The 129,923-nt window shown below is 35.0% G+C and overlaps 1 protein-coding gene across 1 annotated transcript; it reads right to left on the minus strand.

The window, feature by feature from the left end:
• Window positions 1–19,941: 19,941 nt before the first annotated feature.
• LOC142344213 (uncharacterized) lies at window positions 19,942–120,770 on the minus strand. The gene is made up of 12 exons (XM_075395763.1): window positions 120,486–120,770; window positions 120,112–120,154; window positions 113,371–113,665; window positions 107,584–107,741; window positions 102,376–102,411; window positions 95,281–95,333; window positions 80,410–80,576; window positions 79,358–79,519; window positions 74,902–75,016; window positions 26,354–26,455; window positions 24,294–24,468; window positions 19,942–20,606 (listed from the first exon to the last, which is right to left on the minus strand). Exons 1-12 carry the CDS (start codon window positions 120,682–120,684, stop codon window positions 20,438–20,440), a joined length of 1,674 nt encoding a protein of 557 aa, XP_075251878.1. The 5' UTR covers window positions 120,685–120,770; the 3' UTR covers window positions 19,942–20,437.
• Window positions 120,771–129,923: the final 9,153 nt, after the last annotated feature.

The following is a 129,923-nucleotide window of genomic DNA, read 5'->3' on the forward strand; positions in this document are numbered from 1 at the left end:
TCTGCACTTCGTTCAAAGTAAGGTCTTACATGATGAAGAAAAGATTATGAAAAGTTTAAGTATATAATTTTTTTTGAATGAAACTAGACATAAGGATTGTAGCCATTTGAAAACACAAAGAAAATAGATTATGAATCACCAATTTATGTAGAAGTTACCATATTAGAACTAAGTTAACTACACATGTTTGATGTTTTTTCCATAATATTCTAAAACCATCACTAAAAGATGTAAAACTTCTGAAAATAGTTTCTGATAGATTTGTACTAATTTTCTCTGAAGGTAAATTTAGTCATGAGCACATGGACCTAACCAATCTAGACACACCAGACAAAACCAATGAAAAATACTCGGTATATTCAGTCATGAATTTGGAAGTAATCCTGTAGAGGAGTTTGCAACTCTATCGTCCTAGACATTTAGCTTTAAATTTTGTGTTTAAAGGAAAGCCAAAGAGAAAAAAAAAAATTGTAACAATGCTAAACATGAAGACTATTATAATGCACTAACGTATGACAAAAAGAAAACTGTAGAGGAGTGTAGAATGCAAAAGTAGGAGATAATATGACAACAACAAAAACAAGTAAGACTAGTCTATACACTTTCGATGATAAAAGATTTTATGTTCCTCTTATATCTATTCATAAGAGATTTAATAAATGAAATGATTGCTATTCTAACAGAACTATTAATAAAACTAGGGCTAGACGAAGACAACCCAGGTGATCTAGTATTAAATAATATTAAAGAGCTGACTATTGATGATGATAAAGTAATTGAAGCTGCCATTACACTATATAAGGATTTATTATAGTTTTCATAAAAAAGTCTATACTATAAACACTTATAGAAGTAACTAAACTAGACAAAGAAAACAGGTGAACTAGATTAGGTTCTAAAATAGAACAACAAGAATATTTTGGTAACATAGAAAAGTTATTTGATCCAAAAACTAAAGCGTTAATTTCGAATAGTGAAATAATACAAGCTTTTCGAAACCAGAATTTAGCAGCACTAGCTGAAAAAAATGTTACTTTAAAGAGTGTGGGGTACCAACGACTGAGCAGTTTTCTTTATGGACGAGCTGCTCTCTTATCACCTATACCTGTTACATCTGTAACATTAAAAGATAATAGGGGCAAAACATTTGTTATAGATAATGATATGATTGACATTTTAATACTAATTGGTAAACAAACAAAAAAACAACTCGAAATAAAATCAGTTGATTCAAATTTGAACAACTTAAAATAAATGGTGTAGATGTATCTCTAGTAACTGAGGGTATAAAATAAAAAGGTGAAGTGAATGATTTTTTAGGGCTTTGCTATATTTATTACTAATAAAGAAGTAATCGAAATAGACATAAAGGTAATGGAAACAAAATAAAACTATTTCTATAGGATATCGGTTATAAAAAAGAGGAGATACTTAAAGTAATAGATAAAAAAATTATCAAAAGAATATTAGTTATAATTGCATCACAATGAAGGGTTTCTACTAGCGAAGATGAAATATGGCGACGCGATACTAATGACTATGAGAAAGGGGTAGTAGTAGTAGTAGTAGTAGTAGAAGAAAAAGAGACTGTTTACGAGAATGACGAACAAGTGAAAGCTAGTGGTCTTAGCTAAGACCACCTCGACAGTTCAATAGAAAGACTAGAACTACTATACTAGAAACAAAAGCTGGTCATGATATGATGAGATGTTTAAGATGTCAAAAAAACTAGTATCAAAGATTTTTTCAATCAAGATCAAATAGTTAATTTTGTTTTTAATTATGGTCATTGAATGAAGCTAAGACTACAACCACCAGTCAAACTGCTTGGTGAAGGGCGAGCTTTGTCACACCAACCAAGGGCGGAGTCCCTTCGCAGACAAACACGCCGACTACTATGTTGGTGAATGAAGTTCCTGCAAAGCAGAGAGTCAAACCTACAACCAAAACTAAAGCTAAACAACAATTATTAGCTAAAAAGTATTCAGTCGTCAAATAACAAATTTAAGAGAAAGAATAATACCAATATCTAAAGATGAAACATGGTCGGCAGATTTAATTGATAAGTCATCTTTGATTAAAAATCACAATTATTATAATTTTATTTTAACTGTTATAGATATATTTACAATACTTGCACGGGATATACCATTAAAGAATAAATCTGGTATATCTGAAACTAATGGTTTTAAAATGGTGTTCGGAAGAAGTATAAAACCAGAAAATTTATGGTTTGATAGAGATAGCGAGTTTTATTACAGAAAATTCAAATCTTTACTTAAAGAATATAAAACTGAGATATATTCAACATGTAGTGATTTAAAGTCTGTATTTTTAGAAAGATTCAATAGAGCATTATTACAAATATTTAATAAGCCTATGTTCATCGATGGTAAATGCGTAAATCTTTTGGATGATGCTATCAAAATATATAACAATACAATTCGTTAAACAATTAACACGACACCCGTTGACGCTTCTAAAATTTCCAATAAAGTTAAAAATATCAGGGAACCTGCTTCGCATATAGTTACTTCTAATAAACCCAGCTACACCCATCCAAAATTTAAAGTTGGTGATTACGTTAGCAATGCTGACAAACGTTACTATATTTCTAAGGATTACACATCTAATTGGAATAGAGAATTATTCAAAATTACCGAAGTTTTAAAAACTCAACCAACAACATAAAAAATAAAAGGTTCTAATGGTGAAATAATAGAAGGTAAATACAATGAACAGGAATTATTAAAATCTGACTTTCATTTTGAGTCTAATAATAAGGTGTTAGAATCACTTGGAATCAACATAGTCAATGCGTAGCAGATCAGGGAACTCGCCTCGCAGATCGACGAAGTCGCTAATTTTTGGATAGACCTCCGGTCGGCTCAGGAGTAGATCAGGGAACCTGCTTCGCAGTAGACGTTTTGGCATATGCAGCTTTGCTGACAATATATCTCAATATAAATAATGACTAGAAACAGATTCAATCAGACTAAGCAACAAACAATGATCAGCCCCGCTGACCGTAGGAACAACTTATCACTAAGTAAATCCCATCAATTATTCTTAGAAGATAATAAAAATATTGATATGAAAAGTGTTTATATAATCAAAAACTCACATCCACCTCTTGATATGAAAAACGTTGTTAATAAAAAATAATATGATAATAACTTCATATCGTCTAATATCGTCAAAAATATTGAGTAAAAACATAACTGAGTTAAGAAAAATTAAATTTGAAAAACTCACAACTGGTCAACTGAATGCAAACATTATTCGGCTACCATCATATACAACCAATGGAGGAGCTGTATGGATTGTTGACCAGAGAGTTGAACTAGTTTCTCTCAACTCGGTTAAAGTATCCACATTAGCCAATAAGTTAACTGAAATCGAAGGTAGTTTTGTTCGATTTGGCAATAAAAATTCTGCTGATACTATTTCTAAAGATAATGAATCGAAACAATGGTTTTATATTAATAAGTAAGTTTAATCCGACAATTACAAATATTCCTTAGGTGATGCGTGTGTTGATAGATGGAGAGGTTTATAAGATAGTCTCATATTAATAGTAAAGGCTGTTATAAAATATATAATTGCTATATTACTTGAAAGAAAATTTGTTGAACACAAAGAACAAGCAAGAAAAGAGATGCATTATGATTTTAATCAAAAAGATACTATGAAGGAAATTGATAGTTATTTTTACTACTGAAAATGAAAACAACAACAACACCCAGTGAGAAAATTACTATATCCAAACGTGTTGACAGTTAGTGAACAGCTGATCCACGATGTGGCTGAAAAGCAGATCCGTGAAGCTGATGCTGTCAATGAACAGTAGATAAATGAAAAAATTAAAGCAAACAAAAATTTTAATAATTTTAATTTTATAAAAGGTATTAAAAATTTATTATGATACTCAACCTAATAACTAAAATAAAAAGCTAAGTGAACATAAAACATATATTAACATGGCTGAGATAACAGAAACAATATAATCATCTACAACAACAACAGCATCAACAACATCAGTTGCATTAACAGGTATAGGACTGCCTTATTCTATTCCAACAGCTTTTGCTACAGCAACTGTTTGTGGTTCATTACAAAAAACAAATTAATGCAAAAATAGGAAGCAAAATTATAAAGTTTTCCCAATTGTATAATTTAAGTAATCAATTTAGTGACAAACTCAATAAGCTATATACTAAATCAATAAATGATAACAAATAATAGATAACGATGAATATACTGAATTAATTAAGGCGTTTGAAGAATATAAGAACAAGAAAAAAAATTGAGTTATTTTTGAACTAAAGCTAATGGTGTTTAGTAATAATAATATATTTAGAAATAACAATATTACTATCTATTTTTATAGCTAGGTTAATGTTAATACTATATCTAGAATTAGATGAGGGTTAGTTATAGCTATAGTTATAGTTATATTTATAGTTATAGATGAGCTATCTTTTCTTAGTACCTCAGCATAACCCTCTTCTTTTTTGTACTACTCTTATATCTTCACCACTTGTTGTAAACTTAATTAAATCTTGTGTAGCCGTTAAAGCTGCTCTAGTATTTTTAGTTGCAGCTGCACTTCCTATTTTACTTCTCTATCTAATTCTCTTACTGGATTACTAGCAACATTTTTTCCAAAGTTAACTGTGGCTTTACCAACACTCTTAAAGAAATCTTTTGATATTTTTGCTTCTATTGTTGCATCACTAACTGTCATTGACTTATTTCGATGTTACTCGTAGCTTTTTTATCAAAACTAGATTTATTATTAAGTTTTTCAAATGTTGGAACTATCATTCTAGATATATAAATTTGACTATGTCTTAAATTAAACTTTCACCCTATAAAATTGGGTAATTTATTTTCAATATTATTGCATTGTTTTTTCGTGCATTTATTATTTATGATAGTGTGCCTAATAAAGATGATGCATTCGTAAAACGATTTAGAGGTTATGAAGGAGAAGTTTATGATGGAACTGGCACTGGTAAAGCACTTGTTAAACAATATTTAGAGCTAGATCGAGAAAAAGAAAGACCTATCATTGAGGCGTGTGAAGATAAATCAGATTGGGAAGGATATACAACAGTTGGTATTAAAAAAAATACCAAAAATAATATAGAAGATTTCAGAGATGGTATATTAATACTTGACGATATGGGTAGTAAGCTAAATAAACAAAAAAACCTTTTTTACAAATTGAAGACATCATAATGTTCAAAAGATTGACATTTGTCATGAGCCAGCTCAAATAAATAATACATGCAGACCTGGTGCAGATACTGTATGTATTACAACATATAGTAATGCTGCATTCTTTGATAACTTTACATATACTTCAATTTTAAAATACTTTCAATGATGTTTTTGAAAAAATTTTATCGGCAGAAACCCAAGAGATTCTATATTCCACAACTAAAAGTGATGAAAATGTGGCAATCCTCTATTAATGTCTCATTTTTTATTACAGAACAGAAAAAAAATATAGTATGTGATTCTTCTATTGGAAACAAAAATTTTGAGGCATTAAGTTTTAAAGCAGATTTATCAAATAAGGAGAGAAATTGTGTAATCAGTTATCTGAAACAAAGAATGAAAGATCCAAATGATAGGGCAACTTTAATTCAAATTAAACATTAATTATTCTATTATATTTATTATCTAAAGCATAGAGGATTTGAAAATCAAAATGGTGATTTAGCAAAAGAACAAATTAGAGCTAAATGGTTATATTGCACATCTGCTAGTTTTAGTATTCTGGGTAGTAGATTAGTAATACATTATTATATCTGCTAAGCGGCTTCGCCGAGCTCACCTAGTAATGGAATAAGAGCTGCGGGTTTAGCGGCTGCTGCCGATACTCATGCATTAAATAGAACTAGTTTGTTAGTTAATAATCTGCGAAGCAGGTTCCCTGATAGAAATTATGGATCTTCGTCTAAGTAACACCATGGGACTTCGTCCATGTTACACCAGGGCTACAGGGGAGACTTAGAACATAAAATTGAAAATAGAGATAACTTTGAACACAGTTATGACCCGGACTTGGTTATTGACCAAGATTGAGAGGAGACTCCATATATGGTTAACCCAACTTTGACGATATACTTATTAAAAGATAAGTATATTAATAAAGGTGCTGAGGGTTTTAATAAAGCTGGTGTTGTAGCTATGGTTGAAGAGTTTTCTAATAGTAGAAAATGTACTACAGCAATTATCAACAGAAAACTATGCTAAAGAGGGAGAACCACCTATAGATAGAAGATAAGAGAAAAGTTATTGAAATACTAGTGCTAATGATTATCTCTCAGAGTTATATAACTCTAAAGACCGTGTTATGGATTTAATTGAAATTTTCGCTCGTAGTTGATAATGGCTTATAATTGTTTTGAGTGTAATAAAGAGTTTGAGGGATATTATTCCATCAAGTGTCATTATGATTGACTTCTTGATGATAAAAGAGGTGTGTGTAAATGTGGATATGATTTATTGAGCGTTGTTTGTTTTAGGAATGGTTTTAGTAAGAGTATGGTTGAGACTATGATCGAAACAGATCACAGATGGAACTAATGACTTGGTTAAGGATATAATTCAAGATAAAACCCAGTTTGATGAAGGTGAAGTTATAAATAATGATGAAGATAAAGATTATATTTTTATTTATGGTAAAGAGGTCAGACGGGAGCCAGAAAAAAGCTTGTAATAAAAGTAAGGATAATTAACATATAAAAGATATTGATATAAATAAGTAAACATGTAAGGATTGTATTGCTATTAAAGTTAAATTTGAACATTGTTTTTCTATTGATAGTTTTAATTAGTTGAGGGGTCATATAAAAACAGTACATCCAAAGGTGGATTTACCTAGAGGTGGTTACTTTAATAAAGAGCCCGGTTGCTCTTGTAAATATTATTTCCCATCTTCTAAACTTGAAGGTAGTGGTATTGATACTGATCATTTAATAGAAGTTTCGAAACAAAAACCCTCCATTCAATAAGCATAAAAAGCATGATTTTAAGAGCGCTACGCTTATTTATGCAGATGTGCTTATCCTAATTATTTGTGATAATGTCCTACATATTACCTATTTTATGTTTAAAACAGACAAAATTAAGCAAAATAAGTTGCTTTAGCCAAAACTGCAGAATTACGCTGGTTTTTTTGTCAAGTTTTTTCGCAAATTGGTGTTACGTGCTTTTAACATGCGTGATACCTCTGTCTTCGGATGTACCTATGTGAGTCACGATTGTGTTTAGAATATTTGAATTGGATTCGAGGCGCGAATCCAATATCTTATCAAAGTGTGGGATTACCACTTTTAGTTTTACTCTGCAATAGAGCTACAAATGTAGCTGTAATTTGTCAGCGTTGAAATCCTCCTCAAATCCAACTAGGATTTTTGTGACTGAAAAACTAAGAGAGTTCGAACAACTGACTTCCATGAGAATAGTTTAAAGGAATGAAATGTAGTAAAAGGTGGGCGATGTGAACGAAATGAAAAGTTGACTTATTAGTCGGCGGTAAAGTTATTATAAGTGAACTATGACATTTGATCAGGCAAGGGCAAATTTAAAAAAATAAATACTAATCAGCAGAATATGAACTTAATATGGTACAACCGTACCACATATCCTCCGCTCTAACGAAATTTTAAACTGCAACAGTGTAAAATTTAAGATATTAATAACATATGTACTGGTTATTATAAGTAGTAAATTTTTATGAGCATCGGCAAGCAAACAAAGAATCATAATGGAATTGAGAAAAGTATGCAAGAGAAATTACTTCAATGGAAATTCATTTCAGTAACGTTCAACTGTAAACGTGAAACGCGGATTAATGCACAATCGTGGTGCGAATGCAATACTTTTAATGATGAAGATTTACTGCAATGAAAGCTAAACTGGAATTAATTGTTGCAAACTAAACACGTTCACAACTAAATTTTGGCATTTAACAGAAAACATATGCAATAGTGGCACAAATCCAAATCTAGAATAAATAACGTTCATTGAATGAATTAGTTTTACACTAAATTTTAATGAAAGCAAAGTTATCTAGTTTGAATTGACAGTTTAACATAGTTTTAAATTTGATTTTCGGCGTCCAAGACGCTCATGTTTATTTCTCTTGTTTACTCGTCATAGTCATATGCTTCTAGACCATGTTCCAACTGGAGGGGTGGAGGGGGGCTAACAACCGGCAACTCGAAAGATGTGTCAAGTACAGGTGGTTGGAGGGCCTCTTCTTGGATTACTGTCTCTATAACCGGGTTTATAGCCTTATGACGTTTGGGCGCAGGGGCAGAGTCTTCACTAATAGAACAAACAGAATTTTCGTATCCAAAATAATCTGGCGGCTTTCTATTTCTTTTTGATCTTGACGTGGAAGGCGATGCGGTTGATGAGGTGACCGATGACGCAGCAACAGAGGAGGCATTGGACGTATTCAACGTCGGTTGTCAAGGATTGTCGTGATCGAGTTCTTCCCGATTGGGGCTTCTTGGGTTTCAGTGAAGACGTTGCTTTGGAAATATTGCTAATGGCACTTGAAACGCCTGAGGCAGCGTATGATTGGGTGGGTCTGTGGCGAATTTCAATTTCTCCCCGATATTTCTTTTTAAGGTCCTTCGTATGCTGCGCAATCTTATCCTCTGTTGTCTTCTCATAAGGGAGGGGACGTCGTTGGGCGCGCTGCCAAAGATCCGTATTTTGCTCAGCATGGGTGCCAAATTTGGTGATATCGCTGTTTCTCATTCGGACTTCAGGGATTCCGGGTTCCCTTATGACCGTTGTCGTGTCGGAAGTTCTGACGACCGTGCTACCCGGGGCCAATTTTCCCAAAGGCCACGAAGATCCCTCTTTGACCTTTTGGACACTTAGAGAGCAAGCTTGATGTCCAATGACTTTTCTGTTCGGAGTATCGGGTTATTTAGTTTGGGGTGTAATATAAATCGGGACACCGAGTGTTTTTGTCCCCATTGTATCTTCGTCCTGCATCCACCTGGACCTTTTGCATCGCCTCTTCTATCAGTATGTCGTTCCGATCACCGGTCACCCATTCGTTATCTTCAAGGAAGACTTCCACGGGTACAGTGTCGGCTTCTAAATAGTGGTGAAGAATATTTTCATATGATAAATTTGATGACTTTGGTAGGGTACTAATGTTACTTAGTGATCTGTTTGGCTTTCTTCCAAAATGTGCTTGGAAAGGTGTTACATTTATTTCTTTTGTTTGCATATACGTAATTGATTTACTATTGACTTTGTTGCTTCTTTAATTGTAAATGTAATATTTCTATTGTCTAATTTCATGCAGCTTAGTCGTCTCTAAGTTGTTTGTATCAAACACTCCACTAATCCAATAGCTCTGTGGTCATTAGCAGGAGCTGTGATAATGTTGATGTTGTGGTTTTTACAGAAAGTCTATACTTTTTATCCAATTAAACAACGTGCTTGATTTAACCTAATGTTTCTAGGAACACCGTGTATTTGAATATAGTCATCTCAGAATTTAATTACATTAGGTCCATTAGCTTAATCAAAGCCTTCTACAGTAGGATATTTGGAAAAACGATCATTACATGCAAGAAAAGTATATCTTGATGTTTTTCATTAGTAATGGGGCCGCCGAAATCAATTTGTATTTCTTCATGAGGTTTTGAACAACTTAATAACGTTAATAACGGCTTCAATTTTGACGCCGGAACGACTGGTCTAAGGTTCTCAGCAATCTCAGTACAAGCCTTGCACTGAGCAGCCTTGTTTAAGATTTCGCGGTGCTTATACGGCCAGAACGCATACTGCCCAAGAGTTATCATTCCCCAGCTGCCAGTGTGGGTGAGATCTAAGCCTTCAAATACGGGCGTCCTAGATTGAGCGTGGTATTGCTACGCGTTCGTCCACGCAGACGCAGCCTGATCGTACGTGAACATCTCTCCAATAGAAGAAGAGATAGGGATTCACCTCCTTACACCTTTGTGCATCATTTCGGAATATACAACCCCGTACCTCCTTGAGGACTGCCTCCTTGCTTGTTAGTACAGCGAGAAACCCTTTCGTAAATAGCTGCGTCAGAAAGCTTTCAAACACCTCTTCCTTAGATAATTCAAGATTTGGGGAATTTGGGCCTTCGGTGGAGGAGTGAGTCGAGTTAACTGCCGAATTTGTTGTTGACTGAAATGTGACTCTGCTGTGAGTAGGAGGGGTTTGTGGAACTGATCTTGGACTGCTCATCTTTATTTGGGAAGTTGAAGGTAAATGTGAATCGTTTGAGATTAATTTAGAATTATTTTTGATTGAAGTTGAGTATGTATGTGGACTAGAATTTAAGTGGAATTGTGCTGCGTTTGCAGAGTTTTCAAGAAGCAACTGAGTTGTGTTACAATTAATGGCAGAAAGCAAATTGGAAGAGTTTGTTGAGCGGGGATGTGAGGCACGTGTGGAATGTGTGTGATTGACGCTGCTAAAGTGCTGTGATTGACAGTTTTGCTGTGTGGTATTCATATAAATTGCCGCAATAGCGTCATGAATGCGGGTAATTGTTGCTACCGCAAATTCCTTATCGAATTTGTTAGTGACTTTTGCTTCTTGATTTGGTTGGCGGGAAATGTAATCTTCTAGCCCCATTTTTGCACCTGGTATATGTTCAATATTAAAATCAAAAGGTAAAAACGATCTACCCAACAAGTTAATCGACTCTTACATGATTTATTAGATCGGTGTTCTTTCATGATTGAAAGTAGTGCTCGATGATCTGTGATGATTGTGAATGATTTGTCAAATAAGTAATATTTAAAATAATCTACAGACCACACAACTCCTAACAATTCTAATTCATTAATACTGTAGCGTTCTTCATTAGAGTTCAGGAAACGAGACCTAAATGCCACTGTATGCCAACCTGCGGGTGAAAGTTGTTCTAATGCTGCCTCTATTCCAGCTCGAGAAGCGTCGCATTTGATCCGTGTTTCCAAGTGGGGATTATATTGTTTGTTTTCCCTTGCTTTTGCGACTTTTTTTTATTGCTTGGAAATGAGTTTCAAGTTCATCATTCCAAACAAATTTCGTATTCTTTTTAAGCAATGGTCGAACAGGATAGCATAATTGAGACAAGTTAGGTATAAACCAACCTAGGTGGTGAACTGAACCTATGAATGATCTTAATTGTTATAAATTTTTAGGTGCTGTTTAATTTAAAATTGCTGCTGTTTTAGTTTCGAGTTGTGCAATTCCTGACTGAGTAAATTTGTGACCTAACCATTCGATTTCGGTTTTTGCAAAATGACATTTCGATAAATTTGTTTGTAAATGATCATCGTCCAATTTTTTTTAAACATTTGAAGACTGATTTTAAGTGAACTTCTTTTGAGCCTCGACTGACTGTTATAATGTCATCTAATAAGCAGTGAGTATTTTTAAGTCCGACTAATGTGTACTCCATCACTTTTTGGATTGCTGCTGGCATGTCCATTGATCCGTAGAAACCGGTAATGAAACGATAAGTACCAGTTCCTTCACCGCTAACAATATTGAAGTTGCAATGCCTAGCCGTTTCCGGATCTAAATTAAGTTGACTGTATGCGTACTTTAATTCAAGTGTAGAAAAACATTCTGTTTCCTGTGATGCATTTGTATTTAAATTTTGTTGTATTGTGTCGATTAAGTTATCTATATGCGGCATTTGATATTTGTTTTTTTTTGATAGATTTAATCAATATTTTTGAATATAAGGCTAATTCAACTGTTTTGTCTCTTTTTTACTGTAATGACTATAGTTGAGATGAAATTTTTATCCCAACAACAACAAGTAGTTTTTGAAGTTCGTCAATAACTAGTGGTTGTAAATTAATTGGAATTCTGCGTCCTTTTTGATGTGTAGGTATGAAACGTACTGTTTATGAAACGTAGATTTAACTGAATGCTATCTGATTCATGATTAAACATTGGTATTGATCGACATTTGCAATTTGTTTTGTTTGAGTTAGAGAAAAGCCTAGCTTTGGGAAGAGATCTCGTCCAACGATGGGTCTGTGGCCTTCTTCTACTACTGTCACTATAATGTCCGTAGCTAACCAGTCATTACATTTGGTTGAAGTCTTGATCATAGTTTTTAGATCGTGAATTTCTGGTGATTGTACCCAGAAACTTCCTTTGCACTCTGACACCACAGTATTTGCAAGATTTTTGTTGATTATAGTCCACACGCTTCCCGAATCCAGCAAAGCTTTTGTATTAGTATTCCCGATACAAATGTCTAAATTCACCGGCTCCACTTCGAGAGTGTCGTTAGTAATAGAGATTGTTGCAACGCAGTTATCATCGTAGTCCGACTAGTAATCAGCGTCATAGATACTGTGTTTTTGAAACAATCTATCTATATGATTAATCTGTTCTCCAACTGTTGCTGATGTACCCACCGTAACCACCTCGGAGATAGAGTCATCTACATTGTTTACTCTGGGTTTCGGCTTATATGGATGTTAAGGTTTTCGGCAAACTTTCGCGAAGTGGTTAGCAATTCCGCAATTTTTGCAATTCTTTCCACGGGCACGACAATTTTGACGATGTGTAGCAGACCACCCATAGCCACAGTTGGGACAGATGGTAGGTTTTACGAATTGATTCGTTGAAGGACGTGATCTATTCCACGATCCTTGTATATTGTTTACTGATGTAGTTATAATTTCATTTGTAGTCGATTGAACAGTGGTTCCAGATATCTTTAGTTGATTCTGGATGCCCATCTCAATGTTCATGGCAACGCTTTTTTAGCTGTTCTTGTTTCTTTGATTAATGCCCTCTGGATCTCCCGGTCTTGCATTTTGGCTATAAAAACGTCACGATTGATTGACTCCTTATGACTCCCTAAATCGCAGTTCAAAGACAGTTCCCGAAGATAACCGTAGAATTTTTCTACAGGTTCTCCTTCCAGTTGTTTCTTTGTGAGGAAAATGTATCGATCAAAGGTGATATTTCTCTGTTTGGTAACTACTTGGTCTAGGCTCTCCCAAAGGTCCTTTGTTGTCACGCGATGAATTTGGATATTCGGTTCTTGGGAACCGAAAATCCGTCGTCCTTCCATCCCCAGGCTGAGATAAGTCAGAGAGACAGCTTTGTTGTCACAAAACTTCCAAAGTTTGTCGCCGCACCATATGCCTGCAAGTTCTATCTTTTGACAAAGATTTAACCAGGCATTCTTGAGTTGCTCATTGCGAGTTTTTCTATCTCATTCGCTTTGGGTTGTACTATTCTCAACATTATCCTCATAAATAGGTTCTGGAGGGAAAGTGACTTTGTCAGTCGGATCTTCGCGTAGGGTGTCGATTGAAATACCCTCTTTTGCCAGGATAGCCAATTTCAGCATTATCTGCCAGCGGTCCCATCTCAGAGGTGGTTCTAGTGTTGGTTTTTCCCAAAAGGGTTCGCTTCCGAGGATTGCACGTTCTTTGACTGCTGACTGCGCCATGTGATACCTCTGTTTCCGGAGGTACGTATATGAGCCACGAATGTGTTTAGATTATTTGAATTGGATTCGAGGCGCGAATCCAATATCTTACCAAATTGTGGGATTAACACTTTTAGTTTTACTTTGCAATAGAGCTAAGAATATAGCTGTAATTTGTCAGCGTGGAAATCCTCCTCAAATCCTACTAGGATTTTTGTGGCTGCAAAACTAAGAGATTGAGAACAACTGAATTCTATGAGAATAGTTTAACGGAATAAAATGTAGTAAAAGATGGGTAAAGTTAATATAAGTGAACTATGACATTTGATCAGGCAAGGGCAAACTTAAAATAAATTAGTACTAATCAACAGAATATGAACTTAATATGGTACAACCGTACCACAACACGCTCTCAAAAGTTACACTGGATATCTGGGATACGTCCAATGGTGACAGTGAGGACAGAACCCAAACTATCCGTCTGATAACGGTTAATTAACAGCTTAATGCGGTATTAGTGAATTGCACTAAGTGACACAAGAAATGACAAATTTACAAATTATAAGAATGTGTGCGCGGGTCTGTGTGTGTGTGTGTGTGTGTGTGTGTGTTTGTGTGTGTGTGTGTGCGTGTGATAAATAAAAAAATTAATATTATGTGTTTATTTACATAGATATAGATTTAGACGTACTAGGGATAGATTTAAAAAGTATATATATAGATATAATATTTGAGGTGAAAATTATTTATATTTTTTTTTAAAAAAGGGGAAAATATCTTTGTTTTGTGATGAAATAAATGTGTGTGTCGTAATGGTAAAATTGGGGTACCGAATAGACGCGCGATTGGGCCCGTTTCCCCATACTCGGAGAATTTGTGAAAGAATGGGACAAGTCGGGTGGCTGGTCCGTACCCCCTATATCCACTACTCCTGATAATGCTTATGAACATATCGCGCCACGAGAAAAAAACTGCTGATCATGATAAGTTCTTCAACTTCAGGCTAGTGGTCAGAGTTAGAAACTTTATATCATTGTAAACAGACATATATATTAAGGTGCCTAATTAGGCCGAACTCATTACGTATGGGTCACCAATATCTATATGTAAAACATTCCAAATATTGTAAAACAAAATCTTTTGATGGGAAATTTTGTTCAACGTATTTGAGTCATTATGAGTAAATTCAAATGAGCTCAGTAACTTTTTTTTTGCTTTGATCCTATCCTCTTCAGCGGATATTCGATCATATAAGCGAATGCCTAAGACTAATTTTTTCATGCCCCTAGTAGTAAAATTTGCTTTGCAGTTTATTGCAGAGGCAGAAAACTGGGCAACTCTAAGACAAACAATGAAATCGCTACTTTTGCTTTTGCATAAATATCAATACAAAATTTTCTCTACAAGAGTTTGGATTGCAAAAACGCGCGAAAACAGATTTAGTAGAACAAAAAAGGAAATTTCATGTGAAGTACTGTTTCCGCGACAGCTTCGGTTGAATTTACATGCTGTATATCTCATTTCTTTGAGACAAAATTAAATCATTGAAGTGGACAAAATGACATAAACAGTCAAGCAAAATTCTCGGTCGAGCAAAGCAATAAATTCCATGCTTTTTCTAATGCAACTGAAAATCTAGCGCTGAAAATTTTTTCAAACTGAAGTAAAACCCCAAGGAAGCAGCTCACGAGTGACAGTTTTTGGTGCCAAAGAATGTGTCATATAACCGTCCAACCACATTCGGAAAAAATTGCTGCGTAAGCAATTAAAAAACATTGTGGACAAAGTGCATAACAATTAACAGCCTTGTGGTTCCTGAAAAACTTTTCCTTTTTATTCAGTCCACTTGGCTCTTATTTCAATTTCATTTCTATTGTCTAAAATTCTTTTCAGCGTTTTGTATATTTTTGAAAAAATTAAGCAGCTTCCTTGTCAATTTCTTGAAGAATCAAGGTCTGTTTTTTAAACTAAAATTTCCAATTTTAGATTGTGTTACTTTGCTCATTAACACTATAGCTTATGGAAGAAAGTTTGACTTTTGAGAAGTTTGGCTGGGTGAAAAAACAACACTTTACCAGGTCTATGTGCAGACTCATGAAAACAGTTTGAAAGTCCAGTTGTGGGGGTCAATATTGACAAGAATTACATGGTACGGCAACAAGTCAAAGGTCTTTTCTTGGGTCCAGCTAAAATCTTTTCATAACAACTTAGAGTAGAGCAATGTCTTTCCAAGGGTCCACCATTAGCTTTTTCAAAACCAACAAAGTTTCGAGATCAGGTCTTTGCATGGGCTCAACCTTTAGCCATGACGAAAATGTGGCATTATTCATTTTGTTTTCCATTCCAAGATTATGAGCTCTCAGTTTTAAAAATGCTGCTCGTTTTTGAGGGATTTGAGGTTCTTCAGAATGGTTAAAGAAGAGGGAGCATACATGTTGTCTACATTATCAGCACTTGTGATCAAAAGAGTTGCACGTAGAATTTTCGTGGTAAAAAATGGCATTTTCGTGGTAATGAAATGACTAGTTGTGGAGCGATGAAGAGATCTTAGGTCAATTTCGTTGGTTATTGAAAGACCAATGGCGGACCAGTCAAAATACATTTGTCGACCTTAACTGGTTTGAAAAAATAAAAGTGGACACTTGACAAGATCCTTGCTTGACTCTAATTGGTTGTGATGAACTCGACCTGGATCGATGACAGGACCTTAGCTAGAATATATTCGCTTTTTTTGCAAACATTGGGTCAAGCTAAAGTCCATCACTCATTTTGGGTCAAGTTAATTTATTTTGTCAGACATTAGGTGCAGCTAAACTCTTTTGTGAAAGCTGAAATCCAGCCTGTCCTAAAAACAGACAAAATTTTTTCATTAATATGAGTTGAGTATGGTCTTTTCAAAATACATTTTGGGTACTCGCGGATATCAAAACAGGTTTAAAGAACTTTTCCTTCAGACGGAAGTCAACAGGAGAAATTTTTTTAAAATGACTTTCATATAATTTTTTTGAGCAACTTCATCCTTCTATTACTTCTTTTAGCTTAGTCATTGCATTTCTTGAAAACATTTTCATTCCCAAGTAGTTGAACAAAATTTTTTCTTGTAGCTTGACTACCGGGGAGTGCACTGACATCAAATCAAAATTCATTTATTTTATGTGAAGTCTTAGCACATATTTTTGGCTAGCTTGAGCAAAGACCAACAGGAATACAGATATAAAGCCCTGATAATTTTTTTTAATCTGCTTTTGTGACCAGCTGATAGCACAATTTGACTTGTGGTTACTATATCTTGGACACTGCTGCATAAGGTAGATTGTTATTGTTCAGGCAATGTTTCTTTCTGTTCTAGAGTTTTTAGCTGAGGTGGTAGATTACTGCATTCTTTAAGTGTTTTTTTACAATTGAGCGTTCAAGTTATTGACTATTTGTTTTGGAGTTGACAGAGAGATTTCTCCAGCTAGGGATTGTTATCTCTTCTGCTTGTCTAGACAATGGCAGGAAATCACTTTTCAGTTTTCGAAAACCGGCCAGTTTTTTCTATTAGAGAATGTTTTCTATAGACAGTTTGAACTAATTAGTTTTAAAGTCTCTCGTTGGCTCCATCTTCTACCATAATTGGCACTAATGCGCCAATTTAATTGCTTCTCTTAGGTTAAAATCCTTTCTTGTCTATTGAGTGAACTAACGGTGCTCAAGAAGAAAACGTATAGAACTGTTTTCATTAGTGCTATCGGGACACAATTTCAAAGTGCATATGGTTTTTTACTCCACGTGCCATTTTTTAAGGAGATTTTTTTTCTGCTTTGAAATCTAAGTTCAAAATCATGCGTTCAGCGCAATTTCGTATATTAAAAAGCCCTGAAATTGCGCCGATGCTTCTTCGGACCATTTTGTATCAAATCAGCTTCTAGTCTGACCACACAAAATTGAAGTCCTAATTACGTATTTTCGTATAGGTAATTAGCAAGACTTTAGTTTGTTCCTGCGGCTGTACATACTGTATAAGTTTGAACATAGAATTTATTTCCCATTGTGCACTTGAAGATGATCTGATAAATTACTTTGGTCATATATTACTTCAAATGTCCTACCGAGTAATGAGAGATCCTGAAAGCTGAGAAGTTCTGAATATATGGGGAAACGCATTAGAATTAGTTTTCAAATCTTCAGCAATAAATTTGCAAGCTTTTAGAATTTTCACTGGAAACAATATTCTTTATTAATTCTCATTAAACCATTACAGTTCAAATTATAGCAGCATTAATTTAGTAAAAATTTAACTGAGAACTATAAAGCTAAGCACAATTTAAATATGGCTGGCACGCTCGATGAGGTCAGCCACCCAAAACAGGTTGAACAGAGGGACTTGAGTCGGGTACAGGGATCCAGACCGACCAGATGGTCCAGGTCTGGTTAGTATTGGGTCGCAGACCTCAGCCTGAGCAGACTGCAAAAGTCCAAAAATTAACTCAGTGATTCAATACGATACATCTTGATAAGAAATATACTAAAGCATGGTATAGTGAATCTTGACATCTCATTTGCTATGAAAACATAAAGATTTGCACGAGCATCGAAAATCTTTGCAAGAGGCATGTTTATCAAAAAACAGGACCGGGGCAACCAACAAGGATTAACATTTGTTGTAATTCTTTCATACGCCCACTGGTATTTCTTTCTGGTTTCGCAATACAAATTAGCAGATTTTGAGAGATTGGTGATTGAAAATTTGTGTTCTCATCGAAGTGTATCAGGTTGCGATTCACTGCAATCCAAATAGAATTGCCAAACTCTGGAAGAAAAAAACTAGCTAATCCTAGAACTATATAAATAAGAAAGGGAAAAAAATTAAATTGTTTGACCCTAAAAGAATTAATGATCTCGGTAATTCACTTTTTTTTCCAAAAAAACCCAAGAGAAAATTTCTAAGAAAATTGAATAACTATTTACAAAGATCTCCCCCCCCCAAAAAAAAAAGAAAACAGAAAACTGACCACCACAAACCCATATATGCAACCAGGAACAACATCCATATATGAGGTCTGGAAATTTGCAACTATATAATTGACCCCGAAAATTTCACCGTGCTCAAACACAATTATAATGCGAGCTCCTAAATTGGATGCTAAAATGGCATGCAAATGAAAACATAATCGACTAGCGTCGGGCGAATTGTTCTCAAGCGACAGGCGAGTGGTTGCTTCGTCAGTAGATATCAAGTGTTTAGTGAGGCCAGCTTTAGCTTAATTGTATGGACGTGAGGTGAGCGCAGCGGGGGATGTGGGGGATAAAACTGTAAGAACCGTCTTCACACCATGAGTATACGTCTCCAAAACAGTTTCTGTGAACTGCAAACTTAGAGACTAGTGAGCTGTAGGGCCCCATGAGATTTTAATGGCCTCTGAGTGCTACCTTTTTAACTTTTTTGAGGACGAAAAGTCAAATGGGTCAGACGAAAAATCGACCAAGCGAAAAATTGCATAAAAAGACGACAAGGCTAATATAGTTGCTACAAGCTTTGTTTGGGCAATTAAACGGCATTAAAGTTGTCAAAAAATCAAGGTTTAATTCGTTTATGGTATCAACTAGGGTATTATTCAATAATACACCAAACATAACACAAAAACCAAGAAACATTGAATGAAAAGCTCTCCATAGACTAATGAGAACCACCATTGCTTCAAATCCCCTGTCAGTAAGGGAGACAAATGTATCAAAATTTTTCAGCTAACTTTTACTATTTATGAGCAGTTAACAATAGTGAGCAATTGTCCAGAATTTTGCTTCTGGACAATCTTCCAACGGAATCCTAGTGTGACTACAGTTAAAGAGTGTTTAAGAGTTAATCTTGTCAAGTTTTATTTGATAAGCCGAATTTAACATATCACACACCTCAAAATTTTGTAAAAATTTTTTCTATTAATAAAAGGTCGAGCCAAAAAACCACAAAAATAAACTTGCGAACTTACGTTTTATGAACTCATCTTTAACTTAAAAATGGGCTTCAGATACTGTAAGACTGATTGAGAAAGAAATCTTTGACAGCGGAAACACTCCATCTGTTAAAGATAATTTAACTTCCACTGACCACAGTGAAGATTTTTAGCGATTGTTTTAAACTGGGGGGGGGGGGGAGCTGATTCGGGGTTGCAGATTATTGAGCGATTATTTCACTCTAACAAAAAAGTATGGTGAAAAAGCATTCATACGCACAATCAAAGATACGTTAAATATTATTGATGAGAAAAAAAGATTGAGAGATCTCAAATGTATGTTAGAACTTTGGTTTTTAAGGATCAGATTCTTTTGATTTCGGCTTAAACGGTCACCCAAAACCTTTCACAAAAGCAGTCAAACCTGGAAAAGTTACTCGTTTATTCAAGTATAGGTGGTAAATAATACAAGATGACAATTAGAGGCATTATGGTGAAAAAATACTGTTCATTTTTTGGCTGATAACGACTCAATATTACAGATGAAGATTTCAGCACATATTGTATCCCCAGCTTTTCATCCCCAATCTTGCATCTAATCTCAAATCAAAATCCTGCACATAATAGCAATTGCCAGCATGGATAGGAAAAGTTAGTAAATCATTTCAAACAAGAGCTATTATTAAGATTATTTGGAATATTACTAACACCAATAAGCAAGTTCGGCAAAAACGCGAAAAATTTGAATAATCTTGTTTTCTGCATGAGATATTGATAGTTCAAGTTCAAATTCTTTAAGTAGTGACATTAGAAGCGTCGACCGGTACCGAAATAATGTTTCAAATAAAGTGGCTACGATTTACAAACCGCACGATTGAAAGAATTTTTTGTTAGTAAAAATAGTTCAATTAGTATTAAGATGCAAAAGTGGAAACCAGTTTCAAAAAGGAGTCGTAGATTTACTCAAAAACTTGGTACTTGTTGACGCTTGAAAAGGAGGAACGTTTGGTCTGATCCATTCTCCAAATCAAATAGTACTCGCGCTGAACGTGCGCTGCAAAAAGATTGACATAGTTGATATCGCGTAAATTGTTGACGGTTGAAAAAACTTGTATCTAGCTTCTGATGTCAGGCTGGTCCCTTTGCTGCCTTCGTTTGTTTTTGCATTTGATGAATCACTGCCGGTACCATCATTGCTTAAACAATGCCACTGATAATTTCTCTAATTGCTCCGTGAAATGTTGCTGTGCAATAAAAGCCAAAATTATTCAGCAAACACCATAACCCGTGTTGAGGTGCGAGCGGGTGTTAGTGAAAAATTTTCCAAGAAATGCTCTGAATGTACTGAAATTATGTAAGAAATGTGCTGAGTGTGTTGTGTGCATAATGTCAACACCTGAAAATTTCAGCACAATTATTATATATTTTCAGCACTTCAGAAGAAGAGTGACTGCTAGTGCTTTCAGCACATTCCTTACAAAATTTCAACAATTCAAAATCTTAGCAAATTTCTGTCACAATTTCAACAGTTTGGAAAAAGGGAAACTCTGCGCTTTTGACCCATTCACTCCATAGTTTAAAATATCTTTCACCGAAATTTAGCTCATCTTACATAATTATCGGATTAACGTGTTTAAAAGGCTGAAATTATGTAAGAAGTTTGTTGAAAGTTCAGCACATTCAGTGAATAGTTATGTAAGATGTATCCGCTCAAAAAGTTTTTCTCAACGCCTCTCACAGCATCTCTAACATATTTTCCGTAAAAAAACTTTGACCAGGGAACCAAGCCATATCATTATTATGGCGATGTAATATTTATCTTATTTCCATGAAAAGGCGAATCTCACAGCAATAGTTGCAAAGAATATATTGGGCGTGCTTTGTAGTGGTTGGAACGATGTGCAGGTTTGGGGCTTGGCAGTGAAGGGGATTGAAATGATAGGGTCGAACTCATAGAACTGCCATTCACATTTTTTAATGTCTCATTAATGTCTTAAACTTTTTTTAATGTCTTAAATTTTTTTAAAAAGTTTAAGTGAATTGCATACTTAGAGTGTAGTAATCGGTAAGGCTCCGTGAGAACTGCTCAGTTACTTAGAGACCTCTGGGCTTTACTTGTTTATCCCGTTTTTGGGGACGAAAAGTCATAACCGTCAGCCGAAATCGGTCAAACGGAAAATCACATATGAAAAAACAACAGGTCTAATTTAATTGCTACAAACTTCGTTTTAAAGCTATTAAAGAGGACAAAAAACAGCAGAAAAAGCGCCTGAAGGAGCTTAATGATATATGGAACAAATTTTCCAGGTCTGATATCAGCTCAAAATAGAGAATACTCCCAAACTTTTTGGTTTTATTGGAACCATATCGGATAACGCTTAAAAAATCCAAAATTTTATGAAAAACTAAAACTTTTACGCTAAAAAGTGACCAGGTTAAAGTTCAGGATATAATTTGCCAAAAACATCTGAAGCCTGCAGACAAGAGAACACATTGGAAATCATAAGTCAGATAGAAAGAAATCTTTGAATTTTTGATGAAGATTTCGAAAAAATAGAAATGGGGGTTGGTTGAAGTGTGTTGGGACTGGTGTGTGTGGGGGAGGGGAGAGGTGTTGTGGGCAAGGGTGTCAAACTCTAAGAACCGCTCTTCACACCATAAGTAAAGGACTCCAAGGCAGTTTCTATAAATTGCATACTTGGAGATTAGTGATGCAAAAGGCTCTAAGAGCATTTAAAGCCCGCTGTAAAAGAAATAAAATAAATAAAATGCTTTATTAGAAAACCAACCCACCGGAAATAATCAAAATTAAATATCAGTCTTTTCAAAAAAAATTGTTGAAAAATCCTGATATTAACTTCACTGATTTGCAGAAGAGCTTAAGGTCAAATGAAATCAATCACAAACAAACGAAATTTGAAAAACATCAAATGAAACACGTAAATTCTTTACCAACTAATAGATGCAGAGGAGACTATAATTGATCAATCTCCATAGATAAATGTGAAAAGATCATCCAAATGATTGAATTGGTGGTAGGTTAAGGACACATTGTACAAAAAGACAGCGGAAAGCGTCTTCAAAACTGAAATTAAAAATTCTAAAACTTATAGCCTCAAAAGTTAAAAATAATAAAAACTATTGGGTTTTTTATTTTGAATTTGTGGTTCGGTAATATTACATTACCATTCTCCTATTGAAATAAAAGATTTAAAACATAATTCATAGATTCAAAACGTTGAAATGACTTAGAAAGAAGTCAAAATAATATAATAAAGCAGTTGATAAACGGGTTTTCTTTGGATTTCTAAATCTTGCAAAAAAATAATCAGAAACAACAATTGGAGTATCAAGACAAAATCTAGAAGTTTACAAAAATCAATTCTAGTAAACAAACCAATATAAAAAACTGGAAAAATTGGAGTATTAAGTACAAAATAATAAAATAGCCGGAATTATGGCTAAAACCAGCCAGCGGATGTAAAAAGAAAACAAAGCAAATAGCTCAGAAACAGCGATCACTGATTCCCATAACCAATATTTGGATTAAAACAACAGAAAAAGTTGAAAAAAATATAACTGATGCGAGAACACTTTTTCAATGAGCAAACTATTTTGATTTCATCTTGTTTTTAGACACACTCCTGTTACTTATCGAGAGGATATATGATCTAGTATTAATGCCAATAAACGTTAGAAATGATAACTAAAACTTGTAAGACCAAGTCTCAAGAAGCGAATATCTAAATTTGGGCTTTTTGGGTTTATCCCCTTTCTATTTTTGATTCCGTGTTTTGATACTGATTCTGTTTATTTCAGATTACTGTGCTGGGCAATTTCTGTTTAAATGCATTTTTAGCTGAATGAAAGAACAATGGAACTAGCCTAGAATGTGAAATAGATTTCACGCAAAATAACATAAAAGCGGAAGACTGAGGTAAAGTGAATTAAATTTTTTTTCTACGAAGTACAAAATTAGAGCTCGACAAGTCCGGGCTCAAATCAAAGAATTTTAATTGACAAAATAAAATCACTAGATCTAGAAGGGACACATCGTTTGCCACATCGTAATATAAATTGAAAGACTGAAATATAGCAGGTTCATGAAGAAAAACCGAGCAAAGCAGCAGTTGACTGCAAAATAAAATAATATTCTCTATAAAATTCGGATAAAATTCTCTAAGAAAGATAAAATGCAACCTCCCAAATAATTTTCGGAGGAAACCCTCTACTAGTTCAGTAGCCCGACTAACTTTTTGAAGAGTAATATTTTAAAAAAATATAGTTCAAAAAGCTAAGAAAAAAAACCTGAAAAAAATAGAACTTATTTCAGTGAAAAGTGCTAAATCCTTGAAATATGCTAAAAAATAGAACTAAATTTAGTGCTAAGAACTAAATTCAGTGCTAGAACTAAATTCAGTGCTACAAAATAGAACTAAATTCAGTGCTAAAAAATAGAGCTAAATCCTTGAAAAGTGCTTAAAAATAGAACTAAATTCAGTTTAAAGTGCTAAATCCTTGAAATGTGCTAAATTTTTGGATTTTCAGAAATGCTTGCAAAAATGCGTGAGAGATGCACTGAATGTGCTGAATTTTGAGGTGCTGAGTTTATGTAAAAAAAAATTTGAAAAATGTGTTGATTTTTTGTAAAAAAAATGGGCTTAAATTTTGTGAGATATGTGCTAAAAAATTTGCTTAGTTTTAAAAATGAGTAAGTTGACATGAGCTTAGAAAGTCATTCAGCAATTAAAATTAAACTGTCAACATATTCGGCTAATTTCTTATATGATTTCAGTACACGCTCCAACTTTATACGGTCACAGCTTGACCCGAGTACTCACCTAAATATAATGTCTAAAATTAAGCCTTTCTGTAGCCTGTACCTGACTGGTGATTTTGTTTGGACAACTCCTCCTCTCCAATTGGCCTGATCTTCCAGTTGCTTATTGAGGAACGTTAGTATTTCATCCAACCACACCATCACGTACCCTCCAGGGTCCTCCCCACAAAACGGAGGGGAGGGACCAAATGACGTCACACCACATAAGAACTTCTGTCCTGAAACAAAACTTGATTAGTTTTTGTTATCACAACTGTAGGTTATACAATTCAGAATTTTTAAACAAGGTCGTAATTGCCGGAAACCATAACTTCAACTTTTGCATGGGTCACAGAATGAATAGGTAAGGTGCAGCAGCCCTGTTCAGGAGAACCGGGTCGAGGAATTTTGGCAAAACTATGGTATATAAGCGGCAACTAGCGCTGACAAGATAGAAAACTCGCCCCAAAATTGTTACATATTTTTGTGGTGAATGCTTTGAATTTAAATTGAATTTAAAGGGATAAATACAACGCATAAATTCGATGCAAAATTATGTAGGAAAACTGCATTGAATTTTCTAACTTGTCAACTACAGTTACAACTTATTTTACAGATTTTTTTTCCAAGAGTAGATATTGCATAATTCTGCGTTTCTTAGCGTATATTTTAGCCAGTTTTGCGTTTCAAAGCGTAGATCATACATAAATTGACGTTTTCCAACGCAGGTCCTATATTTATTTAGCGTTTCTACGCGTTGTTCTCGCATTGTTTTAACGCGTAGACCTCTCTCTGTGAGGCTCTAATCCCTGACTTTGGTCTTGAATGACTGTGGTCTCTTCTCTAACTGTACCACGATACTTTCTTAAGCACTCACACTTTATAAATTGGACCCTAACTTCACGTATCTAAGCATAAAATTTACTTAATCTTGCGTTGAATTTAGTGTAGAACATAAGTATTTTTGGCCTTTTTCAAGCTTAGATCTTATATAATTTTACGTTCCTAAGCGTAGGTCTTAAATAATTTTCCAATCGAATTGTAGATTTTACATATTTTTGACGTTTATGAGTATAGATATTACATAATTTTGAGCCTCTAACTGTAGCTCTTACACTACTTTGGCGTTTCTTAGCGTAGATCTTATATTAAATACTTTTTTTATTAGCAAACGAAGAGAGGGAAAATACTGACTCTTTCTATGCAAGATACGAGACAAGTTATCGCTGATTGTCATTCTAGGGATCTCCCATTCCAATTTTGGTTGAATTTAAATAATTCGTCTACCCAAATATCCTATTTTTTTTCTTCGGCAAGCTGCACCAAAATTTTTTTCTGACTGACAATTGGGATCTTCCATACCAAGTTAAGTTGGGTCGGAATAAGTACTTGACCGATAAAATAAATCGTTTTTTGCAAATTTTTTGTAAATCGTTTTTTGCAAATTTTCCGCATGAAAACCTAGATTTCTGTCCTTTCCTGTTTTCCTAAGTTTTATTTATCCTTTTGGGAGGATGATTTAGTTAAGCAAAACCTAGTTAATTTTTAAATCACACTCGGCTGACAGATTCAATAATTAAAAGGGCCTAAAATTTTGTAAAAGAAACTCAGTTTAATGAAATTCAACAATTGGATGTAAAACCCAAAATATTACTAAAACCATCTATTAAGTACTGAACAATTGTAGGACCACATTTAAGGTAAACGATATTTTATTTAGGATCAAGACAAAAATATAATTGTCGTTTTTGCGTAAGTTGAGCACTAAATTACACTCCGAAAAATATAGGATCCACGATAAAACTTAAACGTAGAATTTAACAAGCGGTAAATTCAGATAAAAACTTAAATTTAAGAGTTGAATTTATCTAAGATCTGCGCTTAGAAACGCCAAAGTTATGCAAGATCAGCGCTAAATTCATCTCAAAATTACGTCAGATCTACGCTTAGAAGGTCACAATTATGTAAGATTAAAGCAAAATTCAACAAAAAACTATGTAAGATCTACGCATAGGAACTCAAAATCGAAAAAATTGGAAACGCATCGCATAGAAATGCTTCAATCTAATCAGATAGACAGTTCGCGCGCAGAATACAGCTTAGATATCGAATCTTGCTGAATACCAGTTTTTGGGGTCTTGCACTCAAGAGCCGCTCCGGAGTCACCACCACATGCGTCTTTCTTGACAGGTGCCGAATTTGAGTCGGGGTACACTTGCTTGCCACCTGAAAAAACGACGTTCAGAAACTCTATTACAATATTTGACCAGACTCTGAAACTGAGATCCTTAATCAAAGAATAATAACGTTGAAATTTTAACTCTACCAAAAATTGTTTTCGGTCGCTTTTTTTGCTGCTGCAAACATCAATAATTGTTGAACAAATGCTTGCATTTATTGATTCGGGGAGCGAAATTTTATTAACAACTATAAAATTTGGGGAACAAAAATTTTGGCAGTGTTTATGTGGAAACAGCTGCTATGAAAATTTAACGTTGCTCAGATTGTGCAGACGTATTTGAACCGATTGAGTTATTAATGTTGAGAAACTCAAATTTACATTCCAGGAAATCTGCCAATTGAAAAAAATGAGCCAAATGTTTTTAGTTTTGATTAAAAAGTTGTTGACATATTTCAGGGTCGCATCTCATCAACGCACTATAAACAACGGAGCGCTATAATATCACGGGTTACCCGATATCAGCATTCTTTGATTTCGTACTAGGTCATTTATTTTTCTTAGTAATCTAGGTCAGATTTGATTTGGATCATGTTAGTGGTCATACAAAGATCATATTTGATCTCATGGAAGTCATAAAAGAGACATAGTTGACAATATACAGGAGAATAGCCGCCGTTGACGTGCTTGAAGAATATTGGGATTGAAACGGAAAAAGAATAAACAAGAGAAAAAAACTGATAGAATTTGTTTCTTGGAGTCAAAAAAGGTTCTTTATTGTTTTGCACTTTCAGTTAGATTTAAAAAATATAGTTTTACTAAATTATACTAATTTATTACGTTCGACTTCAGTAAATTGTAATGTGTTTACAGTAATTGTGGTACGTCACGAGTCGTAACTTGAAATTCTTGACTATTGTAAATCGAAAACGGTGAATGATAGGTAAAGAAAAATTGAAAAGTATAGCAGGACCAGTCATGAAAAAAAATTAGAGAACCAAAAAAACTGAAGGCAACAATGTCAGATTTTTAAAAGAACAGTTTCCGATAATAAACCAATCATATACCGAGACGTTCACAAAAAAAACAACAAACCTCTATAAATATTTCACAGAAAAATAGGATTAACAAAGATCTATCGAACCGCAACGTTAAGCTCGAAAAACAATTATCACAATGGAAGTTTAGACAGAAAACGCTAGCATTGCAGAAAAAGGCTCAGAGGCAAGGTAGAAAGGAAAACAAACAATATTTGACTAAAACCTGTTTTTGAGATGTCATTAAAAATAAGTGGTATCATAATCATTGACACGAGTAACAAAGTTTTGAAATATTAAGCAAATATTGAAACCATTCATATGTCAGTTTGATAGAAAAAACCATTTGCTGCCCCATAACAAAAGTAATAATAAGTTCAGGCAACAATCAAAATGGAAACAAACTTGGTCAAATTTTCCGATCACAAACTTGGTCAAAATAAAGAACTGAATAGTATTAGAATGGAAACCTCTATTGAATTAAATCATGGGTAATTTCATTTATTTGACATTAAATAACGATTGAGCGACAGAACAAAAAAGCAATTGCAAAATGTGCAAAATAGAAAAATTAACTAATACGTGTTTTAAAGAACAAGTTTTGTCACAGGCGTAAATTTTTTTATCTTTGAACAAAAAAGAGTAAATAGATTAATTGTAATTCAAACGAAAGAGAACCTAGAGATTTGGCATTAATGAGACTAAGTGACGCAACAACAAAAACAACTCCAAGAATTGGCAATGAAAAAATCAGTATTATCCATTCATGTCAAAATCGTTAACATGTTCAATTGAGAACAAAAAATTTGATCAAAGGAGGGCCACTGATATCTATCATTATTGAGACTAAGCAACAGAACGAAAGATAAACGGCAAAGAGCGGCAAAACAAAAGAAATCAAAATTTTTTAGAAAAAGATTCGTCGGAAAGTGTTTACAACTGTTAGATGTAAATGAAGAAATCCTTTAAACTGATCTAAATATGACGCATAAAAGACCTATTGAGGATGTTAATAATAAGAATATGTGACCAAACAGTTACAAGCACGATGAATGGTGGAAAATGAAAAAAAAACAGTTTATAATTATTTAAAAACAGGTGGAGTCAAATACATTAAAGCTAATAAATTTAATTCAATTTAGCAAATTAGTTGATTGATGCCCAAATAAAGGGCACCTGAGATTCATCAATAAGATTAAGTGAGTAAATAAAAAACAACAACGAAAAGTCAAAATACAAAAATCATTGATTCTTCATGGAGTCAAATAGCTTCTAGGTCTTCAAAAAATCCTTTATCGGGTTTCGAGGGGGTTTTAACAAATGAAACAATGCACTATTAGAAAACATATACAATTCTTTGAAATCATTCAAGTTGATTATGCAAAGAAAAAAATACTCGGAATTTTCCCCAAAAATAGCCGCCATTGATTCCCATAACACCCATTGGGAATGCAGGAACAGAAAAACAATGATACAAATTGATTGTGGTGCAAAATATTTTTAGAAGTGCAAACCATTTTGAATAGACTTTGTAGTTATGTATACTACTGTTTTTACGACTCGAAGAGAAGTTTTGAGATTCTACAGGTTTTTAAGAATCGAAGAGGAGTATTGAGATTATACAGGTTTATTTTTAGCAGAAAGCAAGTTTGTTCATAACGTGAATTTTGACTTCTTTCTGTTCGAACATTTACCTCCGTTTTTGATTGTTGACTTCTGTTTTCGAACATTGGGCTTTAACAGTAGCTTCGTTTGTAATGTATAGTAATTAAGAACTGCTGGAATTGTTCAAGGTGAAGAGGTCATTTTGAGATTTTTTGTTCATATATAAGTGACCGCTAATTATCTAAACTACATCGCACAACCCCCCACCACCTATCTACCCAGCACACCCCCCCAACACCTACCTACCCCCCTCCCCCGCCCCAACTCCCCCCCCAACCTACCTCCTCTCTTCACCTAACTACCCCCACCTACCCCCCCCCACTATCCCAGCAGTCCTCACCTCCCCAACCTATCTACGCACCCACCCCACCTAGCTCCCCCGCACCTAAAAATTGTAGGCATTTTTAAAACACTTTAATGTGGTTTTTTGGGCTACGCGTGTTTTTTTCTCTTGTCTATTTTGATGTTCTGATTTCGGTAAGGTTATGTTAGAGATTATAATTCACGACGATTCGAGTCGTTTCCGGTATTCTACCGGCTATGTTTTTTTATGAGATGACGCCGGGCTAGTATTAATGCAAAGAGGCATCAGAAATGTTAATAAAGACTAATGAGAACAAAATTCAAGTAGCGGGCGTATATAATTGGGCTTGATTGGTGAGCCCCGTTTTCGTTTTTTTTTCGTTTTTTGATTCGGATTCTTTTCGCTTTGTTTTGCTTTGCTGAGCAACTACTGTCTAAAAGCACTTTGAGCAGGATGAGCAGAACGAAACTATATATGATTAGTCAAAAAAATTTTATGCAAGTTGTTCAAAAAGCTGTGAACTAAGGTAAAGCAATGCAAGTTTTTTATTGACGAAGTACAAAAAGACAACAGAAAAACTCTAAACAAAATGTTCCATTGACCAAACATTAAAACCAAGACCTAGAAATGACTATCAATGGATTGGGAAAGCCATTTGGAACAAAATCAGTTAAACAATCGAAACAGCAGTAAAAATCAATGTCAACGTGCTACATGAGTTGTTCAAACACTGTTTTCTCACTCCATTGTAATAATTAGAACATAACAGACTAAACGTGATCATGCAAAAAGCAAAAAAGTCATTGGCGTGAAAGTCACTCGAAAAGTCAAAATTGTCAAGCGAAAATTTTGCATAAAAAAGACACACACGTTTACAATAATTGCTATGAACTTCGTTTAAGAGCAATTAAAAATTAAAAAACTTTTAAAATCAGAGGCAAAAATTTTCACGCCTCTAAACCACTTGCTTTTTCGCGCCATTTCCCGATTCGGCGTTACCAAAATAATAATTTTTTCAGTTTGACTTCAAAGATAATGAAAATGTGTGAACAGATTAAAAAAAACAGCTTGAAATACAATTCAATTTCTTTGAACTGTGAAATATAGAAGCGCTAGCCGGCAGAACAAATTAATTTTGATTAAACAACAGAAACAGAAGTCAACCTGCCGCAAGTGCAAATAATTTGTAATCGAAAACCAAAAATTGTTTAAACTTTTACGGGTTGATGGGGTTGTTATTTACACAAAATTTTGAGAACCGACGAATTGTATTATGTTCATTTTCGGTAGAAGTTGAAAAAATGCTTTAGAACTCATACAAGGTATTATATGATATCTTAGAACTCCAGTTTTATTTGTGATTTCTGGTTAACCATGCAACAATCATTTAGGATTTTTTGGTTTCATATCAGGATTGTAGTATGAAATTAAGAATAGACAGTTTGAAATCATATATGATTCTTGATTGAAATCAAAGAAACTTCAACCTGGGATTTGGAGAAGGAAACTGCCCGGGTCGAGGTTTGGTCAAAAAATAATGTAAGATTAGCGGTGATTAGCGGTGAAAAAAAAAACTTTTTTCACCGCAAAGCGCCCGCATCTTTTAGCGTTCAATGCGTTCATTGCGGTGAATTTTTGTAAGATTAGCGGTTAATTTAGCGGTGAATTTTTGTAAGATTAGCAATTTTAGCGGTGAAAAATTTTTTTTCACTGCTTCGTGGTAGCGCTGAAAAATTTCTTTTCACCGCATTATGCTAGTAGCGGTGAAAATTTTTTTTCACCGCTTAAGCGGTGAAAAAAATTTTCATCGCTACGAGCAGAATGCGGCGAAAAAAAAAATTTTCAGCGCTACGGTCAGAATGCGGTGAAAAAAAATTTTTAAGCGCTACCACGACTCGGGGTTTTCAAAGCAACATCATTTTTTTTACATTACCTGAACCAGCACCCAAGCTGGTTTTTTGACAATGACAATCCAGACAGCTGCAGAGATGTGCCTAATACGCCAACTACGTCCCAATGAGGTGCACAAAATCCCAGCGGGGGGAAACCGACTAACCGGCGTCTCAACGGGGCAGGGGGGGGGGGGTGCACCTCTTCATTAAATAAATTTTTCATTTCCTAGGCAAGCTATAGCAAACATTCTTTTTTTGTTTTAGACTCTAAATACACTGGTGATACTCCATACCAAGTTTGGTTTGATTTGGACAACTCCTTGATCCGATGAAAAAGACCTATTTTTTAAATTCGTTATTTGCGAAATTCGCAAATTTCCGATTGAAAAACGAACTTTTTTCTAGGAAAGTTAGACGGACCATTCTTTATGCATTACAACCGAAATAGTACTGGTAGTCTGGGATATAAATTTGGTGTACTTTGAACAACTCCTTGAACCGATAAAAAAGACCTATTTTAAAAATTATTAAAATTAATTATTCGAATTAATCGGAAATTTTCGTACGAAAAACTAACTTTTTTCCTAGACAAGCTATAGCAAAAATTCTTTTTGTTTTATACTCTAGGTACATAGGGGATACTGCATACCCAGTTTAGTTCGATTTGAACAACTCCTTGATCCGATGAAAAAGACCTATTTTATAAATTCGTTATTTGCGAAATTCGCAAATTTCCGATTGAAAAACGAACTTTTTTCTAGGAAAGTAAAGCGGACCGTTCTTTATGCATTACAACTTAAATAGTACTGGCAGTCTGGGATATCAATTTGGTTCACTTTGAACAACTCCTTGAACCGATAAAAAAGACCTATTTTTAAAATTCCTTATTTGCGAAATTCGCAAATTTCCGATTAAAATACTAACTTTTTTTCTAGTAAAGTTAGGCGGGCCATTCTTTTTGCATTACAACTTAAATAGTACTGGTAGTCTGGGATATCAATTTGGTTCACTTTGAACAACTCCTTGAACCGATAAAAAAGACCTATTTTTAAAATTCGTTATTTGCGAAATTCGCAAATTTCCGATTAAAATACTAACTTTTTTTCTAGTAAAGTTAGGCGGACCATTCTTTTTGCATTACAACCTAAATAGTACTGGTAGTCTGGGATATCAATTTGGTTCACTTTGAACAACTCCTTGATCCGATGAAAAAGACCTATTTTTTAAATTCGTTATTTGCGAAATTCAAAAATTTCCGATTGAAAAACGAACTTTTTTCTAGGAAAGTTAGGCGGACCATTCTTTATGCATTACAACCTCAATAGTACTGGTAGTCTAGGATATCAATTTGGTTTACTTTGAACAACTCCTTGACCCGATGAAATTTCTAAATTTTTGAAAATAGAATAAGCGAAAAAGTCGATATTTCCGATTGAAAAACGAACTTTTTTTCTAGGAAAGTTAGGCGGACCATTCTTTTTGCATTACAACTTAAATATTACTGGTAGTCTGGCATATCAATTTGGTTCACTTTGGACAACTCCTTGATCCGATGAAAAAGACCTATTTTTTAAATTCGTTGTTTGCGAAATTCGCAAATTTCCGATTGAAAAACGAACTTTTTTTCTAAGAAAGTTAGGCGGACCATTCTTTATGCATTACAACCGAAATAGTACTGGTAGTCTGCGATATAAATTTGGTGTACTTTGAACAACTCCTTGAACCGATAAAAAAGACCTATTTTAAAAATTATTAAAATTAATTATTCGAATTAATCGGAAATTTTCGTACGAAAAACTAACTTTTTTCCTAGACAAGCTATAGCAAAAATTCTTTTTGTTTTATACTCTAGGTACATAGGGGATACTGCATACCCAGTTTAGTTCGATTTGAACAACTCCTTGATCCGATGAAAAAGACCTATTTTATAAATTCGTTATTTGCGAAATTCGCAAATTTCCGATTGAAAAACGAACTTTTTTCTAGGAAAGTAAAGCGGACCATTCTTTATGCATTACAACTTAAATAGTACTGGCAGTCTGGGATATCATTTTGGTTCACTTTGAACAACTCCTTGAACCGATAAAAAAGACCTATTTTTAAAATTCCTTATTTGCGAAATTCGCAAATTTCCGATTAAAATACTAACTTTTTTTCTAGTAAAGTTAGGCGGGCCATTCTTTTTGCATTACAACTTAAATAGTACTGGTAGTCTGGGATGTCAATTTGGTTCACTTTGAACAACTCCTTGATCCGATGAAAAAGACCTATTTTTTAAATTCGTTATTTGCGAAATTCAAAAATTTCCGATTGAAAAACGAACTTTTTTTCTAGGAAAGTTAGGCGGACCATTCTTTATGCATTACAACCTAAATAGTACTGGTAGTCTAGGATATCAATTTGGTTTACTTTGAACAACTCCTTGACCCGATGAAATTTCTATATTTTTGAAAATAGAATAAGCGAAAAAGTCGATATTTCCGATTGAAAAACGAACTTTTTTTCTTGGAAAGTTAGGCGGACCATTCTTTTTGCATTACAACTTAAATATTACTGGTAGTCTGGCATATCAATTTGGTTCACTTTGGACAACTCCTTGATCCGATGAAAAAGACCTATTTTTTAAATTCGTTGTTTGCGAAATTCGCAAATTTCCGATTGAAAAACGAACTTTTTTTCGAAGAAAGTTAGGCGGACCATTCTTTATGCATTACAATCGAAATAGTACTGGTAGTCTGGGATATAAATTTGGTGTACTTTGAACAACTCCTTGAACCGATAAAAAAGACCTATTTTAAAAACTATTAAAATTAATTATTCGAATTAATCGGAAATTTTCGTACGAAAAACTAACTTTTTTCCTAGACAAGCTATAGCAAAAATTCTTTTTGTTTTATACTCTAGGTACATAGGGGATACTGCATACCCAGTTTAGTTCGATTTGAACAACTCCTTGATCCGATGAAAAAGACCTATTTTATAAATTCGTTATTTGCGAAATTCGCAAATTTCCGATTGAAAAACGAACTTTTTTTCTAGGAAAGTAAAGCGGACCATTCTTTATGCATTACAACTTAAATAGTACTGGCAGTCTGGGATATCATTTTGGTTCACTTTGAACAACTCCTTGAACCGATAAAAAAGATCTATTTTAAAAACTATTAAAATTAATTATTCGAATTAATCGGAAATTTTCGTACGAAAAACTAACTTTTTTCCTAGACAAGCTATAGCAAAAATTCTTTTTCTTTTATACTCTAGGTACATAGGGGATACTGCATACCCAGTTTAGTTCGATTTGAACAACTCCTTGATCCGATGAAAAAGACCTATTTTATAAATTCGTTATTTGCGAAATTCGCAAATTTCCGATTGAAAAACGAACTTTTTTTCTAGGAAAGTAAAGCGGACCATTCTTTATGCATTACAACTTAAATAGTACTGGCAGTCTGGGATATCATTTTGGTTCACTTTGAACAACTCCTTGAACCGATAAAAAAGACCTATTTTTAAAATTCCTTATTTGCGAAATTCGCAAACTTCCGATTAAAATACTAACTTTTTTTCTAGTAAAGTTAGGCGGGCCATTCTTTTTGCATTACAACTTAAATAGTACTGGTAGTCTGGGATATCAATTTGGTTCACTTTGAACAACTCCTTGAACCGATAAAAAAGACCTATTTTTAAAATTCGTTATTTGCGAAATTCGCAAATTTCCAAATAAAATACTAATTTTTTTTCTAGTAAAGTTAGGCGGACCATTCTTTTTGCATTACAACCTAAATAGTACTGGTAGTCTGGGATATCAATTTGGTTCACTTTGGACAACTCCTTGATCCGATGAAAAAGACCTATTTTTTAAATTCGTTGTTTGCGAAATTCGCAAATTTCCGATTGAAAAACGAACTTTTTTTCGAAGAAAGTTAGGCGGACCATTCTTTATGCATTACAATCGAAATAGTACTGGTAGTCTGGGATATAAATTTGGTGTACTTTGAACAACTCCTTGAACCGATAAAAAAGACCTATTTTAAAAACTATTAAAATTAATTATTCGAATTAATCGGAAATTTTCGTACGAAAAACTAACTTTTTTCCTAGACAAGCTATAGCAAAAATTCTTTTTGTTTTATACTCTAGGTACATAGGGGATACTGCATACCCAGTTTAGTTCGATTTGAACAACTCCTTGATCCGATGAAAAAGACCTATTTTATAAATTCGTTATTTGCGAAATTCGCAAATTTCCGATTGAAAAACGAACTTTTTTTCTTGGAAAGTTAGGCAGACCATTCTTTTTGCATTACAACTTAAATATTACTGGTAGTCTGGCATATCAATTTGGTTCACTTTGGACAACTCCTTGATCCGATGAAAAAGACCTATTTTTTAAATTCGTTGTTTGCGAAATTCGCAAATTTCCGATTGAAAAACGAACTTTTTTTCGAAGAAAGTTAGGCGGACCATTCTTTATGCATTACAATCGAAATAGTACTGGTAGTCTGGGATATAAATTTGGTGTACTTTGAACAACTCCTTGAACCGATAAAAAAGACCTATTTTAAAAACTATTAAAATTAATTATTCGAATTAATCGGAAATTTTCGTACGAAAAACTAACTTTTTTCCTAGACAAGCTATAGCAAAAATTCTTTTTGTTTTATACTCTAGGTACATAGGGGATACTGCATACCCAGTTTAGTTCGATTTGAACAACTCCTTGATCCGATGAAAAAGACCTATTTTATAAATTCGTTATTTGCGAAATTCGCAAATTTCCGATTGAAAAACGAACTTTTTTTCTAGGAAAGTAAAGCGGACCATTCTTTATGCATTACAACCTAAATAGTACTGGCAGTCTGGGATATCATTTTGGTTCACTTTGAACAACTCCTTGAACCGATAAAAAAGACCTATTTTAAAAACTATTAAAATTAATTATTCGAATTAATCGGAAATTTTCGTACGAAAAACTAACTTTTTTCCTAGACAAGCTATAGCAAAAATTCTTTTTGTTTTATACTCTAGGTACATAGGGGATACTGCATACCCAGTTTAGTTCGATTTGAACAACTCCTTGATCCGATGAAAAAGACCTATTTTATAAATTCGTTATTTGCGAAATTCGCAAATTTCCGATTGAAAAACGAACTTTTTTTCAAGGAAAGTAAAGCGGACCATTCTTTATGCATTACAACTTAAATAGTACTGGCAGTCTGGGATATCAATTTGGTTCACTTTGAACAACTCCTTGAACCGATAAAAAAGACCTATTTTTAAAATTCGTTATTTGCGAAATTCGCAAATTTCCAAATAAAATACTAATTTTTTTTCTAGTAAAGTTAGGCGGACCATTCTTTTTGCATTACAACCTAAATAGTACTGGTAGTCTGGGATATCAATTTGGTTCACTTTGAACAACTCCTTGAACCGATAAAAAAGACCTATTTTTAAAATTCGTTATTTGCGAAATTCGCAAATTTCCGATTCAAAAACGAACTTTTTTCTAGTAAAGTTAGGCAGACCATTCTTTTTGCATTACAACTTAAATAGTATTGGTAGTATTGGATATCAATTTGGTTCACTTTGAACAACTCCTTGAACCGATAAAAAAGACCTATTTTTAAAATTTGTTATTTGCGAAATTCACAAATTTCCGATTCAAAAACTAACTTTTTTTCTAGTAAAGTTAGGCAGACCATTCTTTTTGCATTACTACCTAAATAGTACTGGTAGTCTGGGATATCAATTTGGTTCACTTTGAACAACTCCTTGAACCGATAAAAAAGACCTATTTTTAAAATTCGTTATTTGCGAAATTCGCAAATTTCCGAATAAAATACTAATTTTTTTTCTAGTAAAGTTAGGCGGACCATTCTTTTTGCATTACAACCTAAATAGTACTGGTAGTCTGGGATATCAATTTGGTTCACTTTGAACAACTCCTTGAACCGATAAAAAAGACCTATTTTTAAAATTCGTTATTTGCGAAATTCGCAAATTTCCGATTCAAAAACGAACTTTTTTCTAGTAAAGTTAGGCAGACCATTCTTTTTGCATTACAACTTAAATAGTACTGGTAGTATGGGATATCAATTTGGTTCACTTTGAACAACTCCTTGAACCGATAAAAAAGACCTATTTTTAAAATTTGTTATTTGCGAAATTCACAAATTTCCGATTCAAAAACTAACTTTTTTTCTAGTAAAGTTAGGCAGACCATTCTTTTTGCATTACTACCTAAATAGTACTGGTAGTCTGGGATATCAATTTGGTTCACTTTGAACAACTCCTTGAACCGATAAAAAAGACCTATTTTTAAAATTCGTTATTTGCGAAATTCGCAAATTTCCGATTCAAAAAAGAACTTTTTTCTAGTAAAGTTAGGCAGACCATTCTTTTTGCATTACAACCTAAATAGTACTGGTAGTATGGGATATCAATTTGGTTCACTTTGAACAACTCCTTGAACCGATAAAAAAGACCTATTTTTAGAATTCGTTATTTGCGAAATTCGCAATTTTCCGATTAAAATACTAACTTTTTTTCTAGTAAAGTTAGGCGGACCATTCTTTTTGCATTACAACCTAAATAGTACTGGTAGTCTGTGATATTAATTTGGTTCACTTTGAACAACCCCTAGATCCGATAAAATTTCTATATTTTTGAAAATAGAATAAGCGAATAAGTCGATAATTCCGATTCAAAAGCGAACTTTTTTTCTAGGAAAGTTAGGAGGACCAATCTTTTTGCAATACAACCCTAATAGTACTGGTAGTCTGGGATATCAATTTGGTTCACTTTAAACAACTCCTTGATCCGATAAAATTTCTATATTTTTCAAAATAGAATAAGCGAATAATAAGCTAAAAAGTCGATATTTCCGATTTAAATACGAACTTTTTTCCTAGGCAAGCTAGAGCAAAAATTCTTTTTGTTTTATGCTCCTATTACAGAGGGGATTCTCCATACCGAGTTTGGTTTGATTTGGACAACTCCTTGACCCGATAAAATATCTATATTTTTGAAAATAGAAAAAGCGAATATGTCGATATTTCCGATCGAAATACGAACATTTTTCCTAGACAAGCTATACCAGAAATTCTTTTTCTCCTAGATTCTGTATACCCTTGGGGTACTCCATATCAAGTTTGGTTCAATTTGGACAACTTCTTGACCCGATGAAGAAGACCTATTTTTAAAAATTATTTTAAATTAATTATTCGAATTAATCGGAGATTTACGTACAAAAAACTAACTTTTTACCTAGGCAAGCTATAGCAAAAATTCTTTTTGTTTTATGCTCTAATTACACAGGGGATTCTCCATACCGAGTTTGGTTCAATTTGGACAACTCCTTGACCCGATGAAAAATACCTATTTTTAAAATTTGTTATTCGCGAAATTCGCAAATAACAAATCGTTAATCGGAAAAAACATCCCAGGCAAAAAAATTCAAATACAAATAAACCAGAGGATCAATGAATTCAATTTATCATCAACACTTCAACTTGTAATAATGAAAAGAAGAACAAATTTGCAAAAATTACTATAATAAGCACATTGAGTAACAAATTTCTGGAACAATTTTAATCAAATTACAAGTAAAATCAGATACGTCTATAGTAAAACAAGTTACAGAATCATTTTCGTTTGTATTCAAAGTCAGTTTGCCGTTTTAAACAATTTTTGCCTTCTTTGTTTGAAGTGTCCAATGCTTGTACTCACGGACATTACCTTTTCCTTCTTTTTTGAACTTCTACATAATAACAACAACTTCTTGCTTGCACAATCGACCTTTGACCCGAATTTTCTTTCCTGGAAACAGTGGCTCGCGTTCAAATCCATTAATTTCCGTCTTTATGCAGTTCATATAGCACAATTTTCTGGGCTTTTTTCGAATAATTTTGGATGCTGCCATAAATAGGTTAATTCTCAAATTGAAGAACATCCATCCATTAAAATGGCTTTGATTTTTTCTGGAACAAAGGAATTTCACTCCAACTACGCCTGGAAATCTTTTCACTATATGGCGTTTAGCAGCAATCATGTCCGATGCCAAAAGATTTCCAAAGCGTAACGCAAATCTATGTCGAATGGTGGACTTTTTTGGAATTTTAGATGATTTCGATAACTTAGTACTGTTTCCTTTGAATGACTTTTGCCTCTTCATCCACTCTTCTTTTTCTTTTTCTTGCACATGAATTCTGGCGAGCAATTTGCTCCTCAATTCCGAATTGACATCCATCAAAAACAAATATCTGAAGATAAAAAGACTATTTCTTTAAATATTCTCTCACATCAAACTAAGACACAAAAACCTTTAAGCCAGGCAAGCTATATCAAAAACTTCCTTTGTCCTACACTCTACATACACTGGGGATACTCCACACCGAGTTTGGTTTGATTTGAACAACTCCTTGATCCGATAAAATTTTATTTTTCAAAATAGAATATGCGAATAATAAGCTAAAAAGTCGATATTTTCGATTTAAATACGACCTTTTTTCCTAGGCAAGCTATACCAGAAATTCTTTTTCTCCTGAATTCTATATACCCTTGGGATACTCCATACCAAGTTTGGTTCAATATGGACAACTCCTTGACCCGATGAAGAAGACCTATTTTTAAAAATTATTTTAAATTAATTATTCGAATTAATCGGAAATTTACGTACAATAAACTAACTTTTTACCTAGGCAAGCCATAGCAAAAATTCTTTTTGTTTTATGCTCTAATTACACAGGGGATTCTCCATACTGAGGTTGGTTCAATTTCGACAACTCTTTGATCCGATAAAATTTCTATATTTTTCAAAATAGAATAAGCGAATAATACGTTGAAATAATAGCAAATTTCCGATTGAAATACTAACTTTTTTCTAGGAAAGTTAGGCGTACCATTTTTTTTGCATTACAACCTAAATAGTACTGGTAATCTGGGATATCAATTTGGTTCACTTTGAACAACTCCCTGACCCGATGAAAAAGAGCTATTTTTAAAATTCGTTATTTGCGAAATTTGCAAATTTCCGATTGAAATACTAACTTTTTTTCTAGGGAAGTTAGGCGTACCATTCTTTTTGCATTACAACCTAAATAGTACTGGTAGTCTGGGATATCAATTTGGTTCACTTTGATCAACTCCTTGACCCGATGAAATTTCTATATTTTTGAAAATAGAATAAGCGAATAAGTCGATATTTCCGATTGAAAAACGAACTTTTTTCTAGGAAAGTTAGGCGTACCATTCTTTTTGCATTACAACCTGAATAGTACTGGTAGTCTGGGATATCAATTTGGTTCACTTTAAACAACTCCTTGATCCGATAAAATTTCTATATTTTTCAAAATAGAATAAGCGAATAATAAGCTAAAAAGTCGATATTTCCGATTTAAATACGAACTTTTTTCGTAGGCAAGCTATACCAAAAATTCCTTCTTTTTAAACCTCTAGGTACACAGGGGATACTCCATACCCAGTTTGGTTCGATTTGAACAACTCCTTAACCCGATGAAAAAGACCTATTTTTAGAATTATTTATTTGAAATAATCGCAAATTTCCGTACGAAAAACTAACTTTTTTCCTAGGCAAGCTATACCAGAAATTCGTAATCAAAAGTATATATGTTCATATGTATATATATGTATATCTATATTTATATATATATATATATATATATATATATATATAAATAAATATAGATATACTTATATATACATATGAACATATATACATTTTGATTATGAATTTTTGGTATAGCTTGCCTAGGAAAAAAGTTAGTTTTTCGTACGGAAATTTGCGATTATTTCAAATAAATAATTTTAAAAATAGTTAGTATCACGTTCTATCAGATTCCAGTATGTTCTAACTTATTAAGTATGAATTGCTCTTTGATGACATGAAAGAAATTCCTAACTATTCTTCACAATTTAGCCCAAAATATGAGCTGGTTTGGAAAATTATGTGCAAGCTGCTGAACTTCCTTGTAAATGTACATTTGCATAGGGGAAAGCACTCATTTGGTCTGCTATAACATTTACTTGACGGATTTTTTGTGACAGTTTTAGGTACTTAAATAAATATATAGCCAAAAACAGTACCATGGAGGACTCCTAAAATCTGGTACGGCCCTATAAGTGACGGTGCGAGGCTGTGCAATTTCGAACTGTTTCTAGGTAAAGTTTTATGACCGTACTTGCAAAACAATATGAATATTGGAAAATATACCTTAGAAATCTTGCTTGGCTCGCCACCGTACTAAGTTTCGTAACTTTTCAGAGGCGGGAAAAGTTGTAATCAGTGCCAAAAAGTAATGAAAAAAATGACTTGTTTGAGCTAAGCTTTAAATTTCAAAATGATTTTAGGAAGTATATATATATATATATATATATATATATATATATATATATATATATATATATATGACCATATATATATATATATATATATATATATATATATATATATATATATATCATTTTATGATAGTCATTGAGCTTCATTAAAGAAAAAAAATTGACTGCATCTGCTCTCCAATTTTGAATCAATCTGATTTAAATTCACAAGAAATACCTCTCAAGTTAGTGACAGCTGGCGCAGTGGAACAAGCAGTTGAAGGCATGCAGGAGGTCAGAGGTTCGAAACCATGTAACAGTTTATATACACAGATATATATATATATATATATATATATATATATATATATATATATATATACATATATTATATATATATATATATAAATATATATTATATATATAATTTATAAATGTATATATATATATATATAAAATGTATATGTAAATATATATATATATATATATATATATATATATATATATATATATAGTATCCGTACACTCGAGATACTCCATAACATGTTTAATTTGATTTGCAGAAATCTATGACCGAATAAAAAAACTCAAAATTATTGAATTAATCGGAAACTAGCGTACAGAAAAACAACTTTTCCAAAGACCAACTATAGCAAAAAACCTTTCTGTTCAAGACTTTACGTACACAGTTGATACCCCATTGCTAAGCTGAGAAATTTGATTGGATCTAACTGTTCATCAATCATGCTCAAAATGATTCAAAATTCTAATAAAATACATCTGATCGTAAACAAATTTAATAAGTTTTGCAGTTATATCATTCACAGAGCAATGGATCAGCTGCTCAGTTTCTTCTACAGCGTATCCTAGAGGTTCAAGCACGCTTTCATAATCCATAAAGTCGGTTCCCTCGAGGTTGATGTTCAGAGTCTCGACAATTTTGAATAATTTCACAAGACAATTAATTGACCCATTATCATAGAAAGTTGGAATTTGTCCAACTTTCCTGTTTTTGTTTCCAATTTCAACAAAACTGTTATTGCAGCCTCGTGCGTAACTTTCTGAGTCCAATCGATATTTTCCCCAATAACGGCAAAAGGCTCGCGCTGAGGGAAACTGTTGCAACAATTCTTCTATATATGTTGTACTAATCAAGCCAAGAGTCTGATTCACAGAATCTTTGCGACCAATTTTATTTTCGATCACAGGCTTCAGGGAATCATCTGTCAAACGTGAACTAACAATTTCTTTGTTGCGTATGTATCTCTGGACCAACAACTTACAAGTATTCACAGAACCAGTAACTGGTCGAATGAGATAATGATTCGCTGATTCAAATAAAGAAGCTGAAGTAGTCCATAGGGGTCCAAACGTCTCACATTGCCAAGCAAGTTGTCTCAATAGATGGAAGTTAATGGATTCAAAAGATCTCCCAGGAAACTTGAAACTCATATTCCGACAAAAAGCCTCAAGGAGCAGTCCGCAAAACTTTGCATTTTTATTACTATCATATAACGCACGCAGTGCAAAAACTAAGTAACTCAGATCGCGGAATGTTGACTCATCACTCAGAACAGGTCGAAACACAATGAAAGACAAGTAGAGAAGATATGTCTTTAGTTCATTCGCTTTAAAGTTCTTAATTTCTCGTAATGAGCGCACACTGCGTTTGAATTCGGAGGGCAACCTTAAGGCGCTTGTAGCATTCTCCACCTCAACGGGAGATCCACTTATCTCAAACAAAAACTCAAGCAAGTCTTTCGCGACACCTTTCAAAAGTTGGTGCATAGTATCAGTGGGCGCGGTAAGCGGAAGATAAGGTATAATACTAAAAATTTTGGGATGTCCCTGAACTCCTTTGCAATAAACTTCAGGATCATTCTCTTTGTTCTGCTTCCTGAAATCAACGTCACCACTCTCATAAAAAACTGCTCGCCTGTAATGCTGTTCAGGCTTTCTCAAAATAATTATTTCGCTACTCGCGTAGCAATGGGCTCGAAAACGATGTTTACCTCGCTTATCGCATAAACTGCATCCGTAAAAACCGTTATGACGCTTCATTTTTAAGACGCTACTTTTACACACAAGGTCGGCAATTACAACAACAGTTGTGAACTCGACTGAGAAAGCAGTATTTCCGAACTCCAATTCGCACTTATTGAGGAGTTCCTCTTTATAAAATCCAAAAATATCATCCCAAGGACAATCGCTATTTCCATACCACAGACTACACAAGACAATATTTTCAAACTTTGAGCGCAGAACAGGGGGAAGATCGGCAATGGCCAACCAAACCGGATAGGCAGATTCAAACGCGGACTTTTGTACAACAGCGCCATCTGTATTTAGAATCAATTTTATCTTAATTGTGTTATCTTTCACCAAGGACTGCAAAGTCATATCAGACGTTGAATCCCTTTTTGAGTTATATTCGAAGATCTGCTCTAAATTTCGGTAAACAAAAGCCCGTAGTTGTTTCAGAAAACTTAAGCAAATCAACTGTCCATTTTCATAAATCTGGTGACTTCGAATATAACTTTTAGCTACATCTGGTATCAGCTTCTTCACAGCAAACGGAGGCGGGAATTCCGAACTAGGATGTACGACTCTTTCTCTTTTAATCAAATCATAGAGAAGCGCATCCGAGCAACCATGTTTCGTTACAATGCTTAAGAGAGAAATCATTGAGTTATGAATGGATACATTTGAATTTTCACACAAATTGTTAAAAGAAAACTTAAACTTTCTCAATTCGTCCGAATCGTTTTCAGCGCTTGAACTTTGATTAGTCTTCTCAATTTGCGCATCCAAATAAACGGAATCTTCGGCACTACTGTCAGAGTTAAGTGTCTGTGCAAAGCTCTGAATTGTCGCTCTCATTTGAAGAATTTGAAGTCGAGTCAACATCATCATGATCGCGTTGACCAGCGTTATCGTTGATGCCATTATCTTTATTGATACTATTATCATCGTTATCAATATCATCAGCACTCTTGTCATCATTACAATCATGGTCCCTACCATTATCATCATCGACATCAAATTGCTCAAATAAATGCGCTACTTGTGTTTGTTCGATGAAACTATCAATAATATCGGCGCCCTTGAGTAACTTACAAGATTTACTTTGGGGTTTGTGTTTTCTGGCATACTTCCTTTTTCCCACTCTTTTATTCATTGCAGAGCTGGTAGTTTGCTCTAGAAGGGTTAGGTGAGTTCTTTCAGTTTCTTCAATCAATTGGCCTGCTGTTGCATAGTGTTGCGCAAAAACGTTTGAACTTTTTCCAGAGCCTACATAAGCGTCCTCTTCTAAAATGGGGCTAGGAGCTCTCCCTGACGTGCTTTCTTCGTTCGCAGTTGACTTAACCAACAAATCCGACGACCGTCTTTCACCTCTTTCATCAGGCAAAAACGATGTTGAAGGTTCATCGGTACAGTTTGCGTCTCTACACACTTCACATTTGCATTCATCAATGCTGCCAAAAAAAGAGTCACCATAATCAACTGTTATCTCTTCATCGGGGTGTATAGAACGAATAACTTGAAGTCGGATGGTCCGATATCGCAGATAATCACAACTATATCCTTGGAAATATCGCGTATTCGGCATGCAAGAATGGTTGACAAATCTGGCAACACCAAGAAGAACAACCTCTCGGCTCGTAGAGCTGCTCTTCATTATCGACAAGGGCGTCAATTTTTCCCTCAAATCCGTCGGAATGTCTTCGATAATACCAACAATTTCATGAATTGGTTCTAACCTAGGCTTAAGAACTCTTCCAGTTTTGTTGAACAACCCAAAGCTTCCAAATTTATCTGGTTCAATTTTAAACCCTTTCGAGTCTGCTGTTCTGTAAACCATTGAAAAGCCTTCCAGAGTTTTGCTAAGGTTTTGATTCGAGCTGACTTTTGCAACTATTGATGATGATGTGTCCTCAGGAAGCATCATCATTGGTTTGAGCGTAAACACTTGTAATAAATTTGAGCTCACAAAAGCGTCTAATTTTATAAGATCTTCGCATTTTGTCATGATTCAACTGAAAATCAAAGTAAATTTGCCATAGTGTCCTTAAAACTTACGCTGAGAGAACTAGGTCAACTATATCGTAGAAGAACAAAATGATTCCAAGTTTCAAGCTCAATTTGATATAAAAGGGCTACAAAATGGGCAAATGATAACACTATCAAGTAAAAGACTAACTGCCTTGAACTAAACATACAACTAGCACGGAACCCAGAGCTATTTAGAATTCTAATCTTTAATTTAGAGTTATGCTAATCAGGTAAAAAGTGAACTTCTGTAATCAGCTTAGTCAACTAATTTTATCACAAAGTTAAAAATCAAATCCCAAAAATCGTAAACTTCTGTCAGATTTCTGTATGAGCTACATTTAATGTTATGAAAATTCACTGATCATCGACTGCATCTGTTGCTGTTTCATCAATTAGTCCCATGTTCTCTGAGTTTCTTTCAGTCTGAGCCACCAAATGCGATTCGTCATCTGCAACGGTGTGGTCACGTACAAACTGGTTGTAGGCTTTCCTTGCAGTCTTGTATGCCAACAATGGTGTCGAAGGATACTTCTGTTGCAGTACGTCTAAGAAGCAAAAAATCAAAATTAATATCGAGGTTTTCGAAAAGAAGAAAGATATTAAAAGATAATTGAAAGCTATTCTCAATTTAGAACTTACTCTTGAACTTTTCGGCAAGTTCTGCTGACACAGCTGATCGAGTTTTCTCTGAGTTCTTTTGAGGCGATACAATTCTATTGCTTTCCTCACTGGACGAGAACAATTTAGAACCAAGCAGTCGACTGAAAACGGCAACGTCAGAACCAGCATGCAAAGTCATTAAATCAAAACCGTTGTGTTCAACAGGAGTTTTGGGCGAGTTCCATTCTGGGTTATCGTCGGCGCTTTGAAAGTCATGTCTTGCATAGGAGAGCTCCTCTTTCAACGTTTGTCTCTGAAATATGCTCACTTCATTTTGCTCTATCGAGAAAGATACAAAAAGCATTTTGAAAGAAGCATCTTACCTCTCTGTTCAATGATTGAATTAAATTAGCTCTTTTCATCAGTTCCCTCTCGCACTCTTTCTCAAAAGCTTCCTTCAGTGCCTTCATTCGTTTTTCATGTTGTTCGGCAAACTCTTTAAAGGAAGCGCACCCAGCACTTGAATCAGAATCATCGTGTTGAAAAGCAGGTGTTAGATTTGGACAAGGTGGCAATTCTTCGGCTTTTTCTTGATTGTTCTAGAAAAAAAAGGAAACAATCTGTGAAACATTGTCTTAAATTTGATATTTTTAAGTTCAACAAAAAAAAACCTCAGGCGTCAATTCCTCTGGCAGAGGAACAGTCGCGGCTTTTGATGACTTCGTTATTGTCTTAACAGTCGGAGTGGCTCCCAATTTCAGGGCACTTGTCTTAGAGTTGCCTGGCATTTTCTTTGACAGAAAATTGATATCGTCGCAAAACTTTTGTTTTCGATCCGCCTTTATGTACGTAACATGCAGTCGATCGGGATTTCTGCCACTCCTCAAATGTTCTTCGTACTTTTTGTCAATCTCGTTGACGTATTTCTTGGGTCCCCTGAACAATAAACGGCAACGAACACTTTGAGAGTCTATTGAGAGGTCAATCGTCTTGTTTTCTTCAACGCTAGAACGCTGTATAAAGTTAAAATTATCGGGCCACAAATCACTAGTGGCAGTGATAGCGTAAAGCTCTGTTTTGCTGACAAAAATCCATCTCTGTTCATTTTTAAGCAGTGATTGCTTAATCGATTCGTTGATCTCAATTTCGGAGTCCGACTCGTTTTGTCGCTTTGTTGGATTCAGCCTCGTCTTCTTAACCGGACCTCCTTGCGCGAAATCAAGTTGTGATACAGTTTCTGCTTCGTTTGAGCTACAGGTATCTGATTGGAACAAGGGCTCAGCGCCTTGGCTCAAGGAAGAATTACCGAAGGTCAATTTCTGTTGTTTAACAGGCTGATTGAAATTGATCGAAGATACAGTCAAATTAGATCTGGCCTTTCCTGATTTTCCCATTTGATCTAAAAAAAGTTCAAAGCCTTAACATCAATCGAAAACTGAGCGCGCATTAATTGCTGGGTAATTACAATCAATCACGATAATGAAAAATTTTCAAAACATGCCAATCATTGTTGTGAATTAAACTGATTAATCAAACATTAAACAAACTGATTAACCACGAAAATCAGATACAATAATCACTGCATTAATGAATCTTTCGAAACAATAAATTCAAGAAACTAAAAAGAGTGTTAACAGTCACACTAAAAAGTAATACTAAAACTTCAAAAAACATTCTCATTCGTTCCTCTCATCTTCGTAGTCAATTTTTGCGTCGCTTGGATTGTCTCTTCTTTTCAAAAAATTTTTCCGATTGCGACCTGCTTGATTAGCAGATTTGCGAGCTCTTTCGTAAGCATCTAGATAGTTTTTCTGACCAAACAGTCTTCTGATCTGAGCTAAAAACAACAAATTAATTTCCGTTTACGTAGTTTATGTCTCACTGAATATCACATTTCACAAACCTTTGAATTGAGAAACTTCACGAGGAGTTGCCGGCGCACGCTGGTCTTCCTTGCTTTTTGAAGGAGAAATCATTTTTTCGGTTAGTCCATCGACATTCCAAAGTTTTCATCTGAGCTTTCGGCCAGCATCTTCGGGGTTTTTCACAAATCCGAGATCATAGAGGTCAACGCCATCGAAAAAGCGAACAGCCTGAACAGGCGATTCATGCTCGTCTGCCTCAATAGATGATTCATTTGTTTCTTCAGAAGTCTCAAACTTAACACTCTCACGCGACTAAAAAACAGACATGAAAGGATGTTCAAACAAAAATAAACAACAACAAAGCCAACCAAAGTTTTAAAGCTGCGCAGCTGCTGCTCCAGTTTATTGTTGTATTCTCTGAACGTGTTAACGTGTGCTTGAATCAAGCTGGCAAATTTATCTTCATCTGCTTTCAGCATTGCACAGACCTCTTTATGATGATTGCAACACTGAAAAAAACAGATATAAGGAAGTTTTATTGCAATAGATAGAGCATTTTCACTAACCGTTGCCTCCACATTTGATTTGCTTTTCGTTTCTCGGACCAAACTCGAAAACGCCATCTGCTCACTTTTACGCTTTTCCGCTTTTTGATTTACTATGGTTTCTTTGTTTAAAATTGAAGATGATTCTACCGCATCTACCACTGGTTTCTTCGTGTTCTGTTGTTCACGGTTAACCGGTTTCACTCTCTTAGCGGTCCGTTTTTTTGAAGCAACGGGTAAATTATCCTGCAGATCAACCGAAGCACTCGCAACTGCAGGTTTTCTGTTTGAATGCTCGATCTGATTCTTCGCCGCCAGCTGGTTTTGGTAAAGAGTTGAAATCGCACTCTCGGCACCTTTGTGCCTCAAATAGTACTTATTTCTACCATCTTCGAGATTCAGATTCGTTTCTGTCAAAAGCTCCATGTTTATCTTTTGTTGCAGCGTATACTTGACAGGACAACGTTCATCAACTAAATACAAGAATTGCAGATCTCCTTCATCGTTTCGGAACAAATAGGTAAACAAGTTGTTTAGTGGCATTTCCTCTGAAAATAGCAAACGAAATAAAACCAGTCAACAGCATGGTAGATCTTCGAGATTCCAAATTCTCAAAAAGAGAAAGAGGGGACACTCCATACTCAATACCGAATTTGATCCAACTTGAAGAAGAATTTGATTCTTAAGAAAAAGACCTATTTTCAGAATTCATAATCGTAATTTATTCGAAATAATCGCAAATTTCCGTATGAAACACTAACTTTTTCCTAGGCAAGCTATAGCCAAAATTCATTTTTTTAGACTCTAGGTACATAGGGAATACTCCATACCGAGTTTACTTTGATTTGAACAACTCCTTGACCCGATAAAATTTCTATATTTTTGAAAATAGAAATAAGCGAATAATAAGCGAATAAGTCGATATTTCCGATTGAAATACGAACTTTTTTCCTAGGCAAGATATCGCCAAAATTCTTTTTGTTTCAGACTCTAGGTACTTAGTAGATACCCCATACCGAGGATGGTTCGATTTGAACAACTCCTTGATCCGATGAAAAAGATCTATTTTAAAAATCTGTTATTTTCGAAAATCGCAATTTTCCGTATGAAATACTAACTTTTTTCCTAGGCAAGCTATAGCAAAAATTCTGTTTTATGCTCTAATTACACAGGGGATTCTCCATACCATGTGTGGTTCAATTTGGACAACTCCTTGACCCGATGAAAAAGACCTATTTTTAAAATTCGTTATTTGCGAAATTCGCAATTTTCCGATTAAATTAATAACTTTTTTTCTAGTAAAGTTAGGCGGACCATTCTTTTTGCATTACAACTTAAATAGTACTGGTAGTCTGGGATATCAATTTGGTTCACTTTGAACAACTCCTTGACCTGATAAAATTTCTATATTTTTTAAAATACAATAAGCGAAAAAGTCGATATTTCCGATTGCAAAACGAACTTTTTTCTAGGAAAGTTAGGCGGACCATTTTTTTTGCATTACAACCTAAATAGTACTGGTACTCTGGGATATCAATTTGGTTCACTTTGAACAGCTCCTCGACCCGATGAAATTTCATATTTTTGAAAATAGAATAAGCGAGTAAGTCGATATTTCCGATTGAAAAACGAACTTTTTTCTAGGGAAGTTAGGCAGACCATTCTTTTTGCATTACAACCTAAATATTACTGGTAGTCTGGGATATCAATTTGGTTCACTTTGAACAACTCCTTGAACCGATAAAAAAGACCTATTTTTAAAATTCGTTATTTGCGAAATTCGCAAATTTCCGATTCAAAAACGGACTTTTTTTCTAGTAAAGTTAGGCAGACCATTCTTTTTACATTGCAACCTAAATAGTACTGGTAGTCTGGGATATCAATTTGGTTCACTTTGAACAACTCCTTGATCCGATAAAAAAGACCTATTTTTAAAATTCGTTATTTGCGAAATTCGCAAATTTCCGATTCAAAAACGAACTTTTTTTCTAGTAAAGTTAGGCGGACCATTCTTTTTGCATTACAATTTAAATAGTACTGGTAGTCTGGGATATCAATTTGGTTCACTTTGAACAACTCCTTGACCTGATAAAATTTCTATATTTTTTAAAATACAATAAGCGAAAAAGTCGATATTTCCGATTGCAAAACGAACTTTTTTCTAGGAAAGTTAGGCGGACCATTCTTTTTGCATTACAACCTAAATAGTACTGGTACTCTGGGATATCAATTTGGTTCACTTTGAACAACTCCTCGACCCGATGAAATTTCATATTTTTGAAAATAGAATAAGCGAGTAAGTCGATATTTCCGATTGAAAAACAAACTTTTTTCTAGGGAAGTTAGGCGGACCATTCTTTTTGCTTTACAACCTAAATATTACTGGTAGTCTGGGATATCAATTCGGTTCACTTTGAACAACTCCTTGAACCGATAAAAAAGACCTATTTTTAAAATTCGTTATTTGCGAAATTCGCAAATTTCCGATTCAAAAACGAACTTTTTTTCTAGTAAAGTTAGGCAGACCATTCTTTTTACATTGCAACCTAAATAGTACTGGTAGTCTGGGATATCAATTTGGTTCACTTTGAACAACTCCTGGACCCGATGAAATTTCATATTTTTGAAAATAGAATAAGCGAGTAAGTCGATATTTCCGATTGAAAAACAAACTTTTTTCTAGGGAAGTTAGGCGGACCATTCTTTTTGCATTACAACCTAAATATTACTGGTAGTCTGGGATATCAATTTGGTTCACTTTGAACAACTCCTCGACCCGATGAAATTTCATATTTTTGAAAATAGAATAAGCGAGTAAGTCGATATTTCCGATTGAAAAACAAACTTTTTTCTAGGGAAGTTAGGCGGACCATTCTTTTTGCATTACAACCTAAATATTACTGGTAGTCTGGGATATCAATTCGGTTCACTTTGAACAACTCCTTGAACCTATAAAAAAGACCTATTTTTAAAATTCGTTATTTGCGAAATTCGCAAATTTCCGATTCAAAAACGAACTTTTTTTCTAGTAAAGTTAGGCAGACCATTCTTTTTACATTGCAACCTAAATAGTACTGGTAGTCTGGGATATCAATTTGGTTCACTTTGAACAACTCCTCGACCCGATGAAATTTCATATTTTTGAAAATAGAATAAGCGAGTAAGTCGATATTTCCGATTGAAAAACAAACTTTTTTCTAGGGAAGTTAGGCGGACCATTCTTTTTGCATTACAACCTAAATATTACTGGTAGTCTGGGATATCAATTTGGTTCACTTTGAACAACTCCTCGACCCGATGAAATTTCATATTTTTGAAAATAGAATAAGCGAGTAAGTCGATATTTCCGATTGAAAAACAAACTTTTTTCTAGGGAACTTAGGCGGACCATTCTTTTTGCATTACAACCTAAATATTACTGGTAGTCTGGGATATCAATTCGGTTCACTTTGAACAACTCCTTGAACCGATAAAAAAGACCTATTTTTAAAATTCGTTATTTGCGAAATTCGCAAATTTCCGATTCAAAAACGAACTTTTTCTCTAGTAAACTTAGGCAGACCATTCTTTTTACATTGCAACCTAAATAGTACTGGTAGTCTGGGATATCAATTTGGTTCACTTTGAACAACTCCTTGATCCGATAAAAAAGACCTATTTTTAAAAACTAAATAAAATTAATTATTCGAATTAATCGGAAATTTACGTACGAAAAACTAACTTCTTTCCTAGACAAGCTATAGCAAAAACTCTTTTTGTTTTACAATCTAGATACCCCTGGGATACTCCATACCAAGTTTAGTTCAATTTGGACAATTCCTTGAACCAATGAAAAAGACCTATTTTTAAAATTACTTATTTGAAATAATAGCAAATTTCCGTATGTCAAACTTACTTTTTTCCTAGACAAGCTATACCAGAAATTCTTTTTTTCCTAGCTTCTATATACCCTTGGGATACTCCATACCAATTCTAGTTTAATTTGGACAACTCCTTGAACCGATGAAAAAGACCTTTTTTTAAAAATTATTATAAATTAATTATTCGAATTAATCGGAACTTTACGTACGATAAACTAACTTTTTCTCTAGGCAAGCTATACCAAAAATTCTTTTCGGTTTACAATCTAGATACACATGGGATACTCCATACCGAGTTTGGTTTGACTTGGACAACTCCTTGACCCGATGAAAAAGACCTATTTTTAAAATTATTTATTTGAAATAATCGCAAATTTCCGTACGAAAAACTAACTTTTTTCCTAGGCAAGCTATACCGAAAATTCTTTTTGTTTTACACTCTAGATACACATGGGATACTCCATACCGAGTTTGGTTTGATTTGGACAACTCCTTGACCCGATGAAAAAGACCTATTTTTAAAATTATTTATTTGAAATAATCGCAAATTTCCGTACGAAAAACTAACTTTTTTCCTAGGCAAGCTATACCAAAAATTCTTTTTGTTTTACACTCTAGATACACATGGGATACTCCATACCGAGTTTGGTTTGATTTGGACAACTCCTTGACCCGATGAAAAAGACCTATTTTTAAAATTATTTATTTGAAATAATCGCAAATTTCCGTACGAAAAACTAACTTTTTTCTTAGGCAAGCTATACCAAAAATTGTTTTTGTTTTACAATCTAGATACACATGGGATACTCCATACCGAGTTTGGTTTGATTTGAACAACTCCTTGACCCGATAAAATTTCTATATTTTTGAAAGTAAGTAGTGACGGCCATGTACATAATTTCAGTCATCCATAATTTGACTTCTACTACTACTACTACTACCACTACTACTTATACTACTACTACTACTACTACTACTACTACTATAACTACTACTACTACTACTATTACTACTACTACTACCAGGGGTTTGGAGATCATTTGTTTATCGGCTGTCTAGTGACTTAAGTCCCGGCAAAGCTTGAAAAACAAATGATCTCTAAGCGTTCCGACGGCGGAAAACAATACATGCATGTTCCCCCCCAAAAAAACTGGACGCAGCTAGAAGAGACAGTAATATATATGATATCATAACATCATAAACATCAAGAATACACATATTTCATATATAAATTAACATCTAAAACATCATGTCCGAAAGCCAATACTCTCAGGTTTGGCTAAAAAACAACCATCCAAAAGCTGATCTTCTATCAACAAATTCTATCCATTCTGCCACATGCATGTTGGGTCGCTTTGTTGGGTCGCATCGCTGTCCCTGTGTCTGGGCCTGGAACATTCGGCTCTTGGCCTCGAGCTGGCACGGGGTTCTATATGATGAATCTCTTCAATAATAAGCCTTCAACAACGAAAAGGCAACAGTCTTATCTGAAATTGCATTTAAAAATATGAAAGCTCTTTAACAAAACACCAGGAACCAGCCATTAGTATAATAGTATAGATATTATAGTACGCCCTTATTGGGTACTGCCATATAGCCTATCAAATTCGCCTTGACAAGAGCTTTCGAATGGTATAACATTTGTATGGGTGGTACCGATGGGCTCTGGACGACCCGTTGTCAGGCTTGTGACGACTCGTTCTGTCAATGTCGGGACAAATCTGCCAGTCTCGCTACGACCTGTTCTCAGACTCACTACGAGCCGACCCGTTCGGGGGGGGGGGCTCTGTTCCTCCGGGATGGAAATCGTACAGCGCTCATTCGATCATCCGAACTTATTTCCCGTTTGCTCTCACAGAGAGCTTCTGAAACTTTCTATTTGAGTTCACGTTCATCTTTATACATGCTTGCCTTGTGGAGGTACGGACTCCTTCAGTCACACCGTCTTTGCTGTCACTTGACCTGACAGCGCACGCATAAGCATGTCACGTGACCGTATGTAGGTTGTAAACGAAACTTTCACTTCCTCGTCTTAGTTAGCCGTTATAAAGATGATGTAAAATTATAAAATTGTAAAAGTAATATATTCGAGAAGCTCTCTAACCCAGGAATATAGTCCAACTATGATATTAATAAAAGGTCTGCGTTTGGGGTTGGTTGGGATGACTGGGCCTGGGCCTGGTATCTGTCAGAAAAAGGCTTATATCTCGAAAACTACAGAACCAAATTTAAAAAATGAATATGTTTTGGAATCAGCATGAACTGGGGCGTCAACCTAGGGTTAAAAAATGTTAAAAAATTCCAGGAATCAAAACTCGATTTTTGAGATTTTGGCTGAAATTGGCTTATTTAAAATTTTTAAAATCGAAAAATTTAGCAATGAAACTAAATCAAAATATTTTGACACTTATATATTCGTAAAGAGTATTAAATGAGCAAGAAAATGACATAACATACGTAAAAAATGGATCACTATGCAAAAAGTTATTAAACCAAACAACTTTGAAAATTCGAAAATTTTGCGAAAATCGACCCTGACTTCGGCCTCTACATTGCTCTCGCATTTTGTTGTTTGGCAATACTTTAAAAAGATAATTATGTGGTTGTTGGAAACGTAAACTCTAGTTTATTTTGATACCAAAAACATGTATATTTGCACCTAAAATTTGAGATAATTTAAGCCAAGTTCGACAAAAATGACCAATTTTTGCCCACAAATCGACAGTTTTCTTAGAATTTTGGATAGAAACAAAAAATTTCAAAAACGGTTCTAAATGTTTTCAAAAAGTACAATATCACGGCAACCAAATAAGCTATAATACACTTTCTAACTCGTCTTCTTCAAAAAGTTATTAACAGACATTTTTCATGAAGTTCAGCATTTTCTTCACCTAATTCGAGGGTTCATTAAAATTTTGTGAACAAATCAAAATATTGGCAATTACTTCCACACAAACTCATAAAGTACGTTATCACGACAACAAAATGGGCTAACATAGACTTTCTAACTCGTCCTCTTCAAAAAGTTATTAACAGACGTTTTTCATGAAGATCAACATTTTCTTCACCTGATTCGAGGGTTCATTAAAATTTTGTGAACAAATCAAAATATTGGCAATTACTTCTACACAAACTCATAAAATACGTTATCACGGCAACAAAATGGGCTGACATAATATTTCCAACTCGTCTCTTTCAAAAAGTTATTAACAGAGGTTTTCATGAAGTTCGACATTTTCTTCACCTAATTCGACGTTCATTAAAATTTTGTGAATAAATCAAAATATTGGCAATTACTTCTACACAAACTCATAAAGTACGTTATCACGGCAACAAAATGGGCTAATATAGACTTTCTAACTAGTCTTCTTCAAAAAGTTATTAACAGACGTTTTTCATGATGGTCAACATTTTCTTCACCTGATTCGAGGGTTCATTAAAATTTTGTGAACAAATCAAAATATTGGCAATTACTTCAACACAAACTCATAAAGTACGTTATCACGGCAACAAAAGGGTAAACATAAACTTTCCAACTCGTCTTTTTCAAAAAGTTATTAACAGAAGTTTTTCATGAGGTTCGACATTTTCTTCACCTAATTCGACGGTTCATTAAAATTTTGTGAAGAAATCAAAATATTGGCATTTACTTCTACTCAAACTTACATAGCATGTTATCAAAGGCAACAAAATGGGCTAAGATAGACTTTGTAACTTGTCTTTTTTCAAAAAGTTATTAACAGACGTTTTTCATCAAGTTCGACTTTTTCTTCACCTAGTTCGACAGCTCTTTGAAAGTTTTATGTACAGACCAGCATATTGGCAGCTAGTTCTACACAAATTGAAAATTCAAGTTCTTATGGCAGTAAAATGGGTGAAATTGGCTAAGATAGACTTTCTAAATCGTCTTTTTCCAAATTTTATTCACAAACGTTTTTTATGACGTTCGAAAATTAGAAGCAACTTGGAATTTTATCTAGTGAAGCTAGACCACCAATGTTTGGTGTTTTACGCTCTCCACATATAAACATAATATGGCAATGAGTTCGATATGAGCCCAACAAATCCTTGAACCGATGAAAATAGACAAATTTTAGGATAATTTCCCGCTAATTTGCAGCAAAAAAAGACCAAATTCTGAATTCTTCGAGAGAAGCTGGACAAAAGATTGTTTGTGTGTTATGAATCCCACAACTGAAGCAGTTCTGACACTGATTTTGGTTTCATTCCAACAACTCTTTGACCCGACGAAATCAGATGCTCTTTTAAGCAAAACAATTATTAGATTTTTCTATTTTTCGAAACTACAAGGAGACGGAAGACGAACTCTCATCTCGAGGTGCTGGAATTAAAATTTTGTATTTCATACTCTTAATATATAGGGAATACTCTTAACATATAGGGAATAATAAACAATGATAGGAATCTTTACCCTAAACATCAAAAAAGAAGACGAGTACCCATTAACTTACAAGACAGAGTCAACACTGAAACTCAAAGATTGCCTATAGAAGGACACATAGATTGAGATCAATATTCTATAAAACTTCTAAGTTAAAAAGTACGAAAACAGTTATCCTCAGAGATGGCTAAAATTAAAAACGTCTTTGTTTAATATGCTTATATTTTATCCGTAAGCTGATTGTCTATCAATTAGGTGATCCTCTATGGACAGCGTGTTCGACATAACTTATAGTATTATATCTTTTATAATATTAGGAGGTTGCTGATCATTCAGCACTACTCTTGCATGTTTCTAATGCAACTTTTCCAATGATGAAAAATTGTAAGATTAGCGGTGAATTTTGCGGTGAATTTTTGTAAGAATTGCCATTTTTAGCGGTGAAAAGTCTTTTTTCACCTCATAAGCGGTGAAAAAAAATTTTTCACCGCTTAAAAGTTTTTTTTCACCGCATTGATCGCATTGAGCGCTTATCTTACACTTTTTACTCAAATTCACCGCAAATCTTACATCTTTTAGCGATTTTTAGCGGTGACACCTCGACCCGGGTGATAGTGGTCATACACAGCTTTGAAAACAATCACGAAATGCTATTAACAGCTATTGGTACAATTGACGGTACCTTCCGCCGCTAAAAAATTGATGTCAATAATGTCAAACGAGGTACACCTCACCAATGCATGCATGAACTTGATTACTTTAGACATGATATGGGAAATTTAAACAAGATCGCGTTAATCGGAAGTTTAATAAAAATAATTACTCCCGGGTCGAGGTGTCACCCCTAAAAATCGCTAAAAGATGTAAGATTTGCAGTGAATTTGATTAAAAGTGTAAGATTTGCGTTCAATGCGATGAATGCGGTGGAAAAAAACTTTTAAGCGGTGAAATTTTTTTTCAGCGCTTAAGCGGTGAAAGAAAATTTTTCACCGCTACAAGCAGGATGCGGTGAAAAAAAAAATTTTTTCACCGCTAAAATCGCAAATCTTACAAATATTCACCGCGCTAATTTCAACGCTTCTCTTATATTCACAGGAAATATCAGTAGTAAGATAATAGGGTACTAAGATAGGGGGGGGGTTATCCTTCGAATTAATACGTGTGATAAAAGGGGGTTATCCTTGGCAGCACTACATGTAAAACAACGGCCGTGCGTGCGTGATACATGTAAACTAGCTTTCTTCCGCTTTTATTCCTTTCCCTTTGCGCCTTTCTCTGGTTTGTAAGATTTGTAAGAGAAGATTGAATTGAAACCAAACTAAACACTCCAAACCAATTAAATATTTACAATGTGTATTACTACACGCAGTTTCACCAAAATTGCATGCAATTAAATTGGCATTAGCGCCGTCTTTTTTGCGTGCTGGTTCTTCTTCGCTGCTGCCTGCTTCTTTAGCTTCAAAGTTTATGAGGGGGTTGTCAGGAGAGGAGCTTTCACTGGTACTGGCGTCAATATCTGCAATATCGTCAGTATCAATATCAGATTCAGTTATCTGCTCAGTTACTACTAATCCTGGGTAGGGAGTCTCCCAAGAGTTGGTGGTGGAGTCTGGCACTGAGAGAGCGGCTGTTGAGGAAGTTTGGGACACTACAAAGTCATTATCCCATTCTGGACTAGAGCTGAGAAGTAAGTTTGACTAACTGTCATTATCCCACTGAATATCATCACTACCCCAATCAATTTCATCCACACCCCAATCAACGGTCTCATAATGTCCAACAGGTAGAGTTTTTGTTCCGCAGAGTAGAAAAAACCTTTTGTTGTCGAACGCCGAAAGGCATATTTTGTTGGTAGTAACAGTTTCCAATAAATGATGATCGGACATTATTCGTGTGTTTTCAGTGCGAAACACGTTCCCTGTCGTCAGCGTGCTCAAGAAATCATCATGCCGGAGATGTTGTTGAGCGGCCTTTGTTACTCCTTTAGCCGAAAGTTTTCGACAACCTAAAGAGAAAAAAGCCTTTAATCAAGTCTTTATATGTTTACTAGCCCCTATGTATATAATAATTAAAAAATACCATTCAGGAGCCTACTAACAACCTTTGTAATTTAAAGATAGAACTAACATGCAATAGAAAAGACAAAGAACACTTACTTTTTGAGAGTATTGAGTATAGTTTCGGCTTTAAACACAAACTCCGTAATAAAATCTCCTGCAAATTCGTCCTTAAACTTGAGGACTACCCTTTTTTTCCGTACTGTATAAATAGTGATTATTCGGATATTTGGAGAAATCGAATTCACTAACAACTGAAGCGGGTTTTCTTGCTAATTCCTCATAAAAGTCTGTACTCCGGATTTTATATAGTAAACTGTCCGTGTCACTATATAACAAACGACAATCAAAATGAGCGCGCATTGTGAAGTAATGGAAACTGTACATTTGATACTAGGCCAGATCAAGTATAGTTGCTGCAATTATTGTTGGGGTATTCCAATAAATCTTTCTAGCGCGGAAGGACAATGCGGCCAGGTTATCTCCGAATATCGTGAACCGATCAAACTCAAACTTTGGAATGGTACTCAGAACTTGATCAGCATCTCGTGCAATGGTAAGCTTACTTCGTCTGCGTTTCGATTCGCAATTCTTACCATATACTGCATTGTTCATGAGCTTATAAAAGTTATCTTCGAAATTATTGCTGGCGGCTTGACGTTTATTACTGTTGAGTGTTATATAGGGTGCTAACCAATTCGCTTGTTTGAACTGTAGGACACGGTGTACTTTGGCAACAATTAATCCAAGACTGACGTATAATATGAGCAGTTTGTAATGCAATGCATAGTTCTTTTTGTCGAATAGCGTTTGAAGCAACTTTTTAACATTCGAGCGGGGTAATCTGTAATGTTCTTTTAGCTCAAGTTGATATTCGCCCAACCAATCATCTTGAACAATTTCTTTGGTAGGGGCAAGGGGAAAGTCTCGGTGGTCATCGTGTAAGTGGACAGGGTAATTTAGGTCTACTTCAAGAAACTAACCAACTGAAGCGTCGTTAGGGGTATTGAGGATTTCGTTAAGGGTAATTTTTACGTTGAAGGCGAATTCCCCCACTGGTAGCATGTCCATTTGCATGACACCTTCATAGAGATTATTTGCGTCTACACAGAGCGCAAAAGTTGACTCCTCAGAGGGCCGGTAATCCGGTAAATACTTATTATTTGCAACGAAATGACGCTCCTCGTAAACAGATGTTACTCCTCCTCGTATTGCCGGTTCAATTATGTCCAAATGTTCTCGTTCTGTCATCAGCTCAATGTTTGCCCTGCATATCTTTAGTGACGCTTCTTTTGCCATATTGGGGAGAGTGTAGAAATGCATGCAGTAGAGTTTGTATGTTCGAAAGCTAAGTTCACGGTGAAACTCACATACACAGGCTAATAATGCGCAGTCCAGTTTAAGGTATGCGTCATGATAGTCTTGTTAAGTTTTGCACCCCAATAACTGCCAAATTTGGTTAGCATGACCTAAATTTTCTTCACTAACAGCCAATTTTCCGCCTTCTAATGTATTGCGCCATTCTGAGAGGGATGGTAGAGATTGCTCATAAAACTTTGTACGATCACATACATAAGAATAAGGATAATATCCTTTTTGTTTGAGTAAGTGTGCGTTTGATTCGGAAACCGAGGAGAACATTGCTTTCTTGATATCGAAATGTGTGTCAGGCAAAATTTCTATAAGTTTTTCCAGCGAACTGTTCATTATTTCGTACGAATCGATGAATCATAAATACTCGTAAATTTTTTGTGTTCTTCCTACTTGAGTTGTAATAGTATCAATCAGAAATCCGAATGTCATTGATATGTATTTCTCATCTGTTGACGGAATGATTTTTATTGTTGTGGTAGACTCACAGTTGTTCAGAGCAAGACAAATATGATGTAAAACATAGTTTTGTATGTTATGACCAACCACAGGCCTAAAATTGACATATCGTCTCGCTCGATTACACTTTTCGTGTGCCCAGCCCAAGAATTGGGCACTAAAATGACAATGGTCTAAATCTATGCTCTCTTCGGGGTCAAGCTCGCTGTCAAATGGTTCTTCGCATATCCAACAGTGTGTAGCGCTCTTTTTGTCCAAGCTTCTCCGATTTCCGTTGTAGAAAGGAAACTGTTTTTTGCGTTCATGTATGTCCCTTGCTAACGAATGCAGCATTCGAACAAAGTTGCCCATACAATCTTCTGAGCTGTCCACATGATGAAAATAGGGAACATTTGAGTGATGATCAACAACTACCAAAAAGAATCCACATGGCTCGTGCTTTTCAATCACGCGTGTTGATGATTGGAGAGTTGCTGCATCACATCCAGCGACGGGTAGGAGAAAAGATCGAAAGTCAAAAAAAATGACCAGAGGAACAAACCACGTAGCTGAAAAACTTGAGAACTTGTATTCATTTTTACTGGTGATGGCATTTGAACAACTGCAGGGGCATTTAGATAACAATTTTCAGTATGAATATTATAGCTTTCCAGTCCATCACGACACAACCAGAAACAATAACGACAAATGCGATAACCAAATCTGAATTTCAAGTCTCCAACTTTACAAACGACTTTCACAAGGTCAGTAATGAGAACATAGTGATAAATGTCGGCATCATAAAGAAGTAAAAGATCCATAACAAAATCTGAGTCAAAAGAGGAGACTTGTATAGGGTAAAGTTGTCCTTTATCGTAACCAAAGACGTTGATTGCCACATCATTGAGGGTTTCAAAGGCTTTCATTTGCTCAAATCCCATTGGCATTTCAAATTGGCCTACAGGTTGGTGAATGTTCTCTTGCTGATATATTGCTGGGGATGTTTTGTCAATATGATAGTTCCTGTCATCTCTATCAAGACTGATTCCATGATGCGCATGATACGCTGCCACGAAGCAATAGTTGAAACCATTGGCATCGTCGTGGTTTCGAGTATTGAGTAATCCGCGACAGTTTGCGAGCTTATGGGGTAAGGCAAGACAGGATGAGCCGCGAATTGGTTGGTAGCGGGCAAATTTGATGTCAATTTTGATTATTTTTTCAACAACCCAACCACTTCCAGATGAAGCAAACGTAGACAAGACAGCCATCATTTTCTCCACCATGCTCCAGTACAACTCGTTTGTGAGACCCTCCACGTAAATGGGCGTCATGAGAGAGTTGGCATAAATTTCAATGCGCTCCTCCGTTTCGGTTGCGTTTTCATCGTGATGCAGCTTCAATAACTGTACTTTTACCGCAAATTGTACTTTCTGTGGTCCTTGACTCAGCCTTTGCTCAATTAGCGTTGCACTTGCAGATCTTTGATTGAGCATGAAGCTCTCAAGATCTCTGTCAGCTGTGTTATTGACAATTTCATAAGTTTGTAACACACCGTTGGAGGCTGTCTCCACTGTAGCCTCTTTCGGTTGGTATTCGGGTCCAAATACGGGCAGCGAGTGAAGGGAGTTCATATGCTGCGCAAACAAGTGCGCATCATTGAATCCCATGAAGCACGATCGGCAGCAGTTTGTAAACTTCGAGTGGCAAGTTTGCATATGCTGTTCCAATTCAGACAGTTTCCGTGAATTGAACACACATAGGGAGCAGTTTTACACAGGAAGGCCAACATCGTCTGGATGAAATTTATGTTGATGTCTTGAACGGTTCCCACGAGTGCTAAACGTAGCGGAACAGAAGTTGCACGAATAGACCATATTTTCAAATTCTAACAGAACTCTGATAACAAGTAAATAACTCGGAAATGACTAAGCTCACCAAAACTGAAGCACGAATGTAATTTTTGTTCGAAAAATTCAAAATTTCAAAATGCTGCAATCTGATTGGTTGGTTTTGGCGGTTACCTTTATTTCGAAATTTTGTTAGCTATGAGAGAAAAAAGATGTGTTTTCAACTCTCCATTGCAATCCTATGCCAAAATTTATCACCATAAGGAACCCTACAGAGTATTGCTGATCATTTTTTTTTCAAAAAACGTTTTTGGAGAAGCTGGAAAAATATGATATTTTTTAAAATTGTAATAAAATGCGCTATTTTATGCATTTTTAATTACGGGTGGCTAGAGTTGTCCTACGTTCTTAAGTGTGATGAGCAAAAATGCTCCCCGTGCCGAAAAACATAGGACCCATATAAAAAAATTGCTCAAAAATAAACAGAAAAAAGTTTATTTTTCTGTCAATCAAGTCATTAATTAACAATTATATGACAATTACATGACATAAACATGTGTCTTTTTTCTGAGGCTTTTTTGATGACAGCTGTTATGAGCTAAATTTGCACTGAGGACCCATCAAGTCCAAAAATGTGAAGAAAGCCGATCTAACATCTTTCCTTAGGGTACTTCATACGCTAATTAATGCCAGATGTTAATGTGACATTGATTGCCAGATGTTTCGAAAATCGGTGAAGGGGCCATTTTTTGATGATGATGCTTATGAGCAATAATGTCAGGCATCAAGCAGTGATTACAAAACCGTTGCAAAAGTTTCAAATTTTTTTTCTAGTAATTAGTAATTAGGTTAATTAACCCTTAATTAGTCGCTAATTAGGGCTAATTATCTCCATAACGGATGAGTAAAATTTGACGAGTGTGATGAGATGTTTTGTACTTTGGAGTATGCTGAGGCTTACTGAGCAATCCGTTTCATCCCAAGTATTTTTTGGAACCGTCTTTTTTGGGGTCAAAGGTCAGAGGTCATGTGTCAAAAAATATTTTTTTTGAGTTTTTTTTTGTTTTTTTTAACAAACATGCTCTTTTTCTTTCAATTGATTCCCAAGTAACAAATGGGAGGTGATTCTAGTGTAAGCTGGAGAGCGCATCTACTGAATTAAATGTTAAAAATTGACGTCCGAAATGCATTTTTTCAAAATTTTTCTTTGATTATTTTTCAATTTTTGAAAATTTCTTCAACTTATGAATTGAATTTGGAAATCAATCCATGCTACAGCTGTGGTATGGAGTTTGCATGTAATTAGCGTCAATACCGCTTACTCTAACATATCTCTTAAATTTTATGTTTAATATTTAATGTTAGCAAAAATTTTGTAGATTGAGAGGTGTTTTTATGGATTCACACACCACGTCATAGTAGTTGCAATAATTGAGTGTTTGTTAGGAAACGAATGTTTACGTCATAAGGAAAATCCTTTCTGAACATGTTCGAACTTGATCAGTTGCGAAATTTTAATTTCTTTAGCTCAGCAATTTTAAAACTACAAAAACAGATATCAGAAGTTAAGTTCAGCTTTCAAAAAGTTGAAATCACACTTTATTGAAACAAAATCAAGTTAGCAACTCACTATATAAAAGAGGTTTGGGTTGATTCATCAAAGTTTTTCAAGTCAATCAAATAAGTCCATTAAAGAATTCTCCGGTAGCCGTTTCTTTGGTGCAGTGCAAATCTTTGGACTGTCTGTAACGCCAAAAATACGTGCTGGTTCTGGTGTTTGAAATTGTGTAGCTGAAAGTAACGCTGCTGTTGTTACTGGCAAGCTGGCTGAATCCAATTGCGATTGATTTTCTGGGGAGCAAGGTGATAACTTTATGCCCCACATGTCAGCTAAGTTTTCGCAAGCTTGATAAGCCCCTAACTGGTTTTCAAACAGAGGAACACAGTCGCAATCGTAACGAAACAAAATTCGTTTAACGTCGTTAGGTAATGACTCCATGTCAAAATGTTGAATTGTTGGCAAAGCTTTTTGAGGTAAATGTCCCCCTGATGTAATAAGACTGCATTCTGCTGGTTCTGTATTCTCTGGTAAAGAAGCAATTGCGTTAATGAAAAGCTTAGGTATCAAACAGTGCTGGTAAGTTTGCCAAACATCACCTTGTCTCTTCTGTTGAATCAGCACAACAAAGTTTTCGAACACTGTCTGATAAACCAATGTTTGCTCGAAAGAAATAACAGATTCAGCAAGTATTTGAACGGACATAATTTTTTTGCACAAATTTTGAGAAAGAAATTAAAACCAATTTGATAAGAGACGGTTGAAAAATATTGTTTGTCTGGTAACGAACTCTTGAAAGAAAGCAAAATGCACTGAACGCAAGGTTTAAAGAAAATGAATACCTAGTTCTAAAGATGTATTGTACAACGTGTAATTCAACAGTTTATGTCTGGCGTCATAATTGGTTTTAATTTTGGTAGTGTATATGCTCTGTTACATGCTCTACATTTGTTATTATACATGGGTTGATACAGTCTATAGTTTTTACTAACTCAATTCTTATCTAGAACGTATTTTATTATTAGCATTTCATTGTACACTGGTACATGTTTATTCTTATCAGAATTTCCCTCCTGCTGTAGGTTCACATGTGTTTCCAATTTTAATAAACACCTAGGGCCACATCTGTACTCTCTAGAGAAATAAAACATATGGCCCGCATATAATTTCAATAAACAGTGCACACTACAATCCTCAATGACGTCAAAAACCCACCCAGGGTCACATTTGTTTTCTCTATAGAACCAAAACATATGGTCCACATATAATTCCAATAAACAGTGTACACAGCACTGCTGGTTCAAGTACACACCTAGGGTCACATATGTTTTTTGTCTTATCTCTAAGGTCACAGCTGAAGTTAATTATACAATATTTGAACAAAAGACAGACTCAAGTACGCCATAGGCGTGCTTGAGACTGTATTCAGAAATCATTTGGATTTAATTAGGCAGTTTGACGACACTTGTTTAATCCCAACTTGCCGCACCCAATGAATTGTAGTTTTACACAATATAACACTTGAAAGTAATAAAACAAGTTGCACACTATGCCTTTCACTTCCCCTAAAGACACAGAGTTTGGAGATTGTTATTTCGATATTTCCAAAACTGATAAGCGCTTAATCAGGGCAACGCTGAAAATCCATGAAAGGACAGGGACATATGTATTTCTGAAATTGTTCAAAAAAGCAACAGACGATTACGAGTTTGAACACAGAATTTCATTAACTGTTGGAGAGTTTGAAAATTTGGTCAGTTCAGCTAGCAAAATACAGAACTCAGTGGCTGATCAGCAGTCATCGCCAAAACCACCACCAGCGAAGAAACCAAAATTTCAAAAAGAGGTTGTCAACAACGATGGTCGAAGCAATGTTTGAGCGTTCTCCAAATTACTCTAAACAATTTCAGAAACAGTTCAAATTTCTCATTGTGGAAGAGAAATCTACCTTTTCTATTGGACATTGTTATGTAGTGTGTGCACATTTTGATTCCGAATTTTGCAATTTAGTAAGTAGCCATTATCACGTTCTGATTGATACAACTACATTTGAAAACGAAACATTGAAACGATTTCAAAGCTTTCCTGTGCCTTGTGTTTATACAGCTCTCAAGTTCTTGTTTTGGACTGCACCAAATTTGGAGACTAATGGAGATGTGTTTTCAATGCCTAAATTAGCAATCGAATTCAACAGTTCTGCAGAAAAAACTGATTCACAGTCAGTGCGCAAACGACTACCAGCTTTTGCTAACAACAACAACAACAACAACAACAACACTCTATCGAAAAGCAGCTCTGCAAAACAAACAAATGTCAATCCCAAAACGATTGCCAAGATGCCAGTAGTTGCCCAAAAGATTATCTACAATTGTCGGCCTCCATCAAAACAAATTCAAACTGATTTTGTTATTAGTGAACCTTTACGCAGAGTTGAAACAATTTTGTATGGTCCTCATTCTGGTGCTTTTTGTCAAATTATGGATATATTTTTTTAAGTGGATATGGAAAATTGAATATTGATTCTGATTTAGTGAGTGTTCGCTTTGTGTATAAAGAAAAAGTAAAGTTTTTAAAAAATAAATTTTTCAAATTAGTAAGGTTAGAACATCATATGAAAAGCAAAACGAATCAATTCATTATCGCTATTATTTACAAGTTTTTGAGCATTGAAAACAAAATGAGCAATATAAATACAAAACAGTCCACAAAGTTCAGAGTTTGCATTTTGAAATGGTGGATTCTCCAAGAGTTGATAGATATTGTGATTGTTGCCAACAGAAATTATTTTTTGATATAGGTGTTTGAACGATGAAATGGGCCGACAAAGGGGATCGGCAAACAGAAGTTGATTGTTCTTTCTGCATAAAAGTAAACTGTGGGTGCCAATATTTTCAGCAGTTGATGCATTAACAATAAGGAAGCTGTTTCTGTTCATTTTTTCCGGAGAGTTGTTGGCCGCAAACACGCCATGAAATTTGTATTTAAGAGTTTTGCAGCCTTGGATTAAATCATTAATATCTTCTTCATCCATCATTAATTTGTCAGAATGTGATTCTTTGATACTCTTCTTGCACTATCAACAAAAATTGTGCTCGCTTTTTCGCCAATAATGGAAATCTCTATATTGTTCGGTAGGGCCGCAGAAAACTTCAACTCAATAGAAATTGACGAATTTGTTAGCTCAGGATGAATAAAATCATGGGATGCTTGTTGGGCGCTGGTCAAATCAAAAACCATTATGAAATGATTCGGGTATTCTGTCAAACTTATTCCATGACCATTGTCGATGTAAGCTAAATCCGATATTGTATTAAAGTAGAGACGTTTGTCATCACTTGTTGATATTGAACTGTCTGCCAGAGGTAAACCGTTTCGGTAAATATAAATCTGCTCAAGGTCAAGTTTGCGGAAATTAAATGGATTTTGTTTGTTGTTACCAAGAAACGCTTCGTTAGTGTTCTGACAAATTGCTAGTCTACGAATCGGTTCTCTGGCAAAAATATCTTCTTGTTTCCAACTGTGGAGACCCGTTGATGCCAGAAATGTTTTTGTTAGAGTCTCCAAGTAGGGATACGAAGCTGGACTTGTTAACAAAGTTTTTTCTAAAGCCGATACAACATCATCGTTCAATGTCATCTTGCGCACATACAAATTAGCTTCGACAATTTTTACTTTGTAGTGCTTGGCTGCATCGTCAGACATTATAACAAAATCATCTATTGACCGTCTAAATGCAATGCGAAGTGTCACACCACTTAGCAAATGTCTGTCACAAGTGAAAAAGTCAACTGCAACTTTACTGTAAAATGTGCACTCAGCCGATTGCCTTACTAAGGCTTTCCTTCTGTTCACTTCTCCAGTTGACAGCGCTCCTGGATTTCCTTCGTAGGAATAGCCCTGACATGCCAACCAGGTGTTTTTGCATCTTTGTTATGTGAAAATTCTGTTTCAATAAAACTTTTATGAGCATAGTTTCTGTTAGCGTTTGAAATTTTTAGTCCATTAGCAGACACTGTACAGTCAGAGAAGAGTGAATGTAAAACATTATTGCAAAAATAGGGAGCATCTGTCTTCGTAACATCTGTTGCTGCTCCTGCGTCATATCTCAAATCAGCTTCTGATAACTGGACAATTTTACATTTCACTTCCAAGAAAATTTTCTGTAAGTCAATAAAATTATTTCGGTCACCGGCGACTTCAAATTCTAACATGGGTCCATTTGGACTGTAGACTGGGCCCAACTTTTGACAAAAACTACCATCGAAAGTTACTAAGAGAGAAGGTTTTTCGAACAAACCCAAAGAACTGTGAGTTGCCTCTGATGGTGACAAATTAGCGATCATCGTTCACTCTGGCAAAAAAATCGGACCGACTTCTTTTTGGAGCTCTGTGCGTTGAAATGGTTTTTTTGCGTTGTTGATTTCTTTCTGTGGCTTGACTCGTATTGAATTGCTCCGACGTGAAGTATTTCGGCGAGATCCACCTGTCTGTTTTTGACAGTTTTTGAGATTGTATTTTTAAACGCCTGTTTAGGAGATTTTTTGCTTCCGACTACATCCAAAATCTCTGGAACACTTTGTTTCAATAGCTCTTTCCCGATACGCTTCGCTGTAGGCAAAATGAAACGACGTGCTAAAGGTAGCGCAACACGTCCAATGCCTGCAGCTAGAGCTCCAAAACCACTTCCTCTTTGACGATAATGTCCAGAGAAGTGAGGCAAAGACGTTGCTTGATTGGCATAATAAGAATCCATTTTAAGGGGAAAATTTTTTGATTTGTAGTGTTAGAATAACTTTTCCAGTTCCCGAAAAGGGAACTAATTGTCCTGTTTCCCTTCTCAGTTCAATTGAAATCGATTGAATTGTGTTGGTTAGGAGCTTCTTATAGTCTAAATTTGTAAAAACTATCCGATGAGTGGGTTCAAGCTCACAAACACTACCGTTTTTCTGACGTTTTTTTGAATCAATGACTCGCAAAAGAGGAGCCTTAGTGTCACCGACGTATTGGTATTCAATTATGTTGGTGTAGATGAAAATTAGATGTTTTCCAGCATAAAGGTCAGCTGGGAACTCCCCATAATAAGCTTTCGTATCATCACTTTTCATAAACCTGTTCGCATTGGGAACCATTTTGTACCCAATGTGTATTCCATTACCGTCACGAATACCCATAGATCCAATAATGCTTGGAATTTCTTCGCTGGGAAACGTAATTCCTTCATACTTGCCAAACAAAATTTCGTATTTCCCTTCAACTCTCTGAAAGAAAAATGAGCTCTTCAACTCTCTGAAGGAAAAATGGGGCAGGCCAATTGTGCGCTTAATTGTAGCAAGAAGTTGAGCCACTGTATCAAAGGTTCCTGGCATAAAACTAAATTGCTGTCAACTATAAGGTCTAGAAATAACATTGGCTCCCGAAGAAATCTTTTGGGGATCTTCAAAGTCTTTTAAGTTGTACGCAATTAGATTTCCGTTTACTCTGTTTTCTATTTTTGTTGGGAATATGATTTCACTTAGCGCCACTCTCCAATCACCTGCAAGTTGAATTTCGTCATTGAAAAAATTCCGAAATGGTGCAAGTGTATTTGAATCAAATATTTCCATTGAAGCTGATGAAACAACGTGAACTGTAAACTCGTCTTCAAACCGGTTGTTGGACATTTTAAACAAGAGGGAGACTGACAAGTTGTAATTCTTGTTGGTAACATTTTCCTTGAATTGGTTCCTTGTCTGCGTCGGCTAAGGTGTATGTTGTTGGGCTTAATGTCGGTATTTCCGTTATTTCAAAGACTTCGTCTGTGAATGATTGCATATAACTTTTCCTGAATGCTTTATCATTTTTAACTACTCTCACAAAGTCTCCAATGTAAAACTTGGGCTTTTGAGTTGAGCTTGTTTGTGCTGCCAAGGACACTAGTCGTGGCACATCCGTTTTTGTAACTTTGTTAGGAGCAATTTTTGTTATTCGATTGACTCTTGAATTGATTGTTTTCACAAATTGGTCTAATTGGTCAATGTAGCTATAGGTCCACTTTTCTTCAAGATACCGCTGAATTATCTTTTTGAGAGATCTAATGTTCCTCTCTGCAAAAGCTGACTTTTTTTTCGCTAAAGGTACTATACAAATGAATTCCACGTTTGGTACACAATTGTTTGAAAGCTCCAAGAAATTCTGTACCATCGTCAATCCAAACTTTTTTGGGCTCTTTGTTTTTGATCATCTTTTTGAATGCTTCAGCTGCTTCGGTTGCATTCTTTGTTTTCATTTGTTCCACTCGTGAATATCTTGACAAATAATCAACCGCTACAAGAAGATACTTTATATTACGGTTATACTTTGCCAGTTTATCAACGTGTGCCAAATCCAGAGACCAAATTTTGTTGATGTCTTTTACAAAAACTTTAAGCCTGGGAAATTTTAATCGAATTGAACGGTACTTTGTGAAAGACGGCTTTGTCTCCAAATAGGACTGAATTTTACCTAGAGGGAGCTTGCTTTGCGTCTGTAACCGCTTTATGCTTCCATACGACGCTGGTCCTTTTAAATAAAACTGATCCAATTTTTTTACTTCAGGAAAAGAAAGACCACATCTTCTGACTGGTCTCTTCTTTGTCTGTCGTTCGGTCCGGTTCTTCTTTATATCTTTTTGGGTTGGTTTCGAGCCACTGTGTTGTTCTCTACTAGTGGAGAGCTCTTGTCGACTGGGTTGATCTCTACTTGGGAAAAACTCTTCTTCACTTTCAGACGAGGCTTCCAAGATTTGCTTGGCATGTGTATTTGCAACAAGATGAGGTGAGATATTAAGAGCAATAAAAATTTTGGAGTATTTTTCAATGTCAATTTTTTTAGTTGGTTGCTGCAGATTGTACAGAAATGTTGAAGCTTTAATGACCAGTCTTTCTTTATTTACGTGAAGAACGTCGTTCGACTCTACAGTTACTGTTTCAGATTGGTTAATCAAGTCAAGTATGATTTTTGATCTTTTGATTGGGTTTTTATTCATAAAATCTAGCTCTAACAATATGGAGTCGAAATCTTTGCTTTTTTGTTTTTTCACTACTGGTTCAATCTCGCTGTCTTCGCTCATGGGTTCTGTTTTTTCCTCTTCTGCTGTTTCAATCATTTTGTCTGCAGTCTCAACTGGTTCAACTGCTTTCTCTGGTTTTTCCATTGAGTTCGACTGGTTTCTTTGCAAAAGAGATAGCTGTGCAGCTTTCTGTTTATAAAGGGGATTGTCCAATACTTCTTTTTTTACCGGTTGATGTGAAGCAAAAATTTGTTTTGGAATTAAAATGAATTCTTCGGTGTGCATTACGATTTTGTCAAATAACGATATAAAGCGAAACCAACAGTTTTGACCAAATCTGTTTCTCTAGCAAAAAGTTGCCTCTTTTCTTTCAAACTTGTTTGTCTAGACAATAGTTTTCTGAATGATTTTTCATAACCTTCCAAAAAACTTTTTCGTATTGGAACATTACCATAGACAATGTTGAGCAAACATTCGCAAAGGAACTCAATGAAATGATTTGGAGCTCTCTCTATCTCCTCTTTTAGTTTTGTATCCGATATGTTTAGCAGCCGCCCTAGCATACAAACTGCTTTCTCTCTCATCGCTTAAACTTGTAATAACGGCTTTAGCTGATGGCAGATAAAAAATTGATGGTCCTGGAGGAACAATATTTGAACAGTAGCGCAAGACGTTTGGTGTTTTGGGATCCAAATCAACTAATAAATGACCAAACGGTTCTTTAGTTGCCAGCTCATAGCTTTCTTTTAAAAATTGAGAGTTATTCAACTGTCTACCAATAAAAGTAATCTGTTGTGTGCCACGTGGTGATTTAAACAATATGATATGTGTTGTATTTAGATCAATTGTTCTGGACCATCTGCTTTGCTGGAACAAATTGTGTTTAACATAAATTACACTGAGGTTTCTGTGTCGCCCTGCGGTTGCTAATTTTGAAAATTCTTTGTCATTAAAAATTTCTTCACATGAGTCATCGAACACAAGGAGGCAGTTGTCTAACTCTGAAATGAGTTCAAAATTAGAGAATTTTTTAAAATGTAGGTTCAGTTTCTTCTCTAACGATTGGAATTTTGGCTGATCATGCTGATAAAAATAATAAAATGTTTGAAATTCTGGGAAAAAAGTGCCAACTAATAACATTTTGAAAATGAGCTCAGTTTTCCCGCAAAAAGATGGCCCGCAAACAGCCATGAACAACCGGTCAGAGGTGGAAATAATTTTATTCATAACTTTGGATTTGGAAGAGCGTATCCAACTGTACAAGAGAGAAGTGAAAACCAAAATGTGGATTCTTCACAGTCGAGACTGAAAAAAAACCAACTTGGCGAGAGACACAGTTATAAGAAAAATTATTATTAAGATTTGTGTAAAGTATACAACCTCTGATCGGGGCAATCTCGAATTGCAAAACCTCCAAAATCGTCTTTCTTGGTGGTCAGCGTCAAAAACCATGTCAGTTATGCCTCTGCCCGAATCTAGTTGATCTTCGGTTTGACTCATTTTGAAACAAAATTATTCAAAAAATGAATTGCTTTTTAAGAATGTTACATAATTATTCAACAATAAAAAATTCGTACAAAACATATCCAGAGTCGTTGTCTCCCTGTTTGTAAGTGATTGTATAGTTTCCATTCATCGAATCTTGTTTATCTCTAAAAACAATTGTCTCTCTACATTGTTCTCTTTAATCAGCTGCTTGATTTAATCGGGAAGAGTCTCATCGTCCAGAGACATCAGAATTGGCAATGCACGCTTGGGCGTAGGTAAAGGGGTTAGTTTCAAACTTTTCATTTTCTCTTGTATAGACATGGTACAATTGAAAGTACTCCAGTAGAGAAAGATACTTCTTGAAAGCTTCTATTTCAGCACCAGCACACACGATCTGCTGTTTTCTCAAAACTGTTTGCCCTCTTGTGTCAGTTTTTTCTCCCTTGATAAGAGTAACCGTTAACTGATTTTCAGGCGTTATGCAACTGTAAACTGTCAAATTTGGAGACAAATTCACTTGAAGTAGAGACGGAGCTGGTTTCTCCAACCGACGATTCATTCGTCAGCCACTGGTAAAAGAGTTTTGCCTTCTTATTTGCACAATGCTTGCTTCTTTGTCGTTTTGGGCAATTCAATGCATGTAATTTACAAACTGGTGTCTCCCGATATAATTTCAAGTGTTCAATTTTTGGGCAAAAATTAAGTTTCCAAGTTGATAACGTTCCTCTGTAACAGCTGCCGTAAAGTTTCCGTTTTTTCTAATCCTTTTGCGTAAAAATCAGAAAAGGGAAAACAAAGAACTATATTTTGAAAAATCTGTTGCAAATAATGATAAGGGTACTCTCCTGTCTCCCACGAGAGATAATGGAGAAATTTAGATACCCACAGGAAAGATCTTTGCTCACTCAAAGAAAGTATGTTAAATGAGTTTGGAGGTAAAAACGAAATTGTATCGTTGTAATTTTTGGTAGATACCGCAAGTTCTTTTTATTATAAATCCAGATTTTTTACTTCTAAAGCCTTCAAAGTCAGGAACAACTGATCCAGATTTCAACATTCCAGCAAATTGAATAAACTTTTTTGAAGGATTTTACGTATAAACAAAAAGCAATTCCAGTCACATGAACAAGGTACTCATTTGTGACTGAACAAGGTAATACGTAGGAATAGCCTGGACCCTTTTCACTATATTCATATACAAAACCGGAAGCGTCGTGAAGTATCGCATGCAGTCTCAAAATTTTGAACGATTTAATATATTTGTCGAGGGCTGAATTGTCGATGCCAATCAAACCACCATAAGGTCGTAGTTTCATAGCTATATCTAAATCAATCTCAGGATCCAAATGAAGACAAGTAGCTAAAAAGTATAAAAACCGTTCACCGTATTGTGAATATTTTTTTTCGATTTCCTTATAAGTTTCGTGAATACTCTTCAAATCAACTCTAGCAATTGTAGCCATATGATTTTATGAACGCTCACTCAAAAATGACTCTAGCCAGGCTTTTCCACCCAAATCAACCTACATACCAATTTACATGTATCACGCACGGCCGTTGTTTTACATGTAGCGCCGCCAAGGATAACCCCCTATTATCACACGTACTAATTCGAAGGATAACACCCCCTATCTTAGTACCCTATTATCTTACTACTAATATCACTGAAGTAAGTGACAGATGGCGCAGTGGATTACGAAGTTGGTGACACGCATGAGGTAGAGGTTCGAACCCTTGTACGGCAGTTTAATTTTTGTGAGAATTCCGGTGAATGCGGCGAAAAAAATTTTTCACCGCAAAATTCAACGCAAATCTTACAAAAATTCGCCGCTTTCAGCGCATTCAACGCTAAAAGATGCGGGCGCTTTGTGGTGAAAAAAGTTTTTTCACCGCTATTCACCGCTAATCTTACATTATTTTTTGTCAAAACCTCGACCCGGGCTATGTTTCAATAATGTTTGTGGGTACTAATAGTGTTTAACATAACCATCTAATGTCCTCAAAACGTGCAAAAATCCTACAAGTTCGTAAATATCTTGCCATTTCTTTTACCGGAATTTTAGGACGATCATTTAAATTGAGCTGCGTTTCAACTTCGATGACATTAAAAAATAAAAGTTGAATAGCTACTATAGAGTGGAACCTGCAAAGAAACTTCTTTTGAGTTTTCCTGGAGTGAGACCTTCCTCTGGGTCATCCTCACTGGTCTCATACCTCGCGGCTGTCTTCTCCCTGTTTGCAACCTGTATCTCCACACTCTAAACACAAAGAAATACGCATATTCTGTCACAGATAATACCAGACCAAAAACGGACATCAGTGTATTCCCAATCCAAAAATGCAATGTGAAGTCAGCCGCGAAAGCGCTAACAAATTTGTGTTGGACGGGGTCCGGGAAAAACCAATGAGCAGAAGCATAATCATCTCTGATCAACTTGGACGTGTAATAGGGTCCAGGTAAAGCCTGAGCAGAACCCGGGTCGAGGTTTGGTCAAAAAATAATGTAAGATTAGCGGTGAATAGCGGTGAAAAAAGTTTTTTTCAACGCAAAGCGCTCGTATCTTTTAGCGTTGAATGCGGTGAACTTTTGCGTTTTTTAGCGGTGAAAAATTTTTTTCATCGCATTCACCAGATTTCTTACAAAAAAGAATCTGGCGTACACGGGTTCGAACCTCTCACCTCTTGCATGTCAACAACTTCTTAGTCCACTGCTCCATCTGTGACTTACTTCTGTGATATTTCCTGTGAATTTAAGATAAGTGTTGAAATTAGCGCGGTGAATATTTGTAAGATTTGCGATTTTAGCGGTGAAAATTTTTTTCACCGCATTCTGCTGGTAGCGGTGAAAATATTTATTTCACCGCATTCTGCTGGTAGCGATGAAAACTTTTTTCACCGCATTCTGCTGGTAGCGGTGAAAAATTATTTTCTTTCACCGCTTAAGCGGTGATAAAAAATTTTTCACCGCTTAAAAGCTTTTTTATCGCATTCATCGCATTGAGAGCAGATCTTACACTTTTACCCAAATTCACCGCAAATCTTACATCTTTTAGCGATTTTTAGCGGTGACACCTTGACCCGGGATAGTAATGGCTACCTTGCAAGATTTAGTCAAACTAAATTATTTATATTTTCATTATTATTATCTGTCGACACATGGTCTTTTCATGTGCAACATCGGTCCACCGCCGACTTTAAAAAAATTCTTCCAACAAAAGTTTTTTCCATACCCTAAATGGGTCAACCAAGGTTTGATTCAAGATAATCTTTCAATTGATCTGATGGGCAGAAGTAAAAAATTTTGCACAGAAAAGTAGTTGTGTTTGCTTTTCAATTCAACATAATCCGGGTCGAGGTGTCACCGTTAAAAATTTCTGAAAGATAAAAGATTTGCGGTGAATTTGGGTAAAAGTGTAAGATCTGCGTTCAATGCGATGAATGCGGTGAAAAAAACTTTTAAGCGGTGAAAAATTTTTTATCACCGCTTAAGTGGTGAAAGAAAATTTTTCACCGCTACCAGCAGAACGCGGTGAAAATAAATTTTATCGCTACCAGCAGAATGCGGTGAAATAAAAATTTTCACCGCTACCAGCAGAATGCGGTGAAAAAAATTGTTTGACATTATTTTTTGACCAAACCTCGACCTTGGAAGTGGAAGAGTGGGGGTGATTGCAGAGAGTTCTAATTTTGTGGCCATTTTGTGACAATATGAATATAATTTTTAATCATCTGTCACCAGCCACCGCAAATATTGCCCGTTTTTGTGCTCAATAAAAACAAGATCTTGGCAAGCTCATGCCAAACTCTGAAAGACATCACAAGATAGCGAAAAACGTTTCAAAAATTTATCCGTTCGGGAAATTTTTGCTTTGCGTACAGCAATCAAAAAACATACCCGGCAGATTGCCGGAAAATAGCCGCCGTTGATTCCAGTAAGCATGATTGGGATTGAAATAACAGAAGATATAGAAAAAAAAAGATTTTTGTACAAAAACATTTTTTTAAGTCCGATTTATTTTGATGGCATTTCGTGGTTGAACATACTTCTGTTTTAGAGAGAGGCTACAGGGGCTACCATCAATAACAATAAGCATTAGAGATGGTAAATAAGACTTATAGCAACGACGTTCAAATAGCGGGCATCTAAAATTGGGCTTTATGGGTTTATCCCGTTTCTATTTCTGGCATCCATTTCTGTACTAACTCTGTTCATTTTGAATTGCTTTGCTGAGCAACTGATGTTCAAAATCATTTTTAGCAGAATGAGAGAAGAGAGAAACTAGCCTAGAGAAGTCAAAAAGATTTCACGCAAAATGTTGAAAAGGCGGCAAAATGAGGTAAAGCGAAACATTTTTTTATTCGACGAAGTAAAAAAACATAGCAGGACAAGTCCTGAAATACAATCCAAGGAATTGAATGAAAAAAGAGCCAATTTATTTGACCAGCAGATCGATTGAACAATTCCAGCCAAAAAGACAATCTCAAAAGTTGAGAAAGTCAAAGAATGAAATGAACAAAACAAAAAATAATTATTGCCAAACATTTGAAGCTTTTAACCTGAAGGCAATATACATGACACAATTCAATATACTCATTAACTCACGCAAAAGCCTTGAAACGGATCAATTCGCCACAAAAGGTAAATAAACTTGAGAAATATAACAAATGCTTCAAAATATTGAAAAATGAAAATTGAAAAATTTACTGAAATATGGCTGGAAAAATGTTCGAAACCATTTTTATTGATTTCTGGAGTTCTGTCTTGTAACTAGTTGGCACTATTTAATGTTTCGTTGGCCAGTAAAGATTGCTAAACTCAGAAAATGGCAAGAAATTTAAAAAAATTTAAACAATCAAAAACTTTAAAATGCAAGCTCTATTAAAAAAAATTGCTTACAATTGCAATATTAAAAAAACTGAAAACTATTTTATCGCTACTAGAAATTATGCAGTAACATACTAGCAAATCCTAAAGGAGGTTCCCTGGCCACTGAGGAAAAACAATAAAATTTCAGAAATTGAAAAAATTGCAATTTGAAAATCGATAGAATTTGTAAAATTAAAATCTTGAAACACATTCCCCATACCACCAGCAACTATGCAGTAACTTATTATCAAAAATTAGAGGAGATTCATTCACAGTTTAGGTTAGAGAAGCCTAAAAAAATCACCAAAAAATTTTAAAATTAAAAAAAAATAGCAAGTTTAGTAAAAAAAAATATTGGTAAAGTTTGTGATATTAAAATATTTTCAATAAACCAATAAAACCATTCCAAGGCCAATAAAAAAAACTTTCGACAAACTAAAATATTAGCAAACCCTAGATGAAGTTTTTCGCCACTGGGGCTAGAAAACTTGAATAATGACAATAAATGTTAGAAACTTTGAAAAAAGAACTGCAATTTTTATCAAAAAATAGTTAAAATTTGTGAAGTAAAAATTTTGAAAACCATTCCTTTACCACTAGAAACATTATAACGACCTATTTTTTAGCCCCACAAGAGGTTTCTTGACTCCAACGGCTGAAACAACTCAAAAACGCCAAAAATTTTCAAAAACTTGAAAAAAATGGTGAAAATTGGTATAAATTACCGTGTTTATGTTTGGAGTAGCAAGACATATAGCTCTTAAAATGGCCATAAAAAGGAAGTTAGTCTTGCAAAAACCCTTTATCGACTTTTACAAACCTCAATTTTAGGCTGATCCAACATAAAATCCAACAAATGACGAAAAAAGCGAAAAATTGCATTATTTTGGGCTCAAAAACTCCTAAAAATGATCTTTTAACCTTAAATTACGGCCTTCCCAGTAGCTTCACCACTCTAAGTACTTGAAGGATTACTAAAAGCGGCTACGGGATGAAACTTGATGCCCGCTGAGCGTTACCTGTTTATCCCGTTTTGAAAGCTCAAAATCACGAAAAAAGGTGTGAAAACATCTTACAAAAATAAAAAAAAAGACAGAGCACCAATACAATCCAATTCTTGGATTGTAAAAAAAATAGGAGCGCTATAATAGCCGGCTGAGAAGATGAGGGCGGCTATTAATTAAATCAAAAACAAAGACTTCTTTTAAGCAAAGTGCTTGCTTAAAAATGGTAAATGACGATCTTCATATCTAAAGATAGTCGACCACGGTCGTTTGATGCGCCGACATAAGGTAATTTATGCCCGGTTTGGGCTCCCAATGAATCCCATCAATGGATCATAGAACTTTCATAAAAAGTCCATCGAATGGTCATCTATGGTTCATTAGCACTTTTTCTCTTATCAAAGAAACTCCATCAATGGGAAAGCTCTGATTTTCACTGGATCACAGAAAATCCATCGATCTGGACCCCAACCACTTTCATTGAGGTCAAACTGATTTTGGGGAACAAAACGCGAATAAGTTATACAAGTTATAATTTAAACATAACCGACTAACGTCGGGCGAATTGCTCTCAAACAGGGGTCAACAGGGGTCAACAGCTTCAACCTCTAAGAACCGCCCTTCACACTATAAGTATAAGTATAAGTCTCCAAAACAGTTCCAAACCCAACTAAAATTTGATAAATTCGAGCAATTTTTTTTGTAATTTAAACAAATTTTAGACAAACCTGTAGCTCATGGGCCATCTTTTCCTCCACCTTGCATTCTGGGGGGTCATCACACATAGTACCCCACCCAATGGCAGTCACCCAGTCGTCCTCCTTGGGAAAAGTGTCCTTATTCGGAGGAAGTGCAATGGCTCCAACAGTCGAGGTGAATTCAATTGGATTCTATCATGTTAATTTTCAAGGGAAACTGTCTCACAGTACAAAAATGTTTGAAATTTTTCACAGTTTTGCCATCGAGTCGCAACATGAACATTTTTTTAAACTTTATTTCTAAGCTCTAGTACATCCCTATCTATTATTTTTGTACAACATTGAATGCAATTGCTTTTTGGATGTCTTAGAGTTCCAAAAGAGATGCAAAAGTCACTTGGAGGTCTTCTTGCGAGGCCTTAGAAGATATATTTCATTTTCATTACAAGTGTCTACCTATACCCGTTTTGTACACGCCTTGTAACAGGATAATTTATTTGTAATTGATCTTGTTAATTTTCTTAAAAGTCGCAACTACTTTCCTTGAAATCGGCTGTATTGACACTCGTACGCTCTTGTAATGTTACGCAATGGCCAAGAGGTTAAGAAGTTGGCAAAAAATGATGCGGATGGTAATCTTACAAAATTTTTGCAAAAAGTGTTTAAATTGTAAACTCTTGTAAGACGATTGGTTATCTAAGAAAAAGATCCTGTAAGGCACATGTTTATCTTGTATGATTCTGTCAAAGAATGTTGTCAGATTAGAAGAAAACCGTTCGGAGTTGTCCCGGGATGTTATGGAAAATTCGATTTTATAGAAAATCTGTTTCTGAAAAACCTTTAGTCTTAAAACTTCTTTTTTATGAAATAACTAGTCCTTTTTCTCCAATCTTATAAAAGTGATAAGTTTGGAGGACTTGGGCAAAATGTTTGGAGGACTTGGGCAAAATTTTAATCACGCGAGCGTATTTAAATCAATTAGAGTATTTCAGTAATAAAAGAGATTGAAAACATGGCTGTTTTCAGACACAACGTGAAAAAAACATAGCGTCGAAACTGCTTAGAATATTATAGACAGTTTCCTTTAGTTTGATGAGGACTAAATCGACATTCTTATCAGGATGGAAGATTACAGTGTAGATGGATTTGTCCATGGCTTTTGACCTTTTACGTGTACTCGTGCCCATCAGCATATGTATTAATGCAGTTTTGATATCAAAACTTGCCAGACAGTGTCGCGCTGTGAGAACTAAAAAGCATAAATCAGCTTCTCTATTTCTTGCAGAAGGAATTTTTTCAGAGTTTTTGCTGACATCCGAATTTTTAGACGATCACTCAAAAGTTGATTAAAAATTTTGAAAGTTATATTGATTGAAGCTCTCAGCTACTATGACCAAGTCAGTACTGCCCAGATTCACCTAACAGATACCGACACGACCTCGGATCACACCATTTTCCAGACTTTGCCCTGTTCGGGCATTGTCTCGGCCTGGTCAGGCGAGTCAAATCAGAAATTTATATTTCTAATGACATAGCTGCTATATTGCTGGAAAACGACCACCGTTGACCCCACTGGACCGACTTTGGCTTTGAAACAGTTTTTAGAATTTCAGAGTTTTTAGAGTAAAACAACCAATTGTAGACGTGTTATATAACATTGAATACGCAAGCAAAAAACCGAACTTAAAAATCTTAAAAACAACTTCTTCCCAAAAACTAGCAGTATCAAGTATTCAAATATTCACTAAATTTTCAAATACAGTTGTTTTTTTAAGTCCCTAGAAAAGTCAGCAAGCAACTAAAACACTAAAGGATGTTACATATGACACATTAGTTATCCGAATAAATCGTCATTGTTGAAACCGTGAGAATAGAGAAAAAAACACATAATTCACAGATAGATTTTCGAAAACGAATGAACTCAAAATTAAAAATTTTTTGTTAAAATCTTGATCAAAGAAACAATTTATTTAACATTAACTAAAAGAAGACCAACACAAAAATGAGCAAAAATCAGAAAATTGACTTTGATTCGAAAAGAAATGAACCCAAAAAACTATTAGCTATCCTCCGACAAAATTAATTCTCCAACTTTTCAAAGAAAATCAGATGATTCGAAAAAAGGAGATAAATAAAAAAGTTGACATTATTTTTCAAAAAGTATATTGATAAAGTAATAAAAGCCTTAAGTTAACAAATGAAAATATAGAACTTCTTTTTAGAGCTGTTTAGAGGACCAATTGGTGAATGTCTTGGGACTCCTGCAACCAATCAGATTAAAAAGTAAGCACTATACTTTGGATTTCAGGGAGAGAGAGAGAGAGAGAGAGAGAGAGAGATAGAGACCTTAAAAACACAATGTGGTAGAGTTATGAAAAAGGTAAGCTATCAACCGCAAAATAAGCAGAATTATTAAGGCAAAAATTTGCTACATTTTTAAGAGAATACTTAGAGATAAGGTCATAGGGCCGTGGACTATCAATTGGAAACACTGCACGTATTTTGTCTAAGCGATGAAAAACTGGAAATATTGGTAACTCTCTTCTTTACACCAGACGATAAGGCAATAGAATGAACTACAATTACGCACAGACAAGACAAGGAGGCTCGGTAATGCGCGTTTGCACACAATGTTGCGCCCCACACAAACACGTTATTGACTTCATTGTCCACCAAATGAAGAAGACATAACGAATTTTTAAGAAATCACTTATTGTTCAAAAATAATTGGTGTATCCATGCAAAAATTCGCTTTAAGCTCTAACCACTATACCTTTGAAACAAAAACTCATCAGAGGGCATTGATACTTGTCACATAGCAGATTTAAAGACAAGCAAAATCAAATAAAAACAACAAATATAACTTATTTACAAACAAAATGTCTATCTATTTTTTTAAAAAAAGCTTGAAGAAGCTGTTTTATTTGAGTATAAATAACAAGTACACAGAAAACAAAAAAAGCAAAGTTAGGAAATAGAAATATATTTGTTTCAAAACAAATAAACTCAGGGTCATGAAAACAATTAGCTATGAACCGAAATTGTTCACTGGCTTCAGTTATGCCATCATAAAACACTCAGACAACCCATAATAAAAGCATTCATTTCAAAGAATATCACGCAACCAAAAGAACAGACACAAGCGAGAAAGAGACACAAGATTTCAATTTTGCGAGTAAACGATGTCAAAGCCTTCAAAAGCAAAATTCATTTTCTAAACATAATGAATATAATCAGTTTTGCTTAATTTCAACGCCATTAAGACCACAACCGACTTCTCAATAATGTGCCATTATTGTGATGATGGGACAGGACAGCAAAAGAGAACTTCAATGATTGGAAAATGTCAAACAATAAGTAAAAAAATTATGAAAATTTGTTGTATCAACGCCAAAAAAAAATAATTTAAAAATTAAACCAGCAATGAAGACTACATTATCATTCAATTGAAAAAAATGCAACTTAATTTTGCTGAGATCGTAATAACAGGTTGCAAAAAAAAGATTGAAAATGGCAAATCTCAAAAAATATCATTTTTTTTTACCACACATTTTCTAAAACTTTAATTGTAACCTTAAAACATTAACACCTCAGGACATAACAAACGTAATTGTCTTGCTAATGGTATGAAAACTTTCCAAATAGAGAAACGTAAAAAATCTTTTTGACTTTCTAGAAAGCCGACTGTACATGTCTTTTGTGAAACTAAGTCAAAAGACTACATATTAAGAATGAATACACTAAGAACTCAAAATTTCACGAATAACTTAATGCAAAGAGTTGAAGCCAAAGAACTATAAAGTTTTTGCTGATATCGTCGCATTGTTCATTGGCCTCACTTTGCAGAGATTTGAGAATTGTTCATAATTGAGGTTTCATTTGAATTCGTTGGGTTCTGTAACTAACAAAAAAATGTCAAAGTATTTCAAGAAATATATGCAGCGCCCCAATACAATCCAAAAAATTTTTAAATTCTAAGACTCCACAACCAGGCCACACTTGTCTTGCTCTTAATGTTTCTTCAATGAATCAAAAAATTGTTCCAAATGTAAACGAAATAGCTAATTTGACCAAAAGTAATCATATCGAAAATAAAAGGAGATTTTTGTATACTTATCGACTTCAAGTTATTTTATGTTTTTTTAATTTATCAAAAAAAGCATTAGACAAGTTACTTAAAAGATGCCTATATACCAGTTAGGCATTTGATTTTTTTGCTCAATCATAAGACTACAAAAGAACGTGAAATGCTTGCAAAACCTAACAAATAATAAAAAATAAAAAGAAAACGGTTTGTCAGAGCAGTTAAAATCATTAGCTTTTCTCATGAAACACATTGTTGTTTCAATGGAAGGTATTGAAACATATACGAATTTTCTATTAGGTGAACCTTAAAATGATAAATGACCTCCTGGTAATTGGGAAGAAAAAAAACTAAAAAGACCCAAAAAGAATTCCGAATCATTTTCCATTGCAAAAATCAATGTCGAGTTCAAAACTAGCTTTGCTATTGCTGCGCGGCTGTTAAAAACCCAACTGTTTAAAAAAAAATCGAAAAAAGGTTGATTTTTCAAAAACAAATCTTAATATATCAAAATAGAAATGTGCCTTTTATAATAAATATCCGTATCGTAATAACAGGTTGCAAAAAAAAGATTGAAAATGGCAAATCTCAAAAAAAATCATTTTTTTTGACAACACATTTTCTAAAACTTTAATTGTAACCTTAAAACATAAACCTCAGGACATAACAAATGTAATTGTCTTGCTAATGGTATGAAAACTTTTCAATTAGAGAAACGTAAAAAATCTTTTTGACTTTCTAGAAAGCCGACTGTACATGTCTTTTGTGAAACTAAGTCAAAAATCTACATATTAAGATTGAATACACTAAGAACTCAAAATTTCACGAATAACTTAATGCATAGAGTTGAAGCCAAAGAACTATACAGTTTTTGCTGATATCGTCGCATTGTTCATTGGCCTCACTTTGCAGAGATTTGAGAATTGTTCATAATTGAAGTTTCATTTGAATTCGTTGGGTTCTGTAACTAACAAAAAAATGTCAAAGTATTTAAAAAAATATATGCAGCGCCCCATTACAATCCGAAAAATTTTTAAATTCTAAGACTCCACAACCAGGCCACACTGGTCTTGCTCTTAATGTTTCTTCAATGAATCAAAACATTGTTCCAAATGTAAACGAAATAGCTAATTTGACCAAAAGCAATCATATCAAAAATAAAAGGAGACTTTTGTATACTTATCGACTTCAAGTTATTTTATGTTTTTTTAATTTATCAAAAGAAGCATTAGACAAGTTACTTAAAAGATGCCTATATATCAGTTAGGCATTTGATTTTTTTCTCAATCATAAGACTACAAAAGAACGTGAAATGCTTGCAAATCCTAACAAATAATAAAAAATAAAGAGAAAACAGCTTGTCAGAGCAGTTAAAATCATTTGCTTTTCTCATGAAACACATTGTTGTTTCAATGGAACGTATTGAAACATATACGAATTTTCTATTATTGAACCTTGAAATGATAAATGACCTTCTGGTAATTGGGAAGAAAAAAATGAAAAAGACCCAAAAAGCAAACCGAATCATTTTCCATTGCAAAAATCAATGTCGAGTTCAAAACTAGCTTTGCTATTGCTGCGCGGCTGTTAAAAAACCCAACTGTTTCAAAAAAAATCGAAAAATAGTTGATTTTTCAAAAACAAATCTTAATATATCAAAATAGAAATGTGCCTTTTATAATAAATATCTGTTTAAATTACAGAAAAACGTAAAAATATCAATTCCAGAAAACATTCCCAAGGACTGGAGGTATATTTAGGCCATATATGAGTATTTCAATAATGTGTCCGCAGTTTTAATGTCTGCATCACCGGTAAAACTAGACAAAGTTGGCCATATCGGCCTATTTGATGCCATTTTTTAATAAAACATTACCGGCAGATTGCCGGAAAATAGCCGCCGTTGATTCGAATAAGCATGATTGGGATTGAAAGAATAGAAGATATTGAAAAAAAAAAATTTTTGTACAAAAACTTTTTTTGCAGTCCGATTTTTTTGATGGCCTACAGGGGCTACTATCAATACCAATAGGCATTAGAGATGCTAACTAAGACTTATAGGAACGACGTTCAAATAGCGGGCATCTATAATTGGGCTTTATGGGTTTATCCCGTTTCTACTTCTGACTTCAATTTTTTATACTGAAACTGTTCATTTTGAATTGCTTTGCTGAGCAACTTATGTTCAAAATCACTTTTAGCAGAATGAGAGAAGAGAGAAACTAGCCTAGAGAAGTCAAAAAGCTATCACGCAAAATGTTGAAAAAGCGGCAAAATGAGGTAAAGCGAAACATTTTTTTATTCGACGAAGTAAAAAAACATAGCAGGACAAGTCCTGACGTACAATTCAAAGAATTTTCATTGACTAAACAGAGAAACTAGACCTAGAATGGACTATGAGTGAATTGAGAAAACCATTTTTAAAAAAAATCAGAACAAAAAAATAAGAAATAAACAGAAAATCAGTGTCAAAATGCCACATGTGAACAAAAAAACCACTAGCGATAAATGAAAATTCTATTCAAACAAAAAACTAGGCCTACAATGAGCTGTGATTGGGTTGGGAAAACCATTTAGAAAAAAATCCGACCCAAAAAATTGAAAAAATAGTAAAAATCAGAGTGAAATTGCCGCATGTGAACAAAAAACCACTACCGAGAAACCGAATTTTTGTTCAAACACCGTTTTCTCACTCTACTTTAAAATTAGAGCGAAAAAATTCACGCCGCAAAACCACTCGCGCCGCAAAACCACTCGCTTTTTCGCTCCATTTCCTGTTTCGGCGTTACCAAAATCACTACTCCAATTTGACTTCAAAAATCATGAAAATGTGTGAACAGATCTTAAAAAAAACGACAGCGCCCCAATACAATTCAAATTCTTTGAATTGTAAAATATAGGAGCGCTATAATAGCCGGCTGAGAAGATGAGGGCGGCTATTAAAAAGGAAAAAAACTCTGACTTCTCAAAAAGTTAGCTGAAAAATTTGCCAAAACAGTTGGTTAAAAAAATTACCTGTCTCTCTTCTATCTTATAACAAAAAATAATGAGACTATCCTTAACAATTGCGTCATATTTTAGCAAAGCTTGATCATAATTTAAGCAAAAATTATGCAAAATGTGAACAAAACAATGGCTAATTTCCACAAATCTTAAATCTATCGTAACTCCTTGGAAAAAACTTGAAACTTTTTGTTTGAAATTCTGCGCTTTACAAGCTTTCTCAGGATACCACTCACAATCCTGTATGGTTAATATATCGATCTGCAAAAATTGACGGAACAAAATTAACCCAATTGACTATTTTGTTCCTCCCCATTAAAGTGGGTAGGAACAATAAAATTCGGTTAACTTTAAATGCAGTGTGAGGCTTGAATATTTTACGAAATGATTCTTACTTTAAACAGTTAGTTTTACTACTTATGTGTGAAGAAGATTACCGAAACAGAAAACAATTTGAGCTGGATCACTCCAATTCAAAAATTTGAGAACTTATCTCCTAAAAATGCTTGATTAATCCCAATTTTAATTTCGGTCAATTGGTTACAAAAAACTTGGCAATGCATTTAAAGCTATTACTCATTTTGAAAAAATAGAAGAGGATTAAATAGAAAAACGGCGGTGAACGATAAATGAAGAAAAGCGAAACCACTTAAACAATTTTGGAAACTACAAAATTTGCCACCGCAAAACTAATTCCCACAAACTTTAGATTTCAGTGCTTTTCATCTAAAAGCAAGAACCAATTTGAAAGTAACATGAAACAAAATATAGACAGAAAAAATAAAACTAAAAAATAAAACAGAAAAAAATCAAGATCTGTCAACAGTCTTCACCAGTTGCAATTCCAAACAGTTATGTTTAACTACACAGCTAAACTTCAATCAATTATTGCCAACCAATTGATAGAACAATTAACAAAACGCCGCCTGTAAAAAGACGAGGAAAAACACGACAAATGAACAAATCGTTTATGAATGAATTTTTACAGTTGTTAATGCCACGAAGTAAACGCAAATTCTCAAACTCCGGAGTAAAGTCAAGTTTTTGATTACGCTGGAGAAGGCGTTGGGAATCGCGTGGTCACTTGGGTAGGCTCTCGCTGTAGTTTCAACAACTACATAACTTACAAATAACTACATTTTATCAGAGTATCTTTTTCCAACAATCTTTTCAAAACGACTTTTTGTGTGAGTAGCCTAGTTTATAGCCTAATCTGATGAGAAATTACGTCAAGATCCTATTTTTATTAAAATTTTCATTGTACTCGAACAAATCATCTCTTTGCTATGTTATGCAACTGTCATTGAAACGGGAGATGTTCACAATCTATTATACTCACACAGTTCATTGCAAAACGCAAGATCCCAACGTCACAACAACTGCTCTGGAAAAAATCCCAAAAGATGTTCCGCTGAAAATAAAAAAACAACTAAAAAGACCAGTAAAAATAGAAAAGAGCAAAATTCAGAGAATATTCGTTTGTATGATTTTGCTAAAGTCTGCCCTAACTAACTTTTTAATAAATCCTCATAAAAATAACAGCATTTACAACAAAATGTCAACTATTTGAACGACGCAACAGAAAATTTTACCGTTAAATGCACCAAACATGTAAAATGTTGAAAAATTATCCAATGATAAAATTAAGAAGAAACACTTAAAACCAAAAACAGCAAAAAATGATGAAAATGTTTACTGTTTGATCAAATCAGATGAAAATTGCACTCTTATAAAAAACTCTCATCTACTTTTGAAAACTGGCAAAGAATACAAGAAGAACTAAAATGCATCAATAAAAAACAGAATGACAAAGTTAGTTCAAAAGGTTTGCCTCAGATGGTCAAATACATTTCTATACGTGAACCTACTAGTTTATTAAGTTAAGAAAAGAACAGTTTGAATAAAAAGTTGAATGTGAAATTGGAAACTGATTGAAAAAAGCTGCACGTGGAGAAAAAACATTGCTCGCTTAGCAACCATTCTTCAATATCTGTTTTTCTTGTTTTCTCTCAGAATATCCCAAATCAACTAAAACTCCCATCAAACAACTAAAATAAACTGGCAGAACGCAGCAAAGAAGAGAACAAAAGAATCTTCAATCACAATTGAAAAAAAAATTTAAAAAAAAAGAATTGAAAACAAAACAAACAAACCTTGTTAACGTATTCCTTCAGCAATTGGCTCGTATATATCTTCGATTTTGATTTTTCGTATAAACTACAAAACTGTTCAGACCGTGTTTCTAAATTGCTCACGATCATTAGATTTTAATTGGAATGCCCACAATTGCAACAAAACAATAGAATTTGACAAAAATCTGCAAAAATGAGAAATCTGCAAGTTAGTGTAAAGCTACTTTTATATGCAGAAAAGAATAACTAATCAACTTGAGTTTTAAGCTTGAAATTTATAGTTGAAAAAAATTTTCAGAAATATTTTTAAAAAGACAGATTTAAGAAAACGGCATAATAAAGCCGCATCTGAACGAAAAAATTGCTCTCTTAGAAAAAAATGTCTGTGTAGCTTTACGCCTCGTTCGGTTTAAAGACGACAGCAACAAAATAATCAGTCAAACATTTCTCCGCTCTTCGAATTTGAGCCACAAAACAAATTTGTCAAAGGTTATACACTTTCAAGAGTATCATTGTTTTGCTCGCTGACTTAGCTAAATATAACACGACCAGAAGAGTGAACTTCGCAGAGAAATGGTCTTTTAAATAGCTAGCTCAAGCCAAACCTATCACAATTTGTGCAGAATATAAAATTGAAAAAAAAATTATTTTGGATTGAAGAATTTGAAAAATGCAGATATCAACGAAAGCTTTGTTTTTTCTCAAGCAATAAAAAATATTGAGTTGCTCTCAAAAATTTAGGCAATCTGTGATAGACTAAAAACGTTCCTATTTAAAAAAAATGAGAAAAGTGACAAAAACGATTTTTTTCTAGCTTTTCGGTAATGTTTCTCCTGAAAAAAATGACTATAAAACAACGAAATTAAATGTTTTTGTACTGAACACATCCTGCGTGGCAAAAGCAAAGCAACAAAACACAAGAAGGCACGAAAAATTAGATTTAATTACCATAAAAATTTCAAAAGAGCTCCAAAAGAGCATTAGTATCTTGTTAACGCATTGAAATTTATAAAGCAATTGGCATTTGTTCAGATGAATGAATTATTTGACAGGGCTAGACGTGAACAAAAAAGATGATGTTTTAGAGCAATTTGCTAACTTCTTAATTTCTCACTCTCTCGGAAACAACAAAAATTATTTTTTTTGTTGAGTGAATTGCTCTCAAACGATAGGCGACTTGTTAGCTTTGTCAGTAGATAGCCACGGTATGGTGACGCTAGCTTTAGCTGAATTGGAGGGCATGAGGTGAGCGCCTTGGGGAAGGCAGCCGGCTGCACGGAGCCCTTTTGGTCTGAACGTTGTTGAAGTGTGGGGAATGAGGGGGGGGGGTCACCCTATAGTAACTGCCCTTCACAAAATTAGTATAAGTCTCCAAAACAGTTTCTGTAAATTGTGTACTTGGAAACTAGCGAGTTGAAATGCTCTAGGAGAAATTAAGTTCCGTTGGGCGCTACCTGTTTATCCCGTTTTTGAGGAGAGTCAGAAGAAAAATTGGTAGAGCAAAAAATATTTTTTAAAAAATATAACCCGTAGAACACCGGAAACGACTCGAAGGTTCGTACAATATGACTCATATCTATCACTGCTTATTTCAAAAATAAGCTTAAAAAAAGCAACATAAAGATTTAAGAAGTTTATGTGAAAAATGTGGGCTAATTGAGTATGAGGAATGAGTAGGCGTGGGGGTTAGGTATGTGTGTCGGGGGTAGGTGTGCGGTAGTGTAGGTGTGTGTGCATGTTTATGTGTGTGTGCGCGTGTGTATGGGGAGGGGGTAAATTGTGTTGAGGGATACTTTGGGGGAGGGGTAGTCAAGAGAGGTTGGGTCGTCATATAATGGATCAAAAATTCTCGAAGTGACTTTTGAGGAAACTTGTAGAATACCAATACTCCTATTTGAGTAGTAAAAACAGTGTGAAGCAAGTCAGTTTTGGAGTAGAAATGTGGGTAGTTAGGTGAGTTGGGGGGGGGGGGTAGTTGGGTTGGTGGGCAAGGCTTGGTCGTAGTTGTGGGGAGTTTAGATATGTTGGAGGGAATTAAAAAGGAACAAAAGTTCTGGAGTTGACCTTTTAAATACGAATATTACCATCAGTTCTTAATTAAAATACATTACAAACCAGCCTACTATTAAAGCCCATTGTTCGAAAACAGATGTCAACGTTCTAAAACAGAAGTCAATTTTCATAAGTAAAAGTGAAGTCATGACTTCAGCTTCAAAACATCCGGTAGAATACCGGAAACGATTCAAAGGTTCGTGCAATAAAAAATCTAAAATAATTCTCCTTTTTGAGAAAAATGAAAAAAAGAAACAAAAAAGGCAATATACAGTTTGAAAAAATCAATATTGCCGAGAATTCTGGGTAGGAAGGTATGGGGGGTATTTGGGGGTGAGGGGTGGTTAGTTGTAGCAAGGGGAATGCAGCGGGGGTCTTTGGCTGCACGGAGCCCTTTTGGTTTGAACGGTGTTGAAGTGTGAGGAATGAGTGGGGGGTTGCTGTGGGGGGGGGGGGGGTCAAACTATAGTAACTGCCCTTCACAACATAACTATAAGTCTCCAAAACAGTTTCTGTGAATTGCGTACCTGGAAATTAGTGAGCTGAAAGGCTCTAGGAGAAATTAAGTTCCGTTGGGCGCTACCTGTTTATCCCGTTTTTGAGGAGAGTGAGACAAAAAATCGGTAGAGCAAAAAATATTAAAAAAAAACCCGTAGAACACCGGAAACGACTCGAAGGGTCGTGCAATAAGACTCATATCTAACCATGCAAAAATAAGCAAAAAGAAAAAAAAAGCAATATAAAAAGTGAAGAAATTTATGTGAAAAATGTGGGTAGCCAGTTGAGGAGGGGGGGGGGGACTAGTTGAGGATGAGCGATTAGTAGGCGTGGGGGGTTAGGTGTGTGGAGGGGGTACGTGTGCAGTGGGGTTGGTGTGTGTGTGTGTGTGTGTGTGTGTGTGTGTGTGTGTGTGGGAGGTTAAATTGTGTTGTGGGCTAGTTTGGGGGAGGGGGTGGTCTAGAGAGGTTGGCAGGTCTTAAAATGGATCAAAAATTCTCGAAATGACCTTTTAACCTTGAATGCTACCATCAGTTCTTAATTATTATACGTTACAAGCAAAGTTACTTATAAACTCCATTATTTGAAAACAGAAGTAAATGTTCGAAAACAAAAGTCAAATTTCAAGACATGACTTCAGCTAGAGAAAACTTGTAGAATACCAATACTCCTCTTTGAGTCGTAAAAACAGCGTGAAGAAAGTCAGTTTTGGTGTAGAAATGTGAGTAGATAGGCGAGGTGGGGGGGGGGGTCTGGTAGTTGGTTGATGGGCAAGGCCTGGTCGTAGTCGCGGGGAGATTAGATATGTTGGAGGGACTTAAATAGGAACAAAAGTTCTCGAGTGGACCTTTCGATTTTGAATATTACGATCTGCTCTTAACTAAAATAATTTACAAACTAATCTACTTTTAAAGCCCAATGTTTGAAAACAGAGATAGACGTTCTAAAACACGTCAATTTTTAAAAACTAAAGTCAAAATTGAAGTCTTGACTTCAGCCATAAAAATCACCGGTAAAACACCGGAAACGACTTAAGGATTCGTGCACTAAAGACTCTAAAATAGCCCTCCTTTTTGAGATATATGAAAAGAAACAGCAAACAAAAAACAATGTGAAAAAATCACTTTTGCGGAGAATTCTGGGTAGGTATGTGGGGGGGGGGGGTTTAATTGGGTTGGGGGGGGGGCTGGTTAGTTGGGGGTTTTGTGTGTGGGGTGGCAAGGTGTGGGGGGATAGTTGGGGTAGGGGAGGGGAAGTGGATAGTTTAGATAGTTTGGAGCGGCTGATGCGGGATCAAATTTTCTCAAACTGACCTTTTAATATTTAATATTGCTATCATTGTCAACTTATATACAATACAAACTCAGCTAATTTTAATGTCCATTGTTCGAAAACGGAAATCAACCTTCGAAAACAGAAGTCAATGTTTGAAAACAAAAATCAAACAAAAGTCAAATTTCAATTTCAAAATTTTCAATGACTTCAGGTAAAAGGCATAGTTGTTAGCATACTGGAAACGACTCGAAGAGTCGTGCAATGAAACTCTTATCTAACCCTATCTATTTCAAACATATGATAAAAAAAACAATAATAAAAGAGTTTTTAGAGAGAAATGTGGCTAGGCAGTAGGAGGCGTTAGTTGGGGGGGGGGGGGGGGGGGGTGTAGGGTGGGCATAGTTTGGTTGTAGTTGGGGGAGTGGGTTAGTTTAGACCGTTTCACGTTCAATATTACATTCAGACTTCAATTACTATACATTAGAAGCTCAGCTATATTGAAAGTCCGTTGTTTTCAAAACGGAAGTCAACGTTCAAAAAGGAAAGTCAAGTTTCAAGTCTTGAATTCAGCTAAAAACAAAGCCGAAAAATCGCCAGAAAATGAAAATAGCCGTCGTTCACCCGCTTGATGCTCATTGTGATTGAAACAGAAAAAGAGAAAAAGAAGAAATAAATTGACCGAATTTCTTTCTCTTTTTTTTTTCACTGTCAAAAATGTTCTTATTTGGTGTGCGTTTTCAGTTGGTTTCTAAAACTATACTTAACTCGGCTTCTAAACTGAAAACTAATGAGCTTAATACCAACGTCAGCTAGCAGAGCACTCTAATGAATTTTGATCAACTAATTTTGAATGACATAATGACCGAGATTTATTGGTTTATCCCGTCTTTTTTGATTTGATTTTTTGACTTTGCCTTTATTCACCAACTTGTGTACTTCTGTACGTGAAAATATTCAAAATCCATTCTGTTGAAACAGTGAGTGAGGGAAGTCAGAAGTCAAAGGTAAAAATGGTGACATATGTAAAAAGAAAAGCGTGATCAAAAGGTAAGACGAACTAAAGAACATAGCAGGACTAATCCTTACGTAAAATTCAAAGAATTTTCATTGACTGAACAAAAGACTACACATAGAATGGACTAAATCAGATCTTTTCAAAAAATCAGATCAAAAAACATAAAAAAAAACAAAAAATCAAAGTTAAAATACAGCATGTGAACAAAAAATGGACTCGCGATAAAAGGAAATTTGAGCACAATAAACTGGGCCTAAAGGGAACTACAATCGGATTAGGAAAACAATTTAGAAAAAAGTCTTATCGAAAAAAACAGTAAAAAAATCAAAGTGAAATTGCTCCAAAAGAACAAAAAATCACTAGGAGAATTTTTGTTCAAACACCATTTTCTCACTCTACGCAAAAATCGTAGTAAAAAAATTGACAACGAAAAATCACTCGCTTTTTTGCTCCTTTTCCTGTTTCGGCGTGACCAAAATCACTACTCCAATTTGACTACAAAAATCTTGAAAATGGGTGAAATGATCTTAAAAAAAATAAAAGAAACATAGCAGGACAAGTACTGACGTACAATTCAAAGAATTTTCATTGACTAAACAGAAAACTAGACCATGAACGGACTATGAATGGATTGGGGAAAACCATTTAGAAAAAAATCCGATCCGATAAATCGAAAAAACAGTAAAAATCAAAGTGAAATTGCCGTTCAAACACTGTTTTCTCACTCTACTTTAAAATCAGAGCAAATAAATTTCACGCCGCAAAACCGCTCGCTTTTTCGCTCCACTTCCTGTTTCGGCGTGACCAAAATCACTACTCCAATTTGACTTCAAAAATCATCAAAATGTGTGAACAGATCTTAAAAAAAAGACAGCGCCCCAATACAATTCAAATTCTTTGAATTGTAAAAACATATAAGGACAAGTCCTGACGTACAATTCAAAAAATGTCATTGACTGAACAAAAAACTAGACATAGAACGGACTATGAGTGTATTGGGAAAATCATTTGTAAAAAATTAGATCGAAAAAAAAATCAGAAAAGCAATGTCAAAATGCCGCATGTGAAAAAAAAATCGAAAGCGAGAAATGTAAATTTGATTCAAACAAAAAAATAGGCCAAGAAAGAACAAGGAATGGATGTGGAAAACCATTTAGAAAAAAAAATCCAATCCAAAAAAAATGAAAAAAGAACAGTAAAAACCAAATTGAAATTGCCGCCTGTGAAAAAAAACCACTAGCGAGAAACGAATTTTTGTTCAAACACCGCTCCGTTTTCTCACTCTACTTTAAAATCAGAGCAAATAAATTTCACGCCGCAAAACCGCTCGCTTTTTCGCTCCACTTCCTGTTTCCGCGTGACCAAAATCACTACACCAATTTGTCTTCAAAAATCATGAAAATGTGTGAATAGATCTTAAAAAAGACAGCGCCTCAATACAATTCAATTTCTTTGAATTGTAATAAAAAGACAGCGTCCCAATGCAATTGAAATTCTTTGAAATGTAAAAACGAGAGTGCCTAAATAATAGCCGTTGAGAGGCTGACGACGGCTATTGAAAATCTGTAGAATCTCAACAATCCTCTTAGAGTCGTAGAACCTGCAGAATCTTAATACTCCTCGTCGAGTCGTAAAAACCTGCAGAATCTCAATACTCCTCTTCGAGTTGAAAAAAAAGACCAACAAGACTAATATAATCGCTAAAAACTTCTTTTGAGAGTAATTAATTACCTTAATAATATCCGTTGAGAGGTTGACTGCAGCTATTGTCAGTACTCATTCAAAATTATGATCATGCAACTTCTTACACTGGTCAACCTTGTGCAAGTTCGGCTGAGACTTGTAACTCTGAGCCATAGTCGATGATTATAAATGCTAGCAAAACAAAACTTACTGAGATTTTTGCCAATGATGCTTGCTCCACAGACAAACATTTCACCTTCAGGGCTGAATGGCAAGTCTTAAAGTCTTATTAAAAAACAGATCGAATCAAAAGCAAGCAAAAAAACTTGTTTGCTTTTTTGTTTCTTTTTTCTAGGCAATGGGGTTGCAGTGCCAAAAATCTTCACGCTTGTTATATTTAAGCTTTGCAAATAGACTCGGATGTGTGTCGCAAATACACTATCTCAAAGTGTAGTAGGAATCGCAGAGCGAATCCTTGAATAAGTGTGTTTTACAGAATTGGTTTATTGGAATCGCGATGCGAATCCACAGCTAATTTGTCTTAAGTAAATTAAGAGCGTTTACAGAAGCAACTTGAATTCAGACGGACTAAATGAAATTCTGATTACTTATAATAAAATACTGTGAACAACATATGAAATAGTATAGTAGACTAGCGGGAATATTTTTATATGTGAATAATAAAAAGTCATAACTCAAGTTATAAGCGCATGATATAAATATTAAAAATAGAGGATAAAATAATTAAGTACACATAAAGGTTTCGATATAAGTATACATACGTATCACATTTCCCCCATGACAGAAAAATTTTAATGTATTTACAATTTTTAGGGTCAAACAGAAACTATGGAAATGAAAGAAAATTTAACACAACATAAAGTAAACTGCAAAGATGCCACAAATGTTATTTTGAAGAAATGAAAAGATTGATCATTAAGTATATGCGAAGCATGTGTGCTTAAGAAAAAATTAACTGCACATTTGTGTAGTATGTAATTCCTTTAATAACATTATCACTTGACAATAATAGACAGCTCATACAATACGAAAGTATAATTGAAATTGGGATTCGGAGGGCGAATACGCTTTAAAGTTTGGAGCATGCAAAATGAATACATTGGAATGAATAAATAACAAACACACACAACAAGACGGGGATTCGCGGAGCGAATACATGAATGAATTAAAATTAATACATTGGACAGCAATTGAAGAAATTAACGTTAATGTATCCATTAAAGACTGGATTCGTAACACGGAAACATGAACGAAATAAATAAATGTAGTTTACATGAGTTTACGTAGTTTTAACAGTTTTGTTCAAATTTCATTTTCTGCATCCCACACCGAAAGTTCCCGTTCGTGTTCATATTCATAATATCGAACTCTTGAATCTGGCGCAGAAGCTTGACCAATTTGGATATCAGGTCGTGGTGGGGAGGGAATTCTTGATTGTTCCGCATTTTGAATCATTGTGACTACTGTATTTTCGTTTGTTGAGCCCTTCTTTTCTTTTTTCGATTTTCGGTTTTTCAATTTATTGGAGCTGGATGATGCCAACGAACTGGTTGGAGATCTGTCCGCATCTGCAAATCCGTAGAATTGGGGCCGTTTGCGTTTTCGAGCTGCTTGTTGTTCTTGTGAGGCGGAGGACGTTACTGGATTTTGTGCTGAGGACGTTGATGGGGCGGGTACTATCGATATGAGCAGTTGTTCCGGATCTGTTGTATTGTTATTTTCATTTGACGCAACCGTGTGGCGACTTCGTTTGTGCTGTGGTTTTAGTAAGTTTACGGACTGTGAGGGCTCGAGAGACATTTGAGTTCACAGATGAGAGAACGGAAGTAGCATCACGATGGCGATGACGAATCTTGATTTCATTATTGACATCATTACTATGCTTGGCGATCTTTGTCTCCGTTGTTTGTTCATAGGGTGCAGGACGTCTTTGTGCGTATGCCCAGAGATTAGTAGACCTTTCTTGCAAGCTGTCTTTTGGCCTTCTTTTTGTTAGGTAGTTTCCGCGCTAGCTTTACCTTTAAGGATTTTTTGGTTCTGGGAATGGGGTTCGTGATTTTTGGATGAATAATGAACCGCGATTCCTTATTGTCCGAATCGCGATAGCGAAGTCCTGCGTCCTGTTGTGCCTTGTTCATGGATTTCTCAATGTCAAGATCGCTTCTTTCGGAGTTGGTCTATCCTACGTCATCAAGGTAGTCATCTACAGGAACTGTATCGGCATCTAAATAGTGGTTAATAACTTTTTCATAAGTTAATTTTAAACTAGAAGGAGAAGTGCTAATATTCCTTAAAGGAGTATTTGCCGGACGACCAAAATGGGCTTCAAATGGTGTTATCTTTGTTGTTTTCTGTTTTGTTATACGTAAGTCAGAAATAATTTGTTTAATTGCTTTAGATGTTGCGAATGTATCTTTATTTTCAGCTTTCATGCAGGATAACCGTCGTTTTATTGTCTGTATCATTCGCTGCACTAATCCAATAGCTCTATGGTCTCCGACCGGTGCGTCGAGAATGTCAATATTGTTTTCATTACAGTAATTTGTAACTTGTTTACCTACGAGACAAGTGGCTAGGTCTAAACGGATTGTTCGTGGAATTCCATGTGTATATGCGTAATTACGGAGAAATTTTACTACATTTGTCCCATTAGCTTTTTCAAAAATTCTAACTGTCGGATACTTTGAATAACGGTCAATACATGCCAAAAAATAAATGTCTTTATCTTTTTCATTCGTTATCGGACCCCCAAAGTCAATTTGAATTTCTTCATTTGGTTCTTGGCAAGCCTTTTGTGGATGCCATTTAGATTTTGGTATAATAGTCTTTAAATTCTTACCAATATCAGTGCATGGAACGCAATCCGATGCTTTGGCCAAAATTTCTCTATGCATATATGGCCACCATGCATATTGGGACAGAGAAATCATCCCCCAACTACCGGGGTGGGTCATGTGTAGTGATTCCACTACTGCCTCCTTTATTGAATTTGGTATGGTGACGCGTTTGTCGACACACAAGCATCCGGACCGCACATGAAAGTCTTTCCAAAAGGAGTGAATGTATGGGCTGACTTCTTTGCATCGGGCTTCATCATCTTGTAGAACACAATCTCTTATCTCCTTTAGTACTGCGTCCTTGCTAGTCAAGACTGCTAGAAACGACTTTGTAAAGAGCTTATTTAGGTTGCTCTCAAAAACTTCCTCCCTGGACAGTTCAATGTCCTGAGTTTCCGGTGATGATGAGGCCTGGGTGTTATTGTTGGGGTTTGCACTAGGAGTTGTTATTGGGGTTGATTGAGTGCGAAATGTTACTCTATGAGTAGGCGGGGGAGTTGTAGGGTTGGTTTGCAATGATCCATTAGCTGAAATTGTTATGTGATTTATTTTATTTTCTAGATTTGCGGTTAAATTACAATTGAATTGTTTAGGCTGGATTTGCGATGCGGTGCAGTATTATTTTGAAGCAAGTGATTTGCGTGGTAATTAAATTGAGAAATGAATGCTGAATTATAATTGCGCACTTGTGCTCGAGTAGTGAATGAATTATTTGAGGCATTTGAGTTATGCGGGTTAATTTTAGCAGGTTTGCAAGAGTGGACGCGCGTCTGGTTGACTTGTAACTTGTTTTTGCTGTTTATGGGCCGCTTATGCAATGGAATTTTATTTGAATGACTAAATAAAGATGTAATTGCGTCGCGAATGCGGGAAATTGTTGCTACCATAAATTCCTCATCATATTGAGTGACGCTTTTTGCTTTCTGGTTCAGTTGGCGCGAAATATAATCAACTAAACCCATTCGGGTGCCAGGAATATGATCTATGATGAAATCAAATGGCAATAAACGATCAATCCAACGTGTTAATCTGCTATTATAAGATTTATTGGAACGGTGAGACTTGAGAACTGAAAGAGGTGCTCTGTGATCTGTCAAAACCGTAAAAGTCTTTCCAAATAAATAATATTTAAAATATTCGATAGCCCAAACCACCCCAAGCAATTCTAGTTCGTTTATACTATAGCGTTCGTCGTTGCTATTAAGAAAGCGGTATGCAAAAGCAACTGTTTTCCACTCTTCACAATCTAGTTGTTCGAGTGCAGCGCCTAAACCTTGGCGAGAGGCATCGCATTTGATGCGTGTTTCCAGTGTTGGATTAAAATGGGTATTTTGTGCATTTGCAATAACAGTTTTAATGTGTTCAAAATGTGTTTGATGATATTCGGTCCAAAGAAATTTTTCATTTTTCTTTAACAAAGGCCGAAGAGGATGACATATTTTAGCAAGATTAGGAATAAATTTGCTTAAATGATGAACACTACCTAGGAATGAACGCAATTGTTTCAATGTCTTAGGAGCTTTGATTTCAGCAATTGCTGCTGTTTTAGATTCTATGGGTTTGACACCACTTTGCAAGAATTTAAAACCAAGCCAATTTATCTGGTGTTTTGCAAAATGACATTTGCTTAAATTAATTCTGAGGTTATCAGCCTCGAGTTTCTGCAGGCAATTGTAGACGTATTTGAGGTGCGATTCCTGGGTACCTTTGCTAACCACAATTATATCGTCCAAAAAACAATATGTATGAGACAACCCAACCAGTGTTTAATCCATCGCCTTTTGAAACTCTGCCGGCATATCCGTAAGTCCATAAAATCCCGTCTTAAAACGGTACGTTCCGGTTGCGTCTCCACAAACGATATTGAAATTACAATGTCGTGCGGTATCCGGATGCAAGTTTAATTGGCTATATGCGTATTTTAAGTCAATTGTTGAAAAATAAACAATTTCCCCATGATTAGAGTCATTAATATGTTGTGAAATTGAATCAATAAGACTATCTATATTTGGCATTTGATACTTGTTCTTGTGTATCGCTTTGTTCAGAATTTTCGAATCAAGAGCTAATTTTACAGATTTGTCCTTCTTGACTGTAATTACAATCGGAGAAATAAAGTTTTTATCAGAACATTCTTGTAATTTTTCAAAATGTCCTTGTTCTGTAAGTTTCTTTCGCTCGTCAGATACTTTGTCTAACAGATTTATAGGGACACGGCGAACTTTTTGGTGTGATGAGGTATGGTTTTTGTGAAATTTTGAACGAACTATATGTACTTTGGACTTACCGATTCTGGAGATTAGATCAGGGAAATCGATTGCAATCTGTTTTTTAATTGGACAGTATTCTTGTTCTACCTGATTGATTATCATTTGATTATTTGATTGTTGAATTGAGAGTCCATTTGCTGGCTCGTTCGAAAATGTTTTCAATTGTTTGGGATTCGCTCCGCGTATCCACTTCGATTTTGAGTCGTGGGAAATGATTGAATTTGCCAATGATTCGTTTATTATTGTGCATACTCTGCCCGAATCCACCAAAACATTTGTTGATGTATTACCGAATATTACAGGAAGGTTGATTGCTGTCATCGAAGTTGTGAGATCCGTTGATGATACTACAGCTACACAATTATCTTCGTCTGATAAGTAGTTTGACTCCAAATCAGGATCAAAATCTGCCGAAATTTGATTGACATCCTCAACTTGGTCATCTTTTTCGACATTATTGACTGGTGGCTTAGGTCTTGGGTGCGAATTGGGATCTTTAGTTTTACGACAAACCTTAGCGAAATGGTTTTCAATACCACAATTATTGCATCTCTTTCCCCGAGCGGGACATTTATTACGGTGTTCAGGATTCCAACTTGATCCACAAAAGTGACAAGTTGTGGGCTTTTTCCGTGCGGTTGTATTCATAGTTGAAAAGGGAGTAGCTTTCGCGATGCACATCCGTTGTACTTGGTTGACGGTTGAATGTAATTCAGCTTTGTTGGCATTCATTTTGAGTTGATTGAGGGTACCCATTTCAATATTGATTGCTATTGCTAATGCTCTATCAGGGTCTACCTTTTCTTTTAGAAGCTCTTTTTGGATATCTTCGTTCTGCATGTTTGCAATAAAAACGTCTCTGATGATGGTATCTCCTTTTTCTCCTAGATCACAATTTTCCGAAAGTTCTTTGAGATGTCCATAGAATTTCTCAATTGGTTCTCCCTTTTGTTGTTTTCGTGTAAGAAAAAGATACCGATAAAAAGTTATATGATGAATCCGAATGAAGGTTGTATTCAAAACATCCCAAAGGTTTTTGGTTGAGATTGCTTCGAGATTGATAGTCGAATTTTTCGAATTGAAGACGCGCCGCCCTTCCATTCCCAAACTCAGGTACATCAATGAAGAGGCTTTCCGATCACGTAGTTTCCACGGTTTGTCTCTGAATAGGATGCCGACCGCTTCAATGCGTTGACACTGATTTTTCCACGCTGTTTTCGCCTGTTCGTTGCGGGTACGTCGATCTCGTTCTGATTGTGCTGTCGGGTTGTCAACTGTGTCTTCATAAGCTGGTTCGGGGGGCAAGATAACATTTATTGGAGGGTCAGCTAGGAGGAGGTCCACTTCAATTCCTTCCCGAGCAAGATTTGCAAGTTTTAATTGCGTCCTCCAATATTCCCAGCGAAGTGGGGGTTCTAGGGTTGCCTTTTCCCAGAAGGGTTGAATTCCGAGTGGAGATTTGCCACTGTCCTTTATAGCTGACTGCGCCATGTTATATTTAAGCTTTGCAAATAGACTTGGATGTGTGTCTCAAATACACTATCTCAAAGTGTAGTAGGAATCGCAGAGCGAATCCTTGAATAAGTGTGTTTTACAGAATTGGTTTATTGGAATCGCGATGCGAATCCACAAATGATTTGTCTTAAGTAAATTAAGAGCGTTTACAGAAGCAACTTGAATTCAGATTGACTAAATGAAATTCTGATTACTTATAATAAAATACTGTGAACAACATATGAAATAATATAGTAGACTAGCGGGAATATTTTTATATTTGAATAATAAAAAGTCATAACTCAAGTTATAAGCGCATGATATAAATATTAAAAATAGAGGATAAAATAATTAAGTACACATAAAGGTTTCGATATAAGTATACATACGTATCACAACGCTTTACAACAATATATGGGTATCGACTTTACTAAGGATTCTGTTATGAACTTAAAACGAATTTGGTGGTCGAATTTCACCTTTCAGCTGTTATCATCATTAGTTCTTGATTGAAATGTATATATTGATAATAAGCCGAAAATATAATATTCGGAAATACAATATACCTCAAAAAAATCTATAGAAATGCAAGACAAGGTTGTGCGTAATTTTCCGAAATAAACCTTTTTTCTTTTTTTTTTAAAACGTGTATCGTTTAAAAAAGACTGGCCACTCAGTTCATACTCTTCAATAGTTAAAGACACTGCCCACGGATGCTCTCTGTTTGACAAAAGACATCTGATTTGAGTACAAAATCTGATTGGCATATAACTTATAACCATCGCGTAGGCCAAATGATATTATTCCAAAACACCACTCCAGATTTTGGTCGCCTTATAAAATTTATTAAGGGAGGATTTGAGAACCAAATAAGCAGATCACAATTTTCCGAAAGTTCTTTGAGATGTCCATAGAATTTCTCAATTGGTTCTCCCTTTTGTTGTTTTCGTGTAAGAAAAAGATACCGATCAAAAGTTATATTATGAATCCGAATGAAGGTTGTATTCAAAACATCCCAAAGGTTTTTGGTTGAGATTGCTTCGAGATTGATAGTCGAATTTTTCGAATTGAAGACGCGCCGCCCTTCCATTCCCAAACTCAGGTACATCAAGAAGAGGCTTTCCGATCACATAGTTTCCACGGTTTGTCTCTGCATAGGATGCCGACCGCTTCAATGCGTTGACACTAATTTTTCCACGCTGTTTTCGCCTGTTCGTTGCGGGTACGTCGATCTCGTTCTGATTGTGCTGTCGGGTTGTCAACTGTGTCTTCATAAGCTGGTTCGGGGGGCAAGATAACATTTATTGGAGGGTCAGCTAGGAGGAGGTCCACTTCAATTCCTTCCCGAGCAAGATTTGCAAGTTTTAATTGCGTCCTCCAATATTCCCAGCGAAGTGGGGGTTCTAGGGTTGCCTTTTCCCAGAAGGGTTGAATTCCGAGTGGAGATTTGCCACTGTCCTTTATTGCTGACTGCGCCATGTTATATTTAAGCTTTGCAAATAGACTTGGATGTGTGTCGCAAATACACTATCTCAAAGTGTAGTAGGAATCGCAGAGCGAATCCTTGAATAAGTGTGTTTTACAGAATTGGTTTATTGGAATCGCGATGCGAATCCACAACTGATTTGTCTTAAGTAAATTAAGAGCGTTTACAGAAGCAACTTGAATTCAGATTGACTAAATGAAATTCTGATTACTTATAATAAAATACTGTGAACAACATATGAAATAATATAGTAGACTAGCGGGAATATTTTTATATTTGAATAATAAAAAGTCATAACTCAAGTTATAAGCGCATGATATAAATATTAAAAATAGAGGATAAAATAATTAAGTAGACATAAAGGTTTCGATATAAGTATACATACGTATCACAACGCTTTACAACAATATATGGGTATCGACTTTACTAAGGATTCTGTTATGAACTTAAAACGAATTTGGTGGTCGAATTTCACCTTTCAGCTGTTATCATCATTAGTTCTTGATTGAAATGTATATATTGATAATAAGCCGAAAATATAATATTCGGAAATACAATATCACTCAAAAAAATCTATAGAAATGCAAGACAAGGTTGTGCGTAATTTTCCGAAATAAACCTTTTTTTCTTTTTTTTAAAACGTGTATCGTTTAAAAAAGACTGGCCACTCAGTTCATACTCTTCAATAGTTAAAGACACTGCCCACGGATGCTCTCTGTTTGACAAAAGACATCTGATTTGAGTACAAAATCTGATTGGCATATAACTTATAACCATCGCGTAGGCCAAATGATATTATTCCAAAACCCACTCCAGATTTTGGTCGCCTTATAAAATTTATTAAGGGAGGATTTGAGGACCAAATAAGCAGGCTCTCATAAAATCATATTAGAAATTGCTACAAATGATCATTTTGATAAAGAGATCTTTGTAAGCGGACTTGAGCCCGCCGAAACAAACAAATTTTTGTCTTATTCACAACACAACACATGCCAAAACATTGATCTGAATAGTGTTTCTACACCAGAACTTTTAATACATAATTCTCATCCTTCCCAGTATCAAACCCCAGAGCCTATCAGAACTGATTCAGACATTCGACAGAGGCCAAGTCTTGGCATAGAAATGCCAAGACTTAGGTAGAGGAGCAAACACTTAGGTTTCTCTGACCAGAGCAGAATCCAAGTTTTGGGTTTCTCTGAGCAGAGTTAAGCATGATATCATCAAAAAAGGATGTTTTTCATTTAATGAGGACAACATTTCACAATTTTTGCACTCGATTACAAGTTCTCTGTCAAAAAAAATCAATTGAATTGCAATTCCCGGACTTGAGTCCCAAGAGTTGGGGCTTCTCTGGGCAGAGAAAGTCCAAGTCTTAGGTTTCTCTGCCAAGTCTTAGAATCGCTTCCCGCTCTTTGCGTTCATGGATTTATCAAATATTCTTGTAAGAGATGTCAAAACATTTTTTAAAATTTCAAATAAGACCAATTCTTGTGTGTTATGTCTCAAAACGACATTAGCTGAAAGCTGAAACTTGAAAAAAAAAAACGTCTGCAGGGGATAAGTGGATCAAATAATCTATTGCATCGTTTTAAACTGTCTGTACCACCTACAGAGCTGGTGAAGAGATACCATGTCAAGTCAAAGTCCCCTTATGTGTTTAGGTTATATGTATACCAAAAAAAACTTTCGCTCCAACTTGCTTCGAAAAAAGTTTTGGCTTTAAAATTGATTTTTTTCGTCAATTTGAGAATTGTCGCCTTAGATTATTTTTTTTGCTTCAATATTTGCTTCTTATTGTGTGTGCATGAGTGTGCTTTTTTGTATTTTCTTGTGTATTTTCTTGTGGATGTTGTTTTATGTTTATTTTTAAAGTTTGGTTCTGTAATGATTTCTTGTAGCTATAGCTCTTCATTTTTCTTCAACAGTGGTTTGTTTTTGTTAAAATCACTTAGGCCTTAAAAAAGTGACCATGCCTTACCCAGAGTCATGAAGTTCTTTTGGCAGCATTCGTAATCATAATTATTGTTCTTGGTGTTCTATTCTTACATTAGTGTAATCCAGCTTATAATAAAAGTTTCCCTGAAACTAGAAGAAGGCACCATTTTAACTCTCTGTCTTTCTCCAGAAGAATCGAGTCATGGAGATCCTTTCCCCCAAAACAATCCCAAATCCTGCGTCATGTCTGCCAAGAGTTGGGTCTACTTTTCAAATAGTGAGCCATGACTTGGCCATTCTCTTGGCAGAGAGACCCAAGTCATGCAATTTTTCTGGACAGAGACCCCCAATTCTTCATTTTCTCTGTCAACAGAATTCTGAGAGATCGACTCTGGAGTGTTCTCATAGCAGCTTTGTAATTGACCTGATCTGTCCTATGACCAAAATCAGGCCTATGACCTTTCTGAATCATTGCTGATCCTCGCTGCAGATACTGTACAGGTCTGAGCTACAGACAAATATTTCTAGAACAAATATGTTGTAGCCATTGAATACTTGAAAAAAACACAAACTACAGATGTCTGGCGCGAGCGGTTGGCTTCGTCAGTAGTCAGCCATGTATTAGGGATGCTAGCTTTTTTTTTACTGAGGGGTATGCGATTGAGCGGGGAGCAGCTGGGGGTGAGGAAAGGGAAGGGGGAGGTCCGTTGGGGGGGGGGGTCCAGAGTCTTTGGATTTCAGTAAATCTGGCGGGAAAAGTGAGAAACTTGCGAACACATCATTCCCATTAAAGGCACCCGGAAACATGCAGTCACTTAACTTCCCATAAATCCCACCATTACTGTTTAGTTGAGCTATTTATTCTACAGCGTATTTGGAATCCCACTGAGACTATACAGTAGCGTCATGTGTAAGAATTCGGTTTTTTCAAATGTAGTAGAACAAGATATACCTAAGTACTAAAATGATTATCTTTCTGATGAATATGACTGCTTTAGGAGTAGGAAAAGTTTGTGAAGACTACGAGTGCATCACATTATCATTATAAAAGTAGTTTCAAACCTTTGTGAAGTTTAAATAAGTTTATCTTGTTTTTTTTTTTTAAATGAGATTATTGCAATGCTTACCAAACCATACAAATCCCAGAAATTTTCCGAAAAGTATAGCATCAATAAGTGTTTGAATTTAATGGGAAATAAAGTGTGATCATGGCAAGTTTTCCGGGAATAGTTGCACTGGGTAGTAAAATCTGAGGCTGAAAGAAGATCCAGTCCTGTTTATCCCTTATTTAAGGATGCAAAAATCAAATGCTTGAACGAAACAAAACTATTCCAACAAAAAAATTGGTGGTAAAAAAATTGCATTTCGAGAAAAATTGCAGATCTGCAGGTCTATGCTTTCAACTTCGGTTGAGTGCAATTAATTAGATGGTTATACTTTTTTCTGATAAGATGCCATGAGGTTTTTTGAGATGTTTCGAATTCATGTCGGATCACGTACAATTGGGAAACATTTTTCAGCTACCACTTTGATGACCCCCTGATTAGAGCGAACAGACCGAACATACACAATATTTCTTGTGTCGTTTTTTTTCGGTTCTTCGGACTAACTTAGTAAACATTGCCGGCTAACAGTGGGCGATTTGCTCTCAAACAACTTTAGAGCAGTAGGGCGGCTAGTTTTAGCTTGCTTGAGTTCGGTGGTGGAGTGAGCATGAGGGTGTGAGTTACGGGTGGCGGGATTTAAGGGTTGTGTGATGGAGAGTGTGGTTGGTGGAGTTGGGGTTGTGGGTGGGTAGTGGGGGGATGGTGATAAAGGGAGAGAAGTGAAATTCTAAGAACGGCCCTTTACGTCATTAGTGTATGTCTCGTAAACTGCTTGGGTGAATCGCATATATAGATACTTAGAGACCAGTAAGCCGTGAGTCTCTGAGAGAAAAAATAATCCCATCCAGGTTTCACCTGTTCATCTCATTTTAACGGCGGAAAGTCAAAAACGTCAGACAAAAAATTGGTCAGGCAAAAGATTGCATTAAGAAAGACCGCGGAACTAATATAATTTCTGTGAATTTCATTCAGGAGCCATTTATCATTCGGTGACCATATATGATACCATACTATATTACACTATATATCGGTGTAATTTTTGAGAATATGTCAACTAATTCAACTGGACCTCGTTGGTTACTAAGAGATCATCTAATACCATATATCAGTGCTACAATTCAATTAAGCATCCGGGGTATAAGATTGTCAAAAACAATCTGGAAAAAGACCAACTCTTTAATCTTAAAACGGCTGATTAACTCAAATTTATGTTTTATAGGATTCACTTTCAATAGGTTTCTCGAAGTGCGATCTACTTCCACGTCACAATCAATTGTTTTTTTTTTGCAGAGCTGAAGAGTTTTTTCTCTACAGCAGAGACTGGAACCTAATTGCTCGAAGTCCTTAATTTAAATCAGATGCCTAATGTCGGCATTAACTCCATTGATAATCCGATGTCCACCATATCCACCTCCTCCACCAGTCGAGCGGAGTGAACCTGGATTGGGTTTAGCGAGACACCCTGGTACATCTGCCGAGGAGGCATCGATGTCATCATTCCAACAGGTATCTGTGTTGTCCTAAAATGGTCACAAGAACTGAAGCTCTTTATTTATAACACGATCAAAAAGTTTCCAACTTCAGCAAAAAAACATTGTTTCCGTGTAGAAATGTTTATCGATAACTGTGTTTTTAGCAACAATTTATCATTAACTAATTTCGTTTTCAACAAATGCTTGCAAATTGGTTCGATTCCCAGAAAGTTTTGGAATCAGAAAAACACTCAATTATGAATATTATTTAAGTTTTTTGAAAGAATCCTTCAACGGATTGAAAAGAGATCAGTAGAGCAATCTAATTTTTACAATAAAACCGTTCCATTAAACGGAGAAGCTTTCTTGGAAAGATTTTTCAATGATTACAATAATCAAAAGCATATAGTTCCTTTATCGACGCCTTAGTTTTAAACTAAATCATAACAAGACAGCTTGCCGGAAATAGGGAGTATTGGACAGTATTCCCTCTGATCAATCTATAATGGGTCGCACTCGGCGCGCAAAGTGCGGCCAAACAAAGAAAAATTAAAAGAATGAGAAACCTAACCGACTAGCGTCGGGCGTATTGATCTCAAACGACGGGCGAGTGACTGGGGCTCAGGGATGGCAGCATTGGTGGAGGGTGTTGAGGGGGGGGGGGGGTGGTCAAGCGTTGATTGGTGAGGGGTGGAGTCAAGCGATGGAGACGGGGATAGGTTTGGGAGGGGCCGGACGGGGGAGGGGGCTGGCAGCTGGAGGAGGATTGACGGTGTTATATGCAGTTTTCTTCAATAAAACTGCTTTTTATAGTGGAAACATAAAAAGTGATGCATCTCGATGAGAGAGAAAAACCGAGCAAAAAGAAAAAAAATCTGAAAAATTTTTTCAAAAATATTCTTTAAAAAACAAAACGTCAAAGTATTTTAATATACAGTTCCTGTTAAATCTTTGAGTGCTCACACAGCATCCAAACGAACTGAAAAACACGAAAAACACGAGAAAGAAGAAAAAAAACTAAAAACTGCATAACTGATTGATTTTTTAACAAAAACATGAGATGTGAATTCATTGACTTAGTAACCATGACCTTACCAGCAACACTAATTCAACAGTTTCACATTATGAAATATTCTGAAAGCCAGAAAAACAGAAGAACTAGACAGTAAATCTTCAGGAACAGAAAAAAGTAGGCAACAGTTCTATAAATTTAGCCTATTTACTTTAACTGAATAAAAACTAAAATGATTATAACTAAAAGAAGCCAAGAAATCCAATACGAAATTTGATTTTACACAAAAACTATATCAGACACTATAAACATGGAGAAGAGAAAAAAGTCTGCTAAAAAGCACCAAAAACTGTCAAATAAAAAAGCTAAGATGACATATAGCACTCTAATATAGGTTTGATATGGTCCAAAATGCTCCCAAACCAACAATTACCTTATAATATGTTTTATACCAACCACTTTACCTAAAACAGTAAGAGAAGCCAACAAAACTGCTTCAAAAAGCATACTAGCCACTCACTTAGCATCGTTTTTCTCGCACCACCTACTTTCTCGATCTCTTTCAAAAACGCAGAATAAACAGAACATCATTCTCCTTCTCATCTCTCTGTTTTTCAATCAGCTCAGCCATTTGACATAAATAGCAATTTATCACGTGCGGCATTTGACCCTTGCATCTTGTTTTACGTTCAGTACAACAAATTATCGATCAAAAAACAAACGTAGTACGACGACTCAATAATCGAACCGAATTAAAACTTAACTGACACCCTAACCAACTACTGATTGATAAAAATAAAACCTTCGTTTCCCCCACTGATTTTGGAATAGCAAACGGAGGAAACAAATTACCAGTACAAAAAATATTTGGATATTTGCGAGCAAAAAGTTTTTGAAGTCTTTCATAAGTTGGGATTCCAAAAGCATTCTTAAAAATTTGAAACTGAAAGCCGCGGATAGACTCAAGCCCTTCAGAAACAAAAGGAACATCCTATATAAAAAAATTCCTTGAAACAAAACGCATTTAAATAACACGAGACAGGCAGAACCTGATAACAAAAACTGATGAAAAATTTGATCAAAAAAGAGGATCTTTACAAGTTGCCACTGTGGAACAATTTTCCCTAGAAATAGCAAATCTGTTTTTTTTTCAATAATTGACTATTGAAACAAAAAAGAATATAAAAAACCGCACTTTGAGAAAAAAGAGTAAAGAAAAAAACTAAAAAAAACTTTCAATCAAATATCTTAAAAGAAGGTAACGCGGTATTTTTCAATTACTGTTTTAAAAAGATTTTATAAATCCTTTTGCTCATTTCTTGACCAACGAAATTTTGTTCAGAGAGAAACTAAACACCAAAATTTTGGAAATCGACAAAAGACCTGAGAAATAAGAATTGTATCAATTATTTCAGTAAAACTGTTATGCATACTCTCAAAGGGCCAATTCGAAACACCTGTAGACTTTCTCCAGATGGAACAGCATACAAGGAAATCAACTGCACAAACGCTTGAACTAGAAGATATAGGCAAGATATGGCAAAAAAACTCTCCAAAAAATCTTATACTGGTTGGTAGTATGCGAATTGTTGAACCCGTACCTTGGTCTACGACTAATCCAGCGCTGTAACATTAAATTTTTCATTCTGATTTTTTGCCTGACACTTGTTCTGTTCATGTCAGTTTTGGGAATTTATAGTCTGTTTTAAAAGATGACTCATTAGGGCATGATTTTGTTTATATGAATTTTATCTGAGCAGCAAAAAAGCGCGGCTGAATTTTATCGGGGCATTATTATAAGGCGGCTGAAATTTAGCGGCACATGAATAAAAAGCGGCTGACTTTCATCTAGGCATGAACCGAAGGCGACGGATTTGCATCTGTGCAGCATAATTATAATTGCTCGCCCGTATTATTTACTTAAGTGTTGTCTCAAGTGGCAATTAAAACGCGCTCTACTCTATACTCATGACTACAGTTTGTTACTCAAAACTGCGTTTACATGCGCTATGATGACTCTGACTCTAGTAAAAAGCATCAACGGAAAATATCTAGTTAAATGTGGAAAAAAGTGAAAAATATGAATTAAATTGAATTGAAAGTGAATTAAATGAATTGAATGAATGAATGAATGAATTGAAGAGTTTCACTTTGAAGTGAATGAATTGAGTTTGAGTTTCACTTTCACAGGTCACTTTCACAGGTCGCTTTCACAGGTCACTTTCACTCTAACTTAAACTCTCCTCGCCATTCTCTGTATTCTCCCCGGTGCACGTACGTGACCTTGTCATCAATGAGTCTTCAGTTGCAGCCGGGAAAAGTTGCTGCAGAGGCTTCACTGAAGTCTGAATAAGTGAAGAGGGTGACTCGTAAATCTCCATCTTCATCAGCAGAGGCCCTCAGAGTTACGAAAGGTTGCAAGCAAAGTAAAATTGACCTGAAACAAAGGAAAGCGAGCCGGCCGATACTGGAAACAAACAAAATACACTTGAATACATGACAGCTTCTAGGAAAGACAAAGACCGAACAAATGACATCAATTAAAGCGGATAGAAGCAAAAAGAGTCAAAATCTGATAACAATGTACAAAACTATTTAGGAACTATCAAATTCTCGGATCACTGAGAGGATTAGGGCTGCCATATGGCGATACCCTTCTCCATACTTATCGAAGTGGTATCTACAGTTATCATCGAAATTTTCCCTTCTGACTATTCTAGTACTTTTAAGTTGACTTCCTAATTGGTTCCTCAGGAACATATTGTTTTTAGAAACCATTTCTGGGGGCAAGTCTTTCCTTCGCATGTTCCCTGCAAAAATGACTTTCGTGGGCCAAATTGCATCTCGAAACAAACATTATTTCCCCCCTGCATTTCATAATCGACTCGTGTAACTCCACTTTAATAACAATCTGTTCCATCTTGATACAATCCAAACAATTCAAAATCAAAGTCGGTTCAGCAAACACAAAGTTCAAACACAAGTCTCAATCAAATCTGAAATACACAACATATGAAGACCATTGAGTCTACTATTCAAACACTGGAAAAAGGTTAACATAAATACACGGGTGCATTCACATCAATCAGGTAGAAACGGCGGAGGTCGGTGGAGGTCGGCGGAGGTCGGAAGTCGGCGGAGGTCGGTGGAAGTCGGCGGAGGTCGGAAGTCGGCGGAGGTCGGTGGAAGTCGGCGGAGGTCGGTGGAAGTCGGCGGAGGTCGGTGGAAGTCGGCGGAGGTCGGGAGTCGGCGGAGGTCGGTGGAAGTCGGCGGAGGTCGGTGGAAGTCGGCGGAGGTCGGAAGTCGGTGGAAGTCGGCGGAGGTCGGTGGAAGTCGGCGGAGGTCGGAAGTCGGTGGAAGTCGGCGGAGGTCGGTGGAAGTCGGCGGATGTCGGAAGTCGGCGGAGGTCGGCGGAAGTCGGTGGAAGTCGATGTGTCAGTTAATTGTGGTGTAGTATGTACAAGTTAGGCTAGAACGCAGCTCCGGGTATCGACACGTTGAAAATTTCATGCATGATATCAGTCATTCGAAATTTTCAAAATTTGCTATGTACAGTCTGTTAGTTCTTCGTCTGTACAGTCTGAACTGAGACATTCTGTGCAGTGTTAACCAATAATGTAAATGATGCTGCGAAGAAAAAAAACAGACTGGGATTTTTCTTAATCGACTCTGGGCAGACTGGCAAATTTATTTACACTGCTATTTGTCTGGTACAGTACTGGTTACAATTGAAAGTCAATGGTACAGCGCTGAAACTCACTGCGACCTAGGTACGGGAACGTATTCTGAAATTTTAGGTAAACAGATTTTGGTTGAAAGAGTTAGAATTAAAATTGAAAAATTGCTTTGAAAACGCCACTAATGATCAGAAAATATTGCTGGCTAAGCGCAAATTATTTTTCAACTCACGTTAACCACTTCTTTTTGATCACGTTAACCACTTCTCTAAATTCTGTTAACCTTTGTTGAGCAAATTGACCTACACAGTTGTTTTCACGTGCCACATTTGACTTACTCTAATAGATCTTCTGATAATAGGCGTCAAAGATTAAAGAAAAATAGATCACCATGACTCCCTCTTCGAGTCGTAAAAAGATGCTCCAGCAAAATGGAGCGGTATAAAAGCCGACTGAGAACATGAGGGCGGTTGTAAATGAGAATGGTAGATGTAAATTTTTTAACGCTTTTTCTTGTTAGCGATGCAAAAAATTCGTTTGCTTCAATACGCATACAGTAATACAGTCTATCATCTGATCAGGTGAAAAGCTCTAATTGGCGTGTAAATTGAAGGAATAATAATAAATAAATCATTGTTTAACTTTCGCACAATGTGTGCGTTCTGTTCTGTACCTGTTCGAAACCTTTTATTGAGTGCGATTGTTTTAAGATGCAGGAAGTAATTACAGATCAGTTGGAATAATGGAACCAATAACAAGCCGAATTGGGTTCCAAACTTGCGCGAATACTGAAATTTGATTGAAAATCTGAAGAAACTAATGCCATACAATCAACACTTGATCAGAAATAAAATATATTTTTTAAAAAGGTACTTAATAAAACAGCAAGACGGGAAATAGCAGTTGAATATGGTTTGAGGTACCTTTCATATCCAACACGTTAGAAAAAATAGTATAACAACATATTGCAGTAATGACTGCAGCCAACCTTGCAAGATTTAGTCAAACTCTCGGGAACACTTTCATCAGATTCAGAAACACTTCCACAGACAAACAATTGAACACTCTCACACCTCACTTGCTTCACAGTGACGTCATTATTTCCCCCTCCCGTCTGTGACGTCACAAAACAAGGAGACTGTTGTGAGAACAGTGCGGTTCTTATCACTGCAGTAGGCGGAGGAGATTTGTTACGAGCGAATGGGTTGACAAATGTTACTGCAGCCGCTCCGCTTGCTGATTGGTTGACAGTCGAATGCATTTCTAGCCACGATGATGAGTTACTGTAAACATTAGGTTTTGCTCTACCGTCAAATATGAATCCTTTCTGTAACCCCCCCCCCCTCTCCAGTGTTTTCATGCCCCTATTACAAATTTTGTCGTTATATAGCAAATTACTAACCGGGTCGGAGTCCCAGTGAATCTCATCGATGAATCATTGTTATTTCATAGTAACTTCTAGATCCATCGTTGTATCAGTGTAATTTCATAAAACCTAACTTTCTATCGATGGATCATAGAAAATCCATATTTGCTTCTATGGATTCCCTAGCAGAGACCTGGAATTTATGAAAAGACCTATTAACTCCAGGTAGGGGGTAAATATCGAATTAAATTCTTTCCATAAGTCCAGCCAAATTCATTTCATATGCAAAAATGAGGCAAACTAAAAAGTTCCGACAACACCTGGGTTCGATCTCGTGAACTTCTCCAATCTTACCCAATGCTTAACCAATTGCGCTACAAGAAATTAAATTTGAAGGAAATTGAAAACATAACCGACTAACGTCGGGCGAATTTCTCTCAAACGACCGGCGGGCGGTTGTCAGCACCTAGCCACTGTTTAGTGAGGTTAGCTTTCGCTTGATTGAAGAGGCGTGAGGCTAGGGTAATAGACGATATTATCACGCCACATAACAGCCGCTGAAGTCAACAAAAGAGTTAAGGAGAGAGAGAGAGAGAGAGAGAGTGCGAGGTAAAACGTGAGCGAGAAAGAGAAGGAAAGAAACGCCAACCAACACACACACACAGAGAAAGAGAGAGAGCTAGAAATTTTTTCCATGAGATTCTAGCCTTGTTAGTAACTAAATCATATAAAAAACTGAAAGTGCAAAATTCAGAAGAAAATTTTCCACATTTCGCAGTGACGAAAATGTTCAAAGAACATTTTCTGCCTCTGGATTTTTGTCATGTAACCCATCTGCAAGACTTAAAAAGCTTCGTTGGCCAGTATTAATCGTTAAACTCAAAAAAGGACTCAAAAACTGCAAATAAAATGACAAAAATTTCAAAAAAAAAATTGAAAAAATCATAAGTTGTATTAAAAAATCGATAAAATTTGTGATATTAAAAAGTTCAAAACTATTCTATCTCAATTAAAATTGTTCAGTAACCTATTATCAAAGCCTATACGAGGTTTCTTGGGGCTGGAAGAACTTAGATAATGACAAATTTTGAAAAATTTGAAAAAAAAAATTTTTTTATTTTTATCCAAGTTTTATCCAACAATTGCTAAAAATCGTGATGTTCAAATGTTGAAAAACATTTTATTACCACTAGAAACTATGCAGCGTATTATCAAACTCTTCAGGAGGTTTTCTGAACCCTGAGGCTGAAAAATCTTGAATAATGAAAATATATGTCAAAAAATTTTTAAAATATAATAATTTTTGTCAAAAAAATGCTAAAATTCGTGATGTTTAAATCTTGAAAATGATTCCATTACTTCTAGAAACTACAAAGTAACCTATTATTAAACCCTCGAGGAAGTTCCTTGGCTCTTGAGGCTGGATAAACCTAAAAAAACGACAAAAACTTTCAAAAACATTGAAAAAATTTGCAAAATTTATCAAAAAAATGCAAAAAATTCGCAGTGTTGAAATGTTGAAACCATTCTATTACCACTAGAAACTATTCAATAACCTATTATCAAATCCTAGAGTGGATTCCTTGACACCTAGGGCTTCTAGGGCTGAAAAAACTTAAAAACCTGACAAAAATTTTCGAAAATCTTAAAAAAAATTGTGAAAATTAGTATAAATTTGCGTTTTTAGCTAGCGGTTGTTCGTCAGTAGCTAGCCACGGGTGGGGGAGAGGGTGAACGGGGGTGCCGATGGGGGTGGCGACAGTCGGGTGGGGGGTGGGGGGCAACAGGGCGGTGGGGGGCAATAGTGGGGGGGTCAGCAGTGGGGGGGGGGGGGGGTGGGGGGGTCTTCAACCTCTAAGAACCGCTGTTCACACCATAAGTATAAGACTCCAAAACTGTTTGAGCTGAAACAGAGCTTAAAGGCTCTAAGAGCACCTAATGCCCGCAGGGCGCTACCTGTTTATCCCGTTTTTGAGGACGAAAAGTCAAAAGCGTCAGACGAAAATTTGGTCAAGCGAAAAATCGCATTAAAAAAAGACCGACAGGACTAATATAATTGCTACAAACTTCGTTTGAGAGCAATTAAACAAGTCAATATAACGGTCGCGAGTGTAATTCCATGATATATTGTCCATCCAAATTCCAGAACACTTTTATTGACCAGTCAAATTCCAGAACACCTTTATTGTCCAGCCAATTTCCAGGACGTATGTTTTAGTTCCAGTCAAATTCTAGGACGGTTGTTTTAGTTCCAGCCAAAGTCCAGGACATCACATTAGGTCCAGACAAATTGTTTTCAAATCCAATATCTGTCGAGGACAGTCTTTTCATACCTTAAATCTGTCGAGGACGGTATTTTAATATTTCCAGGTCTCGATTAGGGTTATCTCCATCTAAGATTTTGCATGAAACTGATAATTTCGAAAATCTCACATGATTGATCCAAAACGTAATTTGCACATCAGCTCCAAAAATAACCATTTCCATTTAAGTGAAAAGTGCGAAAGAATAATTTAATTCATTTTTTCAACTAGATATAGCATTTCAACAATTTTGACTGTTTTACTTAATCGGTGATTCAAAAAGACCGATTCACATTGAATTTTAGTTTTTTTTGGACGATTTAGCATGGTGATTTATCATTAAAAACGATCGCTTACTTCTTTCTATTCCACCTGGACTTCATTGAAGCAACCGATTGGTGTAATCGGTTATCAAAGCAACAATACTTGTCCTTACTAGTAGCAAAATATAGACTTAAAATTTGGCTAGGTATGAAAAACTCCTCGGTCTGATTGAAAAACACTTTTTTTCTGAAAAATCAAAATTGCAAAAGCAGACCAAAAATGAGTGTCTTTTTAACGTAGTTTTGCTAAACGAGGAGTCTCCTGGATGGATTGTCCATGTTGCTGTGGTGCGAAACAGAAGTTGATGCCACTTGTTGATTCGCAATTGATGAGCAAAGATGCCATTTGAGAAGAAAACTGAAAAAAATCTTGAAGAAAAAACAGCAAGTCTCATTTATGTTTTCATTCGATGTTCGATGTACTGTTATATATGTTTGCTATTTGCGGATGCGCGATGTATGTGCACATTTACATCTTGCATTTTTCCTGTTTTGATTTGAGAATAGACTCAAGATCAGGTTCTACTTTTTTTCAATGATCAGTGATTTCCCATCGATGAATTTTCTATGATCAGAGAAAAAGTGGTAATGAACCATCGATGAGCCATGGATGAAGTTTTCATGAATTTACTATGATCCATCGGTGAGATTAAATCCGGGTTGGCATCTAAAAAAGTATAGCACGTGCGTTGATATTCAGACAGAAAACAGAATGACGAATAAAAATTGTCAGCCTTTTTCACACTCATAACAAGACGCTCCCCGAACAACTAATAGTAGAAATGGCCTCAGAGTTTGGAATATAAGGACACAGGAACGATTAAACTAATTGCTATTGTAAATTATACCATAAAAATTTATAATTGTTCCGAACCCACTTGTGGGGGGGGGGAACTATACTCAAATGGGTTTTTTATGTTCAGTCAATTTTGGCCTATCGATATATTCATCGCAGAAAAATGTGAGTGGTATCAATAAAAAGCCCGTCCATCGCAGAATATGGAATGAAAAAGATTTTTTTAATTCCGTTTTTTTCGAGGAGTTATTGAGGTTCAAAATTTTGTTTGAACACTGATATGACATGATTTTGTCCACTTTTAGGGGAACTTCGTTCAAATTATGAGTCTTTTCTAATAAAATATTACATAAAAATCACATTTACACTTCAAAATTAAATAATTTTGTGTTCCTAACAGACCAAAGTCAATAAAAGGGCGAGTCATGGTGTCAGATGGAATTTTACTATTAAAAAAATCACATTTCAATTGAGAGCTCTTTTTTAAAAACATTTTCAAATTTTTGTGTTTTACTTCAAGTCACTTAGAAGCTAGTCACTTTTCATATCAAGATTCTACTATGGACAAAACTCATTTACAGTCATATGATTCCCAATGAAGAATCAATTCGTTTTGAGGTTATTACTCATATTTTTTATGGCTTCAACTCTGATTTTTCGTAATTTTTAATGAAATTTTGATTTTTTTGAGATTTTAAAATTTCTAAGTACTATGGCAGTCTCATTGACAAAAACTGAAATAGCTTCCCTTTTGAGCAGCAATTAAACCGATCTAGTGCTTTGAGTGGACAGCTAACGGCAGTTAACACTTCAAAAAACAATTTTTTTAACATTAACCGATGTTGAACTTATTTCTGTGTTCTTGCAGGTCAGTCTCAATAAGTACATGAGCACTTACTTTTCTAGCGCAACCACAATTAAATTGGTTAGCAGTTTTATATTTTAATTAATGGTTTCATGACTTCGAAGCCAGGAGTTTTCATAATTTAAACAAAAAGGAATATCTATTCACATTTTTGTTTCCTTTTGAAATCTTTAGGAGAAGGAGTTCAATTGATCATCGATAAAAATTTCAGAGAAAACTTATGGTTTAAATGGCTTCGACCATTTCTTCCCGCTTTTTTTCTAACGAATTTGTTTGTTTTTGCACGTGTTTGTTGTCGTTTTCATAGTCATAAGACTTATTGATGACCAAGGAGTAACATATATCATTGCCTTCCCATCAGAAGCAAGCTGCAGAGTTTAGCATTTTTTTTTATGTTGCGTTGAAAGCTAATTAATTTAATGGCTTTGAGTTTAATGATTTTCCCAAAATTTTGTGGTTTTTAAAAAGACATTTTGTTACAACACCAGTCCCATTTTTGTGAAAAAATTAATCGAGAATAGAAAAATTTCTACTGAATGGTTCCATTTTTAATGGCTTGGACACTTTTCTCACTGTTTTTTTTTGAATTTGACGTTTTCGCCTGTTTCTTTAAATTTTGTATGTCATCGTAAAATTTTTTCTAAATGATGAGAGTTCGCAAAAGCTTCTAATTGATGATTGAATTAACATATTCAATGCAGTCATTGTATAGTTAAAAGTCTTGAAGATTCTGATAGTTGTTTTCGATTTGCTTTTCAAACTTTTCACTTTTTTATGTTTTTTTGTTGAATTGTAACTTATTCTCATCACTGAGAGGCCTCAATCGCTTGCTTGTAATTCAAACTTAAATGTTACTATTTATTTTGTTATCGTAACTGTTGTTTTATTTTTCGGACAATATGCCTTTTCATATTTTGTGAGTGGTCAATTTTCGTTTTTCTTTTTGTCTTCTTTCATCAAATTCGTGTAATAACATATCCCTATGATAATAAAATGAGGCCTCGGTAAAAAATTTAAACATTAAGTATAATTTTAAATGAAGTATGATAAATATCAATTGAAATTAAAAATCATAATAATCAGATAAAAGCTTAAAATGTTTGATATTTTTTTTAGTTATTCTGCACATTTAGTCCCTCTTTATGTCTTGGTCTAACTCAAGACAGGTCTTCTTGCTCTCCTAATGACGTTTTAGTAAACAAACTTATCTAAAATTTTTTGTTAAAAGCTACTTGTTTTTAATACGTTTGAATTTATTTGGTTGAAAAAATGTTAAATTTTTTTTGAGCTTCGCCTCATTTTTTTCTTTTTGTGGTCTTGTTACCTAGTCTCATTTAAAACAAGTCCCATCTGCTTTGTAATTAAGAAAAAGCAAATATGCGTGGAGAGGGTTTTGTCTGATTGTAATTTGATTTTATTACTAGATGCTTTTAAATTTAGAAATTTAGATTTTGTCGTAAAAAATGTTTTCTGTTTTTGCTTGCTTTTTTGTTTGTTTTTTTTTCGTCTCGTAGTCTTATTAATGTTAGATGTCGTGAGAGCTCCAATGAGGTATCGCATTATGTAATTCACTGAATAGTTTGGGTGTGTAACGTTTTTTTAAACTCAAACATCTGTTTTTGATTATCTCTTCATTTGATTGACAATTAAGTAAAAAAAAGATGAGCTCGGGTCGGAACATTTCGTGCGAACGCACATTAACGAGCCTCCTTGTTGGTATTAAACCTTACAATGCCTTTGTCTCAATACTCCACAAGTTAGCGCAATAGTGTTTGAAGTCTGTTGGTAAAAAAAGTTAGCGCTGGCTCCTAAATGGTGTCATCTTTTTCCTAATCTGAATTGCAGGTTTCCTATGCAGGCAACGATTTCTCGTGCTTTAAAATTTTGATGAGTGTCTTCAATTTACGGTCTAAATAAGCTCATCAGAGTCACTCATTCCAACTAGTCAGCTAAATATTAACACAACGGAAAAATACTTCTCCTGATTTCGTAACAAATGAGGACCAAATCATGTTTTCAGATTTTTTAGGAAAACATAATTATTGCACAGATTGTCAGGAATAAATACAAACTTGCCTTTGAGATAAAAGGTTCATCCGGCAGCCACCACATTTCATAACTGTTCAGTAAAGCGAGCAAAAAAGTCTAATTTACATAATGATTTCATTAAAACAAGCAATCTATACTTTCTCAGTGTTATATTTATATTAAAAATGTTTTTCAGTGTTATAAATATAAATCACATCCCAGATTTATCTTTTTGACTTTGTTCAGAAGTCAAGATTTGAGAAACCAACAAAACATAGAGCTCCCAAGATCAAATAAATTTCACCAAACTCTGAAACCACACTAACCCGCAGGCTTTTATGCACAAAAATATACCATACAATAGCGAAATATGTCAATAATAAAGCGTTATCTTTATTTCTTTCCTAGATTTGCTCAATTTCCTGAGTCGTCGTAAGATGCCAGTCCTCCCCATTGCTCTGAATTTGCAGGGTTTGTGTGATTTGAATGGGTGCTTTTGTTCACACCGGCATGAACGTATCCAATTTGAACCAATATCAAGAAGGTGAAGACAACAAAAATTCTTAAAATGTCACTATTTGACATACCAAATAACAAATTTTTAAGAATTATCGCCGTCATATGTAGTTAAATATTCGACCAGTGAAAAGGATTGTCGGTTATCCTAAAAAAATGCAAAAATGGTCTACTCAAAAACTGCGCAAACATAGGTGACTTCTAAATTTGAAATACGAGAGGATCTCAAGAAATGGACGTAAATTAAACATTAAACTATGTACATGACTACTGTGTCCGTTAATATGACTGCGCGTGATATTATTGGATAGTCGAGTTATCGTACCTTTTTTGTCATGTACGTCTGCAGATTAGGTTTATCAGACTACTGCTTTCGACACTCGTTATTAATGGCTTCACTCGGCCTGGGCCTACCAATCCAATCCATTAAAAACTGAATGCAATAAAATTAGTAGTCTCATATATACAAACATGAATAGAACACTTAACTAACGGGCCAATATTTTCGTTATTTTGTTTGTAGATGTACACGCCTTTTACGTCCATCAATTTGGCTTAAGGCCACAAAAACTGTTGTCATTTGATATTTGAGTTATTAGACTTTTCGGTCAAGTACAGAAATAGCTTAATTATATGTTAGAATAAAACCTTAGTCGTCAGAGGGACTGAGTGCCCTGACACGAGGACGCTTGCTATTGAGTGTTGGGCACGAGGTTCGGGGGCTAAGATTTTTTCTAACGTATCTAGAGAAACAAAGGGTACGAGAGAGTTGAATTTTTTATTGAAATTATGCAAAAGAGTACAATTTTGCAGATTAGCGAAAGAAAAATTTTCTTCTTAAAAATATTCAGGAGACGAAACAAACCGAACATCTCTGTCTCCGATAGCGAAGCAGCCAATTAATTACAGCGGTTTGATTAAAGTGTCAAAAAAAATTTTTAGTTTGAAAGACTGAACTTGGATTCAAAGAAGTTAAAGCCTAAATTTTTATCCTTAACTTAGTGTCCTCAGACTCGAAGTTTTAGTAAACGATCAAATTTTACCCTGGCGGCTTCTCTACTTTAATCTATACTGCTTTTTGACACTTCAAGTGAATAGTTTCACTCAGTTTTTGGGATGGTTTCAATCCATTAACAAATCTAAGTTTTATAGGTCATTAAAAATATACCTAAGAGATCGGAAGCAAAAAATGAATGTTTGCTGGAACTTAGGTGCAGAATAATAAATGCTTTTTGGCGTATTGTGCAGATAGGCCAATTGTTAACAATAAAAATGAGTGTCTACAAAAAGAGCTCCGAAAATGACCCGGGTTGACCACCATAAAAGAAACTTACTAATCATAAAACGCCATATATGGATTTTATGGAAACTTACTAAACATACAACGACCATAAAAATTTTTGAGTTTGGCTGAGAAGAAGACCAAAGGTCTATATGCAGTTCCAAAACAACGTTTTTGTGCATAAAATTTCAAAATTCCGTAGTTTAATTTTATGGTACCGTACTTACCATAAAACGCCATAAAAAACTTTCTTATGGACCGTTTTATGGTTACAAATTTTCCATTAAAAATTTTGTATGATTAAATGGTCGATTACTACTAACCATAAAACGGACCATATATGGAAACTTACTAACCATAAAACGGACCATATATGTAAACTTACTAACCATAAAACGGACCATATATGGCAGGGTCCTCTCTTTCATTCATATATTACCATAGTAGGAAAAAATAAAGCTCTCGTAGAAAAACTTATTATCCATAAAACGGACCATATATGGAAACTTACTAACCATAGCAAGATCATAAAACGGAAATTTTTATGGACTTTTATGGACCATATATGGCCCTTTTTATGGTTAGTAAGTTTGGTCAACCCGGGGAAGAGAACTAATTTTCTATGGACAAATGGACTAGCGCAGCGGAATTAGTTCATACTGGGCAAAGCCGAAGTTTTCTGAAGTCTTTCGACTGCCAAATGAAACACACAAGGTGAATTCTGAAACGAAAATTATTTCGATGAATTCCTAAAGAAACAGTTGAACAAAATTGCTGTTCTGTAAAACGGAAATATTAAAACAAAAAGCTCTGATTACATAATCGTCATCGCAACGTCTTTTTTTCAAAAGGAGAGATACAAATTCTGGGCATTTTGCAAGCAATTCAAAAGAAACGACCCGATAAAATTTTCATAATAGCAAAAGTTTTCAAAGTTTTTTTTTTATAAGTTCAAAACAAACTTTGCCAAATAGTACCTGATTGGATAAAAACATTTAGTGCCGCTTGAATCTGGAAAGAGCTAGACTACTAGCTAATTGGACAGTCAAGAATCGAATTGATTTTTTTGTCCTGTACAAATTTCAATGAGAATTTAACTACTTGCTAAATTAACTTAACAATAAAACCATTTTCAGCACAATAAAACCATTTTGTTCAATTTATTAATTTCTTTCAAAATGGATGTTTGATTGGCATTCTTTGTATCAAAAACTTAGAAACAAGTATCTTTAAAAGAGCAGTTTTCGACTATGCAAGTCAAACACAACAATCCACAATATTTTGGGAACACGAAATTTCAAAAATTAACTACCGTAATCAATTTTCTGCTGAGAAAATTGTTTGCTCTCTTTTGTTCTCTGCACTTTTCTTAAAGGACGGCAAAAATCCATCGAATTTATGTTTTTTTTCATACTTATGGTATTGACATACACATAGGGACTCGAAATTTTGACGTATGGTTTGACATACAAATAGAAGGTAGAATGTACTACTTTACGTTTTCAATTATTTTTGCCTATTTCGATTGATGCACTAGTCAGATTTGAATCAAGGGAACCCGAGTAGAAATGAAATCCGACATTTATCAAACACCTGACAATAGTCAATGAAGGAAGTTCTCTGAGTAATTGTCATTGCTTAAATAAAATTTTAGTCAGTAGTCCAACATAACAGTAGCTAGCTCTAATTGCAATATAAGATTTTTCCGCCATCTCCGACGAGTGCCCGAGAAATAGGTGCCCAAACTTTTCTAAAAAACGATTATGGTTAATATGATCAAATTTGGTTACTCTAATCAAAATTTTGTTACTTTAGATAGGAATAGATTTTAATGATGTACTTTGAATGCTTACTCTCTACTTTGATCTCGGGAACTCTAGGGAATCTAAGTTTTCCATGAATTTCTCTCACCTCCAAACTAAACAATCTGAAAGACATAGTTTTTTTCTATGCTACTAGAATCCATTCATTGTTACTTTTGATAAATCTCAGTGCTATATGTCAAAATCAATTAAAGTTTTCTGTCTTTGTGACTTTTACTGAAGTGGTTTGAATGAAATTTTCTAAATCAATCATTTCAGGAGCTATAATTCTTTTGGCTAAACTTCAGATACTTGTGGTATTGTGAACAAATTGACCCTATATTTTCGTCTACTCGAAAATGCCAGAATTAATTAATATCTTCTATCTATTTTTTCTTAATTTATATGTTACTAACCTCAATTTGATTTTTTCTCTCTTGTGAAATCAATTAAGACTTGGCCACAAATTCTTTTTTTTTCGTCAAAACAGTAGCAAGTCTTGTACTTGAAAATTTTTTCATATTGAGGGTGGAGGGGGGAGGAGGGGTATGTGTGTGTGTGTGTGTGTGGGGGGGGGGGGGTGACCACAAAGATTGTGGGCTAAACTGGAATTTTGATTTTCCCCAACAATGTTGCATTGTAATGTTGAACTCAGAGCAAAGATATGATTTCTTTTTTGAAGAAAACCACAAGTTGCACTAATAGTAAGTCGGGTAGTAAGTCGGTTGCAAAGCTACGTGATCAATACTTTGTCTATAAAACTGTTTCTCTTGGAAGCTCCCGCTTTTGGTAGAAATTTGAAACTTTCAGAATTCTTTTGGGGAAATCAAACAGATTGATATCTCCTTCGGTAGAAGCAGAAATTCTGGTTCGGCAAAATGCTATTCAAGGCAGACTTCACACCGGTTCATGTTCTCAACGTCACTGAGGTGAAAATTAAAGATGAATGTATCAACAAAATTACAATGAGTAAAGGAACTCTGATAAAATAGTCCGTCCAAAGTTTGAAGTTCATCTCAGCTCGTCATTTTTGTGCTCGTATTAGAGAAATGATCCTAAAGCCACTCACTTTACTTTAGTACCACTGGAAGAAGGTATTGTTCAAAAATTGTATCAATAAAACACAGAATAATGTGATAAAGAATTAAAGTGATTTTTGCAATTTTATCGTCTGTTTTGCTTTAATTATAGGTTGTTCTTCATGAACATTTGAATTCATAGCCCTATGGTTTTAATGAAAAGATATACTGGTCAATCAGTGGAGGAAATAATCTCGAGTTTCAGAACTCTTATTTGCTTGATCTTATTTCAACACTTTTCTGTGCTCTAAAGTAATGTGTATATGGGTACCTCCGCAGCATAGAGCCAGCGAGATGATACCCATATACACATTACTCTAATTCCCTTTATATATCCACTACTCTATGATCACTTCTTTTGTATTTTAAATCTATCATTTCTTGTCTCACTTAGTGCAATCCACTGGTACAGAGTTAAGCTGGTAATTGTCCATTATCAGACGGATAGTTCGGGTTCTATCCTCACTGACTCCAGTGAACGTATCCCAGATACTAGTATAAGACTAGTGAGACCGTGTAAAAAGCACGTAAAAACAAATTGCGAAAATGTGTAAAGCCACTTTGTGGATTGTTGTAACCACTTTGTTGATAACTTGAATAAAAAACCAGCTTAACTCTTTTATAAATTTTAACTTTTGCTATTATTTTATAAAAATTAATTGTAAAACCTAAATTCACCATTACTATCTCTAATACCTTTATCATCAAATGGATCAATAGCTATTTTATTTTGTTCTTTAGTTTCTAAATGATTTTTATTACTATCAATAGTATAATTAGTTACATACTGAGTTTTACCTTCATATATCGCATTAGTATAATCTTCAATTGTAATCTGTTTTTTAATAGTGGCTTTAGTCATACCTTTTAACTTTTTCTCTTCTTCTCTTTTAACAGTATTGTAACAATATGCTTTAGCTTTAAGGAAACATGCTTCTATAATAGTATCATTAGGTAATTCATCCTTCATCTTACCTAACTCATTATTATGTAAAAAATCTTTTATCTTATTCATTTCAGTTTCTATATTACTATCTAAAGGAACATTTATGTTTATAAATATACTATCTGTATTTGTGTAATGATAACTACAATGTAATTCTTTTTCAAAGTAATCATATATGGCTTTATACATATATAGCATAGCTTTTTCTAATATAACAAAACCTATATAATTAAACTTGTCTAATTTTACATTCCCTCGAGTTTTTTGTACAGCCACTAATTCATTATCGAATTCCACAGCATATTTAAAACTAATATTTTCTACTAATTTTATATACCTATCTACATCATTAACTAACTCTATATCTTGTCTATTATATACATTCTCTATTGTTTTTCCAGAGAAGGCATTATTCATTAGTTTAAAGAATACATCTCCAAATTTATCACCTTTAGCTTTAGCTTCTTTTCTTTTCTGAATATTAAACTCAATATAGAGCTTTAACCATTCTCTCTCACTATATTCTCACTTTTGCTTAATTGTAATTTCTTCTAATTTCAAACCATGATCTAAATACCAATCTAACATCTCTCCATCTATTACATAATCTACCTTATCTGTTAATTTTAGCATTAACTTCTCATTAGGTTTATATCCTTTCTTTTTATTTACATTTTCATAATCTGTAAACTGATCTACACATGCTTTCGTTTTCTCAGGGAAGAATAGATACTTATTTGTTTTCTGTTTCGACTCATCACTATACTTAATATCAATGGTGTAGATATAACCTGTGTTAGAGCTAGATCTATTGTATACTAGGTTATTTGTGAAACAAGTTCCTGGATCACACATACTTATCTCGCCAGTAGGTAAGGCTTGCACCATAGCAGAAGCATACCATGAGTTGAAGTCTAAATACTTTAAATAATTCTCTTTCCCAGCATACTCAGGATCTATCTGTTTATTCAAACATTTTACATGACGATCACCTAATACTGAAGCTAACCCACCACTAATACCATGTTGTATTGTATCATAAATATTAACTGTATTTTCTTTATAATATTCAAATCTAACATTAGTGTATTTCAACCCACACAACCAGGTTAACCCAGGAGTAGAATATGTGTAACATGGATCTATTTCATAATATTCTAAACACATAGCTCTAAATTTCTCAAATACATCAACTGATAACAATACATCTGTTTTAAGATATAACATCATATAATCCTTTATTGTCTCATATTTAGTATATTTCCAACAATCAATTGCTTGCTTATTTTCCTTATCTGTAATACCACTGTGTTTCAACTTAGAAAAGAATGCTTCCTTAGGTGGTAATGTTGTTTCATGTAGTTTATCTATACTATCAAACCATTCATATGGGAATATACCTTTACGTCTTTCCAAGCCACATTTATTTAATGTTATATATTCTTCAATACTCAATGTTTTACTTATAGCATCTAAGCTAAATGGATGGAAGAACCTAAACATATCTAATGCTTTAGCATAACCCATATCAACACTAATATAATTCTCATCAGTTTTAGTTAATACTTTAAGTCTAATCTTCTTTGCTAGTTTAGTTAAAAATAGATGATTATCATAATTACAAGAATTAAATGCATATATCGGTACGAATCTATTCTTAGCTTGGAGGTGACATTTGTTGTGAGCATAACCTCTGAATTTACCATTTAGATGATCATGATCTCTAACGACGTCTTCACCCAAGTTCTCATTACAATAGTAACATCTACTATATAATGGAGTAATACTATCTTCTTTCAATGGAATGTTTATACTAAATATATCTTTAAATAATTTATTATAATAATCTACTCTTTCTACAAACCAATCATCTATATCGGTCGAGCCGCCACTTTTTGGATCTTCACCGGAATAACTTTCATACTTATCTTCTAATATATCAGGATAGTCACTTTTTATATATAAACCAAAAGCAATAGGTAAGTGTTTACCATCTTTTATTATACATTCAAAATCATAATATATAGCAAATGGTACTCTATTCTTATAATGGAACTCATCAATTTTTAGGTAATCATATTTATGGAATGTTCTTCTTCCTACATGTTTCTGTGTATTACATAATTCTAAATGTTTATTTAATGCATCTTCTGTACTAAATGATACGCAACATTTTAGACAAGGATAACATATTTGTTTAGACGATTTTCTTAATAAGAATGATACATCTTTACATAGGAACTAATGATTATCCCAGTATAATATATTACATCCTTTAGGATCATTATGATTAATTAATACAGGATTAATTGTTTTATTTTTATTTAGATTAAACACATTAAAAAAAATTTTATCTTTATTTAGTTCTTGTATTTTTTTAAGTGATAATAATCATATGGAGGTATAACCCAATTTGGTAATTTTATCTCATTAATATATTCAAGTTTATTATATTTACTAACTCTATTTGGATCACGTGATGCAGGATGTAGATAAGCAATTAGACACCATAGCAAACACTTATTATCAGTATTATGTATATTAAGTATATATCTAGACGTGAATGGTAACTCAGTATCACATCCACCACTTGGATGAAACCTGTGAATATACATTGTCCTTTTAACAAATCGTTCCATGCTCCATCCAGATTGATTCGTCTCTTGCTCCTGCATTCTCGACTCAAGTTCCCCATTCAATAAATCCAAGTCATGTGCACCATTATATTGCCTAGTCATTAACCTAAAGGTGAATTCGTTTTCTTCTAACTTATCATCTGTAGGTTTTGTATACTTAACTACATCAAAGGTGTTGAACTTAATATGGGGATGTATGTTATGCAATGACTCCAGTATATTCAAGAATTTAGGATCCTCATAATGACTACTAGTTAATATTATTTGATTATGCTTCATGTTGTGATCTAATCCTAACTCACTAACTTTATCTCTCCACTTCTTATCAACAAGTTTTTTCTGATTAACATTTTCCTTATGTTCATCTGATTCATTTTGTTCACTTTTATTGTTATATCTATTATTGCTTATATTGCAATATCCATCGGCCATATTATCCTTAGTTACATCCTTATCTATATCCTTAGCAGTTAAACTGCTTCGCAGATCTTTACCATCGGTGAAACCGCTTCGTAGATTAACATTATCCAGCTGCATCATTGTTTTTAAATTTTGATCCACAATATATTGACTCAGACTTGTCTTACATATCGCACAATCAAACTTACTCCCGTTCTTTACTATTTCCCCATTAACCAATCTTACATTATTCCTATGTTTTAATGTTATCACATGATTATCATAAGCAGTATTATTACCAAGATACATATCACCACTATCACAAAACTTTATTCCATATAGTTCAGGATACTGCTCATCCAACTTTTGTTCTATATCGTCATTAGTAACTTTTATTCCATCCTCATTAGCACTCCCAATAATTTAATTCTATTATATAATTGCTCATTCTTTTTATGTTTAAGTGATTGAATGTGTCTGTTATAATTTTTTCGAGTTATCTCTTCATCACATTCTTTACATCTAATCTTATTTGTTTTAGGCTTTTGGACATAGACAAAATCATCAGATGAATATGAGTCTAAATCTGAATCTTTAGATTGATCTAAGTCATTAGATTGATCTAAGTCTTTAGATTGATCTAAATCTGGAAAGTATTTTGCTTCAGCCTTTCACAATGACTCACGCATATCTTCTTCTCTTTGTTTTAATTTTGCATCCTGTTTATCATACGACTCCTTTATTCCTTCATTTACACAATTAAACCTTCTGATTGATTCTAAAGATTTTTCTATTTCTATCTTTTGTCTTTCCTTATCTACTGGTTTGATTTCTTCCCTTGGTTTGTTTTATTTTTTAACATTTGGACAGCCATGCTAGTAGAACTAGATTGAGCTTTCTCACTTCCAGATTGGACTTGTCCACTTCCAAATTGAGCTCGCTCACTTCCAGATTGGACTTGTTCATGAGATTGAGCTTGTTCACTCGTGGAATGAATGTAACTGGTATAATCTTGTTGATTCATTTTTATATGCCAAATTTGAAATAATTTTATTTATATACCTTTTCAATACTATAAAAATGATTAGTACAAAATGTGATAAACGTAAAAATAAGGCTTGGTGTTGGAGTTGTGATGAGTGTCAAAGTAAACCATTCCAATGTTTTGTATATAATAAGATTATAACATATAGAGACAGA

This window comes from Convolutriloba macropyga, chromosome 8 (assembly GCF_964194025.1).
Source record: "Convolutriloba macropyga chromosome 8, txConMacr16.3, whole genome shotgun sequence".
Taxonomy (NCBI): domain Eukaryota; kingdom Metazoa; phylum Xenacoelomorpha; order Acoela; family Convolutidae; genus Convolutriloba; species Convolutriloba macropyga.

Coding starts and splice junctions, on each gene's coding strand:
- LOC142344213 (XM_075395763.1), bottom strand. CDS start 120,684: ATGACGGCGATAATTCTTAAAAATTTGTTATTTGGTATGTCAAATAGT. Junction 113,666..120,111: donor ATGAACCTTTTATCTCAAAG/GCAAGTTTGTAT, acceptor TAATGTTTACAG/TAACTCATCATCGTGGCTAG. Junction 26,456..74,901: donor CAAAAGAAGTTTCTTTGCAG/GTTCCACTCTAT, acceptor TCGTTTTTTCAG/GTGGCAAGCAAGTGTACCCC.